The following is a 141258-nucleotide window of genomic DNA, read 5'->3' on the forward strand; positions in this document are numbered from 1 at the left end:
TTTTTTCAAACAAGGTCTCAGGTGCATGGTGGTTCTTTATACTAGTCTATTTCAGGGTATGTTTGAAATTTTCCCTAATATATTTTTTATATAAATGAATTATAAAACACTTTCATTTCCTGGTCCCTGTTTCCCATCATGTGGAATAACTGCACATCTAGATGAACCCAACGATTTTACATCCCACATTTATTTCTTTTTTTTTAATTTTTTTTTTTTTGCGGTACGCGGGCCTCTCACCGTTGTGGCCTCTCCCGTTGCGGAGCACAGGCTCCGGACGCGCAGGCTCAGTGGCCATGGCTCACGGGCCCAGCCGCTCCGCGGCATGTGGGATCTTCGCGGACCGGGGCACGAACCCGTGTCCCCTGCATCGGCAGGCGGACTCTCAACCATTGCGCCACCAGGGAAGCCTCCCACATTTACTTCTAAGCAGCCTGGTGTTGCTCGAGATCTCTCACAACTGAAGTTATGTTCCTACAGATTCATGCTCTTCAGCCTCAAATGAGTAACATCACTGGGCATTTTTATCCTGTATTTCCCTAAAGAAGTCATTCATTAACTACCCATGATGACTATCTCATATCTCTTCCTCAGTCCTAAACCTCCAGTCTATCATCTCTCTGCCTTATTTTCAACTGATGAAGTTGCCCTTACATTTTCTTTTTTGATAGAAGGAAGTCATTAGGAGGTCATTCCTTCACCTTCCCATTAGCGAATCTATAAAACCACTAATTTTCTCCTACATTTCTAATGTTTCAATAGAAAGAGTGCCCTTCTATGAACATAGATACAGAGAACAAATTGGTGGTTGTAAGAGGTGGGGGTGAGAGGGATGAGAAAAATAGGTAGACTGGTTTTATTTTTAAGTTCAAATAAAATTTAAAATTTTTAAATAAATAGATCTAGGCAAAAGGAGATATTACAAACAGATCATAATCGTGAATTTGAATGTGTTACTCAAAATTCTAAGAGCTATTTTTCAATGTCCAATTTCAAGATATACATGTTGAACACGTGTACATTTCTGGTCAATATATAATTAGTAGCGGGATTTCACAGTTACAGAATGTGTGTATCTTCAGCTTTTATAGATGCTCCCAAACTGCTTTCCAATAAAGTTCACTGTATTTTCATACACAGTGAAATACTACATAGTACTAGAACAAATTCAGATAAATCACAAAAATGAAATCTCATAAACACGGATATAAGAGAGGATGGATATTACGGTACCATTTTTAATATAAGCATTACCGAAACTGCTCTCTGCAATTTTAAGACAGGATATGTGGGGTGACTACTGTCTAGAAAGGAGCAAAGGGGGACTTCTGGGGCACTGGTACCATGGTAATATTTTGTTTCATGATCTGGGTGAAAGTTACTTATTTTTAGTTTGTGAAAATTGATGAGTTATATAACTTCAATGAAGAGTTTAAAAAATTAAGTGGCTATACATGTATATATGTATTTGTGTATAAATACTTCAATTAAAAGGTTTTAAAAATCCTAAACAGGGCTTCCCTGGTGGCGCAGTGGTTGAGAGTCCGCCTGCCAATGCAGGGGACACGGGTTCGTGCCCCGGTCCGGGAAGATCCCACATGCCGCGGAGCGGCTGGGCCCGTGAGCCATGGCCGCTGAGCCTGCGCGTCCGGAGCCTGTGCTCCGCAACGGGAGAGGCCACAACAGTGAGAGGCCCGCGTACCGCAAAAAAAAAAAAGAAATAATTTTAAATATGATAAACGCAAATCAAGAATTTAGAAAAATAATTACAAAATAAATCTAAGGAAATCATAAGGAAAACACGATTTATAAACATAATTCATTAAATATTCATTTCATGAAATATCAAAAGGTAGAGAATTAAAAATGAATATAAGAATTGGTTCATTGCAAAAAGACAAAATTAGTAGTGTTAACTTATATAATTGAGAAAGAAAGACAAAGGAATACACAAAATTTTTGAAAAAGGAAAACTTACCACAAACTGGAAAAATTACAATATTCTTAAGAATCTATTTTGTTGAACTATAATAAGAGTTTGAAAACCAAGATAAGATAGATGTTTCTAGAAAAGATGTAGTTTACTAAAATTGACTCCAACAGAATTAGTCATTGTAGTTGAACTAGAGAAAGTTGTCAAGAACCACACCCCCAAAGTGCTAAGAATAAATGTCTTCACAAGGGAATTACAAGGACTTTTTTTTTTTTTTTCTTTTCGATACGCGGGCCTCTCACTGCTGTGGCCTCTCCCGCTGCGGAGCACAGGCTCCGGACGCGCAGGCTCAGCGGCCATGGCTCACGGGCCCAGCCGCTCCACGGCATGTGGGATCCTCCCGGACCAGGGCACGAACCCGTGTCCCCTGCATCGGCAGGCGGACTCTCAACCACAGCGCCACCAGATAAGCCCTACAAGGACTTTTTAAAAGCAGATAATTTCAAGCCTATGTAAATTCTTTCACAGAATAAAAATTAAGAGAAGCTTCCAAATTTGTTTTATAAAATCAATATAATTTTGATATCAAAACACAAAAAAAACTGTCTCCCAGAAAACTACAAACTAACCTCACTTACCAATATTTAGGCAAAAATGCTAAATAAAACTCAAAGAGATCCAATATACAAGTTTATTCCATAAAAGTAAGATGGTTTAATATTAGAAAATGTGTCAATGCAATTTAACGTATTAACACTTAGGAGAAAAATCATAGAGTAATTTTTATAAATACTTTAAAAACGAGCAAAATTCAACATCAATTCCTATTTTTAAAATATTAATAAAATAATAGATGGATAATTTCTTAATATGATAAAATATATCTACCCTAACCTGACAGTTAGCATCATTAAGGAGGGAACACTATTATTTATATTAAATTCAGGAAAAAGACAAAGATGTTCACTTTCACCCTATTAATTAATGTTGTCCCAAGATACTACCCAATGCAATTATAAAAGAGAAATAATTTGAAAGGATTTTTAAAAATTAGAAGGGAAAAGACTGAAGTATTATATGTAGAATATATAATGGTATAAATAAAAACTCAAACAACTGAAAAAATTATTACAAATAATAATAGCATGAAATATGGAAGGGAAAAAAAACCCTTATAAGAGCAAAAAAAAGATAAAATATTAGCAATAAAGTTAACAAAAAATAAGCAAGATCTACATGAAGACTACTATAAAATGCCCCAGAGGTACACAACAGGAAATTTGAAGAAGCAGAACAGCTACCATGTCATTGAGTGGAAAGAATCAATGTCATTAAATGTAACATTTCCATAAATGAATCAAAATTCAGTGTGATATACACAAATGCCAAAATTTTTCTATACCAACTGATTACAAACATCATGTGGAAAAATAAAGTAAGCATATCTAGAAACATTCTGAATACAAATCAAAAAAATGAGGGAGGATTAATCCCATGAGATAAACATGTTATGAAGCTAACATAATCAAACTAGTGTGATACAGGACAATAAACAGCCAATGAAACCAAGTAGAAAGTCCAGAAATATGAGAATTTAGTATATGATAAAAGTAGTATAGCAAAACAGTAAGGAAATGATGGACTATTCAAATAAATGGTGCTAGAACAGTTAGACAGCCTTCTGGAAAAAGACAAATTGGGATGCATCTCCCACATCTTATACCAGGATAAATTCCAAATGGATCAAAGACTTAATGTTAAGAAAATTAAATGCTAGAAGAAAACTTGGAGACTTCAAAACTATCTTTGGAGTTGGGGAAGACCTTTCTAAAAATGAAACAAGAAAAAAACATAAAAGTTTATTAAACCTGATTACATAAAATAAAGATTCCATATGGCAAAAACTACCACAAGCAAAGACAAATAAAAAACTGAGAAATAGTATCTGTTGCTCACATCCTGGATAGAGGCTAATTTTGCTAATTTTTTTTTTTTATTAAGGATCCTTAGTTTTTTGGGGGCGTTGTTTTTCGGTTTTTTTGGCCACGCCATGGGGCTTGCAGGATCTCACTTCCCCGACCAGGGATTGAACCTGGACTACAGCAGTGAAAGCCCGAAACCCTAACCACTAGGCAACCAGGGGACTCCCTAATTTTGCTAATATATAAAGGGCTCATATAAATCAATAAGACCAATTACTAAATTTAAACATTGGCAAAGAATATGATCTGGAAGTTACAGAAAATGAAGATGGCTTTTTAAAATTAAAAGCTTACAAAATGCAAAAAGGTATACAGAAATAAAAATTGTAAATCACCCATTATCCTTCAATCCAGAGACAGCTTTTGCTAATATTTTTTAAATGTGCGTATGTGTGGTTGAAGAAAATTGGGCTCTGAATATAAATTTCTGTGACATTTTGTTTTTACTTAACATCTTGATGTTTATTTCCAATTTTATGAAATTGCTTTCCAAAACCTAAAAAACAAAAAAAGTTAAAAATGCTCAGCCATAAGCATAACTTATAACAAGTGAAAAATTAAGACTACTCTAATTTTCAGTCATCAGATTAGCAAAGATCAAAAAGTTTGGTCACACACTGTGCTGGCGATCACAGGGACCACGCAATCTCACAAACGGATGGAGTGTTAATTGCTACTTCCTCAAATGCAGTTTAGTAAGACCTATGAAAATTATGAAGGTATATCAGTCATGAGAAAGAAAGACATCCTGCCATTTGCAACGACATGGATGGACCCTGAAGACATTACATTAAGAGAGATGAGTCAGGCAGAGAAAGAGAAGTACTGTTATGATATCACTTGTATATGGAATCAAAAAAAGCTAAACTTGTAAAAACAGAGAGTAAAATGGTAGTTACCAGAGGATGCGGGGTAGGAGGTTAAGACAGAAATTGTTTAGGATACAAATTTGCAAGGAGTAGTAAGTAAGCTCTAGAGATCTAATGCACAGTGGTGAATATAGCTAACAATTCTGTATTGTAATCATCAAACTTGCTAAAAGACTAGAAGTTAATGATTGCAACCACTAAAGAGAAAGGATCATTATGTAAGGTGACAAAGGTATTAATTATTGCTGCAATGGCAATCAAATCACAGTTTATAAATGTTTCAAATAAACATGTTGCACACCTTAAATTTACACTATATGGCAAATAGACTTCAATTTACAAAAAGAAAAAGGAAATGCTAAAAAAATTATGGAGGTACATACATTTACTTAGCAATTTTATTTGGGGGATTTATTTTACAAATATACTTGAATACACAAAAAGTGACATTTGTTGCCATATTCTTTATAATAGAAAAAACAGTAAAATCAAAACATCCATTAACAGCCATCCATACAAAGGAGAAAGAATAGAGGGCAAGGAGGAGAAGAGAAAAGAAAGAAAGACACAAATGTGCTTATATGTGGATAGGGAACAGCTTCCAAATGTATCATTAGGGCCAAAAAACAAGTTTAAAAAGCAGTGCCTTGGGCCTCCCTGGTGGCGCAGTGGTAGAGAGAGAGTCCGCCTGCCGATGCAGGGGACACGGGTTCGTGCCCCGGTCCAGGAGGATCCCACATGCCGCGGAGCGGCTGGGCCCGTGAGCCATGGCTGCTGAGCCTGCACGTCCGGAGCCTGTGCTCCGCAACGGGAGAGGCCACAACAGTGAGAGGCCCGCGTACCGCAAAAAAATATATAAAAATAAATTTAAAAAATAAAAAGCAGTGCCTTTACTATACTATCATTTGTATTTAAAAGGGTTTTTTAAAAATACTTGAGCGTATGTTTGCTTTCCTATATAAATTCTCTCTGGAAGATTTTAATAAGAAATTAATAACATTATTTTCTTTCAAAGAAGTTAATTGTGTGGCTAGGAGACAAGAGGAGAAGGGGAATTTTTTGCTGTATACATCTTTGTATCTTCTGAATTTTCAACGGTATAAACATATAATCTATTCAAGAAATGAATAAAAATAAAATCAGAGGTGTTTTGTGATATGTGTTACTAAATGTTGAGAATGAAGTCATGCTTACTGTATAACGCACACCAGGCTTCCTATAAAATGCTTACTATAGGGCTTCCCTGGTGGCGCAGTGGTTGAGAGTCCGCCTGCTGATGCAGGGGACACGGGTTCATGCCCCGGTCCAGAAGGATCCCACATGCCGTGGAGCGGCTGGGCCCACGAGCCATGGCCGCTGAGCCTGCGCATCTGGAGCCTGTGCTCCGCAACAGGAGAGGCCACAGCAGTGAGAGGCCCGCGTATCGCAAAAAAAAAAAAGAAAAAAAAATGCTTACTATAAAGGCCACTGCCACTCGTGTGTTTCCCCATCTTTAGTCTGTTTCAGCCACAAGTGGCAAAAAAGACTTTTTTCTCAAGTTATCCAGAACTAGCATATGATACGTGATGGCCATTCTCTGAAGGCCAGGAATATTCTCAATGTGTGTCAACCGGGTTATGAGGGCATGTGTCTCTGGTCCAATAAATTTAAGAAATGCTGTATTAACCATAGCAAACAGGCTTATCACCACAGCTCTCCTCAGAGCCTTTAATTTGCCAAGATGCATGAGAACTCCATTTGGAAGTTTTAGAATGAGTTCCTATTTTATGCGTTTTGAACGAGATTGTTTATCGCTAGATGTATAAATCAATTTTGTTATTGACATCCCTCCCTTTTGAGCTTTCTGATCTCCTATGCTTTCTTCATTATGCTTACGTTTATAAAGTGGTTTAAGTCTGCTTTGTTGAATTGTTTTTTTTTAGATTTCCTTCCTTTTCTTAAACTAGAAATAAATTTTTTTCATACTGAAGAATGTTCAGTGAGATTTCTACCAACGTAAAATCTTTGTCTGCTTAATAGTGTTTGCTTACGTGAATGAAAAATATTACCTGCCGTCATCAGTAAACAAAGGATGTTGCAGCCATCGAGCCATCGCATTACAGCCACCCAGATGGGGAGCCCTGAGGGAATTCAGGATGGAAACAGAATGCCCGCCATCAAACCATCAGATACTGCAGGCACCCCCTGACGGTGCAGCCTGAGGAAACCCAGGATGAGAAAGCACAGGCTACTGACCCCAACAGCTTCAGTGCACATCAAAGGAATGACTTCAGTGAGTCCAGATTCTTGCATCTTCCCATACCTAGAAAAGTGCTAAATTCCTTAACTTGAGATATCTGGTTTGCTTTAATTGATAGTAATCTTTTGATGTTCCGACTAGGTGGTCTTTGTTGCAAAAACTCCTATATCCTGGCTTCCCCCCACCCCCTTTACCTATTCGGAGCAGTCTCTCAGAGTTAGCTGAGATGCTGCGTCCCGGGCTTAAGGCCTCAGTTTTGTCTGCCGAATAGAACAGAACTCTCAACTTTTAGGTTGTGCATGTTTTTCGGTCAACATGTATAAATCTAAAATGTAAAACATCTCTCTAATTGAGTCCTTTATTTTCTATACACGAAAAAATTGTTTCTAATTTACCATCACTATTGGTATGACAAGCCCTAGAAAGCCGCCTCTCTAAGTTCTAGTACATTAGTGATAAAGGAGCATCCCCCATATCATCTGCTGACTTTTTTAACGAAAGAATTTCTTTCACTCAGCCCTAGAGCAAGGGTAACGTTACCTACAGTCAACTTGAGAAGGCCAGAAAGAGATGTAAAGAACTAGAGACTAAAAATCAACTGAAAACAAAATCTGAGGAACCAGTAGTTACGGGAAGGCTCAGAGAAGAAAACTGGGCTGAATCTTTTAAAAAACGGAATTATTTAACAACAATAGTAGCAACAATGACAACAAAATAACCACAAGTGTGGGAAGTGCAAGGAATGGTAAGAATAACCTGTTTATCCTTGAGCAAACAACTACACTTTCCAAATTTTAACTTCATCATCTAAAAGTGAGAGGGGTAATAATGCTGATGTCACAAGGGAGTCCAGAACAATAGTTAAGATAATTTATACGTGGTAAATGAATGATACAAGATGGCCATTTCGTTATTTTTTTATGAAGCCATATAAGGGTAGCAACTAAAGTTGAATCACCAATCTCCAGAGCTTAATCTATAATAAATTCACCAAATAAAACTTATTCCTCCTTCTCTTCCTATCTGCAAAGAATTAGGTTAAATTCCTTCTGAAATTGAAGCACTATTTCTTTTTCTTATCAGGAAGAAGCAGAAGCTTGTCCTAAAGGTCCCATTTTCTGAACTTCAACGTCCATGGACTTGTAAGAAGGGAAAAATATAGGCAAAGAGCAAAATCAATAAAGACCTTGAAACTCTCAAGCGTTAAAGAGATCCTATAGATCACTTGAATCTATTCAGAGCAGGTCTGGACTTTAGATGGAGTCATTGCTCATGACCTGGAGTGGAAAGGGCCACCGTCCTGAGACAAAAAAAGGGTGAACTGCCCTTCCCCATTTCATAACCAGTCTATAGGACAATGGATAAACATGGACACCTTGGGTGGAGTCCTCATTGGGCCAAAGACTTAGCTGCACTAGACAGCATTCCTCATGTACCGTCCTTAAAAACTACCAACAAATAATATGACTTTTTGTTGACACCATGAGAGCTGTCCAGGAAGGAACATGACTGTTTCAGGTGTGAAACATCTCATCTTTATTTGTGATTTGATCCCTCCTAAAGATTCTGTTATTTTTTTTAAGTACTTGATATCCAAAATGATGGCATGGTATTTTTTCACCTTAGCAAATGAATTCTGAATAACATACTGGATGCCGAGAAAACTGGTAGGCCAATTTTGTCAACACCTTTTCCCATCTTATTATTCTTAATGTCTTAATGAAGACATTAAGTCAATAAATATCAAAACATAGCTATGGGCAGCTGGAAATAGGTGAGGGACTTCCCTGGCGGTACAGTGGTTGAGACTCCGGGCTTCCACTGCAGGGGGCACGGGTTCCACCTCTGGCCGGGGAGCTAAGATCCCACATGCCTCACAGCACGGCCAAAAAAAAAAAAAAAAACAGCCATCACCTGTGAGAAAATATTTATGAAAACAATTAGATTCTTCATCAAGCAGCTCCCCAAAGTAAGTAATAGATGATTGGGGAAGTACATGTCACGTGTCACGATTGTTTGTCACTGTTTCTGGTAATATTGTGAGGTTTTACTTTCTTGTGAAATAGCCTGATTGCTAGAAAGCTATTAAAAGCCTCATAACTCAAATTCTCAGGTATGGCTTTTTTTTAATTAGATTACCAATACTTATAAAAACATAACAATGTTCCTCATTTATAAATCTCCCCCCCAAAAATTACAGAAATGAAATTAAAGTTGTTTCACTTTTTAAAAATTATTATTATCAAAGTAATACCAGCTTTTGGTCAAAAAAAAAATCAAATGCTGAAAAGGTGTTTTGTGAAAACCATCAGTCAGTCTCCCTCCTCACCTCAATCTCCACCTCCCAGAAGCTATGTTTTTGTTGATTTCTGGCTTTAGTTTTGGGGTGGTTACTGTCATAGGTCCAAGTGCAGGTACCCAATACATGCACACATATACGTACATTGCTTTATCCATCTGTAAACAATATCCATTGACCCATCACCGTAAAAGATGAGGACTGAAACGTCACTTCCGTTGCCCTCAAATCCCCCCTCTCCTCCTCCCAAATTTTAAGAGTTATATTACTACTTGTATTCCTTATTCTTGTTGCCTCAAAATTATTGAATGATTTTAAGTTGCAATTTCTTGTTCTACTATTTATAGTTAATGACTATCAACTCCACATGATACAAAAAGACTATATTAGCTCCCCTTGACTTCCAATGACTTCTCCCATTTTCTACTTTCTAACTTCTGAAAGCAACATGCTCCTTTTGCACTGGAATATGCTGTTCTGTAACTATAGTTCAGTCTTCTATGCTTTATCTATGAATTTATTTTAAATGTGGAAAACCAACAAGCAGCATTGCTAATGTTGTTATTAAAAGTATTATTGGACTTAGGACCAAAAAGAGCTTTCCGTTAAGTTCAGTGACACAGTCGATAGACCCAGATAAAAGGAGATTGTTTCCAACATAAAAATCGAATGCATTTTATTTTCTTACACTTCATCATTGACTCAACAGCAGGCAAAGTCTAGTTTGGGTTTGTAATTCTGCTCAATTGTCTTCCTTTATGTTGTTTAGATCATACATACTCCAAAAAATGATAAGTATACACTTTACCATTTCCTCAAAGGAATTCAGATTTTTGACCATGTTACTATCAGTTAGATGTAATCCACTTTTTTTTCCCAGAAGCAGCTTTCTCAAAGCCCTTCATCCTCCTATTCCATTCTTGACAAATAGCTCCTAACCCTGACTCATATTCATCACTACTGGAAATTCCTTCACTGCATGTCCCACTGGAAATTCCTTCACTGAATGTCTCGGTTATATCCATCAACTGTTTCCTAGATCTCATGTCTTACTCTTTTTTTAATTGAAATATATTTGACATATTGTGTAAAGTGAAGATATAGCTGTTAACTTAATACATTTATATATTGTAATATGATTGCTATTGTAGTGATAATTAGCACCTCTATCATGTTACAGAATTATCCCTTTTTTAGTGGTTGGAATCATTAAGTTCTAGTCTCTTTGCAAGATTAATGATTATGATACAGTACTGTTGTCTATATTCACTACACTATGCATTAGATCGCTAGGATTTATTTACGACCCCTTATACGTCTGTACCCTTAAACAACATCTGTTCAATCCCCCCAACCCCCAATCTCCTGGTAGCCACTATTTTAACCTTTTCTTATTTCCTACCTTTCTTATTAGAATATATTCTCAAGTCACTTGCTCAGAAAGGTTACCATAAAAAAGTAAATTCTCTCAGTCCTTGAATGTATGGAAAGGATTTGGGGTTTGTTTGTTGTTTCTTTCTTGCCCTATCTCTTGATTGGTAGTTTGGTTAATTCTAGGTCTAAAATTATTTCCCTTAAGTACTTCGAAGAAATTTCATTATCTTTGAGCATTCATTGTTACTAATCAGAAATCAGAATGCGACATGGACCTCTGTCCTTTGTTGGTTTTTGTATTTTCTTTCTCTAGGTTTCAGGATCCTCTTTTTGTCCTTAGTGGCTCACAGCATTACACTTCATCTGGATGTAACTACAGTAACCATATAATGCCTAATTTTTTTTTTTTTTTCGGTATGCGGGCCTCTCACTGTTGTGGCCTCTCCCGTTGCGGAGCACAGGCTCCGGACGCGCAGGCTCAGCAGCCATGGCTCACGGGCCCAGCCGCTCCGCGGCATGTGGGATCTTCCCGGACCGAGGCACGAACCCGTGTCCCCTGCATTGGCAGGCGGACTCTCAACCACTGCGCCACCAGGGAAGCCCATGCCTAATATTTTTAATGTAATTTAAAGTCTAGAGGCTGGACAAAATGCTCCAGGAAGTTATTAAAGAGCTTGGATCCTTCTAGCTTCTTATGCAATCCACTTATCATGTTTCTGAACCTCCTGTTCATGGCCACAAGGGTGGCTGTGACACACTGAGGTCTCACCTCTACATCACGTGCAAAACTGGGTATAGGGACACCCCTGCAAGGAAATCTGCAGAAGAAATCATTTTTCATTGTGTGTGCTTGTACTCTTAAGAAAAGCAGGGTACTTATAATGAGAAAGAGGGGAGAATGATCATGGCTTAGGTAGGTAGTCTCAAATGTTCCATTTGATGAAACTTACGTAAGACTAATTCAGGGCTTATCAATCAAAAGACCATGTCTTTCATCAGCACTCAGAAATTTTCTTCTATTTTTAAAAAATAATTGCTTCCTCTCCATTTTCTCTAATCTTGCTCCCTGAAATTCCTCAGTCAGATTCTAGACCTCCTGGATGAAACATCTGTGTCTCTTATCCTTTCTGTCCTCGTTTTTATCACTGATGTGTGCTCTACATTCAGAGAAATTACCTTAACTTCTTCTTCTTTTTACTGAAGTCATATATTAACTGAATGTAATTTTAAATCATATTTTTAATTTCTAAAAGCTTCTTCTTGTTTTTATTTGTAATAGCATCCTTTTCTTCTTTTATGGATACAATATCTTCTCTGAGGATATAAGTTTGAATTTTTAAGTGTCCTTTGATCTTTATTTCTTCAGGGGTCATTTACCCTGAAAGCTTATCTTGGCTTTCTCTTGCAAGCTATGGATTTTCTATTTCTGATAATCCCTGATTACTAATTCATGAGGGAAAATGAAAGGCTGTTTTGCATAAAAAGTGTTATTCCATAGTAAGACAGTCTCCTGAACAGAACGGTTGACAGAGAGCTCTGCTTTGTAACTGGGTCATCCATCCGGTTCACCAGGACCGGCTTCTGACAAGTGGCTTTTCTTGGAGGTATGAGAGTGAGGAATCTGACATTAGCCTGGAAATCTAAAATGTCACAATAAGAAGGACTCTAATCTATGTGCACACACCGGCACTAGAAGCCCTAGTTCTTCCTGGGAAATGTATTCAATTTCTCTAGAAATGCATTGTCCATATGGGGGCTGCCAATGGTTCTGTGTGCAGGGGTGGGGAAAAGTTGGAAGGGATCACTGAAGCAGCTATCTGGCACACAAAATTTTAATGATACCTCTGGTTTTGCACCATACCTCACTCTCACTCTCCAAAGCTAGGAACCCTAAATCCAGGGCCCTGGATGTGGCAAGTTGATGAGCTAACTCTGCACGTTCCCAGAGGTCAACCACGTGCCTATTCCGAGCATCCTCTACTCCACTTTGCCTATGATACATTTTCATTGATGGTCCACATCCAAGAAATGGGATGAATTCTCTAGTCTGCTGTTGGCCATCCCCACGCCTCTCTCTTCATCATTAAGATTTTTCTGCCAATGGAGTCTCAAAAGGGGAGGCAAATGCATCTGTTTGGTCTAACATTTAAAATCAGAAACCTTCTACAAACTTTTTTATTATGCAAGAACCTCTAAGCATATTACAGAAGCTTAATCTTTGATGCCTACAATGTTTTATCATGGACCAACTTGTATGGCCCATATCTTAATTTTGGATCATAAAAATGCCCCCAAACTCGTTTTCTACAGGAAATTTCTAAAGAAATTTTTGAACTGGAACATTAACTCCATTGATAACAGGCTGATCTTGTTTGTGTTTTATGTCAGTGTTTTAATCACCTGTTAACAGACCTGTTAATTCCTTTTTAATTAATTTAATTTATTTATTTTTGGCTGCTTTGGGTCTTCGTTGCTGCACGTGGGCTTTCTCTAGTTGCGGTGAGCGGGGGCTTCATTGCGGTGCGCGGGCTTCTCATTGCAGTGGCTTCTCTTGTTGAGCAGCACGGGCTCTAGAGCGCAGGCTCAGTAGTTGTAGCATGCGGGCTCAATAGTTGTGGCTCACGGGCTCTAGAGTGCAGGCTCTGTAGTTGTGGCGCAGGGGCTTAGTTGCCCCGCGGCATGTGGGATCTTCCCGGACCAGGGCTCGAACCCGTGTCCCCTGCATTGGCAGGTGGATTCTTAACCACTGCGCCAGGGAAGCCCTGTTAATTCCATTTTGTGACTCCCCTCTTTGGAAAGTTTATCAATCCTTTAAGTTGGTGAAACAGTGGCAGCTCCAATTCCCTTTTCTCAGTAGTTTCATAGAAAATTTCCAGAAAGCTTAAATTCATGAAAGCTGATTGTTGGGCTAGAGATGAGAGGTTTTATCAGTAAGTTGTTAGTTAAGTGTTGTTTTCCTTAAAATAAAGAAAAACATCCATATGGGACCTCTTAGCATGTACTCTACACAGCAATGTGCATGTCCCTCACCACTACCTTGGGAAGTTTTTTCATAGGAGCTGAGAACAAACAGAGAAAAGATAAAAGTAGAACGCAGGCCATCCCAGCCGACTCTAACTTGCCCGCCAAGTATATAAGAAGGCATGGTGGCCGATTCCCTGAAGTCTTGTGCCTATCTCACCATGGAGACACTCTTCCAGCCATCAAGTAATGGGATTCTGTACAACAAACCTAGCTGAACACACAGATGCAGCTACTAGTGCCAGGAGAATGAGCAAGAGAAGGGGCAGTTTAAGAGAGAAGAAAAGGTGACATACTGGACACAGCGGTCACAGCGAGAGGAAAGAGGGTTACAGGTAGTAACTCTGCAGATGGGAAAGACGGGCTGGTGACTGGATAGTTATTTGGCTTGGAGACCAACTTCTACCTTTAACTAGCAGACAGGCGCAAAGCACGAGAGACTATCTTGAGTGGGATGAGTGTAACATGCAGTCAGTGAGTTTTCCCAGAATTATGTTTTCACCCACCAGGTGGCTGGGGGGTGGGGGGGTTACTCGAATACTAAACCAATTACTTTAAAATGTAAGCTGCTTTTTCGCACATTTGATTTGCAAATGTAAAAATTCATCCCTATCTTATCTCATCTGGGATCTCAAAAATTCCTCGCAGGGCATACATCTGCACAGAAACCAATTCCAATCGCTGGACTAGAAATTGGAGTAACGTCGTCTCCAGGCAGGACCAGTGAGAGGCAAAGGACAAGAGGCTGAGAAGTGGTGGGAATAGATGAGACGGACTCTCAGAAGGCACTGCCGATATCAGAAATGGGGATGAATTATAATGAGACTGACTTTGAAAGAGAAATACAGATGCTTGAGAAGCCCAAGGTAGAGCCATACTGCACTTTTTTCTCTCTCCCTGAGCAAACCCCTCTGTTCTCACTGTTCAGTAAGAGCTTCAAAAAGCCAATGACTTCTAAAGTTGTGTCGTCCCATATCTCACTCTGGAACCCCAAGCCCTCTGTGTCCCCAAAGTCCTTTCTCCCATCTCCTTTTTGGATGAAGATTTTTGCTAAACTAATAACTGTCTCTAACTATCCTCTGCCTTGCAAGCGAAAGCTCTTTCCGTTTGAAGAACTATTACGGACTGGCATTTACATCTGAGATTAAAAATAACCCTCACCAGACTGCCTGTAAGATGTGGTTTTCTGAGAACCTGCAGGCCTTGAGAATGCAAATCAGAAAAGGATCCGATTGCCACCAACACTTCTTGAGAAAACTGCCATTTGCATCTGCACACCAGGTCCCGGATGTCTGCAAATAAATCAGTGGCTCGTTCAAACCAGAACCCAGGCACAGATTGAAAGCTCATGTGGAGGTGGATTTGGAAGAAGGAGTGAAAAGGACACAGCTCTGGAAATTGGGATGAACGAGCCCAAGTCACTGTCAGAAGAGAAGGGGGCAGCACATTCCTCAGTGTCTAACCCTAGCCTGACTTTGAACTGTATCGACAATGTTCCTTTAGTTCCAATGGGTTTGCAACTGCTAGCCCTCCCTCCCTCCCACCCACCCCCAAGACACCTTCCTATACTTTCATTAACTACATCCTTTTAAAGAATGTCATCATTGCCAGGGACACATTTTCAGGCCTGGAATAGACAGAAGTGATTTTACTGAAAACGTGTCAATAAACAGTGATAATAGTAGCCCACCATGACACAAAGTAGAAACAAAGTCCAGGGGGGACCTTCAAGATGGCTGGGACGAAGTGAGAGAGTAGCACCGACATATATACACTACCAAACGTAAGGTAGATAGCTAGTGGGAAGCAACTGCATAGCACAGGGAGTCAGCTCGTGCTTGTGACCACCTAGACGGGTGGGATAGGTAGCGTGGGAGGGAGACGCAAGAGGGAGGGGATATGAGGATATACGTAGAGCTGATTCACTTTGTTATACAGCAGAAACTAACACACCATTGTAAAGCAATTATACTCCAATAAAGATGTTAAAAAAAAAAGCAAGTCCAGTTTTATCTTCCTTAGGAAACAGATTTTCCTGAAATCACTTCTACCCACACACCTGAAGGTAGGAATCCCATTAACTCTTTATCTGGCCCCCTAAATACCATATCATATCAAAATATCAGTTACAAAATTAAAAACCTGTTTTCTTTAAGATTCTATGCTTCCAAGTTCTGACCTGGCTTTCCCTAATGGGCTGTGACCTCTGGTCTGCAGCTTGAACTTGTACTCAACCTTCCCCACTTAGGAATTCCACAAAATTCGTCTGTTTTAGTCTAGAATAGGCTGCAGAACCCATGGTCCTACCGTCCTTGTTTCTAGGGAACACACTGATGTCTTTAGGGGTGAAGGGGCATCACATCTGCAGCTTCCTCTCACACAGTTCAGAAAAAAAGTAATACGTGTACAGTAGGCGTTTTGTATCCGTCGGTTCCACAGTCTCGAATTCAACCAACCACAGATCAAAATTATTGAAAAAGGAAAAAAAAAATTGCAGAATGTTCCAAAAAGCAAAACTTGAATTTGCCAGCTCCTGGCAACTATCAACTATTTACAAAGCATTTACTTAGGTATTATAAATAATCTAGACATGATTTAACGTACAGGGGAGGATGTGGAAGGTTGTACGCACACACTACATCACTTTATAAAAGGGACCTGAGCATCCTCAGATTTTGGTATCCACAGGGGGATGGGGGGTGATTGGAATCAATCCCCTGCAGATACCAAGGGACAACTGTATACATATTTAGAGAGAAGGACAAGAATCTAGTAATGTGGGCTTCCCTGGTGGCGCAGTGGTTAAGAATCCACCCGCCAATGCAGGGGCACGGGTTCGAGCCCTGCTCTGGGAAGACCCTGCATGCCGCGGAGCAACTAAGCCCGTGCGCCACAACTACTGAGCCTGCACTTTACAGCCCATGAGACACAACTACTGAGCCTGCGAGCCACAACTACTGAGCCCACGTGCCACAGCTACTGAAGCCCAGGTGCCTAGAGCCCATGCTCTGCAGCAAGAAAAGCCACCCAATGAGAAGCCTGGGCACCTCAACGAAGAGTAGCCCCAGCTCGCCGTTTACCCACGCGCAGCAACAAAGACCCAACGCAGCCAAAAATAAATAAATAAATTTATATTAAAATAGAATCAAGTAATGCAGTAATGGTAACATTTTGATCATCTGGATGAAGGATATGCAAGAATCCTTTGTGCTCTTCTTGCGATTTGTCTAAAAGTCTGAAATTAAGTCAAAATCAAAGTTAAAAGAGGGACTTCCCTGGTAGCGCAGTGGTTAAGAATCCGCCTGCCAATGCACGAGAGACGGGTTCGTTCCCTGGTACGGGAAGATCCCCCATGCCGCGGAGCAACTAAGCCCGTGTGCCACAAGTACTGAGCCCGCACATCCTAGAGCCTTGCGCTGCAACTAGAGAAAGCCTACAAGCAGTAATGAAGACCCAACACAGCCAAAAAAAAAAAAAAAGTTAAAGAAAAATTACCTGAAGAGCACTGTGAGCTTTAAAGGAAATAATATCTATGGAAAAAATGCTCTATAAATTATAAACTGCTACATAAGTGTTTTTAAACTGGAAAATTACATCAATGAAATTCATTTGATGTAATTTAAAAAATTAAAATTAAAAAAAATTTTAAAGTTTCAGTGGCTTAAGGAAACACGTATTTGTAACAGAGCAGTAGGGCTTTATGGGGCCTTTCCGGATGGACCCCTCCCCCATATCCTCTGCTTTAGCTCCTCTCTGAAGTACCTAGATAATAGTATCTGATGCACATTTCCTGAGTTGTTTCGCAGATGCTAAAACTCCCACCAAATGGAACAAATTAACTGCTTGATGACCACGAGCACGTAGCCCCCAGACCTACTGGCACCTAAGGATTAAGACTGTTAACCCCTGTGACACCACCCTGTTACCTCACCATCAACAAATCAGAATTGTGCACGAGCTGATCACATACCCTGGGATGCACCCCACCCCCCCCAAACCTTGCCTTTAAAAATACTTTGCTGAAATCCATCCTGCTCGGTGCCCTTCAGCAAACACTGTACTTTCCTTCACCACAATCCAGTGTCCGTAGATTGGCTTTACTGCGCGTGGGCGAACAAACCCAACTTTGGTTCAGTAACATTTATTTCTTGCTCCTTCAAAGCCTTCTACATGCCCACGCCCTCCAAGTGCAGCTGTTCTCCATCTCAGGCATTCAAGCTGCTTGGAGCTAATGTTCCACCACCTCAAATGAGGCCCAGGGGTCACCTTAGCAAGAGAAGGGAGCTTGTGAGCTGCTGCCCTTGCTTTTCTGTGCATTGGTAAGGATGTCACAAATCTCCTTCCACTCAGGGCCAGAACAAATGACACAGCCCCGCCTACCTGTAAGGGGGGCAGGAAGTGCAGGGACTTCCAGGCCATAATCGTGGAGCATTCCTGTCTCTGCTCCAGTAACTCCTCGAGTTCCCATTTTCTGCTGAACCCTTGTATTTCTCAATATATGTGGGAAAGGAAAAGGAGAAGAAAGGTATATATCTTACTTTATTCCTTCATTTCTCTTCTAATCACCTCGCAATGCTCCAACTTGGACTCCCTACCTGACCCCCAGTCAAATAGAGCAGGAAGCATCGCCTCCTTTAGGGATGGCCCAGATCAGGCCACCCCTGTTCAGAAATGTAGTGGCTTACTCTTGTCAAAACAGAAAACAATGCTCTCCATCATGTGTATCACAGACGTGGGGTCTTGACTGGACAACAAATGAAGACAGCATTGAGAATAAAGACAGGCAAAGAGTAAACACTAAGCGTGTAAGAATTTCCCAAATCCACAAATACTGACGAACATCCACTCTACATACACCTGGACTCTTCACGTTTAATATTCTCAACAGCTTGTTTACACCCAGCCAAGTTCCAGCCACCTTGGAACAGACAAATTTTGGAGGTCACAGTACAGCACAAAAGGTGTGTGTGAGGCCAGAGCAACACCAACTCCGCTGCGACCACAGAAGGTAGATAACAACCCCACCGCCCCATTTAAAGAAACAAAAACCACAAGTGCAGAGCACAGGGCTAACAGCATCAAACACCCAGACAGATGCGGGAGAACGAGGCTCCAGGGAGAGAAGAGAGTGATCTTAAAGCAGGGCAGTAAATGAAGAAAGCACAGGGCTGCTTGGGTTTTACTGATTTCTGCACCGAGAGAAAGGCAATTAAGCAGCTCTTCAGGGAGAATCGAGTTACAAGGGTCCCCGAGCTCACTGGTAACTCATCCCACCTTCACGGTAACATTTCTTACCCATAGTCACAGAATAAGGACGGTTCTACTCCTCCCACCACAAACCTTGAAAATCTGGCACCAGAGTAACCCCCCTGTTTCCTCTAGTCACAGCCCTAAGCCTCGGAGTGTGCTTCCCAGAGCTTAGCTCTTCCATCATCTCCTGGGCCACCTCCTGAAGCAAAGTCGTGTGATAACACCCAGCACACACCTAAGGCAAGTCTTATTTCTTGCCTTCTTCCTTCCTTCCCTCCCTCTTTCCTCCCTACTCTCCTTCCTTCAACAAATTACTTACCGAGATCCTAACGTGTGGCCAGGCACAATCTCCTTAATTTAGAAAATGAGACTTTACAACGTGCAATTTAAAAGTAAGAAGCACCTGTTCCCAGGTAGATAGCTAGAAATACATGCAGAGAGACAGAATCCAGCTCCGGCTGGATATTTCTGCCCACCCACCTGAGGAGAAAGAAAAAATCCAGGTTTCTTTCATTGCCCATCCTGGGTAGTATTGTGGGCATGAAAGCAGCATACGCCCACAGGGGTAGATACATAAAAAACGTCCTACTTCCAATACCTGCCAAGCACCTGGAGTAAAGCTTTAAAAGTTCATTCCTGGGCTTCCCAAGTGGCACAGTGGTTAAGAATCCGCCTGCCAAGGCAGGGACCATGGGTTTGAGCCCTGGTCCGGGAAAATGCCACATGCCGTGGAGCAACTAAGCCCGCAAGCCACAACTATTGAGCCCACGTGCCACAACTACTGAAGCCCGCGCACCTAGAGCCCGTGCTCCACAACAAGAGAAGCCACCGCAATGAGCAGCCCGGACACTGCAACGAAGAGTAGCCCCCGCTCACCGCAACTAGAGAAAGCCCGCCGCGCAGCAACGAAGACCCAATGCAACCAAAAATAAAAAATAAATACATTCAAAACCAAAAACTGATTTAAAGAAAAACAAAGTTCATTCCTATTTAGAACCTAAAGAAAGGTGAATTCTGCTTAACTGCTCCCTGCCTCTCCCCACATCACTTTTGAGCGTGTTTCTTCTCTCTGGACCTGGGGCTCTGACGAGGGCCGGGCCCACTTCTCCTGCTTCGCATTTCCCCAGGCCCTATACTGATGTGGAAGGCACACAACATTTGTTTATCTTATTGCGTTATCTTCATTGCCTGCTGCACTCTCTCGTGACTACTCCACTCCATTCAAACAAACCAGCACCTCATTTCACGCATGAAACCTGCATCCATGTTTCGGGCTCCATGATCTCCAAAACAACAACAAGCAAAACAAAGCCATCTCACCCCAAATCCTCACCTCTCTCTTTCAGAAAGAACTGTGAATAGAATATAGCTGTCATGTTTGAATGCTTCAAATAGTCATTATAATTATCTATAAACACACCCCATATAATAAAAAACAATAGGTAACTTTGGTTTTAATAATGGTCGCCACTCACAGTTGTCTTTGTCTATGGCTTGGTCCACTGTGTCGCAGGTCCCAGGAGTGAAGGAAGCAGGCTTGTCCAGCCACAAGGGGACAAACTGGGGTTTCGCTATCTCCTTGGTGTCCTCAAGAAGCCCACGGAAGTTTTCTGGCGATAGTTTCTGGGTTTGGGCAGCCATACATCTACACGTTGGGAAGCATGTTGGTTGGATTCGGAGCTGCAGAGGTGTGAGCTGCGCCCCTTCCTGTGGAGCCGTATGCCCTGGCTTTTCCTGCCAGCACAGACTGGAAAGACCGTCTACATCTTTTTCCCTATGTGAGGGCCAGTAATTCTGTCCGGGTCCTTCCAGCCTTTTCCCACTCTTTTCTCTTCTCTCCTTCCTCTACTTCCTCCCACAAATTTCTACGTAAGAGAAAAATCATCCGGCGTTCCTGAGAAAATAGGGAAAACCACGGGCTTCCGGAGGCCTCCCCACCGCTCGGCCTCCGGCTGCAGACAGCTCCGCACTCAGCCGCCTCTCCCCTTCTAGGAAGAGGGTCTTTTTAGTTCATGGGGTGAATCAGTAGAGTTTTGAAATCCCCTCTCCCCCAAAATCATCTTGTAGCAGGTTTATTCAACGAGCCGGAGTCTGCAAGGGACCCTGAAAAGCGATTTTCTCTCACCCCATCATTGCCTTTGGTTTTACAGCCTAAAAGTTCTTTTTCCAGCCTCGAGCAACCTTCCAGGTAGAGCCCGTGGCTTTCCAGACAAGTCAGGAATTAAAACAGCATAACCTTCAGTTAAAAACAAAAAAAATTCAGCTCTATTGTAATCAAAACCATTATCTTCCACTTAATTTAAAGTCCGTCCTCCCTCCAGCTAGGCCTGAGCTACACAGCCGCTCCGCCCCACGGCCGGGGAAGAACTGGGTGAGATCTCTTCATCAACCTCGTTTCCCACTAGCTCAGGCACCTCCCATTCCTGGGAGGAGCCAGGAAAAGAAGGAAGTTGAGTCAGCCCTCGGTATCCCCTGGTTCCTTATCTGCAGATTCAAGCAACTACAGGTGGAAAATATTCGGGGAAAAAATTTCCAGAAACTTCCAAAAACTAAAACTTGAATTTGCTGGGCACCCGGGAACTATTTACAAAGTATTTACGTTGTATTACTCTGCCATTTTGTATAAGGACTTGGGAATCTGCAGATATCCTGGGGGCGTGGGGCAGGCAGGTGCGCGAGGATCCTGAAAGCAATCACCTGCAGATACCAAGGGAGGACTGCAGAAAGCACAGAATATTACTTAACTAGTGCTGATGCCATCTGGCTACTCCATGCCCAAATACCGACTGTCATTGGCAGAAAATACCTTCCCCAAAGCTGTCCACATTCTAATCTGTGAAACCTGTGAATACATTACCTTCCATTGAACAAGGGACTTTGTGGATGTGATGAAGTTTAGGACCTTCAGGTGGGAACGATTGGCCTGGATTATCCAGGTGGGCCCAATGTAATCCCAAGTGTCTTTATAACAGGGAGGCAGGAGGGTCAGAGTCCGAGAAGGAGGTGTGATGGCGGAAGCAGACGTCAGGTGATATCATTGCTGACTGGGAGCTGGGAGCTGAGGAAGGAGGGCAGCCTCAAAGAGTTGGAAAGTTCAAGGACAGAAATTCTCCACTTGAGCTCCCAGAAGAAACACAAGCCTGCTAGCACCCTGATCTTAGCCCCCCGAGACCCATGTTAGACTTCTGACCTCCAGAGCTATGAGATCACGAATGTGCATTGTTTTAAACCACAAGTTTTTGGTAATCTATCAGAGCAGCAATAAGAAACTAATATGCTGACTCATGGAGAACTTTCCAGACTCCCACAGTGGGTATCTTGGCATGTACTGTATGGCCAGGCTGCTCAAGGCGGCTGTTCTCTTGTTCTCTGTACATCCCCTACTCGACCAGCGTCTGCTTCACCTACACCTACTCACACGACTGACCTTGCCCCTCTGCTAGTTTCCCTGGTAACCGATGAGCCAACCTGACATCAATTCCCCCTTAACTAGCAATCTCTCCCCCTCCGTGGCCACCCCCCTACCTCTACCACCCCCACCCCGGAGGGACGACTGCCACCTTGTCCAGCCTGCGGTCCACCGCACACGGTGGGGTGTGGCTCCAGGACCTTGCCTCCAACATGTAAGATCCCCCATCCATTAAACCACTGACGTCTCTGTTGCTGACTCCGGGCTCTTTCTTCGGTCTTAAAGCTGGGCATGCGCACAGGCCTTGTAGGCCTTCAGGGTACAACACAACACGTACCTTTCTTGAAAGCACTGCTTCTCAACCAGGGGCAATGTTTGCCCCCCACCCCCAGGGGGTATTTGATAAAGTCTGGAAACATTTTCAATTACATTAACTGGTACAGGGGGAGGGGGGCAGTGATTTCTAGTGGGTGGAGGCCAGAGATACAGCTGACCAGCCAACAATGCACAGGACAGACTCCTACAACAATTATTAGGTCCAAAACGTCAGTAGTGTCAAGGCCAAAAAATCCTACTCTAAAGCAAGCAATGAACTCTTTGGCTTCTTAGAAATCTGTCTCCTGCCCAACAGACGGCCCCCCTCCAAGAGGGTCCTTTCAAAATAACTTGAGATTGATTCACTTCTACCACCTGTGCCTGAGGGGAGGGTAATGAGCCTTCTTGGCTCACCAAACATCCCCAATTCATGCAGCCCCTACTGAAGGATCCTCTCTTTTGTAGGTTAGAGGTGGGAGGTTGTATGGCTCTTGTCATAACTGACGCCATCTTGGTTCCATACCGTTGCTCCAGTCCTTACGCTGACCCTACCCAGGGCTGTGTGGCATATCACTTCCCTGTCATCAAGGGCTTTGTAGTTAATAGACATTTTTTTTTTTTGCGGTACGCGGGCCTCTCACTGCCATGGCCTCTCCTGTTGCGGAGCACAGGCTCCGGACACGCAGGCTCAGAGGCCATGGCCCACGGGCCCAGCCGCTCCGCGGCATGTGGGATCTTCCCGGACCGGGGCACGAACCCGTGTCCCCTGCATCGGCAGGCGGACCCTCAACCACTGCGCCACCAGGGAAGCCCTAATAGACATTTTTTAATAATCATTAAGACCAAGTGGCCTTTATGCTCTGTTAGTCCCCCAACAATGAAGAACTGTGCTGATGTGTTCCCAACTCCCAAAGACTAGTTACCCATTCATAAATCTTGACTTAGGAATGCACATCCTGCTTCCTTCCAAGCACGTGCCCCCACACCCTCTTATAGGTTAACTATAAAGTTGTCCCAGTGGCCCCTCAGGGTTGTAGAGTGCAGCTTCTAACGCTTCTGGATTGTTGTCTCCTGGTCACACACTGTGAGTAAGTCACCCTATAAGAAATGGATCCAGGGCTTCCCTGGTGGCGCAGTGCTTGAGGGTCCACCTGCCGATGCAGGGGACACGGGATCGTGCCCCGGTCTGGGAGGATCCCACGTGCCGCGGAGCGGCTGGGCCCGTGAGCCATGGCCGCGGAGCAACGGGAGAGGCCACAGCAGTGAGAAGCCCACGTAGAACAAAAAAAAAAAAAAAGAAACTGATCCATTGATTTTATGCAGCTGCCTGCCTTGTTTTTCGGTCTCAAGGGAGAGCAGATACAGGGATATATGTACAGCTGATTCCATTGGTTATAAAGCAGAAACTAACACACTATTGTAAAGCAACTATACTCCAATAAAGATGTTTAAAAAAAAAAAGATAACTTCTCAGTTGGTGGGCACTTTTCATTCCCTCCGTCCTCCAACAGAGATGAATTAAGAATTCTCTCCAGATTATGTGGCCACTTATCACCAATTGTATTCCACTTGAATGGTTTAGAAAACATTCAAGAGCCTCATTTAACATCCTGTTAACACACCTTCCTTAAGACAATTAAGGCATTGTTAGAGTTTAGAGATTTTCCTGTTAACCGATTCTGCAGGGAAGCATTGTAAGCAAACATTTCCATGAAATGACGATGATTTTCATTTCCTGAATGTGTCTTTCACACAAATTTGTAGAATTGGAATGGGTAGAGACACACTCTAATATTGTATGTATCAGAGAAAGGACATGTACAAACGAAGGAAAAGTGTATAGAGAGCATGGCGGGGTCTGTGTGCTTCATCTAGTCATTCATGAATTCAACAAATATTCTACTCAAACATGACCTTTCCATCAAAACTCTCCCTGGCCAGTGTTTAAAATAACCCACTTACCACCCTATGCCCACTTTCCATCCTCTCACCCTTCTTCTTTCTTTTTTTAATTGAGATGTAACCCCACGCCATAAAATTCACTCTTTTAAGTGTATAATTCAGTGGGTTTTAGTATATTTACAAGATTTGTGCAACCAATCACTGCTATCTAATTCTGGAACATTTTCATCACCCCAGTAAGAAACCCTGTTTCTTTAGCAGTTATTCCCCATTTCCCCTCCCTAGTCCCTGTCAATCACCAACCTACTTTCTATCTCTATGAATTGGCCTATGCTGGGCATTTCATATGAATGGAATCAGCCTTTTGTTTCTGGCTTCTTTTACTTAGCATAATGCTTTCAGGGTTTATCCCTGTTGTAGTATACATCTCTACTTCACTCCTTTTTCATGGCAAAATAATATTTCTTTGAAAGGATATACCACATTTTTAAAATTTCTCAGACAATTTGGGTTGTTTTCTCTTCTTCACTATCATGAATAGTGCTGTTACATACGTTCACATTCAAGTTTTTGCGTAGACATATGTTTTCAATTGTCTTGTCCTACCTAGGAATATAATTTCTGAATCATATGGTAACTCGATGTTTAACTTTTTGAAGGACTGCTGAACTGTTTTCCAAAGTGGTTGCACCATTTTACATTCACACTAGCAATGTATGAGGGTTCCAATTTCTCCACATCCTTGCCAACACTTGTAATTGTCTTTTATTTTTGCCATCCGAATGGATGTGAAATGGTAGCTCATTGTGGTTTTGATTTGCATTTCCCTAATGACTAATAGGGCTGAGTGCTTTTTTTCACATACTTATTGGCCATTTGTATATTTTCTTTGGAAAAAATATCTTCAAATCCTTTGCCTGTTTCCTTTTTTTGAAGTACAGTTGATTTACAATGTTGTGCTAATCTCTGCTGCACAACAAAGTGACTCAGCTTTACACACTCATTTTTAATATTCTTTACCATTATGGTAAAGAGACTGGATATAATTCCCTGTGCTATACGGTAGGACCTTGTTTATCCATCCTAAATGTAATAGTTTGGCTTTGCCTGTTTTTTAATTGAGCTGTCTTTTTATTGCTGAGGCTGTAAGAGTTCTTTATATATTCTGGGTCCTAGACTCATCATATATATGATTTGCAAATATTTCTTCCCGTTATGTGGGGTGTCTTTTCACTTTCTGGATAGTGTCCTTTGAAGCACGAAGCTTTAATATTTGAAATATTTGAAAATTTTGAAATATTTGAAATATTTGAAATAAATTTTCTTTCATTGCTTGCACTTTATATGTCATATCTAGTAAACCTTTGTGTAATCCAAGATCACAAAAATTTACACTTATATTTTCCTGTAAGAATTCAATAATTTTAGCTCTTACATTTAAGTCTTTGACCCATTTTGAGTTAATTTTTGTACATAGTATGAGATAGAATCTAACTTCATTCTTTCGCATGAGGATATTCAGTTGTTACATCATTTTTGAAAAGACTCTTCTCCCCCCATTAAGCAGTTTTGGCACCCTTGTTGAAAATCAATACTTTATTTTCTTTATGGTGCTTATCACCATCTGAAATTATATCATCTGCCCTTCTCAAACTCCCTCACTCCTCTCCCCCCATATTTTCTCCCCCCACCAACACACACAAACTAAACTAAGTTTCACAAAGACAAAATTGTCTCACTTACTGTTTATATCCAACGTCTGGGATATAGTCAGCAATTAATAAATATTTGTTGAATGAATGAATAAAGGAAACTCCACTTTTTTTTTAGGAAAAAAAAATGGCCATTGTATGTATCTACACTTCCTGAGTGCAAGAAATCATTTAACTTAGGGCAAAAAAAGATTGTTGTGTGATGGGCCTAAATGAGATTTCATTACCACTTCCTGGACTGGGTGTGAAGAAAGTAAATAGGCAAGTAACTACACACTGATAAAGAGAGAGTCTGCAGAGAACTTCAGTAGAAATCCAAAGGCAAGTGTAAAGGGGCTATCCAAGATGCAGTACTTAATATTCAACAACGTCCTCATCGCCTAACAATGTCTACTTACCTCTGAATGGTGAGCTCGATGTACTAAACCAGCTCTCAGGTCAAGCACAGTGTTTACTGGTATTCTAGTATTCTGATGTTTTGAATTCTTCAGAAACAGCCTCTGTAGTCACCTAAAGTTAGTCTATTTAAGGAATATAGTTTTTATTTGCAATATGTCTTTCAAAAATAAATATTAACCAACATGTTAATTAAAAGATACACTATTAAGAGACAATATAGGGACTTTTCTGATGGTCCAGTGGTTAAGACGCCATGCTTCCATTGCAGGTGGCACAGGTTTGATCCCTGGTCTGGGAACTAAGATCCCACATGCTGCACGATGTAGCCAAAACAAAACAAACAAAAACAACAACAACAACAAAATCTCATATTTAAAAAAAAAAAAGGAGAGACAATATGAATTTTCTTATAAAAGCTTTCTGAAGTATTTCTGACCATGAGTATAAAGATTCAGAGCTCTCCCTAAAAGTGAGTAGATAAAACTCTTGGCCAACCGCCTAAAATAGAAAAGGTTCTCAAAGACTTTCCTGAGTATCTTCTTTGGAGAAATGTCTATTTAGGTCTTCTGCCCATTTTTGGATTGGGTTGTTTGTTTTTTTGATATTGAGCTGCATGAGCTGCTTGTAAATTTTGGAGATTAATCCTTTGTCAGTTGTTTCATTTGGAAATATTTTCTCCCATTCTGAGGGTTGTCTTTTGGTCTTGTTTATGGTTTCCTTTGCTGTGCAAAAGCTTTTAAGTTTCATTAGGTCCCCTTTGTTTATTTTTGTTTTTATTTCCATTTCTCTAGGAGGTGGGTCAAAAAGGATCTTGCTGTGATTTATGTCATAGAGTGTTCTGCCTATGTTTTCCTCTAAGAGTTTTATAGTGTCTGGCCTTACATTTAGGTCTTTAATCCATTTTGAGTTTATTTTTGTGTGTGGTGTTAGGGAGTGTTCTAGTTTCATACTTTTACATGTAGCTGTCCAGTTTTCCCAGCACCACTTATTGAAAAGGCTGTCTTTTCTCCACTGTATATTCTTGCCTCCTTTATCAAAGATAAGGTGACCATATGTGCGTGGGTTTATCTCTGGGCTTTCTGTCCTATGCCATTGATCTATATTTCTGTTTTTGTGCCAGTACCATACTGTCTTGATTACTGTAGCTTTGTAGTATAGTCTGAAGTACAGAAGCCTGATTCCTCCAGCTCCGTTTTTCGTTCTCAAGATTGCTTTGGCTATTCGGGGTCTTTTGTGTTTCCACACAAATTGTGAAATTTTTTGTTCTAGTTCTGTGAAAAATGCCAGTGGTAGTTTGATAGGGATTGCATTGAATTTGTAGATTGCTTTGGGTAGTAGAGTCATTTTCACAATATTGATTCTTCCAATCCAAGAACATGGTATATCTCTCCATCTATAGAGTCATACAGAGTGAAGTAAGTCAGAAAGAGAAAAACAAATACCATATGCTAACATATGGAATCTAAGGAAAAAAAAAAAGTTCATGAAGAACCTAGGGGCAAGACGGGAATAAAGACACAGACCTACTAGAGAATGGACTTGAGGATGTCGGGAGGGGGAAGGGTAAGCTGGGATGAAGTGAGAGAGTGTCATGGACATATATACACTACCAACCGTCAAATAGATAGCTAGTGGGAAGCAGCCACATAGCACAGGGAGATCAGCTCGGTAGTTTGTGACCACCTAGAGGGGTGGGATAGGGAGGGTGGGAGGGAGGGAGACGCGAGAGGGAAGAGATATGGGAACATATGTATATGTATAACTGATTCACTTTGTTATAAAGCAGAAACTAACACACCATTGTAAAGCAATTATACTCCAATAAAGATGTTAAAAAAAGACTTTCCTGAGGCTCCTATTTAGAAAGAAAGAGCATGCCCGCCCACTAGTGGAAGAATTAAGTAATTGCTTGATTTTCCAAGAAGGATTCATTGACTTCATCTTATGGTGAAAACTGTTAGCTAAGCTTTAGAGCCACATAATTCATTGCCTGCACGAGAGGTGAATTGAAGAGATCATTGAAAACTCCAGGGACTACAGAAGCCAGGAACATAAAGGTCTATTTTCTGGGTAAGAAAAACAAACCAAGTGCCAGGAAAATAATCAAACTGTATTTTTCTGAACTATGACTGCAACCAAACCACATAATATGTGCATGTGTGATACTGACAATTGTATCTCAAATTCAAAATTGAAAAAAAAAATCAAGATAAAAGGGTTTCCCTGGTGGCACAGTGGTTAAGAATCTGCCTGCCAAGGCAGGGGACACCGGTTCGAGCCCTGGCTGGGGAAGATCCCACATGCCGTGGAGCAACTAAGCCCGTGCACCACAACTACTGAGCCCGTGAGCCACAACTACTGATCCGACGTGCCACAACTACTGAAGCCCATGCGCTTAGAGCCCGTGCTCCGCAACAAGAGAAGCCACCACAATGAAGAAGGCTGCGCACCTCAACAAAGGGTAGCCCCTGCTCGCCGCAACTAGAGAAAGCCCGCACACAGCAACGAAGACCCAACACAGCCATAAATAAATAAATAAAAACCAAGATAAAAATTGGAATATTTTACTTCTAATATTTTCTTTCACAATTTGTTGACTTTTATTTTGGAACCAGAAATCTGCAACTTTTTCTTTGGCAGGAATATTTCATTGTTAAATCTTGTTTTAAGTTTGATATGAACTCAGAATTCAGCCTTGACAGGTAGTCTTGACTAGAAGTGATGTTTGACATTGGAAAAGAGCTGTTGAAAAACGTAGGCATTTTCAAAGATTTTCCAAAAGTCTCTGCACAATTGCTAAGGTATTTGCAGGAGTCTGACTTTCTAGTGTCACTGTACTAAATTTTCCATCCTGTATGACACCATGGACCATCTTCCACATTATAGGTAAGAATTGATAAAGGAGCACAGAGCAGTGGGAGGTTAGTTCCAGAGTTTGAGATCAATAAACCACTTTGGAAAGTCAGTTGTCAGTGTATCCATCACGGAATTCAGGCCATCAGTTACAGTTCGAGAAACTAATTCTAGCACAGAAAAGAGGACCAGGTAACACTGTGCCAGATAACTGTCTCCATCATGCTGTATAACTACTGTGGATGGCTTTGTAGGAAATATTCAAAGTGTCTGTCAACCCAAAGGGCCAAGTATGTGACAACAATCTTTGCTGCTTAACATAAGCAAAGATTTTTCTTTTTCCTCAGATGATGTGAATGAGTTTGTTTCAACAGTTCAATAATACTCCTTAGCTTCAGCCATGACTAAGCCTCTCAACCTACCTGCCGTGAGGAGACTGCTGTGTTACGTGTCCAATTCATCAAACAGCACCTGGAACACTCTGTGGTCCAAACCCTAGGAGGAGATCCAGCTTACAGGTGGTGAGCTCTGTGTCTGTGATGCATTCCATTTTTAACTTCCAGCAGAAAGCAATTTCTGCTGAATGATGCAAATGAGTAGATGTAAAAGCTGTGTCCTCATGTAACTTACGACATGAAACTTACATTTAATGGCAAGTCCAATATGAGCATCATCTATCCCAGGAACATCATCTACATAAAATTGTTTGAAAGTTTCCTCTGTTACAAAAATGAATTTCTTACTCACTTCCTTGTATTGTGCCTGTCATGGGCATGCTGTCCAAAATATTTTCAATCATAAAAATTCTCAGGGCTTCCCTGGTGGCGCAGTGGTTGAGAGTCCGCCTGCCGATGCAGGGGACACGGGTTCGTGCCCCGGTCCGGGAAGATCCCACGTGCCGTGGAGTGGCTGGGCCCGTGAGCCACGGCCGCTGAGCCTGCGCGTCCGGAGCCTGTGCTCCGCAACGGGAGAGGCCACAACAGTGAGAGGCCCGCGTACTGCAAAAAAAAAAAAAAAAAATTCTCAAACCCTTGGGGCTTCCCTGGTGGTGCAGTGGTTAAGAATCCGCCTGCCAATGCAGGGGACACCGCAACTAGAGAAAGTCCGCGCGCAGCAACAAAGACCCAACGCAGCCAAAAATAAAAATTTTTTAATTAATTAATTAAAAAATACCCCTCAAACCCAGAGTGAATAAATAGAGCTAATTATTACATCTAAATACTACTAAATATGTAACCTCATCAGCTGTAATAGCAAACGTCACAATGTTTAAAACTTTTCACACAATTTATCTTTTCGTTTCCTAGCCATATTTCCAGGACATTGAACAACAGCATTTCCAGTTATGCTTACATTTGCCCGGGCTTCCGTCTTTTCAGGACACACAATTTCCGCTACATTCAAAAGATACTCTGTTACAACTTGCGGTCTGTGAAGACTTTGATGTCCCAGGCAGATTTTTCCCTTAAACACATAACTGCTTATTTTATGAACAACCAGCACAAACCTTGCTGACACTTCAGTTCTCTTGGGAGCGCATTAGGCTTTGATCACATCGCTTCCACATCCCTGGTCTTTGTTCTTACAGCGGTTTATTTCATAGGGCATCTAGGCTGTTTTCTTTAATTACATTTGTCAACTAAGAAAAAACAAAAGGTACAGCCTAAAGAGTTATGTTTTATTCAGGGACATTACTGAGGGCTATGGACTGGGAGACAGCCTCTCATATGGCTCTGAGGAACTGTTCCAAAGAGGTAAGGGAAGAGCCAGGATATATAGTTTTTGCTGGGGAAAAACAAAAAACAAAAAAACATGTAGCTGAACATCAAAAGATTACTGCTAATCACAAAAAAACAGACATGTCAGGTTAATGATTTTAGTGCTTTTCTACATATGGGAAGATGCAAAAGTCTGGGTCCATTGAAATTATTCCTTTGATAAGCATCTTAAATATCTAGGGCCAGATAGTTTTTTTCACCATCCTGAATTTCCTCTCAGGGCACACAGTGGGGTGGCAACAGTGACTGACGGCTCGATGGTGGGCATAATTCATTGTTTACTGTAATGGCAGGCAACACTCTTTGTTTACTAAAATCCAAGCAATATTTTTTTGTCCCCATATCCTTTCCCAAATAAGCACATAGGAATGGTTTTCAGTTTATAAAGAACATTTGACCCTCTAGGCTTATCTTCTTTTTCCTCCTTTTCACAGAGATATGAGAAATATCTTTGCTTTCCTAACACTATGTAGTAGAAGTGATTTTCACAAGCTCAAATCTCAGTTTTTAAAAATATTTTAATTTTCAACCTCTGGATCTGGTATCCCTCTACCTGGTGGGAGAATTGTCCTCTTAGTTTCCTCCAGGAAGTCAGTCAGTCACTTCCACGAAGATGTTGGGTGGCTTGGTTCCTGTTGCCCCAGAATTGACCCTAGAGCCCACACTATAAACCACACAGGAAAGTACCCTTTACCTGTAGTCATTCTCAACCACCCCCTGCTCCAAATCAGACTTGCAACGGGGAGCTTTGGAGATGCCAATGCTTAGCTTTTCTCCAGAACAATGGCTCAGAATTTTTGAGGGTGGGAGACCTGGGTGTGGATTTTTTTTTTAAGCCCTTCAGGTAATTCAGGCAATTGTGGTATGTAGACAGGGTTAAGAAGGACAGATTAAAGAAAGCAGCCAAGAACTAAGGTTACGTACTTACCCTGAAAGTTTACCAAAATGAGGAAATGCCAGCCGTACTGTAACCAGCCAGGATCCCAACAGCAACTGTCCACCTTGGTCATACTTTTAAAAAGGGGAGGGGAGGGAAAGAAAAGGAGGGTGACATGAGTCATGGGCAGTACGCTGGACAGTGCCACAAAGCCCTCTCAAGGAACTCACTTGTGCTCCTCAGGAGATAGCCAGTACAGGGATGCCTGGCCCCCAGAGGCACCATGGCCAGATGGTGTAGGGGAAGCAGCACCCGCAAGACAGTACATTTACCACAGCAGCCAGTAAAATAATGAGACATCCTCCGGCCCCCCTCTCCACACCAGCACCCTGGAGGAAGAGGAAGGAGAGACCGGTGTCTCAGAGCCTACCCCCTTCCCATCCAACCCAAGCAGATGGGTCTCAGCTCAAACTGTGCTTGGGACAAAGGGAGAAGGTAAGGTTTAAACCAAATATGACACTAACTTGGATTGAGTAGTAATAACCAAAAAAGACTAGGAAAGATGCAACCTGCCCAAGATATCACTACGGGATTGAAACCGAGCAGGACCCTGTGGGGTCCCACCGGGTACAAAAACCTTTCCATGTCTCCTGTCTCTTGTTTGTAGAAAAAGGTTTTAGACTCCTAGACCTTTCCTTGAGTTCCAAAGCGCAGATTCAAACAGTTACAACTAGGGAAGTGAGGGAATGCAGAAACAAAGGAAAAGCAAGCCCAACAAAATCTTTTCCATGATGGTTAGCTTAAACTAATGCCTTGATTTATGACCCCAAACTGTGGAGATAATGTCCTGTGGCTTCAACCAGCTGCCCCAAGTGAACTTAAAATTGATGACACCAGGAGGGCTAATTAAGAAATGAAGCTTCTGAACCACCACAAAAGCTCTGAGTAAATAATGAAATGCTTCAGCCAAGGCTTTTTCTCTCTCCTGGAAAGAAGTTAAGGGATCACAAGGCCATGATTTACTAGTTTGCTTTGCAGGCGCTCACAGATCAATCACAGTCACCAAGGACACCCCGAGTCACGTGACAGTGCCAGGAAGTCTGCAACGGAGGCCTTATCGGGAAGGTGAGATCACAAAGACCCCCTTCCCTTTACCTCTTTTGCCTTTAAAAACCTCGCACCCCAGGGCTTCCCTGGTGGCACAGTGGTTGAGAGTCCGCCTGCCGATGCAGGGGACACGGGTTCATGCCCCGGTCCGCGAGGATCCCACATGCCGCGGAGCGGCTGGGCCAGTGACCCATGGCCGCTGAGCCTGCGCGTCCGGAGCCTGTGCTCCGCAACGGGAGAGGCCACAACAGTGAGAGGCCCGCGTACCGCAAAAAAAATAAACGAAAAAATAAACCTCGCACCCCAGCCAGCCAACCGGTTGGACTTGAGGAGTTGGCACCTCCTCTACTAATAAACCTTTCTCTGCTCCAAACTCTGTTTCAGTTTGGGCTCACTGTGCATCGGGCACGTGAACTTGGGTTCGACAACAGGATGGGAATAGATTCAACAGCACAGAGCTGAGCGCTATGACCGAAGGGGAAATCTTGTTCATGTTTATCCCCCTCACTGAGTTGACACTGCTCCCTAAACCAATTATTCTTTAGTGTTTTCTCAGTCATAGTAGGCTTGAACCCTAGGATTACAAGATTTTCTTAGGAGTCCTCCTTCCTATCCTCCCGGAGGTGAGGTATCTGTGTTTGGGGATCAAACAGAGACTTGGAGGGGGCAGGAGGTGGATGTTCCTCTGTCCTTGCACTGGCTTCATCAGAACCCAAGCTGGCAAAGCCTCCTTGGTATGACCCACCACCAGACCCCCTTGGAATCTACTAACTCCATCAGCAAATTTCCAAACCCTTTTTGCGAACACAAGGAAGATACAGGGATTCTCCCAAGGGTGGATGGGCTGTGGGAGACTCGGGAGCGAGCTCGCAAAGCCCCCTCTGCCACTGACACCTCCACGCAGCCATGAGTGATGGGCCAAGACGTAGGGCCCCTTTCAGAGAGATGCTTACCCTCTCCAACTCTTCCCTGCCACTTCTCTCATTCCTCCCTAACTTGGAAAAGCATTTTCTAGTCTGCATGGTGGTGCTTGAGATAGAAGTGAAAGGAAAATGGTTCCCCAATCACATATTCTTCCAAATCTGTTCTATCCTACACCTGGACCAAAGTTTTTGAACTTAATAGCTAAGAATTTCAAACCTTTGGTGTTTGGTTCCACCATGAGAGTCTCCCCAAAATACAGGTGCCTCCATTCTAGCTCCCCAAATGAGAAAGGATCAAAAAATAAACCGGCCCCCCATCCCTATAAATACGGTGCCTGCCCACACGCCCCCTATGCTTTCACCTCTTAAAATCAGAGATAGGGCTTCCCTGGTGGCGCAGTGGTTGAGAGTCCACCTGCCAATGCAGGGCAAACGGGTTCGTGCCCCGGTCGGAGAGGATCCCACGTGCCGCGGAGCGGCTGGGCCCGTGAGCCATGGCCGCTGCGCCTGCGCGTCCGGAGCCTGTGCGCTGCAAAAAAAAAAAAAAAAAAAAAAAAAAAAAAATCAGAGATAAACGTGAATGAACACCAATAGAAGACGCTACCAAATCAATGGAAATCAATAATTATGTGCAAGAAATTTGGGGAGATGTTATTTATTACAAACTTGTATAACTTGGGACAAAATAAGAAAGGTGAATTCACTGCTTTGTCATACATGAAAGCTGCTGACCAATGCCATTCTCCTCTATTAGTAGAAGTAACATAAGTAACATGACTCTCTTACTGAAGATGCGGAATTTGTCAAAGAACCTTGTTTTCTGTCTCTGGCGATTATGAATAAAGTCATTCTTGTACCAGTCTTTGTGTTGAATTTTGCATGAATTTTCATGTCTCTAAACAATGCTTTCTTAACTTGGCAGTATACTGCTTTGTCTGGTGCTATTTTTAAACAAATATGATTTAATAATACAATTTTATAATAAAAATAAATCTCTCACTTAATTTGAAATAAAATTAATGTGCGATTAGGGAAATCCATTTTATCAGCCTTCCATTTATATGATAACAATTATAATAGGGCAAGCACACCGGCACGAGGCCTCAGGGTCAAGAGGAACTGGTGGGTACTATAACACTGAAAAGTGCATATCTACCTGTTTAAAATGGGCAGCCACTATTCTACTTCAAACAATTCACCATGCAGACCCAATATTGCCAAATCTTCTAATTTTTCAAGAGAAGACAGACTTTTGTGTGTACATATATGCAATCTCCTAAATTTAGATGTTAGCCTATAAGATAAAAATTGATCACTGGTGGACTAATGCTGTCCAACATTAGGCAGTACAAGACAAAACACAACGGCTGGCCAGATTTTGCTTTAGGTTTCCAAATGATAAGAGACCAAGTGAGAAGAAAGGGAAGGGAGAACAAAGTAACAAGAGTGACATGTGCGAGAAGCAGAAAATAGAGAGAAAGAGACCAGACCAGCGAATAGTCTCTTTGGCTTCACTCCTGGGTTTGTGACAATGTACGTGACACCCGTGCCTCAGGCTTTTCCAGTTCTGGGTCACCTCTGGGTAACCAGGGGGGTGGGGCAGGGTACCTGGGAGGGGTTGCTTGACAAGGAAACACTCCTTACTGTTCACTGTCACTCTCCAGAATGAGAACGTCAGCAAGGCCTCAGAAGGCTGGTCACAAAGTGAGACACCCCACCTCCCAGACATCTTGGAACTACAAGTTAGGAGATTGGGTTTTCTTGTATTTGGTATTTTTAAAATCAGAATTACGGAGGTAACTGAAAAGAAGGCTACTGATCATATCAAGCTTAAGGGGCTTGTAACTGGTTGTAAGGTCACCAGCAAAGACTAAATTCTGAGTTCCTGGGTCCTCAAGCACATATTTCAGAGAGTCCCTCACCTCTTAAATGGCAAAAAAATCACACACACACACACACACTCTCTCTCTCTCTCTCTCTCTCTCTCTCCCTCTCTCACATTCGTCCCTTTATAGTTCAGACAACTTGGGACTTACTCAGCTGTAAAGAAAAATGTTTATGAAAACACACTCTTTTGATAGGTTTCCTAAGTGATACCTATTTAGGACTATTTAAGGTTGGCATAACTGTTATAGCAAAACAAATCTGATTTTGAGGTTTCATTTCAATTCCTAAAGAATAGAGACATATACATTTTTTCCAAATACTACATACATCCATGCCCACTGAAAAACAGAAAATTGATTTAAAGTCATCATGTCATTAATATGAACCCTGCCAAGAAAATAAACTGTATAATCCCTCTCCGTGATTATAAAGAAATATTATCTCATTGTTTGCAAAAGCCGAAGGCAGCAGAGCGCTAACAAGGGCTTTAAGGATGATAACATCCTCATCAATACTGTATGTTGCCCTACTTTAACCAGATTAAGTTCTCTCCACTCCTCCTCCCCTCCCCCCCCCTTTTTTTTTTCCTTTCTTTCTGTAAAACACACCTAAACTTCCAGAATGGGCCACAATACCCTGTCTTTGAATTGGTTGGACAGAAAACAGAATTCCTAAGGGATCCACTTTGCAAACTCTACACAACACCCTTGTCCCCTGAGAGATGTTGAAAGTTAGTGTGAAGGATTTCTTTACCCGCAAATTCATCCCAGACATCATCCACCACGTGCAGCAGCTAAGGGGATATTGGCTGCCGTGGAAGTCCAGTCTGGAAGGCCCAGTGCAGGGCCAGGTGTCTCAGACCTGGCTGAGTCCTTGCAAATGAGAACTGAACTAGCAGCTGGGGTCAAGCTAAGGGCAGGGATTTGAGAGGCACCAGATCTTCCCACAATCCAGCACCATCTTCCCCTTCTAGTGCCTCAGTGTCTGCTAAATTCCACTGTGGTTCCTGCTTTACTGGGAGAGAATTCCGCTGGAATTCTCTTTCATTATTCTCTCTTTTTACTTTGTTCTCCCTTTCCTTTCTTCTCACTTTGTCTCTTACCATTTGGAAACATAAAGCAAAATCTGGCCCGCAGTTGTGTTTTGTCTTGTACTGCCTAATGTTGGACAGCGTTAGTCCACCAGGGATCAAGTTTTATCTTATAGGCCAACATCTACATTATTTTATTTTTGGGCTCCTAAGCATCTATTGACTAAGAGACAAGACACCATAAGTTCAATCAACCAGTTACAAGTCTTGAGTTGAGAGAGGACAGAAACCAAGGGCAGAAATCTGAAGCCATCGGGGCAGGAAAGGAAAAGACGCTGAGGGGGAGGGAGCCTTCCACCCAGCTCCTGTTTCCCTCATCCATCGGGAGAGAAGCGGACTCCTTAGAGGAAGGTGGAGGAATGGAAATTTCTTCCACACTCAGTAACATGGGTTTGTGGGAAGAGGAAGGGATAAACAAGCTGGGGGGCCAGTCCCCAACGTGTGAAGGCTGGGGGAACTCTCTGGACCCCTCCTCTAGACCGGAAGGCAGTGCCTTCTACAGGAGAGGTGAAAGATGGGGGGAAACGCCCATCTCTGGGGTCCTCTGCGGGGAGGTCACAGGTTACAGGCAGTTAGACGTTTCTATCAGTGGAAGGAAGACGGAAGCATTCTGGAGCCTGGGACACAGCTCAGGTGGCCCACACAGGGCAGGCCCAGGCAGAAGACAGCAGCACAGCAGTGAGGGGTGGAGAACAGAGCAGCAGGTACTGGGAAAGGGAAGGTGTGAAGGTGCTGAGCACGGAAGACAAACTTGGCCGGTCTCGTTGGGAGAAGCCTCTGGGGATTATCCCTGCAAGCAAGCAACCAAACAGAACATCTTCCCAGAGCTTTCCAGAGGAACTTTCTGGTGGGACCCTTCACAGTTTGGGGTGCAGTATGGCAGAGGTGCTCTGTGTCTGCAAAGCTAGCCCGTCAACCAGCCTCACTGAGGGGGAAATGGACTTTTTTTTTTAAGTTTCTGGTTTATCTCTCGTTTGGTCTTCCTCATTGTTTTCAGTAAAGTGTTTAGAGAATGTTCTGCCCTCTCTCAGTTGCATCAGGAGAAAATAAGAGAAAAGTGGTTCTGAAGACAGTTCAAGGAGAAAAAGAATCAATAATCCCCTGGGCTGGGTTTGGTTCGGTGTGGCAGCAGCAGTGAGAGGGGACCTGAGAAAAGAATTCCAAGGTGGAACATGAATGGAAAAATCTCATGTGGGCGGCAGCTGCGCCCCACTCCCCACCCACACCCCTCGCCCTGCTGCTCTGCAGTCCCCAGAGTCCAGATGACTTAAGCTTGGGGTCCTGGCTCTGCTACTTACTGGTGTGTGACGCAGGCATGTTAGTGCATGTCTCTGAACCTCAGTTTCTGTATCTGTAAAATGGGAATAACAATAATAACACCTACCTCCTAGGATTATCTATCTCACCCTAAGAAATGAGTGAGATAAAACACTGTCTGGTCCAGAGTAAGCTCTCAATAAACGTTAGCCATTTATAGTCTGAAGGTAAGGGATGTGAGGTTGAGAGGTAGGTGTCTAGAATGAGGACATTCAGAGCAGGTCAGATGTGAAAAGCCAGCGCTCAGGTTGGGCCGGATGCACAGAAAGGGCTAGGCCCATACCAGGGCCTCCGGCAAAACACAGTTCAATCTGCAGCAGCTCAGTCACTCCAGCGGGGAGGAAGGGAGGGAGAGGGGTGCCCTGAAGTATTCCGCTCCTGCACCCACTCCGGACAACATCAGAAAGACTCCAGGCTTTATAGCCTGGCAATTATTCAAGTCCCTATTTTGAACAAAGCAGGGCACTAGGTCAGTGGTCAGCAAACTTTCGGTTGTGGGCCATATAGTAACTATTTTAAGCTCTGTGGGCCACATGCAGTCCCTGTCACAAGTACTCAACTCTTCTACGGTAGCGCAAAAGCCACCAGAGGCAACATGTAAGTGAATGGGTCTGGCTGTCCTCCAACAACATTTTATTCACTGGCACTGAAATGTGAATTTCATATAATTTTCACATCATGAAATATTCTCTTGACTTTTTTCAACCATTTAAACATGCAGAAAGCATTCTCAGCTCATAAGCTCTACAAAAACAGGCAGTGGGTCAGATTTGACCTGCACTTGGTACTTTCTCCAACCCAAGGGGGCATCAAAACCTACCATCAAACCCCACTTATCTTCACCGTAAACCAGAGACACTTATCATGACAGTTTTTGCAATGTTTTGAACATTGCAACTTTCCAAATATTTTTGCCACTTATAATTTCTCCAGGTTTTGTCCACATCTTTGCAATCCCTAAAGCACAACCCTTTAATTTTTTTTATATCTTTACTGGAGTATAATTGCTTTACAATGTTGTGTCAGTTTCTTCTGTACAACAAAGTGAATCAGCTATATGTATACGTATATCCCCATATCCCCTCCCTCTTGCATCTCCCTCCCTCCCTCCCTATCCCACCCCTCTAGGTGGTCACAAAGCACAGAGCTGATCTCCCTGTGCTATGCAGCTGCTTCCCACTAGCTATCTATTTTACATTTGGTAGTGTATATATGTCAGTGCTATACTCTCACTTTGTCCCAGCTTCGCCTTCCCCCCTCACCCCCGTGTCCTCAAGTCCATTCTCTACGTCTGTGTCTTTATTCCTGCCCTGCCACTAGATTCATCAGTATGGTTTTTTTTTTTTTTTTAGATTCCATATATGTGTGTTAGCATCCAGTATTTGTTTTTCTCTTTCTGACTTACTTCACTCTGTACGACAGACTCTAGGTCCATCCACCTCACTACAAATAACTCAATTTCGTTTCTTTTTATGGCTGAGTAATATTCCATTGTATATATGTGCCACATCTTCTTTATCCATTCATCTGTTGATGGACACTTAGGTTGCTTCCATGTCCTGGCTATTGTAAATATAGCTACAATGAACATTTTGGTAGATGACTGGGGTTTTTTTTTTTGTTTTTAAACAGAGAACAGGAGTTTTTTTTTTTAAGTTATTTATTTATTTATTTTTGGCTGCATTAGGTCTTCATTTCTGTGCGAGGGCTTTCTCTAGTTGTGGCAAGCGGGGGCCACTCTTCATTGCAGTGCACAGGCCTCTCACTATCGTGGCCTCTCTTGTTGCGGAGCACAGGCTCCAGACGCACAGGCTCAGTAGTTGTGGCTCATGGGCCTAGTTGCTCTGCAGCATATGGGATCCTCCCAGACCAGGGCTCGAACCCGTGTCCCTGCATTAGCAGGCAGATTCTCAACCACTGCGCCACCAGGGAAGCCCCAGATGACTCTTTTTGATTTATGGTTTTCTCAGGGTATATGCCCAGTAGTGGGATTGCTGTGTTGTATGGTAGTTCTATTTTTAGTTTTTTAAGGAACTTCCATACTGTTCTCCACATTGGCTGTATCAATTTACATTCCCACCAACAGTGCAGGGAACCCTTTAATTCTTTGTGAAAAACAAACAGACATCTAATGCCCTGGTCCCCTCTCTGCCACCACCACGATTCTGTTAAGGACACACACAGAGTCTCCAAGTGAGTTTTTATCTAAAGCTTTGAGAGATACCACCCTGAAGCTATTCAATCGATAGCAAGGAGTAAAGACTGGCAAACCAGTCCCTACAGGGTCCCTGGGAATGTTTTGTTTTGTTTTGTTTTGTTGCAGTACGCGGGCCTCTCACTGCTGTGGCCTCTCCCGTTGCGGAGCACAGGCTCCAGACGCGCAGGCTCAGCGGCCATGGCTCACGGGCCCAGCCGCTCCGCGGCATGTGGGATCTTCCTGGACCGGGGCACGAACCCGTGTCACCTGCATCGGCAGGCGGACTCTCAACCACTGCGCCACCAGGGAAGCCCCCAATCCCTCTTTTAAAATGCTCTATTCTTGGCTTCAGAATCTGTTCAGCTGCCTGGTTCTTCTCCTGTTTCCTTATCCATCAACACCTTTCAAACACAGAAGTCACTCACAATTTGTACACTTCATCTGCTGCCAACGCTAAAGCGACGAGCCATCCAGATTTCAAAACTGAAATTTCCACATCTCAGAAAAACGTTCGGGTCTGGGCAAACCAGAATGGTTGGTCACCCTACAGCATCACCCAAATGACTGAGGCGATATTCAGATTTCAAGTGTTACCTTCCAACGGCAGTCATGCTATTCTCTCCAGCGCCCTTCCTTTACAAGCAGATATGAACACACTTGAACTTTGCAGATGCACATACATGCCACCTTCTTAAAATCCTCCAATGGGTTCCCGTTACCCACAGGTCTTCAGATTGGCACGCAAAGCCCTGCAAACTGCATCTCAGGCCTACTTTTTCTGACAGATCTTGATGCTTTATTTCATTCACTCTACGGAATATAATCACTTACAAGGGCTTGGTTCTCGTTTTAAATCTTAATTATGGAAAATTTCCAACATACAGAAAGGAGAAGAAATATATGAGGATCCTCTATGTATTAAGCCTCAAGTACTGTCAACATTTTGTCAGTACCATCTATTGAAAGTTTTGTTTTGTTTGCGATACGCGGGCCTCTCACTGCTGTGGCCTCCCCCGTTGCGGAGCACAGGCTCCGGACGCGCAGGCTCAGCGGCCATGGCTCACGGGCCCAGCCGCTCCGTGGCACGTGGGATCCTCCCGGACCGGGGCACGAACCTGCGTCCCCCGCATCGGCAGGCGGACTCTCAACCACTGCGCCACCAGGGAAGCCCCATCTATTGAAAGTTTTGAGTAGGGTTATTCTATGATTCAAATATTTCTAGTAGCTTTAGCCCAAAGGATTCTGTGGGTTCTAAAGTCGAAAAGTGTAGCAACGTTGTGTCACTTCCCCTAAACGCCGTGACCATCCTCAGTCTGTGATTTGCTTGCCTTCAGATCGCCACACGTGTGTTCTCTGAATTTTCGCTCTTCCAATTCTACTTTGCCTGTTTCAACAATGGTCAAGTAGGCCGCGCTGTATTTAACTTAAGTTCCTCTAAAAATGGTTCTGCTTGTTCTTCCTGACTCCTCTGTCTCTTTGGCCATTTGTGATGCAACACAGACCCTGCAACTATTCTGTTTTCCCTTCTCATAAAGCAGTTGAACAATTTCACATTACTCTTCAATATGTCTGTCTTCATTTGAAGGAGTTCTACATTAGTCATAAACTACCCGTTTCTGTTCTCATATAAAAAATCAAGAAGAAAAGTCTTAAGATCTCTTTATCCCCCCCTGCCCCCGCCAAACTAGGTTTTAATTACTTTCCAAATCTCTTTTCCAGCTTTCTCAAAGAAAGCTTAGTGCTGCAATGTGTGCCTTCTCAGACATTTTCACCTAGGGTGTATAGGCAAATTGGTTCTCGGGAGAAGAAAGAAGGAAAGAAAAGACAGAAAGAAAGAAAGAAGAAAGAAAGAAAGAAAGAGAGACAGAGAGAGAGAGAGAGAGAGAGAGAAAGAGAAAGAAAGAAAGGAAGGAAGGAAGAAAGAAAGAAAAAGAGAAAGAAGGAAAGAAAGAAAGGAAGAAAGAGAAAAAGAGAGAAAGAAAGAGAGAGAGAAAGAAGAAAGGAAAGAAAGAAAGAAAGAGAGAGAGAAAGAGAGAAAGGAAGGAAGGAAGGAAGAAAGAAAGAAAAAGAGAGAAAGAAGGAAAGAAAGAAAGAAGGAAAGAAAGAAAGGAAAGAAAGAAAGGAAGAAAGAAAAAGAGAGAAAGAACGAGAGAGAGAAGAAAGGAAAGAAAGAAAGAAAAAGAAAAAGGAAGGAAGGAAGAAAGAAAGGGAGAGAGAAAAAGGAAAGAAGGAGGGGAGGGAAGGAGGGAGGGAGGGAGGAGGGAAGGAAGGAAAAGAAAAAGAAAGAAATCCCTAATGTGTAGAATTTTCTGATTTCCATTGGGTAAATTCTCCCACCATGATGGACTTTGAACTACCAAGGAGATGTCAGTGGATGGATGGCGGGGAAGAGATGCACACCATCTACGCCCTCTTGGCGGTAGGAGCCAATTACAGCCCTGCACTCCCTCTTCCTCTCGGGAAAAATAGCAGAAAGATTGTACCTACTGATTCCAGAGCTACACAGTCCAGATATTAACACAGTAGTACCTCTGTGACGTTGGGCAAGGTGCCTAACTCCTCTGAGCCTCAGTTACTTCATCTTTAAAATAAGGATAATAACATGTCTGTCTCATGGGGTTACTGTCGTAACGTGCAAAATTCTTAGAATAGTGCCTAACATACTGCAGCCACTGTACAGTAACGCATTTCCTGTTATTACTTGGGACTGAAAATCAAATGGTGTTGTATAAATTTATTGCCACTAGATGGCACCCTCCTCATTTCTGTAGCAAAAACCCTTTCCGCAGAGGTATTCGCAATTCGATACGAAACAAGTCATTAATTCAATCATAGGAATGAACTGACAAAAATGTTCCCCTTTCATCTCCCAGTTTAAGCTTCATATTTTCCTCTGAAAATCCATTAGGAACCCAGCTATTGACCCTTGAGTGTAGCCACCTCTAAAACTCTAGGCAAGACTTCCCCGGTGGTGCAGTGGTTAAGAATCCGCCTGCCAATGCAGGGTACACGGGTTCGAGCCCTGGTCCGCGAAAATCCCACATGCCGCGGAGCAACTAATCCCGTGCGCCACAACTACTGAGCCTGCGCTCTAGAGCCCGCGAGCCACAACTACTGAAGCCCGAGTGCCTAGAGCCCGTGCTCCGCAACAAGAGAAGCCACTGCAATGAGAAGCCTGCGCACTGAAACGAAGAGTAGCCCCCGCTCTCCGCAACTAGAGAAAGCCCGTGCGCAGCAACAAAGACCCAACGCAGCCAAAAATAATAATAAATAAATTATTTAAATAAATAAATTTATATTAAAAAAACAACTCTAGGCAGAAGCTATTAATATTTTCAATCTTATAAGAAATCAAACCAAAGTTGCAGTTGTCCCTATTACAGAGGGGTCAACTCCCTGCCATTTGCTCTCCTCATCTCTCTCCCCTTGCTCAAAAGAAAACAAGATGGCTTCAAATATGACGTCCATTACCACATCACTCGCTTCCCTGCCCAGCAAGGAGACCTAAATCAATTGAACAATAGTTCAGTTCTATAAATATTTACTTAGCTACTGTATATGTGAGGTACTAGGCCAAGCAGTAAGGATATAAAGGTAAATAAGAATCATACAGAAGCAAGGAACTTACTTATCAACAAATCTACAAGATTTTCCCAGAAATAAAATATTAATTTTTAAATGAACTCAACAACTTATTTCTAAAACTTATATAGAAGAATAGAGGCATCTACTAGATCGTAAGGCATAGTAACCTCAACCAGGTATGAAGGCATGCTACTGAGTTATAGTGAGACTAATACACAGGAAAATGAGCATAAAAATGGACTCATTCATCCACGGGAACTTCAGATATGATAACATGTGAACCACATATACGTGGGCAGAGGATAGATCATTCATTAAGTGGTACCATGAATGAGACTCACTGTTTGGAAGAAAATAAAGTTGGATCCCTTCCTCTTACTTTATACAAAGGTAAATCCAAATGGATAAAAGACCTAAATGTGAAAGGTAAAATTAATAGAAGAAAATACAGAATAATTTTGTGACTAAAGGGTGAGGAATGGCAAAATCCCAAAAGCTCAAAAATTGGCTGGAGTTCCATTCAATGAAAGGCACAGATGACAGTCAGGGAGAAAACATTCACAACATAGGAGACCACTAGCTAGACTATACAAGGAAAACTGGGGAACACACACACACACACAGAGGCAGAGGAAACTCAAACGCACAACAGGAGAGGTCCTCATCCTCACCTGTAACCAGAAATATCCAAGTTAAAACAACAATAATATACTACTTCACGTTCATCAGAATGGCCAAAAATTACCAAATGTTGGCGAGGATGTGAAGAAAAGAAAGCTTGGTGCTGCTGGAAGGGGTGTGAAATTGCACCGTCATTCTGGAGAGCAATCCGTCAGGACTTGGTGAAATAAAAGATTCACACATGCTTTGACTCAGAAACTCACTCCCGGGTACATTCCAAAAAAGAAACTGCAGCACAAGTTCATGGGGGACAGAGATAAGGATGGCCCTCACAGCATGATTTGTGGAGGTCAGAGGTGAAGGCACCCCTAGAGAGGAGACGGGTCAGCAAGGTACAGTGGGTGCCCGGTGCAGGATGGCATTGGAGCGATCACACTCAGTGAGCTAGAGGGACAAACAGCACCGTGGAGAGGGTGTACAGACAAGTGGAAGACGCGAACAAGATCTGTAGCCCGCAGGTGGGCAGCAGGAGGTATTTCGGGCGGTGATGGAACTGTTCCATATCTTCATGGTCAAAATAAACTGTATGCCAAACAAACAAAGAAAAGATCTGTAGCCCAACACCACCTACGCATGTGGAAAACACCTCCCACACAGAACAGCGGTAGGACAGCTGTGGGATGTCATCACCCACAGCAGCGCGTCTGGGAAAAGCACAGAACAGGGCTTCTGGAGCCAGACCACTTGGCTTCAAATTCTGCCTCTGTTGCTTACTTGCTCGGTCACCTTGGGCAAGTCTCTCAACCTCTGTGTTTAATCAGCTTCATCTGAAGAATGAGAGATAATAATAGTAACTAACTACTCAGTGGGGTTCATGAGCAGAGTTAATAAAAACACTTCATGCCTGTCAGCAAGTACTGAGTGGTGATGTTGTTATTAGCCATAATAATATGAGTGGCGGAGCAAGAGTGGAAGAGAAAATTAAATTAAAACAAGTGTGTGGACTTCCCTGGCGGCGAAGTGGTTAAGAATCCGCCTGCCAATGCAGGGGACACGGGTTTGAGCCCTGGTCCGGGAAGATCCCACATGCTGCGGAGCAACTAAGCCCACGAGCCACAACTACTGAGCCCGCATGCCACAACTGCTGAAGCCCGCGCGCCTAGAGCCCGTGCTCCGCAACAAGAGAAGCCACTGCAATGAGAATCCTGCGCACCGCAACAAAGAGTAGACCCTGCCTGCCGTAACTAAAGAAAGCCCGCGCGCAGCAACAAAGCCCAACACAGCCAAAAATAAGTTAAAAAAAAAAAAAGTGTGGGGACTTGTATGTATGATCATAGTGAGCTATGAATTGAAGGGAACGATTAACTTAACTTGGTACCTGAAGTTTAAACACACACACACACACATCCACACGCACACACCAACACACATGTCTTCCTCCCTGCAGAAGCTTGCAGTACAATGGGAGAAACTGAAAATTTCAATACACTATGGCAAAGACATGGTAACAGAATGCACAGGGCAGTACAAGAACCCAGAAGAGAGACATTTAGCATAACCTGAAGGTTCACAAAGGGATTCTGGAGGATCGGAGTCTTGATGGGCAGTACGGTTTAGGGCTTAAGATTTGGCACCTGAGTTAGGATCACAGTTGTGCCTCCTACCAGCCTGTATGATTTTTGGCAAGTAAAATTCCCAGAGTAAAGACACCTAGAAAACACCCATCCCTAAGAATATATTATTAGAGCTCAAAGACCCCAGCGGAACCTCACCATAACCTTAACTGTGATCAACACTCTCTCAAGGCAGTTCACATCTCTTTAAGAACAATCCCTAAAAGTGCATATTGTCAAGCATGTGTACAGTAACCTAAAGGCCTAAATATGCATCTCCTCCCTGGTTTGTTTAGAGCATGGAGGGGGGCAGGGCTGTGGCATTCTTTTGCAGTCTTCAGCAAAGGAAGGGAACAGACAGTGGTGATCATATCAAATCTTGGAAGCAGAACGGAGTGATGACTGTGCTGGCCTTTGAAATCAGGAGGCGTAATCAGTCAGCTGCAAAGGGTCTTTTGAGCAACTGGCCCGTGAGTGGCTGCAAGGCGGCCCACACACCATCATTGGCACGTGTACTGTTGGCTACCAGCTGCCGCATTAAAAAAAAAAAAAAATCCACCAGACACACACATTGAGTCAGTAGCTAGAATGTTATTTTGTCCTAAGGATGTGTTTCTTGGTCCAAGAAAGGGACTCGATCACTGGAGAGTTTACAAATCCCATTTGCAAAACACTCGCTAGTTTTGTTCATTTTTCTCATGGAAGGAACACGAAGACAGAAATACTTGAGTGGCCTGAAATTTGCTTAGGGAATGACCTTGGAAGGAAAGAAGGAAAAGGACATCACAGACATTCTTTCAGGCACAATTCCCATGGACAGAGCTGAATAACATGTTCTCTAGCAGTTTTGAAACCAAAATCTGGTCAGGGAAAGAACACAAGGTGCATTCTTTGAAACTGAGAACAGTTTCCAACCCAGGAAGTGGCCACCAAAGTTTAGGGTCACGTTCACAGAGACCAGCTCCAAATTCCACAGGTTCAATTCCCACCTCCACCATTTATCGGCTCTATGACTTTATGCAAGTTTCTGAATCTCTCCATGCCTCAGTTTCCCCATCAATAAAACAGGGACCAGGGTGATAATAGTACCTACCTGAACAGCCATTTGGGCGGACAGTTTGTCAGTTTCTCAAAGAGTTAAACATAAACTGATTGTTAGACCCAATAATTTCACTGCCAGGTATCTATCCAAGAGAAATAAAAACTTTTTCACATGAAAACTTGTATGCAAATAATCCTGGCAGCGTTGTTCATAATGGTAAACAGCTGTGAATAATCCAAATGCCCATCAACTGGTGAATGGATAAACAGAATGTGGTCCATCCATGCAGTGGGGTGATTCAAACCCTGAGAAGACATCTAGTAATTATATGACCTCAGAGAGTTCCGCTGTGGACTTCCCTGGTGGCGCAGTGGTTAAGAATCCACCTGCCAATGCAGGGGACACGGGAAGATCCCACATGCTGCGGAGCAACTAAGCCCGTGAGCCACAACTACTGAAGTCCACGCGCCAAGAGCCCGTGCTCCACAGGAGAAGCCACCGCAATGAGAAGCCCGCGCACCGCAACAGAGTAGTCCCCGCTCGCCGCAACTAGAGAAAGCCCGCGCCAGCAACAAAGACCCAACGCAGCCAAAAATAAATAAATAAAATAAATAAATAAATAAATTTAAAAAAAAAAGAAAGTTCCGCTGTGCCAATTTTCAGTCAATACCCACTCCTACTCCCAGCCTCAGGAGAAACCAATGATCTGCTTTCTGTCTTCTCTGAGAACTTCATATAAATGAAATCATATGATATGGAGTCCTTTGCATCTGTTTTCTTTCACTTTGCATATATTTTGTCACAACTGGGGTTGGAGCATGCTACTGCCACCTAGTGGGTAGAGGCCAGGGATGCAGCTAAACATTCTACAATGCACAGGACAGCTCCCACAGCAAGAATTACCCAGTCCAAAATGTCAGTAGTGCTGAGGTTGAGAAATCCTGCTCGAGTGGAATGAAAGTGTGAATCGATGAACCAATGAATCGTTTTTTACACTTGAATTTAAGGACTGTCCTCTCAAATTCTAAGAAAAATCTCTAAAAATATTTCAACACCCCTTCCCTTTCCACGATTTGACATTTGTTGCTCTAATAATAATATTTTTAAAGAAGTCCCCAGGATGGGCAAAATGTCAGAATTATTATATCAGGAGCGCTGTGATGCTCTGCACAGATCACCTTTCAGACGTGACCCCCATCTCGTGGGGTGTTGCCAGCTGACAGCCTGTAGGTGGGAAGTCATCTCAGCCAAGGTCAAGCCCTCTTCCCAGGGCAGCTTACATCCTATGCCAGGTTTATTGCGGGAGGGGGGTGGCAGGTAACAGGCCAGCAAGTCACCCAACTCGGGGTAACTCTGAAGGGCCAACTCAGCTTCAGAATTCCTTGGGGGTTGGCTGAGGCCTTTGTTAAGACAGCATCACAGCCCAGCATCTCTCTCCTCCCCTTCTTGTCCCTTCCTTTCCACAGGTGTCAATCATAAAATCAATCCCTAATAGAGCTCCTTCTCTCTAATCTCCAGGAATCAACCTCCCAATCGTGACAACTGGAAACAATGGCTCTGGCTTCTAAAATTTATTTTGGAATATAAGTATTTTTAATGTATAAAAGTCTAATCTAACAGTGACAGAAAGATTCATGCAAACTAACCTCTAGTGACAGAAAGCAGGTCACTGGTTGTTTGGGGTGTGGTTATTGCCAAGGGACACAGGAAACGTGGGGGATGATGGGTATGTTCACATCTTGATTGTGGTGATGCTTTCACAGGTGTATGCATATGTCGAAACTTAGCAAAGTGTACACGTGAAATACGTGCTGTTTATCGTTTGTCAGTTGTACCTCAAAAAAGCTGTTTTAGAAGGGGGAAGAAAAAGAAATTATCAAAGCCTGAAAGGGAGTCTTAGAAATTAAGAAAATTATGTATAATCCCTAATACAGCTATTTTCATTTTTTCCATTGTTTTTTGGTTTTGTCCCTATGTCCAATATGTGCGTATTTTACAAGGGTATAATGACAGCATATATTAGCTGTTCTCAGCTGCGATGTTGTCACACTGGTATGTCCTGATGAGCTACAAGATGTTCCAACTAAATTTGTTATTAATCGTATTTAAAATACCTGGTTTGGGGCTTCCCTGGTGGCGCAGTGGTTGAGAGTTCACCTGCTGATGCGGGGGACACGGGTTCGTGCCCCGGTCCGGGAAGATCCCACATGCCGCGGAGCGGCTGGGCCCGTGAGCCATGGCCTCTGAACCTGCGCGTCTGGAGCCTGTGCTCTGCGGCGGGAGAGGCCACAACAGTGAGAGGCCCGCGTACCGCAAGAAACAAAAACCTGGTTTGCCAAGGTTTACCTCTTTTAATATAGCACAGCATATTCCAAGATTAGAACCATAATAATGTCAACTTGAGTCTCTTGCATTTTGGGATGGTTTCTTATGTGTGGAAGCTAGCACACAGAATTCCACATCACCCTTGGCATCTCCTTAGGAAAATGTCAGGCGCTGAGAACCAGTGATGTAAATACTCAGTTGTATCTTGGAAAATATTATATCTTAAAACTGTGTCACATGTGTTGCCACATGGCCTTCATAATTGACATTTTCCTTAAATCAAAGTAAAATATACAAAAGCTCATAAATCATATAAGTAAATCTCCTTGAAATCCCCTCCCCCCGCTTTCTGCCAGTACAAATTCCTAAAGGCACCTTCCTTCCTTCCTTTTTTAATTTTTCTTCCTTCCTTCCTCTCTTTGTCCTTCTTTCCTGTCTTCCTTTAGTGGGTAGATAATATATTTACATGGGTCAAAAATCAAAAAGTAGTAAACATGATATACAACAAAAAGTCTCCTTCCTGCCCTGCCCCCAGTCACCTAGCTTCCCTCCTCAAATGCAACTGGTTTTATCAGTTTTTTAGCTCTCCATCAACAGCATCAATGAGCATATATGGGCATGTGTATATCCACACACTTAGAGAGTATTTAAACCCTGCAGAAAAAGATAGCAAATTATTTGCACTGTTTTACACCTTGTCTTTCACTTTTCAATATACAGGCTATTATCCGATATTAACACATAAAGAGCTTCCAAATTCTTTTTAAAGTTGAAAATATTATAAATATTGGTGTATTGAATTAGACCCACATGGGTGAAGCTTTAGGTAGTTTTCCAATCTTTTGTTATGACAAACAACGCTGGAATAACCTCATAGCACATCATGTAGGTAAACATGTTTATAGTATAAATTCTTAAAAAGGGAATTGCTAGGTCAAAGGGTGTGTGCATTTTTAAAACAGAGAGATATTGCTAAACTGCCCTGCTTAGAGGTTGTACTGATTTACACTCCCACCACTTACATAAGACAATGATTTTCCATGGATTCCTGCCAACTACCTGAGTCATAACCCTTTTTGATCTCTGCCAACTTGATAGATGAAAACATATCATAATGTAATTTTAGCTCACAGTTTTCGTAAGTGTATACAAGCAGGTTTGTGTTTTACAGCAATCTATTTGTCCATTTCTGTGAATGTTCTGTTCATATCATTTGCCTGCTTTTCCACCGGGCTTCTGTTCTTTTACTTTATTGATGTTTGAGCTCTTTCTACACTAGGATAACTACCTTTCTGACTGTGAAATGAACCCAAATATTTTTCCCAGTTATTTTTTGACTTGCTGGATTTTGCCAAACAGATTTTTTTTTAATTTTATGTAATTGAATATATAAATCTTTTCTTCTAAGGCTTCTGCATTTGGTACTAGTTAGCAAAGCTGTTTCTACTCCCAGAATTTTTTTTAAAGGTTTTTTCCCTTAAGTTCCTCAGGTACTTTATTGGTTTCTTTCTCTAACATTAAATATTTGATCCATCTAGAGATGTTCCTTGTGTAAGGTGTGAGGTATGGGCCCGGTTACATTTTGTTTAAAATTACCAGTTGTCCCCTACCATTTAATAATCCATCTTTTACTGATTTTAAAAAGCAACTTATTTAAAGCATTTCTGGTTTCAAATATGTAACTGGAAATCACATGATTAAAGCTGTAGCGGTGTTTTGAACGCAGGCTACTTCACTGACTTGTGTGTGAAAGCTAGGATTTAGTTTCCATACGCTACCCTTTCTCTCCCTCCTCCAAAGCTTGATAAGTACATCATGTTTAGTTCCTCTGTTACTAAGTACTATTAGTTACTTTAGCTACCTTAAATCATTGACTTACACCACTATTTCTAGTTCCAACTAATCAGTACCAAGACACTCTTTTCAGCAAAGTGCAGATCATTCTGCACAGAAGTGTACATATTTTTTGTTGTTGTTCACACTCCATATTACCCACAACAGGGCCCAATCTAATTCATAATAGTCATAATAATAATGGTGCATGAGGCAGGATACAGAGACTCAGATCAATGTTTACCATTCTATGACTCTTAAAATAAATATCCACGAGTCCACAGTGATATAAATAAATCATCAAATGAATGAACGAGTGAATGGGACAATTCTCCTTTCGGAAGAATTCTAATTAATAAATGTAGAAGAAATGAGGGAAACAGAAAATCTCGATTAGAACACCACAGTAATCATTGCTGCAGGCAAGTTCTACTGATAAATGATAAAGCTGGTAGGTGAAACTTTAAGGAGGAACAAGACTTATGCAAGCCTCAAAGTATCTCCCCCAAAAATATGTCTTAATTACTGCGATGGTTTTAACATATGTCCACAAATTCTTTGATGTTCTTCCCTCCAGAAGGTGGGTTTAATCTACCCAACCCCTAACCCCACCCCCCAGAGTGGGCTGCACTTAGTGACTTCCTTCCAAAGAATACAACATGGAAAGGAGGGAAATACTGATCAACAGTGACCAAGTGATCAAAGTTAACATCACTGACAATGAATCATGTTTATGTTGGAAACCCCCTGACTCAAGTGCAGAAGAGCACTTCACCTCTGTGGTATACTTCCCCCAAATCCATAACCCCAGCCTTGGCATGAGAAAACACCAAACCCAAACTGAGAGACACTCTACCAAATACTTGCCCAATACTTTTCAAAAGTGTCAAGATCACGAAACACAAGAAAAGGCCAAAACACTTTCATAGATAAGAGGACTGGTGGCGCAGTGGTTAAGAATCCACCTGCCAGCGCAGGGACATGGGTTAGATCACTGGTCCGGGAAGATCCCGCATGCCGAGGAGCAACTAAGCCCATGCGCCAAGCTACTGAGCCTGTGTGCCGCAACTACTGAAGCCCGTGAGCCACAACTACTGAAGCCCGTGAGCCACAACTACTGAAGCCCACGCCCCTAAGAGCCCATGGTCCTCAACAAGAGAAGCCACCGCAATGAGAAGCCCACACACCGCAAGGAAGAGTAGACCCCGCTTGCTGCAACTAGACAAAGCCCGTGTGCAGCAACGAAGACCCAAAGCAGCCAAAAATAAATAAATAAATAAAAACTTGAAAAAAAAAAAAAAAAAGAGGAGACTAAAGAGACATGACATCTAAATGCTGTGGGGTACCCTGAACTGGTTCCTGGAGCAGAAAAAGTCATTAGTGTAAAGACGGGTGCAGTATGAAGCCTGTAATCTAGTTAATTTTTCAGTGTTAATTTCTCAGTTTTGATGTTATACCATGGTTATGTAAAATGTTCACATTAGGGGAAGCTGGTTGAAGGATATGCAGAAACTCTTTGTACTACCTTTACAACTCTTCTGTAAGTCTAAAATTATTTCCAAATATAAAGGTATTTTCAAAATAAAATCTTATTACCGGGCTAAATTAGCTCTTGGATACTTTTAAATTAATATCAGTATTACTGGAGGAAAACAAAGTATAATTTTTTTAGTTTCAGTGATCATCAAGAAATTAGTTTAATGTGAAAGTGAGTGAAGATAACCTCATTTCTCATTCCATTTTCTTTGTTTTACTCTATGTAAAGGTTTCCACTGTGTCCTTGTATTCTGAAGGCCTAGGATTGTTTTTCCAAAGCGTACAAATGAGAAGTGAAATGTTTATTATGTTTTAAAATTCATAAAATTAGTAATATTAAAAATAATTTTAATAAAATTAAATGGAACTTAGAAAGTTCTGTTTCTTTGCATTAAATGTAATCCCAGTATAAGACAACATGACATACTTACCGGTAAAAGTAGGGCAGACCATTCCCATTATCCCTCCAATTATCGTTGCAATAAGGTCTCCTTTCCTTCACTCACTCACAATATGTATTGATTACCAAATATATTCCAGACATCGTCCTAAACTCTTGAGAAATTAAAAACAAAACAAACAAACAAAAGTATCATTGGGGCACTTCTTACTCTGCCCCAGTCCCAGAAAGTTCTTGTAACTGCCAACTAACACTAATAACTAACGTGAATAGGAACTCTTTCACTCCTCACAAGTCTATAGGTAGGGTTATCATTATATATCCCGTATTTTTATGCCTATTTTTACGAGGGACGAGGATACTGTGGTTCAGAGAGGTCAACAGGCTTGCCAGAGGTGCACAGCTAAGCAAGAGGCAAGTGCATCTCAAACCACGCCCCTTTGCCCCAGACTCCACCCCAGGGCAGGGCGGTGACCACGAGGTGAGCGGGTCACCACAGCGGCGCGCTCCCCAGGGGACGCCCCTCACCCTCGCTCTCCACGGCCGCCCTCGGGTGGCCCCCCACACTCCGACCAACCACCTGACTCTGTCCCGGGGGCGGATTTCCCCTGCGAGGCTGCGCGGCCGGGGCGGGGCGGGGCGGGGCGGGGCGGTCCTCCGGGGAGGCCGGGCGCCGGGGCGGGGCCGCCGGGCGCCGGGGCGGGGTCGCCGCGCGCAGGAGGAAGGAAGCCGGCGCGCTTCCGGGGCCGTGGTGGCTTCGCCTGCGCCCAGTTGCACCATGGGACCGCTGCCGCGGACTCTCGAACTCTTCTACGATGTGCTGTCCCCCTATTCCTGGCTGGCCTTCGAGGTGACGCCGGGGGAGCCGCTTCGGCCGGGGCTTGGAGGACGAGGGCAGAGGGAAGGGCGAGCGAAGGGCGTAGGGACCGCAATCTCGTGAAAGTCCTGGCGCTGCCCGACGCGGTTTAGGACAAGCAGATAGAGAGCCAGGCTGAAGGTCACTTTGTTGGTAAACCGGATACGGTCGCTGGCTCCAGGTCGAACCCTTATAGCCTAAGGCAGGGGCTTCCCCCAGTGGTTAAGAAGATGATCAACTTCAGAGAATCAGGATATAAGCCCTCTTCGTAGCCCTCCGATTTCCGTTTGGTGGGGGTGTGTGTGGAGTGAAGAACAGATTAAAAACTGTCCACAGGAGCAAAGGTCCTGGGGTCGATTTCTAGCAGTGGAGAGGGTTTTGCCCTTTCAAACCAAACAATTTAGGACGTCCTCATAACCCCTTGTCTGCGCCTATAGCTTCTGGCTGATGACTGCCGTGAAGCACCCTTCCCCTCCCTCAGCCATTTTCACTCTCTATCTTCGCCCCCGCCCTGCAGGTCCTGTGCCGGTATAAGAACATCTGGAACGTCAGCCTGCAGCTGCGCCCGACCTTAATTGCAGGGATCATGAAAGACAGCGGTATGAAGGCAGCAGCGTTTCCGGCAGGGATTTGAGGGAAGACTGATTGCAAAGGCCCAGGGGAGTGGCCCTCCACTGGGTCTTCATATTGGCGGCAGCAGCTAGTAACATGCCCTCTACCTGAAGCCCCGGTAGGGGTCCCCCAGTCCTGGGACCCTTAGGTCGTCCCTCGCCAGTGAGCCCAACTTTCTGCTTGCAGGAAACCAGCCGCCAGCTTTGCTTCCCCGCAAAGCCCTATACTTGAAAAATGACGTTAGGCGCCTGGGACGGTATCTCCAGGTTCCCATCCACTTACCCAAGGATTTCTTCTTTGTGATCTTTGAAAAAGGTGAAGAGAGTGGGATGTAGATGGGGCCTCAAGTAGAGAGGAGTGGATTTGGAGATTGCAGGACCAGAAAGGAGGGGTTCGGGTGATTCCATGAAGTGAAACAAGCCTTGGGAAAACTCAGGATCAGAGTTAAGGGAGCAGAAGGTTTGAGGATGTCAGGGGAGGGAGAGCAGGACAAACGGGTTATCAGAAACGTGGGTGGGAGCCTGAGGGCGTTGGAGCACTGGGGGGTGTCAGAAGCAGGAAAGAGCTGGTCTTCCATGGAGAAACAAGCTAGAGGAGCCCTACCTCTGAGTGCCTCTGTCCCACAGGAAGTTTGACAGCCATGCGCTTCCTCACCATCGTGAAACTGGAGCACCCGGAGTTGCTGGAGAAAGTGTCCAGGGAACTGTGGATGCGCGTCTGGTCACGGGTGAGGGCGGGGCTCTGGGAACCCACTTGCAGGGAGACCCTGGATGATTCGATGACCCTGTCCTAGGCTCAGTCCAGGTCCTGCCTTCCCCATCGTTCACTGACCTAGTGTCCTCCATCACGCCCTTCACCTTGTACTGAGTGTCCTCTTTTTTCCAGGACGAAGACATCACGGAGCCCCAGAGCATCCTGGCCGTGAGTGTCCCCACTCCTCCCGTGGGGAGTCTGAGGATAGTTGACCTCCGGGGGCAAAGAGGACATCGTTTTCTTATTGGGTAGAAGAGGTCATAGTTAGGGGAGAAAGGATCTTTGATAGGCGAAATTACTAAAGGGTTGGAAGTAAGAGGACTCGCGAAAGACTATCCCATGGTTGAAAGAGGAAGTGCACCATTCTACATGGGTAGCACGTATTTGATGCAAGAAGCCAGTGGGAGAGAGGTGTTGAATGTTGGCACCTGCAGATGTGAAGTACTGGCAAGTCTTGGCCCCAAAGACTCCAACACAGACCTCACCATCACATCCAGGAGACTTTAAAAACAGGCTTTAAAAAGACAAAAAGAGGGCTTCCCTGGTGGCGCAGTGGTTGAGAGTCCGCCTGCCGATGCAGGGACACGGGTTCGTGCCCCGGTCCGGGAAGATCCCACATGCCGTGGAGCGGCTGGGCCTGTGAGCCATGGCCGCTGGGCCTGCGTGTCCGGAGCCTGTGCTCCGCAACGGGAGAGGCCACGGGAGTGAGAGGCCCACGTACCGCAAAAAAAAAAAAAAAAAAAAAAGACAAAAAGAGATAACTGACTCAAGCCAAAATTACGCAGAAGCCTGAGTGAGAAAAATGGAAATAGCTCAAAACGTTAAAATGTGTGCCAGCCATAGATAGGGCTATGAAAAGTAAGTGTTTCTGCAGGATTGAATCGGAAAATTCAACACCATATTTTTTTTTCCCTTAAGTTTACAAAAGACAGTTGAGGCATATTCAAATGTAATAGATAAAACGACAAGTCACAAAAAAGTTAAACATACAAAGCATGCCAATGTATCCTTCATGTTTTTATTCTTGCAAAGTCTATGCCCAGGCTTGCTTTTTCACTTAATATTTAACAGTCCTTTTCCATGCCATTTAAAACTCTCGGAGAGTATAATTGTTAGTTTCCACATAGCATTCCATTCAGTGGATTTGTTTAGTTAACCACTGCCCTATTATTGAACCCTTGGTCAGAACACAATTCCCTCATGTGGTCAAAGACAACGTCATGGATGACTTTGCATTTCCCAGTCCAGGTCGTGGAGGTCAGGTCCCAGTGGTTGTCAACCCTGGCTGTATATTAAAATCACCTGCGCACCACCGCCCAGAAATTCCGACGTATTTGTACTCAGGGATGACATGCAAACTGGGATTTTCAAAAGCTCCGCCAGGAGATTCTCATATGTGCAGCTAAAGTGAAGAGCCACCGATCCCAGCAAACCCCAAACTGAAGCCTTCAACGTTCTCTTGAAGCCAGACACTCATAGCTGTAGCCGTGTGCCTTGTCCAGAGTCCGCAGGAAATTCTATAGGAATTAGAGCCCAGCCCTTGATTCAGGAGTTCTAAGAAGTAGGAAGGCACGAGCCCCAGACTTACTGTCAGGGGACTCAGACTCTAGCATTGGCTCTGCTACTAACAAGCTCTTCAACACTGACCAAGATATGTACGTTTCTGGACTTCAGGCTCATCTGTTGACAAAGTGGTTGGGAAGCTGGTCTCTAAGATGCCCTCTGGCATTAGATTTCTGCAACTCTGCCTCTGCCACCCACTCTTTCCACCCATCTCATGATTTTGAAGGGAAAAACAGCCCCCGTTGGCAAGGATAGACCTCCACTCATGGGTGGGTAAAGGCATTGCCAGGATAACGTGGGGACACAAAATTTAAAAAACCGGTTTTTTCCTGAGATTCCCCTCCCCCACTAATGCAGACACAGTTGTGTTCCCTACCCCATCCCTTCAGGCTGCAGAGAAGGCTGGCATGTCCACGGGACGAGCCCGGGAACTTCTGGAAAGGGTCTCAACACCACAGGTGAAGAACCAGCTAAAGGAGACCACTGATGCAGCCTGCAAATACGGGGTGAGCAACTCTGTGTGTCCCCAGCCTTAGTGCTGAGACAGGGTCCCCATGCTCCTGTCCAAAAGCTGCTCACCAACCGTGAGCCCTCCTGGCTCTCCCAGGCCACCCTCACCCTCTCCCTTCCTTTCCCTGGACCCCAGGAAAGGAAGGGAGGGAGCTAGATGGTGAGAGAGGAGACAGAACTCTCCCTAGAGACCCGGAGCCTCTTATCGGACGCCTCTGGCTGCTTTGTGTCTGTGACCTCAGACCAGTATTGACGTGCAGCCTTCAATGGCAGCCCAATAACCACCTGCTCCATCACCCTCCTTCCTGCACGCCGACTGCTTTCTCCAGGCCTTTGGGCTGCCTGTCACTGTGGCCCACCTGGATGATGAAACCTACATGCTGTTTGGCTCTGACCGGATGGAGCTGCTGGCACACCTTCTGGGTAAGTTACAGGTTCATGCTGAGCTGCCCTGGACCCCACCGCTGCGTGATATCAGTTGCCCAGAAGGATGGATTCAGAGCACAAAAAAGAATGTTCTAGGCCCTTCCAGTAATGGAGCCTCATACAGACACAGGTGTGCCTGAGGTGGAATGGGGAGGGGGCCACCTTCTCCCACAGGAGAGAAGGAAGCCTCTGTACCTTGAAGCCAGGCGGAGCTCGTCCTAGAGAACCCCCAGGGGCCTATGCGGCCAGCCTCTGGCATGATTTTCTCCATCCAGGAGAGAAGTGGATGGGCCCTGTGCCTCCAGCTGCAACTGCCAGACTCTAAGGAAGCCCAGAAGCAGCAGAGTTACTGGTATAAAAAAGCAGACTATCTCCTTACCCCTTCTCCACCGTGGGGCCCTGGGACTCTGGTTTCCTGTCTCACAGAGGTTCCTCTCCGGCCCTGGGGGATGCGGGCGGGGGGCTCTGCAGTACACCGTCTACCGTTAGTCTCACGGCTGCCGTTACTTCTGTGCCTCACGAGTGCCTTTCGAGAGCCCCAAACTCTGCTTCCCACAAAATAAACCTAATGCCATCAGGCATCATATTTCTGGGTCTGTGACTTCCCTGGTGTTTGTGTGTTCTTGTTCCTGCGATCACACCTGGCCATTCTAGGTGTTTGAGAAGAGCAGCTCACTGTGTGCTCCCAGCCCGCTGCCCACCTTGGGGCAGCTTATGTGGAGGGAGCAGGAAACAGTCCTTCTTTCTCTTCTACAGAAGCTTCCTGAGTCTGTCAGAGACAGAAAACTAAGCCGGATGGATTTTGCCCCTAACCAGTTGGGCACTGTCTTCTGACCAGCCGTGGTGCCTGAGACAGGGCTGGGGCCAGAAGCCCCTGGGGAATGAAGGCTGGAGGGAGCCAGAGCATGACTGAGCTTGCATCCAGATATGTAAACGGGGTCCAGCTACTCTAACCAGGACAAGGCCAGGCAAGGAGACTGGCCGGAGCTGCCATGGCCTGAAGACCTTGCTCGTCCCCTTATGGTTCCTTCCCCTCACCCACAAAGCAGATCCCAAGGAAAACTCAGGCCTTTCTCCCGGCTTATTATGACCCCTGTTCCCTCCCACACAAACCAATAGCTTTCCCACTCCCCCAGTTATTAATCCAAAGTCCCTGCTCTTTCTGTGCCCACTGTACGATCATCAGGATGCCTTGTGTTTCGATAGGGTCTGGACTTCTTTGTCATCCCAGACTAATGTGGTATAATCTCTTACTGTAGAGGCAGATTTCCCAGTCCTGGCCACTCTTCCTTTAAAGGCTCTAGCATCCTATTTTTCTTTTTCTTTTTTTTAAGAGTAGTACTCTTTTTTTTTTTTACAGTTATTCATTCATTCATTCATTCATTTATTTATTGGCTGCGTTGGGTCTTCACTGCTGCAGGTGGGCTTTCTCTAGTTGCGGCGTACAGGGGCTGCTCTTCGTTGCGGTGCGTGTGCTTCTCTTGTTGAGCACGGGCTCTAGGTGCGTGGGCTTCAGTAGTTGTGGCATGTGGGCTCAGTAGTTGTGGCTCTTGGGCTTTAGAGCACAGGCTCAGCAGTTGTGGCGCACGGGCTCAGCTGCTCCGCAGCATGTGGGATCTTCCCGGACCAGGGCTCAAACCCATGTTCCCTGCATTGGCAGGCAGATTCTTAACCACTGCGCCAGCAGGGAAGTCCTAGCATCCTATTTTTCTAATCCAATAGAAGAATTTAATCTTCACTGAAGGAATGAGACAATTTCTAGACTAATCCTTAACACGTGTGATCTAGATTTTAATGTCTGAACTTATGCCAAATAGAATAAAAAATGATTATATTAGGGTTTTCCCAAAAAGAATCAATAGGATGTTTATAAATATATAGAAAGATTTATTGTGAGGTATTGGCTCACATGACTGCGGAAGCTGAGGAGTCCCATCATTTGCCATCTGCAAGCTGGAGGCCCAGGAAAGCTGGGGTCAGTTCCAGTCCAAGTTCAAAGGCCTGAGAACCAGGAGAGCCAATGTCCGAGGGAAGGAGAAGATGGCTGTCTCCGTTCAAACAGAGCAAATTCTCCCTTCTGCCTTTTTGTGCTATTCGGGCCCTCAATGGATTGGATGATGAAAACCCGCATTGGTGAGAACCACCTCTTCTACGGATTCAAATGCTAATCTCTTCTGGAAACACCCTCGCAGGCACACCCAGAAATTATGTTTTATCAGCAATTTGGGCATCCGTTAGCACAGTCAACTTGCCACATAAAACTAACCATCACAGCGAGAAAAGGAAAAGCCTCCAAATGCAGCTATATTTTATTTCAGTTAAGGAACACTCTTTTCTATAATTTAAACCGTTTCATGCTTAGTTGCTTCCTCTCCTCTCCTTCTGATCAACAGTTGTAATATAAAATTTGCAATTATGTCAATGCTCAGAATTCAATACTGAACCACTTCCTTGTGTTGTAATTCAAATTCCAAGCTTACCAAATAATATTATGCTTCTAAAACACAACTTTTTAGGTAAAATTCTTTAAAATTATATATATATATATATATATTTTTTTTTTTTTTTGGCTGCATGTGTCTTTGTTGCAGTGTGCCAGCTTCACGGGCTTCTCTCTAATTGTGGTGTGCGGGCTTCTCTCTAGCTATGGCGTGCGGCCTCCAGGGCGCTGTGGGCTCTGTAGTTTGCAGCACGTGGGCTCTCTCGCTGAGGCACGTGACCTCAGTAGTTGTGGCACGTGGTCTTAGTTTTCCCACGGCAGGTAGGGTCTTAGTTCCCTGACCAGGGATCAAACCCACGTCCCCTGAATTGGAAGGTGGATTCTTTACCACTGGACCACCAGGGAAGTCCCAAAAGTGATATTTTTTTACAGAACCAAAACACAAGTGGTAATTAAAGACAACAAAGTATTGCATGCGTGTGGTAAAACAAAAACAAAAAACAGAGCAAGGTGTGAAATGAAAAGTGAAGAGTTCTCCCTTTCCCACTCTTCACTTTTTTGTGTATGCTTTGAGAAATGCCCTTTTTTTTTTTTTAACACAAATGTCAGGCATAATACAGAGATTCCATATACCCTTCATCCAGTTTCCCCAATGGTGACATCTTGCGTGTCTGGTACAATAACACAACCAGAAAATTGGCATTGATACAATCCATCAACCTCATTCAGATTTCGTCAGTTTGATATGCACACATTTGTGTGTCTGTGTTTAATTCCGTATAATTTTATAACCTGTAGACTCATGTCACCACAACCACAGTCTAGACACAGAATGCTTCCAGCTTAGGGAACCCTCATACTGCCCTTTTCGTAGCTATAGCCACCTCCCTCCCTCCCTCCCCACTTCCCTAACCCTTGGCAACCACGATCTGTTCACATAGTTGTCATTTTACGAGGGCTGTATGAACGGAATCAGATTGGCTTGTTTTCACTCAGCATAACCCCCTGAGGTCCACCCAAGGTACTATGTGTCTCTGTAGTTTGTAGCTTTTTTCTTTTTGTTGCTGAGTCCTGTTCCTTGGTATGGATGTGCCAGTTTGTTTAACCTGTTGAAGGACATTTAAGTTGTTTCCACTTTGGGGCTGAAAAATTTCAAATTCCAGCGTGAGTGTGTTTGTGTGTTTGTGTGTGTGTAGGCTTTCCCACACCAGCAAGCAATTTTCAGATGCCAGCAGGGTTTTCAAGAATTCAACTCAATTCCGACACTATCTACCCGGAGATAGCATTACATTCCACGTGTAAGACCACCCTCCACTTCCAGGTGCAAGTCCAGGTCATCACCTGTGCTTCTGACAGACTGGTTATAAACCAGAGGTTCCCATGACCCCCTTCTCGGGTTTAATTAATTTGCTAGAACGGCTCACAGAACTCAATAAAACCCATTTACTCACTAGATTACTGATTTATTATAAAAGTATATTAAAGGATATGATTCAAAACCCAGATGAAGAGATACATAGGGCGAGGTCCTGAACAAAGGAGCTTCTGTCCTCATGGAGATGAAGGATACATAGGGTGAGGTCCTGAACAAAGGAGCTTTTGTCCTCTGGAGCTTGGTGACCAGCATGGTGGCACAGGGAAGCATCCTGGTCTCCCATTGTGGAAGCTCTCCGAAAATGGGGTTTTTATGGAGACTTCATTACATAGTCATGATTGACTAAATCTCTGGCCAATGGCAATGGATTTAACCTCAAGCTCCTCTCTCCTCCCCAGAAATCAGGGAGTGGAACTGAAAATTCCAACCCTCTAATCACTTGGTTGGTTCTCCTGGCAACCAGGCCCCCCCGATCTTCAGGTGCTTCTAAAAGTCACTTCATTCACAAAAGACACCCTTATCACTGTCAACGCTTAGGAAATTACAAGGCTTTTGGAAGCTGTGAGCCAGGAACTGTGGACTAAAACCACATATATATGAGAAATATATTTTGGTCATCTGAATATCCAAATATGTGTATATAAATATATATATATATATATATATATATATATATATCTCTTATCAATCACAATCTCACAGGGGCTATCCCAGGTAAAGCTGCTATGAACATGCATGTACAGGTTTGTGTGTGCACATGAATTTTCATTTCTCTGGGGTAAATGCCAGGAGTAGTTGCTGAGTCATGTGGTAAGCGAATGTTTAGTGTTGTAAAGAAACTGCCCTACTTTTCCGGAGTAGCCATACCATTTTCCCTTCACACCAGCAATTCATGAGTGATCCAATTTTTCCACATCCTCACCAGCATTTGGTGTTATTACAATTTCTTATTTTACCTTTTCTGATTGGTGTGTAGTGGTATCTCATTGTGATTTGAATTTCCATTTCCCTAATAATGTTGAACATCTTTTTGCCTATGGGGTTGAGTGGGAAGGGGAATGATGGAACTTTCTGGGTGATAGTAATGTTTCCTATCTTGATTGGAGTTTGGGTTACACCAATGTAAATTTTATCAGAACTCATGGAATGGTCCAGTTAAAATCTGTGCAATTCACTGCATGCAAATTTTACTTTAAAAAAAAAGTTAACTGTAAACTAGTATTTAATTCTTGTTACTTTTATGCACGCTGAAGTAGCTAGGTGGAAGTGTGCTGATGTCTGCAGCCTACTTTGAAATGTATCAAAAAATAAGATATATTGATGGATAAAGTGATGGATAGATATGTAATAAAGTATAATGAAATTAGAAGCCCCTCTAATCCTTTTTAACTGTTGAAATGTATACTATGAGTATAGATTATTTTTTTAACTAAAATAATTATCTTTAGTAATCTATATCTTTAAGTTTTATGTTTAAAAAAATTTGTTAATATGGGCTTCCCTGGTGGCGCAGTGGTTGAGAGTCCGCCTGCCGATGCAGGGGACGCGGGTTCGTGCCCCGGTCCGGGAGGATCCCGTGTGCCGCAGAGTAGCTGGGCCCGTGAGCCATGGCCGCTGGGCCTGCGAGTCCAGAGCCTGTGCTCTGCAACGGGAGAGGCCACAACAGTGAGAGGACCGCGTACAGCAAAAAAAAAAAAAAAAAAAAAGTGTTAATATCCACACATTGATACTTTCACACATTGATACTATCTCAGATACTGTGTTTAATCATTAACTCTTGGGCTTCCCTGGCGGCGCAGTGGTTGAGAGTCCGCCTGCCGATGCAGGGGACACGGGTTCGTACCCCGGTCCAGGAAGATCCCACATGCCGCGGAGCGGCTGGGCCTGTGAGCCATGGCCGCTGAGCCTGCGCGTCCGGAGCCTGTGCTCCGCAACGGGAGAGGCCACAACAGTGAGAGGCCCCCGTACCGCAAAACAAAACTAAACTAAGCTAAACTAAATCATTAACTCTTTCATACAGCGTGTCAGGCTGTCATCTTTCTATCCACCTCAGAAAATCCTGGAGACCAAGATCAAAAGTGTTACATTTCCTGCATAGATAACTAGAGATTAGCAGAGGACGATGTACAATGTAAGTTACAAACAAGTGCTCCACAGTGAAATCCAGTCCCTGTGACAGGATGGTGGCCCTGTTGGTGGGTCCCTGGTGTGGCCATTACACTCAGACTTTGGCTGTAGCTCCTGGGTCATAGCCGGGCTGCAGGAGCGGGGTGGGAAAGGGGTGATAAGCTTGGGCTTATTTTCACCAATTTACAAATGAGAAACTGAAGCCCAGAAAGGTTAAGTACTTACCCAAGGTCACACAGTTAAGTGGTAGAGCTGAGATTTGAAACCTGGCTTGGCCATCTCCAAAAAATATGTGATTAACCACAATACAGCCCTATTTTCTCATGTATGGGGACACAGTTATGTGGGACACTGTTGCCACTATCTGTAGAATTTTCTAATAAAAACAATGCTTTTTGTTACTTGGCAAAAACCACACTCAGTTTCTTAAATTTCAGGGTTGCTTTTTGTGGCATAGTGCTGAATACCTGACAGCACTGAACACCATTGTTCACTCAGTTCATTCCCAGTGAGCTTTGTACAATGTTACAACTAGCTGGTGAGGGTAATATTTATCCTTACATACTTGAGGATTCTTTGAAAGCACTTCCGTCCCCAAAATAGCAATGTTTCTGATTTACTTCCTGTTATATCATTTAACCACCTTCCCTACCCATTTGGAGGAGCTGTAAGGCTCCTCCAACACAGAAGAAAAAACCCTCAACAGAGTTCAAAGATCAAGATTCTGAGTTTGATTCTAACTAAACAAATCATGGGCTTTCTCTGAGCTGGTTTCCTCCTCTGTAACGTGAAAATGATAATCAGATTTACCCCACGATTGTTATTAAGGATCAAATGAGATTGTGGATGTGGACCAAATTGTTTCCCACCAACACTGTGTTAGAAGAAGTCACGTGCACATGAGGCTTCTAAGAGCTGTTCAGTTAAAATGTTACTTTTTATAATCAGTCTTAATTAGCTCATAAAAGATGAGCATCCTGATAGAGACTACAATCTTAATTTCCTAATCTTGCTTTATAGGCCAATAACCTTATTTTATCTTCTGATATTCCCTTTTGCTACCTGAAAATCAGTCTTTTCTTAAGACGACAAACAATGGGGGAAATGGCATCTAACCACTCCTCCAGGGAAGACCAGGGTAACAATCTTAGAATGTCATAGGTGTTGTGTTAAATTAGGCAGCCAAAAAAAAAGTGTTAAGAGTTGGATGACATAGTGGTTAAGAGCCAGTGCTCTGGACTGGGACTGTGGGTTCAAATCTTGACCCACCCTCGATTAGCTATGTATTTTTCTCAAGTCTCTGACCTCACCTACAAAATGATATAATAACTACCCCTTATTACATTATATTTTAAGTTACCTAATTTGTGTAAAGCATTTAGCACAATGAGCAGTACGTACAAAACACTCCACACATGTTGGCTGTAAGTATAAAACAGATCCAGATTCAGAAACACAAAACCACAGAAATCTGGAGACACAGCAGCACACAGCGGTAGACGCCCATGACCCTTCCCAGGAAGTCTGTGGATTATCTGCACTTCTCCCTTTTCCCCTGACCACCCACTTCCCTGCACCATTATCCTCCAAGATGAGGCAGTGTGGTAGACCAGCCAAGAGGAGAGTTCCAACCTCTAGCCTGGTGCTTTGTGGGAAGCTGGCAAGTAGAAAGCGGAAAGACAATTGAATTAAGTGGTGAATTCATATTCTGCTAAGGATACTAAGTTGATAAAGAAAAAAGGAAAGTAAAAACTTTGGGAAGGAGTTTGGCCACATGCATTCAGGGCAATAAAAACTTTCACCATGCTTGTCTCAGTAATGACATCCTTTAGAATTCAGCTGGAGGAAATAACCCCAAAAGAAGGAAAAATTACACCCAAGAAGATAGAATTATATATATATATATATATATATATACTTTTTTTTTTTTTTGGCTGCTTTGGGTCTTCGTTGCTGCGCACGGGCTTTTCTCTAGTTGTGGCGAGTGGGGGATACTCTTCCACTGTGGTGCGCAGGCTTCTCACTGCGGTGGCTTCTCTTGTTGTGGAGCACCATGAGCTCTAGGCACGCGGGCTCAGTAGTTGTGGCACACGGGCTTCAGTAGTTGTGGCTCATGGGCTTAGTTGCTCCGTGGCACGTGGGATCTTCCCAGACCAGGGCTCGAACACGTGTCCCCTGCATTGGTAGGTGGATTCTTAACCACTGTGCCACCAGGGAAGCCCAGAATTATATTTTTTGTTGTGCGTTTTTTTTTTCTTTTTTCAGAATTATATTTTTTAAACAGCTTTATAGAGGTACAATTCACCCCTTTAAAGTGTAAAATTCAATGCGTTGTGGGGTATTTTTGGTATATTCACAGAGTTGTACAAGCATCACTACTACCTAATTAGAAAACATTTTCATTAACCCAAAGCAATAAATCCATTCACAGTTACTTCCTATTCCTCCCTCTCTCCAGCCCTTAGCAACCACTAATCTATTTTTTTGTCTCTTAAAGCATTAATTTTGATGACCAAGAGGAAAAAAAAAGAAAAATTGAATAAAATAAACTCAATGTTATTGAATAACATAATATAAAGGTCTGTTAAATTATGGTATATCCATTCAATAAAATATTATCTTATTGGCTGTTAGAAATTACTACAAGAAAAACTATATCAAAAGGCAATTCTGTTACAATGTTTAAAGTTTTTTTAAAGATAACAAAATGGTGAACATACTCTGATCTCAACTAGAGTATATTCTGGTTTGTGTGTGAACAGACTGGAAGAAATGTATAGAAATTTTAAGTGGCCATGTTAGGGTAATGAGATTGTGGACAAGTTTTTCTTTAGCTTTTAAATATTTTTTAACATTTTATATTTTTTTAAAAATGGAATTTTTAGAAAATCTATTTAAAGTTATTGAAATAGAGAATATATTGTAGGGCACAGCCAGACAGCAGTCCAGCCCCTATGACTTGGATCCAGTTCGTACTTAACAAATCTCTCTAGTGCAGGCTCCTTCTAGCAACCAAGAGCCTTAAGCTACAAAGGTCCCACCTCACCCAGGCTGCATGACTTTTCACACTGTAGACTTTCAGGCCTTCACCCTTTGGCCCTCTTACCTCTCAGCCGACACTCCCCAAACCCCCCAGAGCTCACTCCTTAACTAAGCCTTCTTAGTTATCATTGCATACCAGTGACTCTTGGCCAATTTCCTTCTATTAATATATTCACTGTAGGTCCTTCTGATCCCAGCCATACTTTCTCCTTATGAGCTGAATAGTAAGAAAATTGGTGGAAACAAGATATTCATCCCTCAGTATTGGTAGGGGATTGGTTCCAGGACCCCCAAATGCGATGAATGTGGAAAAGCCTTCATTCAAAGCTCACATCTCATTGGATATCATAGAGTACACACCGGAGTGAAACCCTACAAATGCTCAAAATCTGAGGATGCTCAAGTCCCTTATATAAAATGGTGTAGTATTTGCATACAACCCAGCACATCCTCCTGTACACTTTAAAACCATCTCTATGGGGCTCCCCTGGTGGCGCAACGGTTGAGTGTCTGCCTGCCAATGCAGGGGACACGGGTTCGAGCCCTGGTCTGGGAGGATCCCACATGCCGCGGAGCAACTAGGCCCGTGAGCCACAACTACTGAGCCTGTGCGTCTGGAGCCTGTGCTCCGCAACAAGAGAGGCTGCGATAGTGAGAGGCCCGCGCACCGCGATGAAGAGTGGTCCCCACTTGCCACAACTAGAGAAAGCCCTCGCACAGAAACGAAGACCCAACACAGCAAAAATAAATTAATTAATAAACTCCTACCCCCCACATCTTCAAAAAAAAAACCATCTCTGTTACTTATAATACCCAACAATGTAAATGATTTGTAATAACTGTAAATACAATATAAATGTTATATAAACAGTTGCCAGCACTCAGCAAATTCAAGTTTCGCTTGTTGGAACTTTCTAGATTTTTTTTTTTTATGAATATTTTCTATGTGAAGTGGGATGAATGTGAGTCAATGCGGAACCCGCAGATTTAAAGGGCCAGCTGCAACTGAAACCATGCCCCTCAGACTGGGACTCGAACCCATGCAGCTGGGACTCAAACCCGGCCAGAACCCACAGTCTTCCAACTGAGATCACACACCTGGTTTCAGGACTTAATGAAGCTCCGTTCTTGATGTCTCATCGCAGAAAGAATTCAGTGAGAGACAAACGGATAGATAAGAAGTGGATTTATTTAGAGAGAAACACACTCCATAGGCTGTGGGCCATCTCAGAAGGTGAGAAAGGCACCGGGTTATGGGGTTGTCAGTTTTTGTAGGCGTGGGTAATTTCCTAGGCTAATGAGTGGGAGGAGTATTCCAGCTATTTTGGGAAGGGGCGGGGATTTCCAGGCATTGGGCCACCGCCCACTTTTTGATCCTTACGGTGGGTCTCGGAACTGTCATGGCGCCTGTGGGTGGTGTCATTTAGCTTGCTGATCTGTTACAGTGAGTGTATTGTGAGGCTCAGGTCTAGTGGAAGTTGACTTGTCCGCCATCTTGGACCCATTTGGTTCTAATCAGTCTATGTCACGTCCTCGGGCTATGTCATGCTTTCAAAGGTTGTGCCCTGACCCCTTCCCTCCGGTTTCATAACAACCAGCTCTCCTCCTCTTACTAAGTGCAAGCTCCCTGTGCTCGCCACACGATGGGCCAACAAATCGGGAGGCAAGGTGTTGAGGCAAGGAACACGACTTTATTCGGAAAGCCGGTAGACCAAGAAGATGGCGGACTAGGGTCCCCCCAAAAAACATCTTATTGGGGTCTGGATGCCAGTTTCTTTTATAGAATCAGAGAGGGAAGTAAAGTAAAAAGGTAGAATAGAGAGAGAGAGGCGGGGAGGAAGTAAAGTAAAAAGGACTATCAGTCTCGCAAAACATCGCTTGGAATGGCCAGCCTCGGGGAGGGGATGTGTTGATTTCTTCTCTCTCGCAGCCATTCACAGGTGGGTAGGGTTCCCAGAGGCAGGCCATTATGTATGATTATAATAACAAAAGCAATGAGAAAGGCTAAAGTCAAAGAAACAGATCCCACACGGAGTCAAAATTGGCTCTCTTCCCTGTTACTCTCCCACCCTGCATTCCCACTTCCTAGAGAGACACGGCTCATTTAGACTATCATAGCCTTCCTGTTACGTCGATCACCTCCCTCTCCGTTGTCTGTCTGGGGCAGAGAATCGACACTGACACCCCACCACTACTTACACACACAACCCCAGGCACACTCACTCTCATCCATGTCATTTCTGTTCTCCTCCTCTCTCTTCCGCACCCCCCCAACTCCACACATCCTCCGCTGCAGTAGCCCTGGCTGTGCCCCAGGACTGCTACCCCTTCGGTTTGTCCACTAGTAACATTCTGAAGGCACAGAGTCCAGCCCCGTCTCAAGAACAAAGTACGCCTCCAGCACCTGCCTCACCCAGACTTACTACTAGATCTATAACTGAAAAGAGTGGGTTCCAGATCTCCAGTGTTTGGTGAGCCCAGGTGGAACGGGAGCCTTCCAATGAGAGCACTCAGCTGTGTTCAGTGAGTACCTACCACGTGTCAGGAACTGTGTTAGCTTCAAAGATTCAGGATGGTTGACACTGATCACTCATCTTGAGAAGCTCACAACAGAAGTGTTGCCCAACACAGGTTCGCTTGTCGGCTCCACAGTGAGGCCCAAGAAGCCCAAACGTCAGCGTTTGGGGCAGAGAAAAGTTATTGCCAGGGCTGTGCAAGAAGAAAGAGCAGCACTTGCTCAAAAGACCTGAACTCCCCGATGGTTTGGGGGAAGGGTTTTCAAAGGCAAAATATGAGGTGAGGGCTGTGAGGTGTGCGACCTTCCTCTGATTGGTTGGTGGTAAGGTAACAGGGCGGTGCTCCAGGAATTCCGTGCACAGCCTGAAGTTACCATCCTCCACCTGGGAGGAGGCCTTAGCTCCGGTAGAAGAACTCAAGGGTATGATGTCACTATATCCCTTGAGGAGGAACCGGGACTTGGCTTTATCGCAGAACTATTGTTTCCTGACTGTTCCTCCACGGTGTCTACATTGCCTTCCTTCCGTAATTAGAAACTCTTTAAATCTGCCCTTTGAAACTCAGGGAAAGTCTCGGAGGCTAAAGGCTTTTTCCTACCAACAAGAAACAGGGGACCCAGAAAGGCTTTTGTACCCAGGAGGGCTCCTCAGGGTCCTGCTCAGTTTCAGAAGGAAGGTATGTAAACAGAACGTCACTATATAGCAGGAAAAGGTGTGGGCAGGGGAGGAAGGAACGCCGTGCAGACGCAGTGGAGACAGTCTCTGCAGCAGGCGTCACCTCGGAGGTGGCCTGTGAGGAATCAAGAGTTAACTGGGCCAAGAAGCATACACAACACGTCTTACAGGTCTGCAGAAAACAAGGAACTTACAGAAATGGTACTTTGGCAGCAGAAGTAGGACACATCATTCCACGTCCACGGTAGTGCTTACGGTGTGCAAAGCACTGCGTGATCCGCAGAGATCAAATAAACCGTGGCCTCTGCTCCCAGGCACAAAACGTATTACCTAAATATAATGCAAACTGCTCAGAATACCAAGCGCATTGAGAAGAAGGGAGAAGAAATGTGAATTTCACTCTGGTCCGAAGTACAAACATCACTGGGGGTGAGTTTGGGGAGGACTCTCTTTAGGGCGCTGTAGGGGATGGGTGGAGTAAATAAGAGGCAGAAAAATCAAGGTGGGGCAGTAGTAGGAGCTCAGCCTTCAGCAGAAAGGGGGAGGAGGAATCTCGCGCAGGATTGGGGCAGAAAAGTGGGTGGAACCAGTGGGTGCCACCCCATCTCCTCCTCCCAAACCCCCCCTACAACCTACCTACCTTGCAGTCTGGTGAGACAGGTGAGGGAGGAACTCCTAACGCTGGTAAGAGGGGCAGGAGGGTTGTGGCTTTGGGGCTGGCATGTAAGGAGGCGGTCTGGCCCCTTTGTAGAATCGGTGACTCCTTCCTCTGCAGAGCTCAGGGAACTCCTGACAGGCTGGCTGGGGGTAGTGGCTGCCTAGGTGCTGCTGTTGTGTTGCAGGGGAATGAAAAGGCTTCTCCCCACCAGCCTCCCAGCCCCTGTGCTAATAACTCCAGGCAGGAAACTTGAAATCCGAGTTTACCGAGTGAGGGCCGGTAGAGAGCGGGGGACCGTGACAGCCATGGGGCACGGAGAGGTCAAGAATCATCTGGGCCTCTGTCCATTGCCCTAGACCTCTATCGCCTTAGACCTCTGTCTGTAAGATTCTCAGGTAGTTGTGTCCTGTGGCTTTGTTGTGTCTATGTGCACTTTCTCCCTCCAACTGGAGCGTGGGGCTGACGGGAGCAAATGGGAAGACGGGGTCAAACAGGGTAAGTGGCGCCCTACAAGGTCAGACTGAGGGACTCAGACTGGGCAGGTGGGGGGTGGACGTTCGTTGCAAGCAATAATAAAGGGCGAGGCCCGCCTATCACCTGGATTCCAGAGATGCCGTGAGTCCTGAGGCCCCAGGCAGGGCCTGCCTAGGACTGGATCCTGGAATGGGTAGAAATACAGAGACGGAAGGGAGACCATAGGGAAGAAGTTAAAAGTAAGGAACGTAGGGCTCTGACATAGTAAACTCACATGAGGGCTGGGAGTCAGAACTTCCGGGCTGGTTCCTGGCTATTCCACACATACTGATACCCTGGGACAACAGTGTGATCCTAGAGAGAATCCCAGAGCTGAAGGGGACCCTGCAGATCACTTCTTTGGGCCCTTTATTTGATTTGAGATAGAAGAAGCAAACCCAAACAAAGGTGTCTGATATGCTTACTTTGAAATCTAACCTAGCGGTGATGCCAATTGCTAGTTTAGACACAACAGCTGTGTGTCTTTTTGCAGGAGCCTGGGGAGGGGCCATGGTGCCAAGCCAATTCTGGGGGACTCTGGAGAAGCCGCTTCTCTTCCTGTGTTGCACCTCCTTCCTCCTGGGGCTGGCTTTGCTGGGGATACGGCCGGACATCGCCCCTGTTGCTTATTTCTTTCTCACCTTGGGTGGCTTCTTTTTGTTGGCCTGCCTCCTGGCCTGTGTTTTGGAATGGGGGTCTCGATCAGTGCAGACCGAGAGCCCAGGGGCCTCAAGCAATGCACGGTGAGTTAAGGGGTGGGCAGGATTGGAGGATTACATGTGGACCCATTCTCCCCGTGTCCCTCTAGACTTTAGGTGGACAGCCTCTGCTTTCCCCCTGTCACTGGTATCAGGGTCAGGGGCTAGTGGAGGGGTCTTTTGCTGGTAGAAGATAGAAAAGGGAAAAAAGGCTTCTTTCAGGAAGCTACTAATGACCTTATTTCTCCCCCGCCCCCTTCAGGGACAATGAAGCCTTTGAGGTGCCAACCTACGAAGAGGCCACAGTGTTGGAATCACAGTGCCACCCCCCAGGGGCGGATCAACCACCCTCCTACACCAGTGTTGTAATCCCCCCAGAACTTGAGGTGAGACAGCCTAGCCATCCAGAGGAGCCCAGGAGAGCCAGACTGGACAGGCGAGTGGGCTCAGAGGGGTCTGTGATCTCAGGAAGCCCTGGAAGACCTCCAGTCAGCCTGCGGCTTCGGGGACCACGAGTTGCGTCCACTGTTCCTGATCTGCAGAGCTTGTGGGCGCCCCCCAAATTGGAACCTCTTACTCCACCCCCTGCCTACGATGTCAGCTTTGGTCACCTCGATGATGATGTTTTCTATGGAAACAACTGGACACCCCACTAAAGGACTTTCCCAGGATATGTCGTCTTTCTGCACCAGACCCACTCATTCATTCGAACAGTGCTTCCCAGTGCCTGTTATGTGTCAGGAACTGTGTCTCCACCTGGATGTCACAAATGATGACTTTAACCCAGAGGGGAGTGAGGCTATGGTGAGCCCTTCCCAGTTTTACAGTGGCACATCCCAGGGATGTAGGCGGCACAATTTGAGTCTTCAGGCAATATTCAGTGACCTACCCCATACCTGGTATTTCCAGAGTTAGACTGAGGGTGAGATGAGGAGATTCCAGAGAATCTAGTGAAGGAAGAAAAGAAACAATATCTGAGTGACAGCTCTGTTGCTTCTGTTCCAGGTGCTTTGCCTCTATTAGATCACAAAAATGAGGTATTATTGTCCTCATTTGAAAAACGAGGATCTTGAGGGTCAGAAAAAATTGATAATTTGCACAGGGGCACACTGCTAATAAATAACACACAAATGTCTTAAATTCTGCTCTTCTGATCCCATAGCCCTTGTGTTTTCAATACAAGGCAACAGAAGCCAGTTCATGCACACATCTGTCAATTTCTGTCTTGGTCAATGGCTGGTGAGGGGTAGAAGACTTCGTGTAGACAGAATGGGGGACCAGCTGTGTCTGCAGACAGGGAGTGCTGAGTGGGACCAGGAGTGTGCCCAGCCTCCTAGGGGAGCAGAGCTGATCAAAACTGTGATGGCCCCTGCTCCAGATGGGAAATTCCTGCCCCGGGGGGCTAGACAGCAGTCCCCAGTGCAGGATCCCATCCTATCTAGAAGCAGTGGAGTAAACTGCCCCAGGGGTAGGGACATCTGATTCTGAGGATGGGTGGATATGACGGTCAGAAAAGAGAAAACCCGAGGTCCTTTGCGAGGGGTGGTGGAGCATCTAAGGATCCCTCTTGCATCATCTATTATGAAGCACTGGAAACACTTGCACTGTCTGCAATAGCTTCAGCCTCACCCCTGCGCCTGACCCCGCTGGGTTTTACCCGAGGACCCCCTGCCCTGCTTCCTCAGATCCAAACAGAACACCAGCTTCTCTAATCATGTGCTGTGCCTGTGATGCAGGTTTGAGCCAACCATCGCTGACCCACGCTCATTCTTTGCGCGGGTATCTGTCTAGCGCCTTCTAGTTCTGTCCTTGTCCTCCTTACCCTGGTCCCAACAGTTAACTTTAATAAAGTGAAAAGCCCGGCCACACCCATCTCCATACAGTTCTTGCAACAGGCGGGTGAGGAGAGGTGGGCGGTTCCGGGGAGGGAGCTGTGATTTCCGCGGGAACCGACGACCAATCGGATGGCCAAGTAGGGCGGGGCGGCTCCTCGCTTCCCCTTCCGCCGAGCGCGCTCGCTCATCCCATTGGACAGCGAGTCCGCCGCGTGGGTTCTGCGCCTGCGCGCGCTCCGGCGACGGCGCGACCGGCCTCGCGTGGGGGCGGAGCTGGGATAGCAGCGCGCAGGCGCTTTGCGCGCCGGCGGACGTGGGAGGGATGCGGTGGACCAGAGGGCTCGCGGTTTGTTTGGGTTGTGGGCGGTGCGCGCACAGCCCGGGAAAAGCGGGAAATGGCGGCGCCGAGCGCAGGCCCCCGGTCCGCCCTCCAGCAAAAGGGGCTGGTGACCGCTGATAGGGGGCGCAGGTGAGTGGGGAGGGTCCCAGGGGTCCGTAATGGGACCCAGGGAGGGAGACGCGAGTTTCAGGCGTATGGCCCTGGCGCCCCTCCCCTCGGAGCCCCTGGAAGCCGCGGTGTCCAAGCTTCCAGCCAAGGGTGGGAGGCCGGCTGAGCCCCCGAGGGGAGCGCGGGCGGGCGAATCTCTTCTGGGCCTCGTCCCTCTCGAGCAAAGATTCCCCAGCCTCCATTCTTCCAATCCCGGAGGCTCTGAACCAGGCGAGCTCTTTCCAGTCCTGTCAAATCTCGGTTTCTCTTAAAAGATTCTTGATTCTTTCTTTTCCTCGGTTCCCTTTTGAGGAACTAAACTCTGTACTCATAAACACCGATGAGACCTGCAGATCTCGGAATTCTGCCTGATGTGCATTTGTTTCGGATTGAATATATCATGATCCGTATTGCGTTGGGTGTAATGACCAGATTTTCACAGCAGTCAACACAGATTTTGGGGTTTGGGTGTACTCTGAGACAAGGAAGTTCCCGAGGCTCCGAGTGTCTCAGCCTCTGCCCCAGTTAAATCGTATCATGGCAGACATCGCCCAGGATAACATTTTAATGCCTCCCGGTCCAGACCCAGGTGATGAATTGAGGACTTTGGAACCAGAACCTGCAGAAGGACACAGAATCAAGACTTAAGAATCGTCTTTGTGTCCTTTCCTCCACCCGCTCCCCCCTTTCCCGATGTGTTCTAAAGTTCTAGGTGATTGTGGTTACTTTTGGAAAGTCCACCTTTGAGACTCCCCGTAGTATGGAATCCTGCAAGGAGCAGGTGTGTGTAGAATGGATACTGCTTCAGATTAAACCTAATAAGTTATTGATTGAAAATTCAAGTCTACAACTTAGAGTTAAGAACGGGGAGTCGATTAGTGAATTGTGTGGATGATACTGAGTAGGGAGAGGCTTTTTGAGGGGGCTTCCTAACGGAATGTCAACATTTAAGGGCAGGCCAAAGGTCCTGTGAAGGAAACGGGGACCTAGTAAGCAGAGAGGGAAGCTGGAGAGAATGGTGTCATGGAAACCAAGGGAGGAGAAAGTTTTAAGGAGAAAATGCTACTGGTAAATTAAGGGGAAAAAGTCGAGTAAACGCACCCCACCATTGGTGTGTATCCTGAGGAAATACCCAGAATCCAGCTACGATGTTATTTTGCGATTGAACTATTAACACTTTTTTTTTTTTTTTTTTTTTGCGGTACGTGGGCCTCTCACTGTTGTGGCCTCTCCCGCTGCAGAGCACAGGCTCCGGACGCGCAGGCTCAGCGGCCATGGCTCACGGGCCCAGCCGCTCCGCGGCATGTGGGATCTTCCCAGACCGGGGCACGAACCTGTGTCCCCCGCCTCGGCAGGTGGACTCTCAACCACTGCGCCACCAGGGAAGCCCAACACTTATTTTTACCAGAGTTCATACACGTTGTCATTGTTAACTGCTTTGGTATGTTCCAAGGTGATTCTTTTTGTTTTTGTTTTAATTAATTAATTTATTTATTTTTGGCTGCGTTGGGTCTTTCTTGCTATGCAGGCTTTCTCTAGTTGCAGCGAGCGGGGTCTACTCATCGTTTCGGTGCACGGGCTTCTCGCCATGGCTTCTCTTTGCGGAGCATGGGCTCTAGGCGTGCGGGCTTCAGTGGTTGTGGCACATGGGCTCAGTAGTTGTGTCTCGCAGGCTCTAGAGCACGGGCTCAGTAGTTGTGGTGCAGGGACTTAGTTGCTCCGCGGCATGTGGGATCTTCCCAGACCGGGGCTCGAACCCGTGTCCCCTGCATTGGCAGGCGGATTCTTAACTACTGCGCCACCAGGGAAACCCCCGGAATGCATTTTAAAATAGGTTTTTTCAGTTATAATCTGAAGCTGGTACCATATTCCTTTCTCACTGCCATCAGGTCTTTACTGTTGTCATGTACTTGGAAACTGTGACTAAGCAGGCTGGCACACCCTGGATTTATATAAATTAGGCACATAGATGTTACACACTGGAAATGGGATTCTTTTATTTTCTTTATAACATCTTTATTGGAGTATAATTGCTTTACAATAGTGTGTTAGTTTCTGCTTTATAACAAAGTGAATCAGCTATACGTATACATATATCCCCATATCTCCTCCCTCTTGTGTCTCCCTCTCACCTGGACATGGGATTCTTTGAGTTCATCAACAGAAGCTGAACTCTTTCCAAACGCATAGCAAAACTAAGGAATCCTTGAAATGAAGACATCCCTCGTAAACTAAATTCCCAAAATAATTTCGCCTTTACATGCTTTAACTCTTTGAGTGATTTCAGGTTATGTTGATTGTTTTCATCATTGGCATTTATCTACTGTGACTTTCCGTCAGATTTTTTACTTTCGGTTCTTATAGGATCCTGGTCATTTCTAGTGTTATTTTGTCACAGGAACTTACCGTTTTAAAAACCATAGTTGTGGGGTTTCCCTGGTGGCGCAGTGGTTGAGAATCCGCCTGCCAGTGTAGGGGACATGGGTTCGAGCCCTGGTCTGGGAAGATCCCACATGCCGCGGAACAGCTAAGCCCGTGTACCACAACTACTGAGCCTGTGCTCTAGAGCCCGCGAGCCACAACTAATGAAGCCCGCATGCCACAACTAATGAAGCCCCTAGAGCCCGTGCTCCACAACGAGAGAAGCCACCGCAATGAGAAGCCCGCACACTGCAGCAAAGAGTAACCCCCTCTCACCGCAACTAGAGAAAGCCCGCACGCAGCAACGAAGACCCAACACAGCCAAAAATAAATAGATAAATAAAATAAATTTATATATATATATAAAAAGGATTATTTTAGACTCATATCACTGTCAGCAGCTTAGATAAGTAGTGTGAAATGTTTTCTGGAATACTCCTTAATGAAAATTGGTCGGTCAGATGGAGGAATGTTCCTTCTTGTGAGTATGTCTACTCGTGTGTGTATTATTTTTGTCACGATAGATATTTCCCCTCGTCAGACCATTCATCTCAGAAGATGGTCTCAGTTGAACATCCTCCATAAAGGATTGTATATCATTTCCTTATGATCAGTGTGTTACTGCTTAACACTTCTATGATTTTAAGCACATTCAATAAAATATGTCTCATTTTAGTTATCGTAAGTCCTGTTCTTTATATTTCTCCTACCCACACCTCTTCTGTTCCACTTCTCTGCCAGATCTTGTACTTGACAGCTTTTCTGTCTTTTATCTGTAGGATACTGGGAGTGTATGGCATGCATCCTGACCATCAGGAAGCTCTCAGAAAGAACCGAGTGGTGCTGGCCAAACAGCTGTTGCTGAGCGAACTGTTAGAACATCTCCTGGAGAAGGACATTATCACCTTGGAAATGAGGGAGCACATTCAGGTATCTGAAGGCAAAAGAGAAAAGCCAAGTGAATATGTTAGCGGTAGGAAGAGGAACAGAGCATAGTAAAGTGTGAAAAAGATGTAGTGCTTTACTAAGGAAATGAAAATGCTCTTCTACCCTAGAGCATTTAACAGAAAAGACATATAATTCAAGAATAGTGGGGGAAGGGCTTCCCACGTACATATTTTTCTGTAAAAGGAGTTCTTGAGATGGATGATGCTGTTACTAGGAAGCTCATCTGGAGAAACAGAATTACAGCTGGATAAGTAAATGTGATGTCATGTTTTATTCTTGTATCGTAGGCCAGGGTGTGCAGTTTCAGCCAGAATGTGGAACTCCTCAACTTGCTGCCCAAGAGGGGCCCCCAGGCTTTTGATGCCTTCTGTGTGGCCCTGAGGGAGACCAAGCAGGGTCACCTGGAGGACCTGTTGCTCACAACCCTGGCTGGTCTTCAGCACATACCCCCACCGGTATGGAGCCCTAGACACGTGGTATGTTAGGAAGGGTTGGTTTGGTAGGAAGGGCATTTTTGAGACTGGTGAAGTGGGGAACGGGACTAGATTTCTGTATTATTTGGGCTGGACCAGCTCCCTAAGGCCTGGTACGGGGGGTCCTGCTTTCTTACAGTTGCGCTGCGACTACCACTTGCGTCTCCCTTTCCCGGTGTGTGAGTCCTGCCCCCCCCGCAAGCAGCGCCGCCTGTCCCCAGGTGAGAACTGATGGCGTAAAATGGGTCCTGCAGATCGACTTCCGCTTCCTTGACTGGCGTCTGACTTTGCCCCAGTGTGAAACCTATTTTCGTTCATATTGGAACGGTTTCCTCAGTGAATTTGTTAGGGACCAGCAGGACAGTTCAGATGGGCTCTGGGTTGGGCCTGTTTTTCTTCTTCCGTCATAGATGGTTTTTTAATGGTGATCGGCCCTTGGAGCAACTTGTGCAGGTAGGAAGTTCCTGCACATAATTGGCCTATCTCCTCTGTAAAGCTTAGTTATTTTACAATGAGGAAAGACTACATCATGGGCCTCTACCCTGCTGATTGAGTATTCTAGTGATTAGAACAAGGGTTTTATCATATACCCCATTCAGTCATTTACTGAGTTGAGCACCTACTACTATACGCAGGCTAAGTGCAGAGGATCCAGTGGTGAACAAAAGCAAACAGGGTCTCTGCCCCCATAGAGCTTACAGACAAGGGACGTGAGCCAGACCAGTAATTACGAAAAGGGTGCCTGAAGTTACAGTGAAGCACTAGGATTGCTGTGTAGGTTGTGTGCTAGCTTTTCTGCTCTCTATGCCGCAGATACAGTGGAACACTCCCTAGACCATGGAGATGGGCCTCCCAGCCTTCGGGTGAAGTCTTGCACTCCTGAGTTTTATCAAGCGCACTACCAGCTGGTAAGTCTTGCAAAATGGCAAGAGGAAAAGCGTTGGGAAATGAGATACCCTTCCTGGGCATCTGAACTTAGTTTGTGTATATACATTTCTTTCCTGCCGTTATTAGTCAGAAAATAATTGCTGATTGTGTTTTGTGGGTATTTCTATACTTGACCTGGTGGGATTAAGAAGAAGAACGTGATGTCTGTGTTTTCTTGAAATGCCTCGTCTAGTGGGGGAGGCATAGTTTCTGTCCTCAAGAAGCTCACGGTCTAATCGGCCTCCCCTCCCCAGGCCTATAGGTTGCAGTCTCGGCCTCGTGGCCTGGCACTGGTGCTGAGCAACGTGCACTTCACTGGCGAGAAAGACTTGGAATTCCGCTCTGGAGGGGATGTGGACCACAGCACTCTAGTCACCCTCTTCAAGCTCTTGGGCTACAAAGTTCATGTTCTTCTTGACCAGACTGCACAGGTACCCGAGGCAGGACATGCTGACGTGTGCATTAGAGAACGGGACAACACTTGGGGGCCAGAAACGTCCATGCTCCTCTGCCTGCTGGGTTGTGCCTTACTAGAGTTATGTTCTCTCCCTACCTTTTACTTGCTGTGTTCTGCCGCCCATCTTGCAATCTAGTTTTTTTTTTAAAAAAAAAAAAAAAAAAAAAAAAGGGCTTCCCTGGTGGCACAATGGTTGAGAATCCGCCTGCCAGTGCAGGGGACATCCCACATGCAGTGGAGCAACTGAGCCCATGCGCCACAGCTACTGAGCCTGTGCTCTAGAGCCCACGAGCCACAACTACTGAGCCCGCCTGCCACAACTACTGAAGCCTCTGTGCCTAGAGCCCATGCTCCGCAACAAGAGAAGCCACTGCAATGAGAAGCCCGCATACCGCAACGAAGAGTAGCCCCCGCTCGCCGCAACTAGAGAAACCCCATGCGCAGCAACGACGACCCAACACAGCCAAAAAATAAATAATAAAAAGAAAACAAAAGAAAAGAGAGAAAGGATTCAGGCCAGCCAGCTGCCTGGGTGTTGACTTCTCAGGGTGGCTGTGCGCTCCCTGAGTAAGAATAGTCCAGGGTCGGGTTCTCACTTTTACATGCTCAGCAACTTGATTCCCAGTCCCTCAGGAGGTGAGATACTGATATGCACCCAACCAACTAAGAAAAGATATTTATAAGTCAGGGTTACACAGGACAGTGACTTCTTGGTTGACGTTGCTGCCTAGGAGTCCAGTTCTCAAGATTACGTTGGCAGATAAAATTCTTACAAATGAAAGTTTGCTAGAATTGTCCTTGTAAATACTGTTTTGTGGTCATTTCATGAATTAACCTATTCTGTTTTTTTCTTTGGGCTGTGTTGGGTCTTTGTTGCTGCGCGCGGGCTTTCTCTAGTTGCAGCGAGCGGGAGCTACTCTTCGTTGCGGTGCGTGGGCTTCTCATTGCGGTGGCTTCTCTTGCTGCAGAGCACGGGCTCTAGGTGCGCGGGATTCGGTAGTTGTGGCTCACGGGCTTAGTTGCTCCGCGGCACGTGGGGTCTTCCCAGACCAGGGCTCAAACCCATGTCCCCTGCATTGGCAGGCGGATTCTTAACCACTACGCCACCAGGGAAGTCCCTAACATAACCTATTCTCATCAGTTGTGTGGCCACAAGACAGAGCTTAGCGTAGATTACTTCTGAGCTAGGTTCCTGCAGGTCCTAAGCATTCTTGTTAGGAGTTAGTCCCCTTCAGCCTCAGTTACCGGGCTGTACCACTGACTTTGTTACCTTTAGGTAGTTCTGTTTTGAAATTGAAAATAGTCCATTGGTAAATTAATACTAATTCTTTATTTTGATTCAGAATAATAGTGCTTTCCTAAACTTGCCTTTGGGAATATCCATGGTAAAATTAAGGTTTCTAGAAGATTCTCTTTGGTCTGTTGAGGTAGGGTGGTCAGCATTGTCTGTGGTCTTCATTTCTATTTCTCAGCTGTCTTGCTTCTGTGAGAATAATTGTGTATTTGCTAAATTTGGGATAAGGCCAGATTCATTGGTAGGGACCTGAATGTTGTTCTTTACATGCTATTACCAGCTTCCCAATAATAGCTCAGGCAAAGAAGTAAACCCACCCTTGCTTCAAAGCCATGGCTGGAACAGCTCCTTTCTACATCAAGTATTCACGTAGGTTATATGCTTTCCTGAGAGATCTGCTGGGCATGAAGGGAATAAACGTGGGACAACAGCTGTAATTCTTACAGAGGGAATCCTATTAGAAGGTCACTTAACAAAATGAATGCGATTTACATTTCTTTACAGCTTTTGGTCTAGTCATTTTTTTTACTAGGAATTTATTATGTCACGGTTTTCCAAATTTTATGCAGTTGATAAGGGATTTTATGTGCTTGATAGTTAAAGATGCATCACTAAGCAGCAGGTCAGCTGTGTACTACTGATTCTTATCTTAGAGACAGTAGCTTGGATGGGCCTACGGGCCCACTTCACAAATGCCATTCCCTGATGCAGATTCCAGGACCTGTCGGATTCTGATTCTCTGGTTACGTTGTTCTATAACTTGAATCGCAGTGGAGTTCAATTTTGAGCACCTTATAACAGGGGGCAACTATGTTAGCTGCCCGAGATTTTTTTTAATGTGGACCTTGAGTTCAAGGGACCTCATTTAGATGAGGGAGTCTTGACATCAGTTTAAAAAAAAAAAAAAGAGGCACATCCCCTTATTTCCTAAGGACAACAAAAGACTAGAGACAGTGTCTTCTACAGTAGTTAAGAGGAAGAAACCATCACCTGGGTAGATGTGGTCAGAAGGATAAGTGGAGGATGTGAGACTTAAGCTGCCCGTGAAGGATGGAAGCTACTGAGGCAAGAGAGGAGGAGTGAAGGGGTCCTACACAAGGAGAACAGCATACAGATTAGAAATGTGTGTGTTAGGGACCTTGTGGGTGAACCAAATGTCTAGGGCACAGGAGTTCCAACAACAAGATTGGGGAAAAAGGGACCAGAATGCACAGGGCCTTGAATGTCTTCCCAAAGGAATTGGACTTCCTTGTGTTGACATTAGCACATCGTTAGTGGTTTTTGAATAGAAAGGTAACGCATTCACAGTGATGATTCAGGAAGATTAATATGACAGTAATGAATGAGGTAGAGACCAGTGGCAGGGAATACAGTTTGGAGTTAATATCATAATGCCAGTATGAGATGGTGGGGGCCTGGACGGGATAGTGGACCAAAAGGAAAAGAATATATGTGAAAAATAGTATAATGGCATGATTGTACTGTCAGTGCTTTGTGATTAAATAACTACCTATGGAAGAAGATGGAGAACGTAAGGAATTGAGGGCCTCAGAGGAAGTCAGGGCCAAAGATGTAAATTTGGGGACTACTTGTATAGGAAAAAGACTTCAAGTAATGAGAGATCATGATCCTTGAGAAAAAGCAAAAGGGCTAGGACTGAACCTTCGGGATATCACCCTCCATGTACGCTAGTCCTCAGCTCTGGAGATTCAGAAGCAGGAGGAGGACATTGCAGGACCAATTTCTGACAGTGGCCAATCGAACTTTCAGATGCAGTTAAAACCAGGTAGTGACAGTGGGTGTGATAATTTGGTGCGCTAGGCATCTGTACAGGATACTATCTTTCTGATAGAACATCTCAAGGGGCTCAATTCTTTTTTTTTTTTTTAAAACTTTTTGGCCATGCCACAAGGCATGCAGGATCTTAGTTCCCCGACCAGGGATTGAACCTGTGCTCCCTGCAGTGGAAGCGTTGAGTCTTAACCACTGGACCTCAGGGGAAGTCCCTCAAGTCTTTTATATAATTATTTGGTGAGCAAAGAGACAGAACCAAGAAAATTTAGATCCTCTTTTTCTCCCCATATTATTCCTTTTTGCTTTAGAGATAATTCCATTGAAAAATTGGAGACAGTGTAGTCTCAGAGAACCATTTCGCCTGACAGTGCTGGAGAGCACGCTATTATCCTCACCGCTCATGTAGGTGTTCAGTGCTTCTGTTCATCATCAGAGTCTTTTCTTCTTGCACTACCTCATGAGTTTTACTAGTTCTAGAATTACAGTTTATTGTATATTAGGAAATGAGATACACTTTAAAGTGGCAGGTTTCCTTTCACCATGTCGTGGTATTGGTTTGTAACTTGCATTTGGTCACAGACGGATTTGAGGGTATAGGGGCAAGCTGTGGGTCATCTCTGGAAAATACAGCTGCCAGTAAAATTTGGGGTATCATTTCAGGGAGTTCACAGGTTATTCTTTTCTTCTGTGTCCCCCAGCCAAAAACACTTGGAAGTGTTAAGAGCCCTGCTATTTATAGAAGTTCTGTAATTTTATCAGAAATAGATCTAGAGATCCTATTTTAAGCTACGCTACTTTCGGAAAAATTTCCCCAAATGACTAACCCCCATTGATTGAATGGTTTAATCTTATTAAATTCAGTTACAAAGCCCATGTGTTCTTAACTTCGGGCTTTGTTGTCTTCTATTTACTGACCTAGTAATCTCACTTAAGTGCAAAATGCTCCTGAGTGCCTAACCTGTATATTCCCTCCTTGGAGCAAAATGAACTTCACCTATTACACGTTAAATTCTGTTACAGTCAACTCCAGAGGGGCAGTAGGCTCTTGAGATGATATATTCTTAAAATGAATGAATTTTGGATATCTTTTATTACCTTAAGATCTCCAGTATTATGGTTGGGTTCTGTTTGCTCAGAAAATACACATGCTCTTTCAGCACAGCCAGTTTCTCCATTCCCAGTGAAACTGCAGACTTTCAAGTCTCTTATTAAGTCTCAATTATGTGCAGACAGAACTATTCCAAACAGATAAGCAGTTCTCAAACGTTAGCACATCAGAATTACCTGGAGGGCTTGTGAAAACAGTTTGCTGGGGGCCAAGACTCTGCAGTTCTTACAGGTTCCCCTGTGACGCTGATGCTGCTGTTTTAGGGGCCGCACTTGGAGAACCACCGCAATGTATTACACAAGTGTGTGTTTTACTGGGGGCTGTGTATGGACTGTTAGATATATGTGTACTGTAACTGTTCTGCCTAGATAGCATATTCTTCATTATATTTTGATCAAGTTCATAGTAAAATGAGCCTGTTTTCTCTCTGCTCATCTCAGAGACAATCCAGACATCTAGAGTTGTAGAGGGAGACATAGGTTTAAAAGTTGGTATCATATTATTGTACTGTTAGGTATAATGCTTCAGTTAGAGTGTTATTCATATATGTCAGTCTAGTGCAAGATCAAAAAGATTCTTAAGTTAGACTACACGGTTTCTTTGAAAAAATAATATTGTTACCTTTCATTAGACAAGCACATTGTAATGGCAGATCTTTGCAGTATGTGCCAGACACAGTGATAAGTCCTTTCTGTGCCATATCTCATTTAATCTGTACAAACTTGGAGGAAATGTACGCTTAATTGTCTTACAAAATGGGCACTAGAGCTTTGAGGGGCTAAATAACTTGTTCTAATTTATGAACCTAGGGATCCAGCTGAGGTCCCTCTGGTCCCTTGGCCCATATATGTAGTCATGACCCTGTACAGAATCCTCCATAGAGTGTGTTCTTCATGGACAAAGCGTTTTATACAGACATCATCACTGTCTCCGGGAACTTAAATTCTCGGACAGACAACAGCACAGGAGTACTGCTGTTCTCTACTCTCACGATCCTGTGAGCCCTCTGTCACACAGCAGTTCTTGTAGCTGTTACGGTTTACCCGGCGGTCCCCCTTGTGCCGTTTATATACAAGGGCATATGCTCTGAAGAAGGATCGGGTTGATGATTGGAGAATGGATAAAGTTAGCTAGCTCCTTCATTAATAACTTGCTTTAATCCAGGAGTTCTTAACATACCTCAGTGAGCCTGTGAATTGTAAAATTATATTCAGAATTTTGTCTGAAGTCATGCAGTTTTCTGGTGCATCTCTGACTTCACTTACCATCGACCACAGGAATGTAGGGAACACACTGTACCTTCTAATAGCTTAGGGTTTCAGACACTGAAGAAAAGCTTACATTGGTGCTGACTAGTGAACAACGCTGAAAGGTGTCTTTCTTCTAGGAAATGCAAGAGAAGCTCCGGGACTTTGCCCAGCTACCCGCTCACCGTGTCATGGACTCCTGCATAGTGGCGCTCCTCTCCCACGGCATGGAGGGCGGTGTCTATGGCGTGGACGGCATGCTGCTTCAGGTGCGTGCCGTCCCGTGGCCGCAGCTCTGCAAGCTGGGCCGCTTCACCTCCCGCCTGCCCCTCTCTCCAGTGACGGCTGCTGTTGCGTGTAGGACTCAGGAGGTCCCACTGACCACCAACCTCCCTTCTCCCTTGTTTGTTTCTGGCAGCTACAAGAGGTTTTCCGGCTGTTTGACAATGCCAACTGCCCGAGCCTACAGAACAAACCGAAAATGTTCTTCATCCAGGCCTGCCGTGGAGGTGAGTGCCCTGGCAGACCAGCACCTGGGTGTGGCTCCTGGGCAGCCTCCCACCAGCTCTCACTTTCCTGTTTGCTCCTCTCAGGTGCTATCGGATCCCTTGGGCACCTCCTTCTGTTCACTGCTGCCACCGCCTCTCTTGCTCTGTAAGTGTCTCCCAATGCATGGGGTGTGCTGGGACTTGGGCAGCCCCTGGCTCTCAGGTTGGTCAGCCCTGTGCACCTGCCACATCCTGTCCTGCAGACGCTCTCTGCCAGTGTCTTCGCCTTCTTTCCTGAGGACGCTTCCTTCTTTCTGTGCTTATTAACGCTGATGCGCTTTTTTGGTTACTCATTCCAGTTAAGGATTTTCCGGCTGTCTCTGCTTCCTAGCCCTCTCACTTTATCCTCTTCCTCTTTTTTTTCTCCACCTCTCCTCCCCCTTTCCACCTTCTCCTTTTACTTCTCGTCTCAGCTACACTGCGTTCTCGTCTCCTCCCTTCTCTGTGTCACTCACGTGTCACGCAGGAAAGCAGCGCAGAAGCCCCGTGTCAGCCTCTGGCTCGCGTTCTTCCGTGAGCTGCTGCCGCCCCTCTTCTTTCTTGCACACAGTCTCTTTTACCCCTTGAAGAGCCAGGACTCCCCGACTAGGCTCAGAAGACATGGAGGCCTGCCTCTCATCTTGGAGGAAAACAGTAATAACTAAAAGCTCTAAATGTGGAGTCCAATTCTGCCTCTACCACTGACTAGTTATGTCAGGTTAGAGAAGTTGCTCGATGTCCCTGCACCTGAGTTTCCTCAGTATAAAATGTAGATAATCGTCAGACCTACTTCATAAGGTCAGGCTGTTGTGATGCTTAAGTGAAATGGTTCGTATGAAGGACTTACTTAGCACAGTACCTGGCCCATAGGAGATCCGCGGAAAGTACCTGCTCTGACTGTTAGGACATGATCCGTGCCCCTAAGGGGTTGTAGTTTGATTTAAAGGTCACTTTGTCCAAGCATTCACATAATACATTTTTTACATGGGTGTGGAGTAACAGATAGATCCTTTCAGGGAAAAGGGGGGAATGCAATGACACGCATACCAAGATTAAAAAGATATCCCCTTCCCCCGGCCAAAGAAAGGGTGTGCTGAGCCAGAGGTATGCCCGAATCTAATTTAAAAACTGCGCGTCTGCATCAGTCATATGTAGTGGGATGTGGCTGACCACGTGATCTATACCTTTAGCTACAGCTCAGATTTTGGACTTCGGACTTTGACAGATAATAGTACAGAGCTATTGGGAGCTTAAGTAAGAAATAATGCGATAAATTTTTTTTTCAGGACGATTACCATGGCAGGGAAAAGTGCTAAGAAAAGAGTATGTGCAGGCAGGAGCTTACTTTTTTATGCACCTGCTGTATCCCCAGTCTCAGAGCACTACCTGATATGTAGTAGCACTTCATAAATATTGAACGAATGGATGGAAATTAATCTGCCTAAAAAGCGTAGCAATGATATAAAAAACATATATGGGGATACTGTGAAAAAAACATTTATTGATTAACAGATCTGAGACACAAAGACAAGGGAGGAGGCTCCTTTCTCTTGAGGGACACATTCAGCTTGGCCGATTTCCTTTAGGAGGTGTCACTAGCAAAGTAAAAGGAAATAAACATGTTCATGATCATTTTCTCCTCCTGTGTTCAGAGATTATATACAAATACTAGACCTGGATAGGGGAGAATTGCGCTCTTCTGGGCTAACGTGAATCTTCTCTCTACAATTAAATCCTTCAAGGCATGACCAGTAGCCAGCTCTTCCTTTGAAAGCCTGAGCTCAACTGTCTTCCGCTCTATTCAGTTAACATAATTGATGCCTGTTAGAAGGACCGCCCCACCCCAGATGACTGGCTCCTAAACTGGAGTGTAAGCTCCAGAAGGGCAGGGACTTTTCACTATATCCCTAGGGCCTCAAACAAAAACAGTGCCTGGCATATGGAAGTTGCTCAGTACATTTTTATTGGATCAGTGAACCTTGGTCATTTTCTGCACAGACCTTCAAGCCTCACTCCCGTTTCAGGCTGTCTTGGGGGTCCTATGGAGAGGGAGGTATAAGAAAGCATACTTACTCCTTCACCTTCGGCGTGACAGCCGTGTGTCCTGTGTCTCTCCTACCACCCCCACGACAACAGCATCAGAAAGAGAACATGTCTTGGGGTAGATAAGGCCTAGGTCAGGAGGTTGGACATGTGCTCAGGGTATGTTGAGAATCTACTGCTAATATTGAATAATAGTGTTCTTTTTACATTGTGTAGGAGAAAATAGATTATCCCAATTTTAAGTTTCTTTAAATTTCTCAAATTTTGCACGCCAGCTACAACTTGGCTTATGAAATTAATAAACAATAAATGATTTAAAAATACCCAAAACACCCTGAAAACAGCTGATCATGCTTAGTTTTATAATTTGTTTATTGATAGATTTGAGGTTGTAGTTTTCATATGGCATAAATGTAGTAATCATATTTTTGGTTTCTTGGTTTTTTTTACATAATAAAACGAAATATATCAATATTTTATTGTGTATTGCAATAAGGAGCACTTTGACTTCCAGGAATATTGACAATTGAACAAGTGAATCATGGACACAGATGGCTTTTCACTCTGTTTACGAGGAGTATTTGGTTCAGCACTTGCCCTGTCTTACACGGCGTGGACAGAGCTCGGACTGTGTGTATGTGCGTGTGCTTGGGCGCGGTGTCTGGCCTGTCATGGGCACCCTCTGTGTGATCGGTGTACTCTGGCGGAGGAATGGGAGTAATGGTGTTCGTTTGTTTGTTTGTTTGTTTTTTAATTCATCAGCCACAGGTTGGAGGCAACAGCTGGAAATGGTTCTTCCCAGTCAAGGTTGCAGGGAACTCGGGCTTGCCTGTGACAGGTCCAAGAGAGGAAATAACATCTCTGTCCACTCTGTCTGCCTTTGTACAGATGAGACGGATCGTGGGGTCGACCAGCAAGACGGGAAGAACCATGAGCGATCCCTCGAGTGCGAGGAGAGCGATGCCAGTAAAGAGGAGGGGCTGAAGATGCGACTGCCCACTCGCTCGGACATGATTTGTGGCTACGCCTGCCTCAGAGGTATCGTGAGTCCCAAAGGAGAGATCCCAAAGGTGGTGTCTCTCTCTGACTGCGGAGGGAGCGGGTGTCGGCGAGGTCCGTCCAGCCGTGTGAGGGTGCCCGGGACCTTCCCTGTGTGCTCACTGCTGTCCTGGTTGCAGGGACCGCTGCCATGCGCAACACCAAGCGGGGCTCCTGGTACGTGGAGGCCCTCACTCAGGTGTTCTGTGAGAGGGCCTGTGACAAGCATGTGGCCGACATGCTCGTGGAGGTAAGTCGGCTCAGTGGTGCCAGGAACCTACCTTCCTCCGCCCTTGCCCTGTTTTTCACAGTCTCCCTACCCTTCCTCTTCTGGGATCATGGAAACACCTGATTCTCAAACCATGGGCCCTGGGTTTCTGCCTTTGCAGGTGAACGCGCTCATCAAGGAGCGTGAAGGCTACGCCCCGGGCACGGAGTTCCACCGATGCAAGGAGATGTCCGAGTACTGTAGCACTCTGTGCCGCCACCTCTATCTCTTCCCGGGACACCCTCCCACGTGATGCCACCTCCCATCACCTGGGCCACATGGAGGCCGCTGGACCACGGGAGGTGTGATAGAGCCTCCTGTCTCCAGGACGCACGGTGTCTGTCCCTCCCCCTCAGGGATTGGGAATATCCCAGGCTCATTTCACACGCCCATCGTCTCCATCTTTGACCTCGGACTACAGGCCGGCTACTCCCATGGGAGGCTCTCTCCCTGTGGAACCAGCTGCGGCTGGACTTGTTGCCTGGAGCGTTTGGCCTCAGTTGAGGGACCTGGCAAGTGATGTTACGAACATAGTGTCTCGATGGGTGGGGAGAGGGCATGTGGGTTTCCTCCATGTTCGTGTTCAGTTTCTGCCCCCAGGGCTCTTGTAGGAAGCGTTTGGTGATTGCTTTTATTACTTTAGTTGAGATGTCTCAGAGGTCATCTCCCATCTTTTCTGTCACATCCCAGCCCCATTTGTCTCAGAGTGAGTTTGGAAGGTGTCCTGGTTTAACATAGACCTTTTTCATTTGGTTTCAAAAGGCCAAGCAGGACAGGAGTCACTCTCTGCTGCTGTGGGTGGGCCCGTACCTGTGCATTCATTCCCTTTGGTTCCAGAATGTCACCCCCCGGAAGGACTGTCTTCTCAACTCCACTCTTGGCTCCTTGGGGCTCAGGGAATCCAGCGTTCAGCAGAGGTTAGGGTTTGGATGCCTTGTATCTGTTGCCTGTTGATCTTTGCCCACGGAAGTTTCAAAGATCTTTTAATTGGTTGTCCTTTCTCCGAGCTTTGTACCTGAAATGAGCCCTGCAGGGAGTGTCAGCAGAGGCAGATAAGAGTGGTACGCTTGTTCATACTCTGTAATCTGTCACCTTATCCTCGTTTTTCTTCCTATGAAGTGTCCCCTCTATAAAAGCTTCCTAGTTATCTCCCTGCTTCCTGTTTCTCCCCTCTTCACCTTCGTCTCATCCTGTTTACTGCTGCCACCAGCTCTGTCTAAAATATGGCTTAATTGGATCATTTGGCTGCTCAAGGATGTGATGTAGTACCTTGTTCCCTCTTTCTGCTTCAGTATTAAATCCCTTCTTGATTTTATGTGGCCAATTTCCCCTTCCTGTTATGACTTTCCATTTCAGGGAGACCACTGCTGTATATGTTATTTGTTCACCCTAGAAGCCATCTTTATCTGTGCTTTTATGAGACTTCCCTATTCTTTTTTTTTTTTTTTGCGGTATGTGGGCCTCTCACTGCTGTGGCCTCTCCCGTTGTGGAGCACAGGCTCCGGACGCGCAGGCTCAGCAGCCATGGCTCACGGGCCCAGCCGCTCCGCGGCATGTGGGATCTTCCCGGACCGGGGCACGAACCCGTGTCCCCCGCATCGGCAGGCGGACTCTCAACCACTGCGCCACCAGGGAAGCCCATTGGTTTGGGTTTTTAAGTATAAATCTGATGCTGTTACTCCCCTGCTTGGAATCCTCTGGTTTCCTATCACACCTCAAATAAAATCCAGACTCTTTACCTTGGCCTGCAGGGCCTCACTAAGTGCTGATTTCCCCGTAACCCACTGCTGTCCTCAGTTTCTCAGACATTCTGAGGCCTTTCCTGCCCAAGGCCATCAGACACTCCTGGGTCCACTGAGTCCACTCTTGTCTCTGGTGGCTTCTTTCTTTATCCTTCAAGTCTGAGCTTAAATGCCACCTTGTTGTGGAGGCCTTCCCAGGCCATTCTGTCTCTAAGAATCATGTTTCTTTATTACTGTGTCCTGTTTAATCCCCCTTATTGCACTTATCACAGTGCGTAATCATCAATTAGCGTGCTTCACTTGTTCATTCCCGTCTCCACTTTAAGCTCCATGAGAGCAGAAACCTTGTCTCTTTTGTTCACTAACATGTACCCAGTGCCTGACATGTCTTGGATCTTCAATAAATGTTTGCGGAAGGAAGGAAGCGACCCTAGCTAGACTCCTACTTTTTGACAAAATTTCCCTTTTGGCAAAATACCCAGTTTAGTACTTGTACTCTGTATTTTCCCACATGTTTTGTTTCCTCCACTCGTATTATTAGCTCCTGAAGACAGAAGTCGCACGTAGGACAACCTTTTCCACACCTCGTGTGGTTCCGGGCACACTGCTCAGCCTCTCGTGGTTCAGGTGCTCGGTGAATACTTGTTCTGCAGGGCGTCGGAGACTTGGTGCCAGGTCCTGCCCTGGGCTCGGTATCGTATGGAAGTGTTTGGGTGACAGAACCTTTCCTCCTCCCACTGCCAGGATTTTGTATTGCCATCTGGTGCCAAATAAACGCTCATGTTTATTACCGATGTGCGCCTGACGTCTCTGTAGCTGTAGATAATCTGTGTCTAAAGCCCACTTACTTCCATTGCCTTAGCTTACAGCGTTCCTCACCACCTCACAAGGCATACCCAGAGCCGAACACCTCTTGTTTTGCTGCCAGATCTTTTTTATTTTTATTTTTTTGCAGTACACGGGCCTCTCACTGTTGTGGCCTCTCCCGTTGCGGAGCACAGGCTCCGGACGCGCAGGCTCAGCGGCCATGGCTCACGGGCCCAGCCGCTCCACGGCATGCGGGATCCTCCCGGACCGGGGCACGAACCCGTGTCCCCTGCATTGGCAGGCGGACTCTCAACCATTGCGCCACCAGGGAAGCCCTGCCACATCTTTTTTATACAACCAGATCCACACCTTGGATGAGCCCATCTCCATTGTCATGGCCACAGGCAACCCCAAAATATGGCTACCAGCACTGGGACTCCTCATGGTCAGAAGAGATGGAAGAGTCACTGGCAAGCAGTGTTAGTTCTGGATTGCTTAGATTATGGGATGGAGGCTGGAGAAACAGGTTGAGCTAGAATAGGATGAGGATCCTAGAATTTCCAATCTCACGTGATCCGATTTGGATTTAAGGTTTTCCAGGGTGGGCATAGGTCGTAAGAGAATTCTCGGGCAGCATGGAAGAGGTCTAAGTAGTGGGCTGTGTAACCTGGGAGTTCTTGGTGTGTGGTGTGTCTACGCCCAGAGAGGTGGGTGTACGCATGCAGATGGGCTACGGGGGGCTAACACGTCCTGTTGGAGCATTGTGGTAGGAAGCTGCCGTGGACCTTGGGGGAAGGAAGCTTGTCCAGGAATCCAGAGGAGGAAGGGTTAACAGGGATGAAGCTGAGCTGAAACACCACTGGGTGGAGGAGGGGCACTGACCTGCGGAGCGGGCTGGACCCGGGGACCTTCTCCAGGGGTGGGAGGTGGAGACACAGCCCCAGGGAGGGGCACTGGAATAGTGGGAGGAAAGAGTTTGGGAGGCCGGTGTGTTGGGGATTAGAGAGCAGCATATGCTGAGCCGGATTCCACGTCTGTCCTGCCCCACCCTTGAATAAGGGTATCAGGTTGAATTTCAGAGCTCTGTCCCCTCTGCCAGGGGATTTTCTAAAATTATACCCCATCCCTGAGCTGGGGGTGACCGTTTGCTGCCCTCCCCCATCCTGTTTCCTGTAATAGGGAAGAGGAAAACAGGAAGAAATGGGGCAGATGGGATATGAGCAGAGGGGGAAAGTGGTCTGAGGCGAAGAGGTTCCTAACAGCTCTAGTTGCCCGAGCGCTCAGTGCATCTCCCAGGCGCTGTGCAGCTCTACACCATCCTCCCACAGACCAGGAGGGCGTCATCTCCCTGGTTCTCTTTCAGAAGTGGAAAATGAGGCTCAGAGACTTCAATTATCCAAAAAAAAAAAAAAAAAAAAGATGTAGCTTTAAGGACATGGACTCTAGAATTAAATAGATGGCAAATGGTGGCTTGGCCTTTTAAGGTATCAGAGACCGTGGCTAAGGTACCTAATCTCACCCTTATCTAAACACAGGGAAATCATTGCTACCTTAAAAGGATGAAGGATGCTACCCTATGAGGATGCATGGTGGATCCCACAGGGTTAACACATTACACATCTGTTAACCATCTGTTAACCCCATAGCCCACCTGCATGTGTACACCTACCTCTCTGGACATCTGAGATGGCTGTTAACCATCTCACAGAATAAACTTCAGTTTAATGACACAAGTTAACATTCAGAGCTCACCTTGGGGCAGGCACTATGACTTTCACGTGCGTTCTTTTCTCTCTGTAACCCCGTTAAGTTACTGCCTTTCTGAGGAAACGGAGGCCAGGATGGGAAACAATCTGGCAACTTGAGTTCATGCTCTCAGCTAACAATATTGCTTCTGTGACTTTTTTCTTAGCATGAGATTTTCTCCCTCCTCACTTTTTGGGGCCAGAGATTTTTCCCACTGAGCTGGGAGAAGGAGCCTGAGACCAAAGACTTTATTCCATCTTAGCCCTTTTGGGGTAGAGAATAGGGAAAAAGTGTACTGTATCGTGTTCAAAAATACAGAAGGGGAGAAAGAAAGAGCCCTGTCCAGCGCTCTCGGGAAGGCCTCATATGCAAGGTATGGGAAGGGACCAGGGATTTTTGAAGGATCTGGAAGGCAAGGTCCAAGAAGCAGTAGAGGAGAAATGACTGCCAGTGAGGACAACTGTAAAGGGAAAGTGTGTTCAGAGGAAGTTGCAGTTGCCTAGGTGAAGTTTCAGCAAGTAGGTGGTCGTGGGTTCCATGCTAGACTGGATGTGCAGAGGGGAAGTCATGACCGAAAGCGCCTTAGAGAGAATGTAATGGTGTATCATGCAATGGTTGGAGAGGCCAGACTTGAAGAGGTGGGAGTCTGAAAACAAGGGTTTAACCCAGGGAGAAAGTTCCTGCTTAAATTGATGTGGGGATGCCAAGGGGCTGGCTTGTTCATGACCACCTATACCCTAACACACGTTCCCTTGCACCTGTGACCCAGATGGTCATTTCAACAACATTTCTTCAAATAGAAATTCTATAAGCCTATAGGTTTTAACCTTCTAGTCTCATGGACCTCAAGAAAGTCTACTTAAAACCCCAAAAGAATACATATACGGTATACATATCTCATAGATAAATGCATGCTTATGAATTTGTTTCCAAATTTAGGAGCTTTTCAAAGAACTCCCCAGAAACCCATCTTTGGCCTTCCAACTAAGAGCCTAAGCGCTGTCACCCATGGGGTGTTGGCATGGAGGGGGGCACCGTTTACATTTTATTTTCCTCTCTTGCAGGCTGATAGCCCATGAGATTTTAACTAGCTCTAATCTCAGACTCAAGATCATTCCTCTCAAATCCTTGCCCTCCAGCACGAGCGGCTATAGACTTCCTCGACCCTCGTGATTTCAGAATCTGGTTTTTAGAATTGCTGCTCGTTCTTCTAGGTGGCTTGGTGGAGTATGAGGGTTTTCTCAGTGCCAACAAACTCTGCCTTCAAATTTTGGAATCCACAACCAGGACCTGATTTTCTCAGGAACGGTGAAGAAATTGCAATTGCCCTAGATACTTGTTTCTTAGGATTATGACGCCCCTACAGAAACTGGCTACCTTCAGGGGAGCCATACTCCACAAAGGCGTGGAAACCTTTTCTGTTTCTGAAGCCCCCCGCAAAGAATATAATTGCACTTCGGCATTCTATCTTCTTTATGAAGAAAGTATTTCTTTCATCTCACGCCATCCCCTTAGATCTCTTTTCTTACATTCTGCCTGCAGAGGAGTGAGATATTACAGAACCTCCAGGCCCTCAAATCACACATTTTTAATCTTCGTGGGTAGATTATAGGCCTTCAGATTTATGTTAGAAAAGGTACTTTTAATGGAATTCATTTTCTCACCTGCTTTGGACAGTCCCATTCAGCCTAGAACAAAATGTAATTGCAGCCCAGATGTTTGGTGTGCCTACCCTGCAGCCCCTGAACGTTGGCTGTCCTGGGACAGACCTCACTTGGGGATGAATCCTAAACCACATATTGGCTCACGTTTATCAATTTTTTTCTATAGTGAAGAGCTCAGAGGGGAAGGACTGTACTAGGAAAACTGGTTTAAAAAAAAGTGTGATGCCAGATAGAGTAGTTTGGCCTTGGCCAAAAATTATTTATTGACCTGAAAAGGGAAGAATATCAGAGTACTTCCCTGTCATCTTTTACGTGTGTCGGGCTCATCGCGAGAAACGCCCTTTCCCTTCCCTCCTCGGCCTCCCTCGTTCCCCTGGCCCACTTCCCCGTCTCCCTCGTTATCTAACCTGCCCTGATAGACCTCCGAGGGATGCTCCACGGTCTAAACGGAGGCTCAGTCCCTCCCTGTACATCCAGGCTGCTGGTGTGGCTGACGTGTACCAGTCTGGGACGTGGGAGAAATGCCAGAACGCGAGGCTATTACCCCTGTGTCCCACACCCAGGGGGTGATGAAGGTGTGGTCAAGGGGATGACCCCAAAGCATCACCAGCAGCCTCTGGCAGACAGAAAAGGCAGAGCTGGAGGAGAAAGCCGAACACTGGCTGGGTTGGGGGAGAGCTGGTTCCACAGATGAGAACTAAACCTCAGGAAGACACAGAGCCGGGAACAAGCCCGCAGGGAAAGATGGCAGAGAGGCGCCGGTTACTCTGCCAGGTGAGCTGCCCCCCGGTGCTTCGGGACCCTAGGACCACTCCATCCAGCTCCTCAGCCCTCATGTCCCCACAAACTGAAGAAAAGAGGTGGGTTGCTTAGAGGAGGCAGACCTGGGGCAGCACACAGGTCTGAGAGCATGCGAAGCCGTTTTCCATCCTGGTCTGGGCAATGTTTACAGCCGGACCAGTGGCTTGGGGCTGGGAGCCTCCTAGTGACTAAGGAGGGGGACAGTGCTGGCCCTGCTGAGGGAATTCCCTGCGGGGCTGTCCCACAGGTTCTCATCCCAACCCCTCCCCCACACGGCTCTCACACCTGCTTCGACCCCAAGCAGATCAAATGTGGCTGGGGGGGGGGGGTGTCATGTGACGGAGAGATGGCTATAAATAGCTGGGGGTGGGCACGCTGCCCCAGACGCCTTGGGGACAGGCAGGAGGGCAGGCTTAAGGAGCTGTACTGGGGGGAGGGCAGGGACAAGCAGGCAGAGGTCTGGCTGGGGGAGGGAGCATGGAGCCATCTGGGTCCCAGAGGCATGGGGCCGAGCCCAGCTGGTGGGGTAGCGCCCCCCAGTACCAGTACATGCCCTTTGAACACTGCACCAGCTACGGACTGCCCTCCAAGAGTGGCGGCCTGCAGCACAGGCTCCGGAGGGATGCAGGCTCCCGTCCCAACGCCCGCCCCACACAGGTAAAGTCCTAAGGGGAGGGGGCGGTGGATTCGAGGAGACGGTGGTACCATGGACTGGGGGCAAAGAGGAATCAGGTGAAAAGAGGGAGCACTGTGATCTTTTTAACTTGAAAAAGTACACAGTCATGTGTTCAAAATATGAACATTCTTCAAAAGTCTGGGTTCAGCCTTGTGAGCTCCTTATACAGAGATACACGGGTACTTTAACACAAGCTTTACTAACAGAACCCCCGAATCCTGGGGGGAGAGGGCAGAGCCACACATGCATGACGAGCTCGTGCTTACGTAACCCACACGAGGTGAGTGGCAGAGGGGACCACACCTCTGTGTGCGTGAGCTGTCCTTACACCCTCACCCGCACGCAGACACCACCGGATTTCTCCCTCCCCACCCTCGGCAGGACACACACAAATCAGCACTTCTGCAGAAGGCAGAAGAGTTGGGATGAGTGGAGAAAATGGACTGAATTGCATATCAGTGATCAAGGGTAGACCAGTGTCAAACGAGCAGAAGAAATATAATCAAACTTTCAGGTGGGAGGATTAATTAAGAACCGATGAAATGGCAGGCACCTGGACAGGTACAGAGATCTGTACCCAGAGAGAGGGGCTTGTGAACTAATTAGGGATGTCCAGGGATAGATATCCCCCAGGGCTTCTAGACATCTAGGAATGGGCAATGGGATGAGCACCGCTGAAAGACAGGCTGGGAGCTTGTCGCAGATAAATACACAGGTTAGGATTAGCGAGTGACTGTGCATGCAGAGAGCGACAGGATGGAACCTGTCAGGAGGACCAGGAAATCAAGATTTAACAGTGTTTTAGCCAACGAGGGGGTGGACCGTGGTTCCTCTAGTTTACGGGGTCTAGACAGGACGGGGAAACTGAGGGCTGGCCTGGGCTGGTGATCTCAGCGCCGGGGTCAAGAGGATCCGCGTCTCAGCCCGGATCCATCCCGAGGGTGGTGGGTAAGGGCAGCCCCGGAGAATCAGGTGGGGACCGGGACACAAAAGCCAGCAGAGGCTCCAATGGTGAGTCAGAGAGGGCTTCCTGGAGGAGGGGACCCTGGAACACTGTGTGGGGTTGGACAGAAAGACCTCTGCTCATGGCCCTGGGCTCACTGTCACCGTGTAGGCGGTCTGGGTGGGATGACGACTTGCGTAAAGGTGCAGTTATGGGATCTTCTGGTGACAGTGAGGAAACCAGGTACACTAGCGCGAAGCTTCCTGTTGCAATGGAATGCTGAGGTGCCTTGGGAAGTAGGGTTCCAAAGGGCCCTGAAAGCAAAGAAGGGGAGTTTGGACTTAAGTTTTCCTCTGTTTAAATTTTATTATGGAAATCTCACACTCATACAAAAACAGAAAGAGCAGTGTAATGAGTGCCCAAGTACCCCTTGCCCGACGGCCAGTCATCAGTATTTTGTCAGCATCGCTTCACCCATCCTCCCAGCCCCAGCCCCAGCCCCCCACACACGGGTGTTTTTGTTAAGGAATCTGGACGCTGCGAATGCTTTCAGGCTTGCCTTCTCCCTGCCCCCCCAGCCCTGCTCGACTGGTGCACACTGGTCCAGCCAGCACAGATCCGGCTCTTTCAGCGTTTCCCAGCCCAGTTTGGCATGGAGCACCCTCTTCTCGTCTCCACCAGCCTGGGAACCAAGGGGGCTGAGGCAGCCCGTGTGCTGGCCCCCCGTGGGTAATGTCTTCTCTCGGGGGCCAGGTAGGGCACAGAGGGAAACACGGCTTCTCTCAGTCACATCCCAGAAGACGAAAGAGCCATGAGCCGGGTATTAGTGCGTGCCTGTCCAGGACTCAGGCATAAACTCTACTTCTTGTATTGTGAAATCAGATCTCTTCCACCCAGGCTCTCCCAGAACCAGCAACATGGCCTGGCCTGACCCTGGCTCCAGAGGACGTAGTTAGTGCAGTGGAGGTGGGGCAGTTAGAGACCTTGCACACATACACACACACACACGCACACCCCAAACACGCAAGCTCTACTTCAGGAGGAAGCGGACTGCCTTGCTTTATCCGGGCTGGGTCCAGTTTGTGCATTTGAGCACAGGAAGGGGAGGTGGGCGGGCTTTCTCTAAGCCTGGCAGGGCAACTGAGGGGCCTCATTGAAGCTAGACACAGCAAGGCCAAGAGCAACGAAGAGTCACCTGCTGGTCTTTCCTTACCCCGTCCACATCAGTGTGAGGGGTCTGGGGAAACAAGAGAGAGGCTGAGACACAGGAAGCAGTGACACAAAAACATGTAATTGATGCAGATGCCCAGTATCAGCAGTTTTTTAAAAAAATACATTTATGTATATATGTATGTATGTATGTATTTATGGCTACATCGGGTGTTCATTGCTGTGCACGGGCTTTCTCCAGTTGTGGCGAGCAGGGGCTACTCTTCGTCGTGGTGCCGGCTTCTCATTGCGGTGGCTTCTCTTGTTGTGGAGCACGGGCTCTAGGCGCGCAGGCTTCAGTAGTAGTGGCTCGCGGGCTGTAGAGCGCAGGCTCAGTAGCTGTGGCGCATGGGCTTAGTTGCTCCGCGGCATGTGGGATCTTCCCGGACCAGGGCTCGAACCTGTGTCCCCTGCACTGGCAGGTGGATTCTTAACCACTGCGCCACCAGGAAAGCCCTCAGCACAGTTTTTGTATCCCTACTTCAGAGTAGAAATTGGTCCCCTTGATGAAGGCTGCTGTTGACCAAGATGACTACAGATGTGCAAAGGTGTGGATGGATAGACAAGGATGAGGAGTGGGAAAAGTGCAGGCGGAGAATGGGGAGTGGAGGGCACGGATAACCACAAAGTGACCCTGCCCAAGGCCCTCAACACCCAGAATTTTATTTTATTTTATTTTATTTTTATTTATTTATTTTTTTTGCAGCACGCCGGCCTCTCACTGTTGTGGCCTCTCCCGTTGCGGAGCACAGGCTCCGGACGCGCAGGCTCAGCGGCCATGGCTCACGGGCCCAGCCGCTCCGCGGCGTGTGTTATCTTCCCGGACCGGGGCTCGAACCCGTGTCCCCCGCATCGGCAGGTGGACTCTCAACCACTGCGCCACCAGGGAAGCCCAACACCCAGGATTTTTAAAAGCTGTTTGTTTGTTTTATCTGTGGATCTATATGCTTCCCTCTATTTCTTTTAACTCTTCAACAAGACAGACCTTTCCCATCTCCCTCTGTCCAGATCTATGGCCATCACAAAGCGCAGTTCTCAGACAACGAGCAGGACACGGGGATGCCCAAGACGATGGACTCCAGTGCTTCCATGGACAGCACGGAAGAGGATCACTATTCTAAATGTCAAGGTGATGGGGACCGGGGGATAAAGGAATGTGCAATGCAAGGAGGTACAGGGATTAGGACACTAGCTCAGAAGACGTGCTGCATATTTCTGGCTCGCCATCCCCACACGCACACCAAAGCCCTCCTCCAGGTATTAAGGAGAAGACATGGCTCCCATGTCCTTCTCACTCTGCCTTCCTACTATCCCTTCCACGCAGCCCCAAGAAACTAGGGTTTAGAAAGGAATCAAGTAGCCAATGGGGAATTGGACTTTGGTGCCTTCTGAAGGGCAGAGCAGTGAGAAGAAACTCAGGGAATGAGACATAGAGACAAGACCCCGAGGGCCCTGCACGTCCCGTCCTCAGCCACACACACACAGTAGTGACTGGTTACCTGCTCCCCTTTACTTTCTTTTCCTAGGTTGTATCCACCGTCTGGGACTCGTGATGAGAAGAAAATTAGGGGAAGACTGGATCTTTCTGCTGCTTCTGGGGCTGCTTATGGCTCTGGTTAGCTGGTGCATGGATTATGTCAGTGCCAAAACCCTTCAGGGTAGGTTTAACCTGGCCCTTTGCCCTCAGCCCTCCCCATACTGCAGTTGTTCTAGAGTTTCGACCTAGGGTAAGCTGGGGGGGCTTTGGGAGGAGGATGGGGCACAGAGGAGATCAGATGTAGCTCTGGCCCAGGATGAGACCAGACCCAGACCCAGATCCATTTTTTCTGCCCCTCCCACCTGCTACCAGCCAAGCTGTGGGGACCCCTCTCACAGGGTGACCAACTTGTCCTAGCTCTCCTAGGACTTTTCAGTTCAGGCAACTGGAAACACCTGGAGTCCCAGGAGCCCCTCAGTGCCAGGTTAACCGGGGTGGTTGGGTGAGCCACAGCCTCCAATGACGTGCCCACAGAGTGTGGTTTGCTGCACTGGCGCCCACTTGACCTCCTACAAGTGGTGGGAACTTGAACGGGTCACGTCTCATCCCCCAGCTTAGACCCCCCCCACTGTGTCAAATGAGAACAGTGCCATCTCTGAGGTCGAACGGGACAGCCATGGCGGGAGCACGCTCCTAGCACGCTGTTCCATGCCGCGAGGGTGGGATGGCAGCAACATGCCATCCACATAGGACTAAGCCCAGACGCCTGTCTCTGCAGCCTACAAGTGGACCTACTACCAGATGCAGCCCAACCTGCCTCTGCAGTTCCTGGTCTGGGTCAGCTTCCCACTCGTCCTCATCCTCTTCAGTGCCCTCTTCTGCCACCTCATCTCTCCCCAGGCTGTCGGTGAGAACTTCCCCATCATGCCATCAACATAATCCAGCAGAATCTCATTGGCCTGTAGACCTCGCGCTCCCCTCCCTCCCTCCCCCACCCCCCTGCCAGTCCTTTTGCCGCTTTGCTACTGTCCTCCCCCCATAGACCTCTCGCCCCACCCCCATGTCCACTATCTGGATGTCCGTCTACCCTTAACCTCCAGCTTGAACCTGCACACAATCGTTTTTTTAAAAACCCTTTTAGGCTCTGGAATCCCTGAAATGAAGACAATACTTCGCGGGGTTGTCCTGAAGGAATATCTCACCCTCAAGGCCTTCGTGGCCAAGGTTGTGGCCCTGACTGCGGGGCTGGGCAGTGGCATCCCTGTGGGGAAAGAGGTAGGACTCCAGTTACTGTGGGGTGAGCTAGGCAGGTCCTCAGGCAGAGGGCGGCACTGAGTCTAGAGGGAGCTCCGGGGGCAGCCGTGGACCATGGGGATTCCGGAGGAGAGATACATGGGAAGGTCCTCATCAGCGCTGGGAGCACCTTAGAGCAGAATCTCGCATCCTGGGCACAGTGGGCATTTGGGGCTGAGTAAGTCTTGGTTCTGGGGGGCCGTCCCGTACATTGTAGGACGACTAGCAGCCTCCCTGGCCTCTACCCCCTACATGCCAGCAGCCGTCCTCTCCCCGCCCCCAACCCCCGCTGTGACAATCAGAATGTCTCCAGACATTGCCAAAGGTCCCCTGGGGGCAAAATCTCCCCCAGTTGAGAACCACTGCCTTAGAGACAATCCAGACACATTCTGTGAAAACTGAGACCTAAAAGAGGCTGTTTTTTTTCAAGGTTATGCTCCTGTACCTTCTCGCCCCCCCCTGCAGCCAGAGTTATCTTTTCAAAATGGAATCAGGAATGTCTGCCCTCTGGTCAGGAACTTGAATGGCTTTCCATTCCTCTTCAAATGAGGTCCACACTTATTCCTGGGGCCTAGGGGGGCTGTGGGGATCAGGCTGCCCCTCCTCCCCCGAACTTGAGTGACAGGCACTTCCTGCCACTCAACTGCTCGAGCCTGCCCCCCCACCCCCCCCGTGGGGCTCCTGCACTTGCTGTCCCCTCAGCCTGGAACATTCTCCTTCCCGGTGCCCAAGCGGCTCATGCCTCATTTCCATCAAGGCCTTACTCAGTTGTGACCTTCCCCATCCCGCCCTCAGTTTTCCTGTCTCTCTCTCTCTCCTCTGACCCTCCCTCAATTTCTTCTTAGCCCCTAGCATTTCCTTTTTCTCCCTTTTTTTTTGAAACAAATGTATGTATGTATGTATATATGTATTTATGGCTGCGTTGGGTCTTCGTTGCTGAGCGGGGGCTTTCTCTCGTGGCGAGCGGGGGACATCTTCTGAAATGATAATATGCTGGTGTATCACCCCCCTTCCTCCCTGGGATGAAGCTCTGCGAAGGCAGAACCTCTATCTTGCTCACGTCTGTATTTCCAGCCCCTGGTACAGTGCCTGGAGCAACCAATGTCTGTCCAAGAATGCCGCCAAGCCCCCCATCCGGCCCCCTGCCCCTGACCCCTCGTCCCCCTCCTCTCTCTCAGGGCCCTTTTGTCCACATTGCCAGCATCTGCGCCGCTGTCCTCAGCAAGTTCATGTCCGTGCTCTGTGGGGTGTACGAGGTAAGGCTGAGAAGGCAAAAGGAGCTGGGGCTGTGCGCGCTGGCGGGTGGGGCAGGGCTGCCTTGGCCGTGATGCTGAGCCGGGCACTGCGCTAACCCACGCTCCCTCGTCCCCACACACGTGGCGCCACCCGCCTACTGCAGCCACGCGATGCCGCTGTTTAGCCTGTACCCGTTCCTTGACGCCCCCCACCCCCACCCCGATCCCTGCCCCCGCATCGGGGCTCGGCACGTGGTCCGCTCCTCAGCCGCCCGGGTGTCAGTTCCCCTCCGGTGCCGCCCCGTCCCTTTGTTGTTTCTGCCCCTCCACCCCGTCTCGTGCGCGCTCCCCCGCCCTGGCCGCGAGCTTCTCTGTTGCAGACTGTGCCTGGGCAGCTTGATCTCCTGGTGTCGGCCTGCGCGGTGGGCGTGGGATGCTGCTTTGCAGCCCCTGTCGGAGGCAAGTCCCACTTCCTCCCTACCCCGGTGGCCCGAGGGGTTGGAGCGGTTGCCACAAGCTTTGGGGTGGAGAGGGGTGCTCGCGGAAGGGACTGGTGGGTGGGCCTTCAGGGTGTGACCCTGGATCACAGGCCCTGGACTCCAGGCACCCGCGCTTTTTTTTTTTTTTTACCAGAGAGCTGTCTGTTCTTTTGAGGCTGGTGGCTGTTTCTTGCCGGCCTTATTGGTGCTGTTTGTCTGAAGTCCTTTCCTGTCTCTCTTGCTATTGACACTTCTTGCCGTGATTGTCCCCATCTCCAGCCCCTCTCTGGTGACCATTGATTGGCTGACCTTCCTTCCATATATTTGCCTAACATTTATTTCATTTTCTATGTTTGACCTTGTGCTAGGAGATCACTTCCTGTTTGCCAAACTAACTTGAGTTTCTCTTGGCCTGGGATCGCAGGGGGGAGACGGGGCCACTGTGATTCCCTGTGACTTAAGCCGCTCCTTCTTTATTCCCCACCTTGCCTGTTGTCCTTTCCTCTTCTGCCCCCCTGCCCATCCTTCCCATCTGGCTCTTTGTCTGTGTCTCCCCCAGTAGCAGCCATACTATTACACTGACATGCTGACCGTGGGCTGTGCAGTAGGAGTCGGCTGTTGCTTTGGGACACCGCTTGGAGGCAAGTGATTTACCCCCGCCTGCGTCTGTCCACTTGCCTGGTCTTACTCCCAAAACAGTTTTCGTCAGCATCCCCAAGTTCTATTATGAGCAGTGAAAACAAGAGTAAAGCAAGAATAGCTTTTAGTGAGCATTTACTATGCGCGGGCAGTGTTCTAAGGACTTTACATCCCTTCCTGTCCAAAGCTGGATGAGATCTACATTAAGGAAGAGAGGGAGAGTTAGTGACTTGAGCAAGGTCATCCTGTTAATAAGTGGTAGAGCCAGGAAGGAAAAACGAGGCAGCCTTTATGGGTCCCGTACTTATATTAAAACCCTTCGTATTGTTGGATATTTTTGCCTTTCACTTATTACATCTTCTAACAGGGGACTCCTGTGGATGTTCCTCTTGGTTTTTTGCTCTTGAATAATTCATTTTTGTCATTGTTTTTAATTGAAGTATAATTGACACCTCTGTGTATTTTCTTCTCCAAGGGAAGACTTACCTTTGGTTGTATGTTGTTAATGACACAGAAGTTTAGGCGGACCTTACTTAGATTAATGGTCAGCTTTATTTTTATTTTTTGGCCGCGCTTTGGGGCATGCGGGATCTTAGTCCCCCGACCAGGGATCAAACCTGTGCCCCCTTCATTGGGAACGTGGAGTCTTAACCACTGGACCGCCAGGGAAGTCCCAATAATCAGCTTTAAATGAGGACTACAGGTGGAAGTAAAGTGTCGTTTTTCCTTGCCAGCAATTTAAGATTGAGTTTAGCTCTTTCTACTAATGTTAGACATAGGGTAACCTTTCAGATTATTTTCCTTGTCTTGAATAACTAACAAGTGGGCATGGTCAGAGAAAGCTGTTGTATCTGTTTATTTACTCATTGATAACAGTTATAACCAGATTAACAGAGCAAGGATTATAAAGATCATTCATTGGATTCATTGGTGATAAAAAAGACACCATGTTGACAATCTGAGAAGCAAAACTGCAGGAAAGGCATATGCTTCTTAAACGCACCAGCTGTTAGAGGTGTCTTTCAATTATGAACACGTAATCAGTCCTTGCACAGAGGAGTCTTCAGGAAACTAAGATGACTTGGCTCAGGAACGATATATGGATAAACGTGTACAGTTAATGAAAACGTACCATGCTCACTTGAACTGACACTGAACCAATGTCAGCGAACACGTCAGCTGGCATCCTGTTTGCACTTTTGTTGTCAGCTCTTGTCATTAAAGTCATAGTCATCAGCCAGTGAAGGGTCGTGTGTTTGAATTTCTGCACACATTAAATGTTCACACTTGCATTTATACCCGCTTTCACCTTTATTTGGTCTTTTGTCTTACAAATCCAGAAGGTCTGAAGAACGTTTTTAGAAAGGTAGCATTTTTTTTTGTTTTTGTTTCTAATCAGATTCTTTTAAAGTGAAGAGAATATGAATTGTTTGCATAAAACTAGAATTTCTGGGGTGAATGAGGAAGGTTCTTCATGATCCCGTGTAGAGAACGGGAGAGGCAAATAGAAAAGTTACAGATAAAACGTGGCTCCTGAGAAAATGTGAAGCATTGAAAAGTCAAAATGCTGTTTTCAGGATGTTTGTAATAAGTGGCAAATATTAAATGAATTTGCAGATAACATTACTTGATTGCCTTTATTTTATGAACATAGACTAATTCTAAAATTTAAAAATTAGAATAATTTATTCACTATATGTTCAACTCTTAATTCCTTACACCGATGAAAGAAATTTGCTTCACTGTTTGGCTAAAATGGCAAATATGTTTTTGCTTCCATATGTGCCCTCTGCCGTGAGCCCTCTGGGCGCTGTGCTGGTTCCTGTGCTCTCAGGTACCCACGGCTGAAAGGGTGGACAGAAAGGCAAGCAGACCATCACACTTCACTCAAGAAGCGTCCCAGTGGCAGCCTGGGCAAAGTGCAAGGAAGATATTCTGGAGAGAGAGGAGACAGCATTGCAAAGTCAAGATGTAAGGGACTAAAATTAACATATATGTGCATTTCTAGAGGATACAGGGGAAGGAATGACAGGAAATGAGTCTGGATAGGTACCTGGGGGCCGAATCATGAAGGTCCTCCTAGGAAATGCACAAGAATGTCAATTTCATTCTCTAGGCTAGAATTAGCCCCAATGTGTTTTATGGAACACAGTTCATGGTGTTAACAGACATAACCCTTAAACAGTGTTCCAAGATAAGATAAGTTGAAAAATACTGGGTTCAAAAGGTAGTTTTTTTGTTTTTGCGGTACGCGGGCCTCTCACTGTTGTGGCCTCTCCCGTTGCGGAGCACAGGCTCGGGACGCGCAGGCTCAGCGGCCATGGCTCACGGGCCCGGCCGCTCCGCTGCATGTGGGATCTTCCTGGACTGGGAAACGAACCTGTGCCCCCTGCATCGGCAGGCGGACTCCCAACCACTGCGCCACCAGGGAAACCCCAAAGGGTAGTTTTTTAAACTGGAAGAGTTATCAGAACGTTTGATATGCTGACATGTATTGTGAATATCCCAAGTGTAGCATTTCCCACAGAATTCTTTTTGCAAGGACCTTCTTATGGAACTCATAGTATCTCATGGACCTGACTTTGGGGAACGCTGTCACAGGTGAAGGGGAGCCATGGAAGAATTTCAAATAAGGAAGTGACGTGGCCAACTCTGGCAAATCTGTGCAGGATAGAACTGGCCTGTGGATTAACAGGATTTATCCAAGATTAACAAGAAGACTATTGTCATAGTCCTGATGCTAGATAATGAGAGACTGAACTGGGCAGAGGCAGAAGAGACAGAGAACAGGATGATATATATGGGTGATAGAAAATAAAATCGATGGGACCTGGTGGCTGATTTATGTGAGGATGTGAAAGGTAAGAAAGGCGGAGGAATCTACGCTAACTTCCAATTTTACAACGAGGGAAATGGTGTGGATAGTGATGCTGCAAGCAAGATAGGGAATATAGGGGGCTTCCCTGGTGGCGCAGTGGTTGAGAGTCCGCCTGCCGATGCAGGGGACGCGGGTTCGAGCCCCGGTCCGGGAAGATCCCACATGCCGCGTAGCGGCTGGGCCTGTGAGCCATGGCCGCTGAGCCTGCGTGTCCGGAGCCTGTACCCCGCAACGGGAGAGGCCACAACAGTGAGAGGCCCGCGTACCGCAAAAAAAAAAAAAAAGATAGGGAATATAGGAAGTGAAACAGGTCTGGGGGAGCTGATACATTTCACTTTGAATGCGTTGCATTTGAAGTTCCCGTGGTGTCTCCAAGTGATACCAAATAGGCAGCTGGCTTGATGAGTCTGAGGTTCAGGAACTGAGCTGAAAGCATTGCTTTGTTAACCAGTAGGTTAGCATGGAGGTGGTAGTTGAAGCCATGGGCATGAATGAAATCGAGAAAGTGTGTCTATGAGTAGCAATTGTTGGAGACCAAGGACAAGGCGCTGGCTGGGCAGAGGCAAAGGCGCCAGGGAGAAGGCAGAGAGGAGCCTTCAGGGTGGGAAAGAGAGCAATATTACAGAACCTAGGAGACTAGAGAGTTTCCAAATGCTGTTTGTGTTTTTAATGCTTTGTTTCCTCTTAGCAGCACATTTTCTGTCTGGCTCAGGCGAATATGAAAATGAGCTCTCGTTCCGAAGTACACAGTGACAGACTGTTAGAGAAGGTGTCCCAGAACCACATCGCAGGAAAGAAAATCTAGCCTAGGATTTCAAAAACTGGTCGTAAACCATTCATGAGTTGGATAGTTTACATCCGACAAATCAAAGCCGACTTTGGTTTTGTTACTGGTAAAGAAAAGGAGAGGGGCTTCCCTGGTGGCGCAGTGGTTGGGAGTCCGCCTGCCGATGCAGGGGACGTGGGTTCGTGCCCCGGTCCGGGAGGATCCCACATGCCGCGGAGCGGCTGGGCCCGTGAGCCATGGCCGCTGAGCCTGCGCGTCCGGAGCCTGTGCTCCACAACGGGAGAGGCCACAGCAGTGAGAGGCCCGCGTACCGCAAAAAAAAAAAAAAAAGAAAGAAAAGAAAAGGAGAGACTTGCTCTACCTGACTCCCCACTGTGTCAAGTCCTTTTAGGCCAAGGAAACAGCTGCCTTACCGGATAAGATTTGGGGAGCAGGGGCAAGAGGTGGTTAGCAAAGCTCTGTCCCTCAGATTCCCTGCTTTCTGAAATGCCCCCCATCTATTCTCTTCTGCTCTCTTTCTTCCTTCCCCGTCCCCCTCTCCCCTCTCCTTTCTGTGCATCCGTAGAACAGGCCTCGAGCCCTGATTATGTACCAGGCACTGTGTTAGGTGTTGGGTTCCAAGGAACTTTCAATCCTGGGGGAACTCAGAGATGTAAATAAATAACTATACCTGAAAGTGCTAAGTGCTCTGATAGTCCAGAATTCCGAGAGAACAAGGGAAGGGAAGGACTGTTTTTACCTGCGGAGGGGGATGGGGGATACCTTCCCAGAGAAGGCGCCATTGAGCTAACCATGAGGGATCCCTGTCCAGATGCAGCAGCTCCTCCACGAGGAAGTAACCACACTCCCTTGGCATAAATGACTTCCTATCATCGCTGACTGTCACCTACGGAGGAGAGGGCTGGGGGTCTTGGGCTGGCCAGCAGCCATTCTCGCAGAGAGCAAGGGGAGACGAACCTTATCTAGTTCACGGGCTTTCCTAGGTCTGGGCCTCTTCTCCATTCATCGAATTATGGGCTGCATTTCCTTGTTTTCCTTCTTCATTTCCGATAAAAATGAGGCTTAGCCAGGTGTTAGGTAATTCTCTTGTAAGTTTTTTCTTTGCATCTAATCACAGTCTATTCCCTGATTCTTGGTATGTTTAAAGACTATTTTCTTTGCATCTTTTTTTTTCCTTTATTTATTTTTGGCTGCTTTGTGTCTTCGTTGCTGCACGCGGGCTTTCTCTAGTTGCGGCGAGCAGGGGCTACTCTTCATTGCAGTGCGCGGGTTTCTCATTGCGGTGGCTTCTCTTGTTGCGGAGCATGGGCTCTAGGCCCGCGGGCTTCAGTAGTTGTGGCATGTGGACTCAGTAGTTGTGGCTCATGGGCTGTAGAGCACAGGCTCAGTAGTTGTGGCGCACGGGCTTAGTTGCTTCACGGCATGTGGGATCTTCCCAGACCAGGGCTCGAACCTGTGTCCCCTGCATTGGCAGGCGGATTCTTAACCACTGTGCCACCAGGGAAGCCCTCTTTGCATGTTTTAAGTCTATCTTTTATACCCTTATTAGCTTCCTTACTTTGTCTCCACCAACTCTTGCTATTTTTCTATCTATTTACCTTCTCATTTGTGTTCCAGCAACTACTCTCAGAAACAGTACAACTTAGGACTCTTAATTAAGTTTCCTTCTACCTCACCCACCTTTCTTTTTTTTTAAAAAAAAATTTATTTATTTGGTTGCATCAGGTCTTAGTTGCGGCCCGCGAACTCTTAGTTGCGGCACGCATGTGGGATCTAGTTCCCTGACCGGGGATCATCACCCACCTTTCTTAAGCATAATTGTTTATAGCTTCTTCTGGCCTCTTGGTTTTCCCCCTGGATTTGGTCCTTTTCAGTCAGGGTTTTGATATTAATTTTTTAAAAAAATGTGGATGAATCCTCTTTCCTTTCTTGCAATATTGAGTATTGTCAGCTCTCACAAAGCCCTTTCCTATTCATTTTTCTCATTTCTTCCCTAAAAGTTGCATGGTACGTGGTGCATGGGAGAAGGGAGGAGAGATTGAGGGGGGTGTTAAGGAGAGTCCCTGTAAATCTTGAGCTCTGCTTGGCACTCCGGTGAGCACCTGCCCTGGAAGCTTTCTCTTCTGTAACTTTTCTTGCAGAAATTTTTCAAATCCCTGTGGATACCAGACAACTGTGAATCCCACCCAACCTTGCTTTCTAAGGGATGGAAAGGGCACGACCACCTGACCCTCAGGTTTCGTGGGTTAAACCCCCTCCTTTCCCATCCTCTCTGTATCTTGTTGAACCACATCCCTGGCCTGCAGAAAACTGCTAGCATGAGCAGGTATATGGTTTAGAGCATGGTGCACTCTAAGAGATCATCACTTCCCAGTTCTGCTCCCCCTGTCATTGAAGTTTCAGCAAAAGCTCCTTGGGTCCACGGGGTGGGAGCGCGGGAGACAGCCTCGCACTTTTGTCTGCACCTGACCCTACTTCCTGGCCCCTACAGGAGTGCTGTTTAGCATCGAGGTCACCTCTACCTACTTCGCCGTGAGGAACTACTGGCGAGGATTCTTTGCAGCCACGTTCAGCGCCTTTGTTTTCCGAGTGCTAGCCGTGTGGAACAAGGATGCTGGTAACAGGGGAGCCCTGGGGTGGAGGCGGAGTGAAATAGGGAGGCTGGTAATGGGGCGTGGAGGGAAGTTCTGTGGGGCAGTGCAGAAAAAGAGTGGATGGCATCATCTGGGAAGTGAGACCAAGGCCCAAGCGTATATATAGGGCAAGGATACAGGTCATGGAATAGGGGAGAGTGTCTCAGCCAGGAGTGTTAGAAAAAGGAAATCAAATAGAAGAGGAGACATTGGGATGGGAGGAAGCTTTAATCCTTAAAACCTGTGACCCTGGTTCCTTCTCGGTGCGTTTCTGTGATGCTCCCACCGTAATCCTTGGCCTTTCCATCCTATAGTCACCATCACAGCTCTCTTCAGAACCAATTTCCGAATGGATTTCCCCTTTGACCTGCAGGAGCTCCCAGCCTTTGCAGCCATCGGGTCAGTGGGTTTGTCTGCTCGGAGGACAGTGGGGAACCAGGGCTGGGGCGTGGCTTTGCATTGGAAGGGACCCAATTGGGAAGGTGGGGTTGGTGTGGGTGAAGTGTAAACTGTTGGGAGGAGGTGGGTAGAAAGGGAAGGTGTGTGCCTGGTATTTGTTTCCCTGCGGTAGCCAGGTCCGAGGGATGACGGTATCATTTCTGCATAACTTACACCCTCAGGATTTGCTGTGGTTTCCTGGGAGCTGTATTTGTGTACCTGCATCGCCAAGTCATGCTCGGTGTCCGAAAGCACAAGGCCCTCAGCCAGTTTCTGGCGAAGCAGTGAGTCACCGCCCGTCTTCTGCCCTACCTGTTTACCTTGTGGTTTCTCCAAGAGTTCCTCCCTTTTAATCTTTGTGGAAGGCGTTAAATGCCTTTAGGTGGCTTGTGATAAAATATAGAAGCCCTGATACTGTACAAGGACGAATGGTGTAGTTTCCCCTTTAAAGATTGCTTGTTGGTGGAGAGAATTCTCTGTCTAATGGCCTGAGACTACAGTAGACTCCAGTTTTACTGTAGTAGACGACAGTAAAACTTTGGCTTACCAGAGTCCAGAGAGCTGTCCACTATGGCCTGACTAAATTAGGGTGAGGATTAATTGTTTCTTTTTCAGCCGCCTGCTCTATCCTGGAATTGTTACCTTTGTCATCGCCTCCTTCACCTTCCCACCAGGAATGGGACAATTCATGGCTGGAGAGGTCAGCTCCAAGGGTGACCTCTGAGGGTGGGAGTCAGGTCACTGAGCACATGACTGGGACAAAGCCAGGACGGGGCCACATGGAAAGGAGGAAAGAGCACAGGTGTCCCTCAGGCTTCTGAGCATATGTGCTTTTGCCCAAGGATAGACTCTCTCCCTGAGAAAAAAGCAAAAGGGTCCCGTGAAAAATGAAACTGGGGAATTGGTTCTCTTAAGAAAATGGAAGTACCGAACATCCCTGGAGAACTGCTCCCTTTTGCTTCCTCCTCTCACAGTTGATGCCTCGCGAAGCCATCAGTACCCTGTTTGACAACAACACGTGGGTAAAGCATGAAGGGGACCCTGAAAGCCTGGGCCAGTCAGCTGTGTGGATCCACCCAAAAGTCAATGTCGTCATCATCATCATCCTCTTCTTCATCATGAAGGTACCTCTCCCTACATTCCTGGCTCCCTGGGCTTCTGTTTTCAACCTAGGAACCGGGGTGTGCATAGGGTAGGGAACGGTAAAACTTCATTTGGTCTTCGTCCAACCTAATAAAAAAAAAACAGTTTGGAAACCAGAACGTAAGTAAGTTGCTCATCTAGAGAAGTGAACCAATATCTGGGTTAATGTTCCATTCATGTCAGCTTAGTGATGTTGCCATAATTATTATAACCCTTCTAAAGGTTCCGCTTTCTAAATTATTGAGACAGCAGCCAAGTAAGTAAGGACAAGAGCTTAGCAATACAGAGCTTAGCAATACAGATAGCTGTGCAAAGACCTCAGATAAATTAACCAAATCCCCCCACATGTTAGATAATTAGGTACTTCATTCTCCATGCATCTGATTATCCATTTTCAGATGATTTGCATATCCATTTTTTCCCCAGTCTAGTGGATGATCTCTTTTCTAGAATTACAAAAGGGATAAAATATTTAAATCCACTTTATTAGTGACTATAAATAATTTTTATAACTGTTATTATTCTCTATTTAGGTAGTGAGGCTGTGAGGATTTTGCCATTCTTAAACCATTTTCTTCTAACTTCAATTAGGAAACAAAAGCTGATCTCTTTTATAACAGTTCTTTTTCATATTTGCCCATTAAGGATCACGTGTTTATAGACTTCTCAATTACTGCCTTATACAAGTATATTTTTATTTCCATCACTGGTTGTGACATCTGTTATAATTGCTGATTGCCTTTTTTTTCTCTTTTTTGATGATTGCCTGATTATTCATAGTATGTCTTGCTTGAATAACCCAACATTTTCCTCTATATATTAGGGCCTTCATTTGAAAGTCTGTCCACATTAATCTTTCATGTTTTTTCATACCTTGCTATTAACTTATTCTTGATATTTATTGTGAATCTATATTTCCCCAGGATATGAGTCACTAAGTTATATTTATATTGTAATAGCTGTAGTGGGTTCATTTATTCAATAAATGTTCTCATGAACCTACTGTGTGCCAAATATGTAATACTTGATTATTGATCTTTGGTGAATCTAACGCTTATGGTTGAAAAAAATTATTTTAAAATTTCCTTCATGGTTTTTTGCTGCTCATTTAATGTGCTTGTCAATGGTCTTATCCTTAGAGATACCAGGTGCTTGACATACCAGGTTCCAATTCTGTCACTTACGTTCTCAGGATTTGCTGTGGGGTTTCTGGAGGCTGTATTTATGTATGTTCTTTTTCATTCCATTCTAGGGGGATTAATTGGGTCTGTGGCTTCCATATTTTGCACACCCACTTTATTAATTAGATCATTTTCATTTCTTCCTTCAAAAGATTTGATATTTTTATCATAAAGAAGTTCTCAGTGTCTTGTTAGGGGTCTGATTTTGGGACTTTCGTTATAGAGCTTATCGTCTCTAATTTATAAACCCCGGCTTCCTGTAATTGGTTGTTGAGCATACAAACCCATCTGCAGTAACCAAGTCCAAGTTTTGATGGCATCTCAGAATTTCTTGTTCAATGATAACAATGGTGTTTTTCTGATACTCCTCTAGACTGAGCTGTATGGTTACTTTGGGATCATATATACTTTTGAAATGTTAAGCGTTTGAAAATTTTTGGAGAAACAAAATTCTGTATGTATTTTCAACATTTCCTTCCCACCTGACCTCATTTCCTCAGATTCCCAAGTATATCTCTGGATTTCACCGTACAGATTAAAATTTATTCTGAGAAACCTACTTGGATTATATAGCAGGACTCAACTCTATGTCATTCTTATTAATTTCTCACTGAATCACATCCTCAACAATGTCTACATAATAAGTGAATCGAGAAGAAACTCACATTTCTTGGGCTGTATTTCAAGCCCAACAGATTGAAGCAGGCCTATGCTATTCTATAATATTTTAAATGTGAAACGATTCACTGCTATAAATCCATGATATTACCTAGTAATCACTGCTTCCAGCATTTTCACTGTCTTCTCATTGGACGCATAACCATACCCTTGTTATTTCCAAAGTGTGGACAATAGGGTGCGTAGGCACATTAAAACATACAAGTGACTTAGAACTATTTGTCCACAGTTTGATTTGAAATTTAGCTTATGTGGTCTTCTGGCAGTCTCAGTGCTCACGGATAAGATTCTCAGTTCAGCTCTTTATAACATTGATGAAGGGAACTTCCATCTTCTCAATTTTAAGATATGGAAGGCATCACCATGTTGTAACTCTGGAGTGTTTCTAATGAGTATGAATATAATTACAACATCTCAGTTTCCTTTTTAATAAGTCTAACATTATTACCTAGATCCCTGAGTTCTCAGTACTGCCTGAGGCTCTGTAGCATTCTTGCCTAATCTTCCTATGGTTCCTTCCTGTGAAGGGTTTAAATAAAGTAGAATCTGTGATAAGGGGTCTCTAGTTTCCCAGTTCTCTAGAACTGGCTGTCTAAAATCTTGGGAATTATTGGTATTCCAGATCACTTACCCTGCTTCTGGATCTTCCCTTTCATGTGCTAACAGCTCAAAAAGAATGCTAGTCTCGGGTCATTCTCTGTGCTATAGGAGTTGATAACTTCAGTGTCCCCTGATCCTGTTGCTATTCTTACACTTATCTTGGAGGATAATCTGAAGTTCATCCTCTGAAATCAGACCAGTCAGCCACCTATTGTCTTTATTACTGGAGCTTTCAGATTAACCTGAGCCTACAAAAACCCTATGGCTTTCATGTACGTATTCCTAAGAGACAGTACAGAATCGTTCAAGGGGTCTCAAAATGTTGTATGTCAGGATCACTTAAGAAACGCCTCCAAGCGCCTAGAACTCTGTCTCCAGACAGTCTGATGGGGTAGCTTCCAGTGGTGTCTGGTCATCCGCAGTTTAAACAAGTTCCCCTGAAAGCATTACTGTTGGATGTTTTAAGCAAATATTAGCTCTACATGTTTCTGCTTTGCATGAATACTGTTTGACCAAACTCTCTTCTTTCCTTCCATCCTTCCTTCCTTCCTACCTACTTACTTAACTTACCTACCTACATCCTGCCTGCATTTACTGAGCACTGTGCCAGTGCTGAAGAAGGCAAACACAACAAGATACACTGTTGTTACACACTCGAAGAATTTGCAATCTGTATCCTCTTCAATTGTACGTTTAACTTTGCTGCTCTCCACTGTTTTAAACAGTCCTATTCTGAAATGGTGACATATGTATTTTGCCTCTTCTCAGAGATTGTCTCTTGAGGACAGCCCTGGCTCAAAAGATTCTCTCTCTAAGGTTCAGAAAATTAGGAAACTTATTTCTCATTAGTTTACAATAAAGTTCGTGCAGTGTTTAAATTGTAAATATTTTGAGCCTGGGAATTTTTTTTTGACCTTTAGCTGTTGTCATCTTTCACCAGATTAGTTTGAGATCATTTTCTAAGATCGGCTTACTTATTTGGGAAATGATATGTAAACCTGTTGCTTAATTTTCATATCATGTCTCATATGTTTATTTCTTTTACAGATATTTCAAAAGGTCAACCACTCCTCCTTTTTCCATTCGGTTTCTCAGTTCCTTTGCGTTCTTTGCTGCAGAATGTACATATTGCTTTTGCTCAAATCATCCCAATTCCTGTTGGAATACTACCTTGGCCTTGGAGGTCCTTTCTATCACGCTGGCTGGTTTAGCTGGCTCTCTCAATGGGCTCTTGCAGGTTGGTCAGGACAGATCTGATTTTCTGATCCTTTGTTGAAGGTGATTTGATGTTAAAGGAAACGCTCAGGCAGGACTCTCTTCACTCCGGGTTCCCTTGTGAGGCTTGCCATATAGATGGCTTTGTAAATAAATGATCGTAGTGAAGCTAAAGCAATCATGCAGTAAGTCACTATGACTTTAAGGTGTCTGCCACTTAGAGCTGGGGCTTTTTTTTCAGAAACAGTCTGGCCAGGAAAAGGTATCCTCCACGTTCAAGAGCTCAGGCTGCTTAGCTGAGGTGACCTTTGTGGGCTAAGAGGACACAGTAGGCTAGGGCCCTTTTGGGGGCAGTGACAGAGGAGTCCTCTGGGGCCTCACTCCTTGTTTTTATTGCCTAAAGGCAAATATTGTCACTCCAGGTAGGAACAATTTGGGTTGAACCTTCTTATAGTGTTGTCTTTGGTGAGCTCTTAGCCTGAGCGCCCCATGTGGTTTTGGTTCTGGAGGAAGGGTGACAGACAGGATGGCTTCCAGAAGGATTAGCTATCCCAGGATGTCTGTAACTCTTGAAGCAAGAAGGAGGAGGATAGGGGGAAGGAGGTTGAGAGTGTGTGTGTGTGTGTGTGTGTGTGTGTGTGTATTGGGCAGAGTTGAGAGGGTGTCCTGACGCCTCTTTTTACCCCAGTTCTGGATGTCCATCGTGGCCACCACTATGCCCATACCCTGCGGAGGCTTCATGCCTGTGTTTGTGCTCGGTAAGTTCTGATGGGAAGCCTGGGATCTTACTGATGGCTGCAATCTAGTGTACTGAGAAAATAAGGAAAGGCCTGGAAGGCTGGGGGTTTGTATTTAGTCTTAACGCCCAAGGAGGTATGGCTCTGAAGAAAGAGGATAAAGACCTTGAATCTCTCAACACCTTCCTTCCTTTTGTCTCTCCCTAGGAGCTGCATTTGGAAGGCTGGTAGGAGAGATCATGGCCATTCTTTTCCCAGATGGTATCTTATTTGATGACATCATCTACAAGATCCTACCTGGGGGCTATGCAGTAATTGGTGAGACACATTCCACCCTCCTGTCACCCCAAATACCCACACTCGAACTCTCCCATGATATCTGTATTCCAGGCTACACAATATGGTTTTAATTTAATGCTGTTTAATTCAACTTTTATTCACATAATCAACCCTTGGCTCTGACTCTCATTAGCTCTTATTAAACATCTCTGAGCCTTAGTTTTTTGTTTTTTTGTTTTTTTTTTCAGTACGCGGGCCTCTCACTGTCGTGGCCTCTCCCGTTGCGGAGCACAGGCTCCGGACACGCAGGCTCAGCAGCCGTGGCTTACGGGCCCAGCCGCTCTGCGGCATGTGGGATCTTCCCGGACTGGGGCACGAACCCGTGTCCCCTGCATCGGCAGGCGGACTCTCAACCACTGCGCCACCAGGGAAGCCCAAGAGCCTTAGTTTCTTCATGTAGAAAAGGGATTATGGGGATTAAATGAGATAACAAGGGTGAGAGCACCTAGGACCACCTCTGAATGCTTGGTAAGGGCTTTTTTTTTCCCCAAAGAATCGTGGAAACAACAGTGCAGGTGACTGGCTTGAATACTCTTAACCTGCAGATGTGCTCTTGTTAATGGGACTTAAGAGCACATGACTAAGAGCTAAGAAACATGGGCTCTGGACTCATCCCTGTCTTTTGTCACTGGATAACCATGGGGCAAGTTAGTGGCCTTTCTGCACCTTAGTTTCTTTATTCTAAAATGACTTCTGAGGTGTCTTACAGCCCTAACATTTTGAGAGTCTGAGATAATCTTTTTCCGTTAAATCTATAGTCCCTTCCAACCAAAAGCCATGTCTAACAAAATGACCAGTGTATGCCCCAGAATTATTATGCTTCCTCCCTCCCTCCCCTCCTCACTGAAATCCTGTAACATCTACGGCCATGCCTCCCTTTGATTTAGAACTAACCAGCTTTATAGTGCATACAGGGACCTTACTCCCCCGTCATAGTTCTTTACAAAAACCTCCTTCATCAATAAGAGTCATCTGCTCTTATTCCCCATCTTCATGCCTCTCAGGTATCCCCCCAATCTCCCTGGTGGACCTTTGCCAGTATAGCTCCTGTGTTAGTTTATGTTCTGAAGGATACTGGGTATACCATCCAGGAGAATCATTCCTCCCAATATTTCCCTTTTGTGACTTTTTCTTGTTGCATTTTGATGTATGGCTTCCCCAGCATCTTTTCTCATAGAATATCTTCCCATGTTTATTTTTTTATTTTATTTTATTTTTTTTGCGGTACGCGGGGCTCTCACTGTTGTGGCCTCTCCCGTTGCGGAGCACAGGCTCCGGACGCGCAGGCTCAGCGGCCATGGCTCACGGGCCCAGCCGCTCCGCGGCATGTGGGATCTTCCCGGACCGGGGCACGAACCCGTGTCCCCTGCATCGGCAGGCGGACTCTCAACCACTGTGCCGCTAGGGAAGCCCTCTTCCCATATTTAAATAACAAATATAGTTAATGCACTAGGGACTATTTTGATTGGTGGGAAAACATAACCAAAAACAAGTAAGACAGATTCTATTGTCTAAGAGCTTATGGAATCATAATGATTTAGATCTGCAAGGGCCTTAGAACTTATCTAATGACCCCTTTCACCTTAGAGATGAGAGCATAGGATTCCAGAAGAATTAAGTTCTATTCATACAATTGAGAAATAGTAGAATCAGGATCTCATTGATCCAAGTCTACAGCATGATTCCTGAATTTTGACTCTATCCACTCATAAATTGTTGGCATCAAAACCTGAGGTCTGGGCTTCCCTGGTGGTGCAGTGGTTAAGAACCTGCCTGCCAACGCAGGGGACACGGGTTCGACCCCTGGTCCGGGAAGATCCCACGTGCCGCAGAGCAACTAAGCCCGCCGCGTGCCACAGCTACTGAAGCCTGTGCGCCTAGAGCCCATGCTCCGCAACAAGAGAAGCCACCGCAGTGAGATGCCCGCGAATCACAGCGAAGAGTAGCTCTCTCGCCGCAACTAGAGAAAGCCCGCGCAGCAACAAAGGCCCAACGCAGCCAAAATAAATAAATAAACTTATAAACAAAACAGAACAAAACCTGAGGTCCAAGGGAAAACACTGTAAATGGGTTTTTAAATGCTCAGTTAAGAGTGATCCAAACTTTTCAAAGCAAGGAATAGATGCCACATCACCATCTTTATTTTATAAATGAAACTTTGGCCACACACAAAATTTTTGTAAATTGCCGAAGGTCATAGAATGAGATCAAAACGACGAGTTTCTAACAGTTCAGCATTCTAACCCTTTACTCCTGACAAATGGTTATCTCAGGAGTGTTGGCACTGCCCAGGATCATGTGTCCCCACCCTGTGTCACTCCCGTCGCATCCCCATGTAGCCCCCATGACAAGAAAGGGAGCCCTAACCCACCGGTACGCTCCTGTGTCTCATTCTAGGAGCAGCAGCGCTGACTGGTGCAGTATCCCACACAGTCTCCACAGCCGTGATTTGCTTCGAACTAACGGGTCAGATCGCTCACATCCTACCCATGATGGTGGCTGTTATCTTGGCCAACATGGTGGCTCAGAGCCTGCAGCCCTCCCTTTATGACAGCATCATCCAGGTCAAGAAGCTACCCTACTTGCCTGACCTTGGTTGGAACCAGCTCAGGTCAGAGGCACCAGCTGGAATTAGTTCAGATTTGATGGGGTTGGTGTGGGAGGTTCTGAGATTGAGCATGAGGTTAAGGTCAACGTCTGGAAGCACTGCTTTTTACTTATTTTTATATTCCCACGCACTTCATAAATATTATGAGTGATCAAATGCATGGCAGACCTGACGGGAGGAGTGGAAGGGACAGGCATGGGGTAAGGCTAACCCTGCCGGTGCTTTCTCCCTCTGCAGCAAATTTACAGTCTTTGTTGAGGACATCATGGTACGGGACGTGAAGTTTGTTTCAGCTTCTTGCACTTATGGGGAGTTGCGAAACTTGCTCCAGACCACCACAGTCAAGACTTTACCACTGGTCGATTCAAAAGGTCAGTGGGAGGGAGGGAAGGAAGCAGATTCCTGAGCTAGTGACCTGAACAAGGGCTCCACAGAAGTGGAGGCGGCACTGTGGTGTGGGCTTGTCTAAGGGGCCACCCAGGCTGCTGCAGAACGCTCAGCCTTAGGGAACATGGTCATCTTCAAGGAAGGAAAAACACAGCCATAACACAAGCACAAGAAGACAGTTAAAAAAGCCAATGAAAGAAATACAGTTGATTCTCATTAGTCCTTGTAGTTATGTTCTATAAAGTTTCCAAGAACACTGAATTAGGGACACTATACTGAACCATTGCTCCTAGAGGAAATTGAGGGTGAGGTTTCTGCAAGCCTCTGGTCACAACACTTTCTTCAAGTAATCAAAGCATACACTTGTCTTAGGTGTGTTTCTCCTTAAAGACACCTTATTTAATTCATCAGCATTGAACTCACCATGACCAACAGAAGGTTAGCTCATGGCTGAACAAAGCTTTTATCTAACACACTTCTTTTCTCCATAAGGCACAGCACAGCCTTCCTGCTTAGGGGCTATTTTAAACAGCCAAATTGGGCTTCCCTGGTGGCACAGTCATTAAGAATCTGCCTGCCAATGCAGGAGACACGGGTTCGAGCCCTGGTCCGGGAAGATCCCACATGCCGCTGGGCAACAAAGCCCGTGTGCCCCAACTACTGAGCCTGTACTCTAGAGCCCATGAGCCACAACTACTGAGCCCATGTGCCACAACTACTGAGCCTGCACTCTAGAGCCCATGCTCCGCAACACCACAATGAGAAGCCTGCGCACCGCAACGAAGACCCAATGCAGCCAAAAATAAATAAATAAAATAAATAAATTTAAAAAACAAAAACCCTTAAAAAACAGCAAAATCACCAACACAAAAAATGCAAAAAACATGGCATTCAATGGACCACGAAAGAACATTTTTTACAATATGAAAGCTGGAAAAAAAAAGGGCAGAGCATCACTTTGTTCAGACTCAGCTTGGAATGTGTGCGTGGGGTAACTCAAATTTTTGCTGCTCCGCACATGTCTATGAATGATGGGAAAAGTACTGCAAATATTGATTTTGGGTTACAAAGATATTTAAGCCCGTAGGTGAATTCACAAATAGGGAATCCGAGAATAATGAGGCTTGGCTAGAAATCTTACGGCCCCTTATGTGGTTCTCATTGCTACCTAGCTAAGTGATAGCTGTTCTTTAATGCCCAATTTGAGGAGCAGATGTTCCATATGAAGGAGTGAACGTGTTTAATGAGCAGTGATTTCACCTCCTTCACCATCCTTTCTGCCCACCTCTGGCACTTAATCTTGCTTTGTATTATTTCTTATTGTGGTTTCTATATCTGTGTCTTATCTTCCTCAGTAGATTGTGTATCCCTTGAGGGCAGAGACTATAACACCTGTCTCACTCAGACTGTCTCCTTATAGGTATTTACTGGATATTAAATAAATACGTGTCTAATGATTGTATTAGTGTAATAGAATCATTTAGGGATATTTGGAGCCATTTAACTTGTTAGCTCTAAGTTCAGATCATCAGAGTATCCAAACTACTCAAATTAGCTTAGTTTTAATATTTTCCCAAATCCCAAACACCTTTCAGTGGCCTCTAACGCAGTGGTTTCTCACTGGAATAGGGGTACAGCCGACGGGCTGCAGGGTTTTCATAATAATGACTAAGACCTCATGGTAAGATTTGTCTCAGTAACACTGCTGCGATCTTATGGCCTCAAAACTTAATGAAAATGTTAATTATAGTAGCAGAATTCTGATAAATACATAAAAGACCTTCCCAGGAAAAGTAGGCATTCTGTTTATACCTACAAGGACCCAGAGTCTTTAAGTGATTAAACATCAGATATCCTTGTAGACTTCTTTCAAAGTATATTCGTTCATCTCAGTATGAATGGCTTTTAATGTGTCTTCTTTTGGAGACAGTATTGATTAGCCTATTTTAATACCAGGTTCACCTATTTACAAACAATCTATGTAAGGGCTGCATCAAAATAAGTACAAATTAGCACCAATTAGTGTACTACCAGTTGGGGCTCTAAGTGCTAAATGGGTGAAATAATAGGGATTGAGTGAGATCAATCCTGGAAGACTTTTGAAATGAGTTTTTAGGAAGAGAGGGTAAGAGCTGAAAAAAGATTGGTGCTGGGCTTCTGTCCCTGACTCCATCCTGCCGAGCAGGGTGGGGGTGGAGGGTAATTGAGCGGGCCCTCAGGCTGAGCTTGGATCTCCCCCAGATTCGATGATCCTGCTGGGCTCCGTGGAGCGTTCAGAACTGCAGTCCCTTCTGCAGCATCACCTGTGTCCTGAACGGAGGCTGCAGTTAGCCCAGGACATGGCAAGGAAGTTGTCAGAGCTGCCCTTCGACGGGAAGGTGCGGCAGGCTGGGGAGGGGCGCCGTGGCGTCCAGGGTCGACCTGAGTCTTTTGCCTTTGTGGATGAGGATGAAGATGAGGACCTCTATGGGAAGCCCGAGGTGAGTGGGCTGGGAGGGGCCGGGTGAACAGGATAGATGGGGCAAAGGGAAAATAGGAAGAGAGAGGGAAGATGCTGATTATTGACAAAGTCAAAGAGACAAGTGCCCCTGGGTCCAGGGACTGAAGGAGATAAGTTTGCAACTGATGGTACCGTGAGAATTCAAAGTGCTATAAGGACTTCTGAACTGAATAGAGGTAGATGGGTTTCCCAGGACACCACCTGGTAAAGACAGGAAAAGGTAGCCTCTTCTCTGGGACTGAGAACTTTTTCTATTCTTTACAGCTGCCTCCTCTTCCTCCTCCTCACTCCTTTCCTACTGCTCCACTGCCCCCCGAAGAGCCCAACGGGCCCCTGCCCGGCCACAAACAGCAGTTGGAAGCACCGGAGCTTGAAGGTAAAGATTCTCCCATCATGCACCTCACCCTTGAGACTGCAGGTAAAGATTCTCCCATCATGCACCTCACCCTTGCCTCATGCCTTGTGGTTGTGTCTGGGCACTCCTCAACCTAAGGGCTCCTACTATGAGGAGGGGTGAGGCCTGAGGATGGTGGGAGGGGGTTTCTATTCTTCGAGTCTCCGTGTTACCATCCCAAGGCATGGGGGCAAGGGCTGGATTAGGAGGATAGAAGGGGAGAGTTCCCGTGGAGGTGAAGCACCTAGAAGTATGGACCTTTTGTGGTGAAGTGTCAGGACCACTTGAAGCCCCTGACCATTTCCTCCCAGGATGGATATTGCTTTCTTTCCATTTCCATTCACTCACCACTCCTCTCAGGTCAAAGACCCTCCATCTTTCAGTCCCTGCTACGCTGCTTGCTGGGCAGAGCTCGCCCCACAAAGAAAATGACCCAGGTGAGAGGAGATGTGTTGGGGGCGGGGGACATGGGACAGGGAGCTTGTCTTTGAGGAGCAAGAAACCCATGATCCTTAAATCAGGAGAGAAGAGGTCCCACCAAGAAGAAGCTTCATCATATGGAAGGGATGATGGGTTGGAAAGAGGCATCTGTGGCTTGGCCAGGGAGAGATGGCTGTGGTTCCACTTGGAAGAAAAGGGAAGGAACTTGGACCTATGTCTTTCTTCTCTAGGATTCAGAGGATTTAGTGGATAACATGTCACCCGAAGAGGTAAGTAAAGGAAACAGGAACCTGGGGTGGGTTGTTTTGTCACATGAACATATTGCTCACTTTTTTCGACCTTCTTCATTGTGTTGTTGTAAGAGTAACATGTGAGTCTAGGCAGGAAAGCGTTCTGAGAGGTTGGAAATGAGGTGTGACCATGGAGACAGTACTGAGCACGTTGCTCGGAGGTAGGGGAACATGGCGGTGTCCTCATGGGGACCGGCGTCATTTCAGGAGAGGGAAGTTTTGAACCTCTGTGTGTAGATGCGCCCGTGGTGCTAGGAATGACCCTTAGAGCTTTTAGACATTAGGGAAGTTCTAGACCAGGCAGAGGCTATGCGGGATGGGTGAGATTTACCTGCAGGAAAATGGCGCCTGGCTGCCAGCACTTACGCAAACCAATGTGGAAGAACAGCATTGAAACTAAGATGGGGCATTCCGTGTCTGGTGAGGTTACTCTGCTGGATTGACCAGGGTCCTGAGACAGTGGACAATGAGAAGATTCCAGGAAGCGAGACTGGGAAGAACCACAAACTGAGGGCAGATTTTGACAGTGGCGCCTCATTGGGACAAATCACTATCCCCTATAGAATCCATGAGAGGGAAAATCAAGCACTGAGTGGGTTTGGTTGTGCCGAGTGAACAGAACGTGGCACAGTGAGTGGGAGCAGGTGGCTGAGCTGTGCCCATCAGAACTACCCCGGCGTGTGGAGAGACACTGACAGCATCCATTAGCAACTATTCCTAGCAACTTAGTAAAGGAATGCAGCTTGCTTCGAAGGCTGAAAGGTAGAGCTTTAAAAGTATGTAGCTGAGCTTTCCTGGTGGCGCAGTGGTTGACAGTCCGCCTGCCGATGCAGGGGACATGGGTTCGTGACCCGGTCCGGGAAGATCCCGCATGCTGCGGAGCGGCTGGGCCCGTGAGCCATGGCCGCTGAGCCTGCGTGTCCGGAGCCTGTGCTCCGCAGTGGGAGAGGCCGCAGCAGTGAGAGGCCCGCGTACTGCAAAAAAAGAAAAAAAGTATGTAGCTGACAAAATACCATAATGTGTATTATCTTTAAATAAACATCCACTGGATATCCAGAATATATATGTGCTAAGAATTAAAAGTACTCAGGGTTGGAGGAGGGGGTGGTGAGTGACAAGAGAGAAAGGCAGTCTTCCCCTTCTCCCCTTGACACCCCTCGAGACACACACATTTTTGATAAATGACCTAAAAAATCAAATGGATGATCACAGAAGGAAAAAATCGAACTATTCCTTCTGCCCACAAGCAGGAATCAGATAGGCCATAACTACAATTAAGGAGTGCCTTACTAGGGTGCTCAAACCAATAATACTTTTTTTTTTTTTTTTGCGGTACGCGGGCCTCTCACTGTTGTGGCCTCTCCCGTTGTGGAGCACAGGCTCCGGACGCGCAGGCTCAGCGGCCATGGCTCACGGGCCCAGCCGCTCCGCGGCATGTGGGATCCTCCCGGACCAGGGCACGAACCCGTGTCCCCTGCATCAGCAGGCGGACTGTCAACCACTGTGCCACCAGGGAAGCCCAATACTTTTTATTTTTAATACACTGAAGAAAGCCAACTAGCTGATCAGTGAGCTTATTTAATGACCGCTGGAAATAAAATGCAACTAGGGATCAAAAGAAGATAGATCATACATTTTTAGGTGATATCTTTCTCAAGGAAGATTTTAAGCAGCTCTCAACTCCCATGGGAACCACCAAGACTTTTTGAAAGGATAAGATTCAGTAGGAGTCAAACTTCAGGATATTTTAACACAGTTTTCAGGCTAGATCAAGATGACACCCTTGACAACATCAAGATGATACCTTGGGGAATAGTCAAAGAATTCCGTTCTAGGTTGCCAGAAGTCCTTGCTATGGCTTTTTTTTTTTTTAATTTATTTTTGGTTGTGTTGGGTCTTCGTTGCTGCACGCGGGTGTTCTCCAGTTGCGGCGAGTGGGGTCTACTCTTCGTTGTGGTGCATGGGCTTCTCATCGCGGTGGTTTCTCTTGTTGCAGAGCACAGGCTCTAGGCGCCCGGGCTTCAGTAGTTGCGGCATGCAGGCTCAGTAGCTGTGGCACACGGGCTTAGTTGCTCCGCGGCATGTGGGATCTTCTCAGACCAGGGCTCGAACCCGTGTCCCCTGCATTGGCAGGCAGATTCTTAACTACTGAGCCACCAGGGAAGTCCTCTGTCTTGTTTAATTCTGCTGCTCTGTTAGGGATACACACAGTTAGAGCCCTGGTTTGTATTTGATGCTGAGAGTTTTCAAGTCATGGAACACATCAGACAAAGAGCAGAAAACAGCTGGGGGTCCCAGGAACACGATCAGCAGTCAAGGTCAGAAGCCCACCTCTGTGTAATCTTGGGCAGACACTTAAGCACTCCATGCCTCTGTTTTCTCATCTGTAGAATGGGGATAATGATAAGGTTGTTGCAGAGGATTCAATGAGTGAAGCAATTAGAATAATGCTTGGCACCGAGGAAGGGCTTGGTGCATATGCACTGGAAATGGTTCTGTTAGTGTTGTTCCCTAAGGGCAGGCAAAAAAGGAACCAGGGAGGCCAGAAATGATCATAGAATGCTCCAGGAAGACAGGACAAGCCAAACCCGGGTTGGCAAGGGGCTGCCCCCCGTCCTATAAGTAAATCCTTTCTGCAACATACCTGCTAAGTGGTCATCCATCCTGTGAGAATTTTGTGTGAACCTATAGTCAGGGAAGGTGAGAGTTTAGAGGAGGTGTGATTGCAGTCCAGAAAGAGCAGGACGGGACAGATGGAAAGCACAGCACTGTGGACCAAACACGAGACACGAGAACTAGGGGATGGCCTTCGGTGACGTCCTCTGAAGCTTGAAACGTATAGATTTGGGCGAACAGGAAAACAAAGTAGTACCTCATTCGGAAGGGACTGCCTGAAAAGAGATTACGGAAAATTTAAAAGTGATTTATGAGAACCAGAGCGATACTGGATTATTCAGAACCTTGGGGATTTTTGACGTGCACACCTAAAATCCAGAGGAAAGTTCAACTTTTGCCTTAACGCTTCGGTCATAGACAAAACAATGTAAACCAAACCAAACACACAGAAACGGCTTGTTTGAGTCAACAAAGTGCCACGTGACCCAGGACAGCTCTTCCAATCCAACAGATCTTTGCCATGATCTGCTGTGTAAAAGGTCAGTGTGCTGGTTTCTCCATGACACACAGCAACTGATAGCACACAGCACACAGGAGTTCCGCCCAGGGGGCAGAATTAAGACACACGCCAGCTAAGATGAAAAGGAGAGCCTGGCAGAGCACGTCTGACCCGGAGTGTCAGGCGTAGGGTATGGGCGCAGGGTGGGGTTCTTGGGGAAACCCAGAACAGCAGTCGCAGAAGCAGAAGCACATCTGGCTTCACTGGAGCTGTGGGTGTTACAGGAGTAGTGGAAAGTAAGGCTGGAAAGATGGGTTGGAAATAAGTGTTTGGGGCACCAGGAAGAAGGAGCGTGTTCTGAGCACCTTGAGGGTGAAGGTTGATTTGGGGCTGGAGGAGGGAAGAGAGCGGTGCGGCTCCCTGGGGGAAAGGGAAGAGGGCTAGTGGTCTGGAGGAGCTGTGACGGTTCACTGTATATTTCAGGCTTCTGGGCCAGGGCGAGGAGGGCTGTTTGGGGTCAAGATCTGAGGTTTGAGGGGGGTCTGATACTGGGTGACGGCCCTCCTCTCCGGCAGATTGAGGCCTGGGAACGAGAGCAGCTGAGCCAGCCTGTCTGTTTTGACTCTTGCTGTATTGACCAGTCCCCCTTCCAGCTGGTGGAGCAGACGTCGCTGCACAAGGCGAGTCCTTGCCCGATGCCCACCGCCCGCCGAGCAGGGCTGCTGGGAGGGCCGGGACGTGCGGGACCTCTGCGTGCTGACCTGCCGCCCTTTCCTCGCAGACTCACACGCTCTTCTCCCTGCTCGGCCTCCACCTTGCGTATGTAACCAGCATGGGGAAGCTCACGGGGGTGCTGGCCTTGGAGGAGGTAAGAGCGATGGTCCCATTTGAGCAGTGAGGAAGAGTGGGGCACAGGATACGGGGGGTGGGGGGCAGGGGTGGCCTTAACATCCGGGAAGTTCCTCCAGATTCCCCTCCTGTTTTTCATGCAGAGACTGGAGGGGGGCGGAAGTGCAGCCCTGTGCCCTTCTAAGGACGGCATGGGCTTGGGATGGGGGTTCAGGGCCCGAGTCATGGTTTCATAGGGGTGCGCTGTGGTGGTGCATGGAAGGGGGAGGAGATGGGAAGTGGCTGAAGAAGGCCTGAGCGTTGCTAGGAAGGGGCCGAAGGAGGTCCTGTGTCAGGGGTCTTGAGATTCACTGCTCTGTAGGTGGGGCTTTTTGTCCATCATGCCCCTTTTTTCCTTTTTCTGTCTCCTTTTGATCCATCCTCGCCGTGCACCTTGCTTTCCCATGCTTTTTCCTTTTATCGTCTGCTCCTCTCTCGTGTCTGTTTCTCTCACTGCCCCTTTCTTCTTTTCCTCCCCATGTTGTACCCTCTCTCCCCTTCCCTCTGCCCCGCAGCTGCAGAAGGCCATTGAGGGGCACACCAAGTCTGGGGTGCAGCTCCGCCCTCCCCTTGCCAGCTTCCGGAGTGCAACTTCGACTCGAAAGACTCCTGGGGGCCCACTCCCTGCTGCAGAGGCCTGGAGCCTGCCTCAGGATGGAAGTGGGGCCACTGGGGCAGGGGATGTGGCCCCTGCCTCCCCAGAGACCCCTGTGCCATCCGCCTCCCCAGAGCCCCCTCTCTCCTGGGCTCCGGCCAAGGCAGAGAGTGAGCTGGAGGAACTGGAGCTGGCGGGGGCTCCGGGGCCGGAGGGGGAGCTGGCCGACATCCTGCAGGGCCCCAGTCTGCGATCCACCGATGATGAGGATGAAGATGAAATGGTCCTCTGAGCGCCTCCCAGACCGCCGCATAAAGACCAGCCAGAGACCCAGGCTAGAGGGTGGACCTGTGTGGAAGAGGGTATTTCCTGAAGCCGGAGAGATCGCACCAATATCCGGCCTTTGCTAGGAATTTTTAAATGTCATCCTGATCGTGTTGGAGAAGGAGCCAGGATCTGGGCAGGAGTAGCCTTGGTCAATCATTTGGGCGTGTCCCCCCGTCCCCAGACAGGCGGTGGTTGTAACCCCTGCGAAGGGCCCCTGGTAGTCCACGGGCTTCTTGAGTTTGCCTGTGTGCGGGTGGGGAATGCCTGCCTCTGCCTGGCCCCCCTCACTCCCCCACACTCCCCAGTGTTCTTGTCCCAGTGTCTTCCTGGCCTTGCCCATCCCCCATCAGTTTCCCGGGGGGCGGGTGGGGTTAAGGCAGGCCCAGGATGACTGGTGGGAGGAGGAGACGGGGTCACCTCATGGCCTCATGGACTGATGACACCAGAGTGTACCTGCGAACTGTCCACAGCCCCTTCTCTCAGAGCCCCCCACCCCGTCCTCCACTTGCCCACAGCCATTCCCTGAAATTTGCCTCCAGACTCCATCCTGGCTCCCACTATCTGTCCCCGGGCAGAGCCATTACCAGGGCGGGAAAAGGCCAGTCCCACTTGCCCCTCCTTTGTCCTCCATTTAAGCAGTGAGGCATGGATAAAGAGCCTGTGGGGAACAGCCTGGAAGAGGAAAGGTCGCAGGAAGGCTCTGTGTGAAAGGGGCAGTACCCAGCCGTCCTGCGGCCAATGGATTTACTTAACTCCCTCTGGCAGAAATTCCTCCCATCTCACATCACAGCTTCCAGTTTCCAGGTCACTCCCTCTCCGCTGTAGTCCTTGATCTGTCCTGCCCAAGGGTCAGCTCTGCCCTTGAGGTGCTCTAGCTGGGGCTTCTCCTTCCAAGAGTGGGAGCTCAGGGCAGCTGGGCCGCTGGTTCACCCAGAGACTATACCTTCTTAGGGACTGGTTCTTCGTGTTTCTCTTCTAGGGGTTCAGCGTCAAGATGGCAGACCTTTTTCATGCTTCCCACACCTGGGAAGTCAGATCCTTATCGTCCCCAAGCCAGCGACAGGGAGACTGCCATCACCCTGCCTTTTCTATAAGTGGTCCCAGGTGCTCTGAGCGGCCAGAGACCCTTGCTCCCACCCCCAGGGCTTTTGTCCATCCCTTCTTTTATGCCTCGTTTAGTTCTGCAGTTGTGCCCCCTCCCCAGCATTCTCCTCCTTCCCCACCCTGTGCCCGGCCTCCATCATCCCCCAAATAAGACACTCATAGCCGAAGGTGCCACCACGTCGTTTAGTGCCATTGAACACAGCCCGGAGCCCTCTCCAGCAATACAGCCCTTCCGCCTCCCCAGGCCAAGAGAGAGAGGCTGTAGCCTGGGGAGGGGGGCTGGCAGTGGGCCTTCGAGCCCAAGCCCATGTGTATATAATCTATAATATTTATATATATATTTATATATAATTCTCTCTGTAATATATGTCATAGAATCTCTCTTGGGCTTGGGGTGGAAATGTCACATTAAGAAAACATGCTAAGACTGGCCATAAAAATGGATATTCCCTAGACCTGGAAGACGGAGTATGGGATGTACAGGTGGGGGTGAGAAGAGGTAATAAACTCATTCACCAAGATTCCCTCCTTGACACAAGGATAAGAAGGAAGGTGTGGGTGGGGGGGGGGGGGGCGGGGGTGGGGGGAGGGGAGGGATGGAAGATTTGGATTTTCCTTTAATAAAGTGAACTCAAAATGAAAGGGCACCCCCCCCACACACCAGAAGAAAATCATTTAGCAAGAGAAGTTTCATTCACCATGATATGAAAACAGCCCCGTTCTGGGACTGCTGTAAAACGTGCGGCACAGCCTTTAACCCCAAGGGAAAAGCAACCCTCCCCCATCCCCCAACAGCCTCTTCCTGCACATGCCCCTCCCCTCCCCCTAAAATAGGCTATAAGCAAACCCCATGCACCCTGGCCCCCCCCCAGCACCAGAGAGGCAGTTCCTCCCTCCAGAAGAGTCCTGAGAGGGTCTCAGGCCAGCTCCTCAGGTTTTCTCCCTCTTCAGAGTGGAGACGCCTCCCCCTACCACCCCCGCCCGACCTCTGGTCAGCAGCGATGCCAGCACCCAGGGATGCTGGGCCACGCTCACGCTCACGTCCGAACTCTGCTAGAACCCTTGAGTTTTAGTCGTCTTTTGGCAGGGACCAGCAGGGACCGTTTGGCTTCCGCAGTGAAGGTGGGAGGAAAGAACACTGCTTTAGATGACCTTTCCTAACTCCACAGAGCCCTGAGCGAAAGAGGAACCGTGCTGCGTGAACCCGCTCCCTGGACTGGACGTCCGCTGTGGTCCAGGGGCGGAATATGGGACACGAAGGGGGTGAGATTAAGAGAAAAGGATGATGCCTTAGAGAGGGCAGTTTGCACAAGATAAGGAAACGGAGACCCCGTGAGAGGAGGGAACTGTGACATGCAAAACCCCAAGGACCTGCAGCAGGAGTGCAGGGCGAGGCCAGCAGCGAGGGCCTGAGTGAGGCCACGTGAGCACGCACAACCCTTTAACAGTTTTAAATGAGGTGACTTCAGCTACCTGTGCTCGCCATGCCTAGTCCTGTTTCCTCCAAGAACCAACTTCAGGTAGCCATCCTCCCCCTCCCCAGAAGATGTGGACCTGGCCTCGGTTGCGTTTCAGGGGCGCAAGTGTACGACACTGTGGGCTTGATGGAAGCGGGGTCACAGATGGACAGAAGCACCCCAACTCTCAACCTCCTCATTCTGGGACACCGCTGCAGCAGGGGAGGGGCAGTGTGCTGCCGTCTCTTCACTCTACCCTTCGACCCTGTCCTCTGCCCTCAGGACGTCTTACAGGAGTGCTGGGGCTCCAGGGCTGCGCAGAAGTCCCCACCAGGATGGAGAGTGGGTGCGGAGGGCAAGCAGTTTCAGGGGCTTATGCCTCATTGTACAACATCCTGGAAGGAAGAATACCCAGATCCTCCTCTCCTTCTCCTCAGGAGGCCTGGGGAGGGCGGTGGGGGTGGGGGGACACCTGTGAGGCCCTCCTGGGAGTCCTGGGAGGAGGTGAAGAGGGGCCAAGGGAGCCCAGAGCCCACGCTCCTCCTTGGCAGACACCCTGCCCCGGCTGGGGGCCTGACAGCACCGGACCCCTCCCTCCACCCTACTCACCCCTGAGTCCCCAAGAAGTTATAAAAATGTAGAAAAGGCAGAGAGAAAAGTGTAAACAGCTCCAGAGAATTAGGGGTAGATGGAGGGAGACACAGCCTCATGCTTCCCCATCTAGCCAAGACACCTGCATCCTGTGTCACCCCCCTCCCCCCCCACCGCCTCGGGGCCCCGGGGCTCCCAGAGCAGGAGACAGAAGAAGGCAGAAAAAGGAAGCAAGAGCTGGAGTCGCCAGCCCTGGCGGGGTCCTTTCCCATATCCTTAGGGTCCTCCTTCCAGCCACAGGATAGTCAAGATCCCAGAACAAGTGGCCATGTTTGTCCTCGGTCTCACCAGTGACCGCCTGGTCTCTGGACAGGCCTTGTGCCCCTGTGCATCCCGGCGGCCACGTCCACCTCCTCCGTGACTCCTGGTCTCAGAAGCCAAGTTACCTCTGAGGGCAGAGTCACCTCACTCTGAGGAGACGGGGTCTGTACGTTGCTTCCCCTGTGCCCGTCGAACCATGTCCCACAGCCCCTGAGGTCTGTTCCTCATAGGAGGGATGAGCTTGGGCCACAGCCAAGAAAACAGAGTTGGGAAAAGCAAGAGTGACGTGGACAAAGGAGGCCTTCAGGCAGCTACAGTCAAGGCTCCTGGAAGACGAGATCAGGGAGCAAAGAACTGAGATCCAGGGGCCGGCCACGGGCCGCTGTGCGCTCCTGTGCTCAGGACACACACCGGAGCTCCACCACCACAGACCCAGAAGCCCACAGCCAAGCGAAGTTCATGGCCATCTGCTTGCCTGGGCCTCAGTTCCTGGACCTGTGGTCTCTACAGTGCAAGCCTGGATAAAATCCTACCCCGGCCCTCCATTTTGCTGGCCAGGACTCCTGGGCTCGTGAGAGTCTTCTGCCCAGGTTTCGGCCGTACTGCTGGGGGAAGGGAGGGTGTGGTTGCAGCCGTGCCCCTCAGGTGGGAGTGGAAGGTGGGGCATTCAGTGGGAGGAAGCTAGTTGTTGGCCTCTCCCTCCTCCTCATCAAAGGACTGCACGCCTGAGGATGTGACGTCAGACACCTTCCGACTGAGAGCGGTGGGCATCTCGGGGTCTTCTCGTGGGGAAAGCGACTCCAGGTCCCGGCATCCCGCATCCTCTTCCTCCTCGGGCGCCAATGGCCTCTTCTCCTCCTCGGCGGGGCCCCTGGCCAGGTCCACCCCGCCCACCCCTGGAGCCCAGTCAGTGTCTCCCCCCAGCAAGGCTGGAGGCTCCTGAGCAGCGTATCCCGAAGCAGGTTGGGAAGGTCCCATTTCGTGCAAGCTAGGCTGTGAGTCATCAAATGCGGGGCCGAGATAGGATCCTGTGGCCGGAGAGGCAATGAGGGACTGGTCGCTTGCTTCCCAGGCATCCGATGACCCCAGACAGTACATGCCCTGGGACACGTAGGAGTGAGGCCATCCATCCATTGGGGCTTGAGCAAGGGCATCTGTAAAGAGAATCACGGCGGTTGGTGGGGTCACAAATATCAAAGGCAGTAACAACAGCACAGAGAATTGAGGGTGAGGTGTGGGGCGGTGGGTGAGGGGGGGAGTAGGAAAGCCTATATGAACAGAAAGTCTTAGAACAGAGGTGCATGGAGGTAGCCTGGATAGTTGAGGAGGCCTCTTAGGCCTCTGGGGTCGGATTCTGGAACCATCCCTCACCCTGACTCTCCATCAATTCCTGGTAGTTGTCACTGTAATTGCAGCCCAATGGCTCCTGGGCGGAGTTGACACTCATGTCCTCACCATCCATGGAGGACCAGGCCATGAGAGTGGCCTCGGAGATAGCAAACTGTTCCATGACGCCTGGGAGAAGAAACGTAGTTAGCACGAGATACCTCGGGGAAGCCTGAGACACATGCATGGGGCAGGGGGACGTCAGTGCAGCGCTGTTCAATAGAGATATAACGCAAGCTACTTATGCAATTTTAAATTTTCTAGTAGCCGTATTAAAAAAAAATGAAAAGACATAGGTGAAATTAATTTTAACAATACATCTTATTTAACCTAATCTATATAAAACATTATCATTTCAATGTAGAATCCATATAAAACTATTGAGGTATTTTACATTCTTTTATTCATACGAAATCTTTGAAATCCAGTCGATATTTTACACTTACAGCACATCTCCATTCGGACTAGCCACATTTCAAGTTCTCAATGGCCACATGTGGCCAGTGGCTACTGTATTGGACAGCACAGCCTTGGTATATGCCCCGAAACAAGGCAAAATCGTGGGGGACTTCCCAGAAGGTCAGATTTAGGATTCCTAGGGGAAAGAGTTGGGGGGGTCTTCTGGTGAGATATCCTAAGGGATTGAAATTGGGGATTTCCAGAAGTTTAGCTTTGGAATTTTTTTAGGAATGGTAGCTAGTGCTAGGTAGTCAAGGCCAGAGGAGTCTAAATGGGAGGGATTGTAGGTCCACAGTGGTATCAAGTTCAAGGTCTGGGAAGGACAAGGGAGGAAGGATAGAATAATGAAGATGGGTAGACTTGGGGTTCCCATGTTGGTCAAAGCCATGAGTAAGTTGAAGCTTACATTGCTAGCTGCCCTACACTACCCACTACATGTTTGTCTCCCCTCCCCACTGATATTTCTTCCACCACCCACACCACCAACCAAAGAACCCTCTTGTCTATTCCAGATCTATCATTTTTCCTAGGTATCTTATCGAGATCTGCCACTAGGGCTCAGGCAGGGTTGTAGGTACACCGTATGCCTGCCTCGTACCTATACTGAATTTTAAAAGCTCTTCTGTACACACCCTCTCCTCACCCAGGTCCCTTGATCTGGTGGTTGTCACGAGTAATGTGACCTGTAATTGCATTCATGACTGCAGTGTGCTGATGGGCAAAGGCGAGAAGAGAACCCCAAGGCTTTTCTTTCATTTTCATCATAAAACATGAGTAGAAGCACAGACTTTTGAAGCCTAAGATACCTGCCTTTTTTTTTTTTTCCTCCTGTACTGAGGGAACCCAGGGTTTGGACAGTCCCACCATGTAGGAGAGAAGGCATCAGGTGGACCCACAATCCCATGTTAACTCCCCTCAACTTCTGAGGCGATAATAAAAATAAGTTTGAGGGTACTTAGAATAAACAAGTCAGAGTCCTTGAAATTAGAGCTAGTTGGGAAATTAAGTCTGATGGTATCACATGAACAGAGCCAATCCTGCCATAGGGGATCAGGCTGAAGGGTCAGTCTCTGGCCATCCTGAACATGTGTCTCTTGAGGGGCTGGGGAACAAGTACCTGCTAGGAAACGTGCCTCCTTCTCGCCATCGCTGAGGTCGGAGTAGGCATCTGTATCCCTGCGCACGGCCTCGTGGCTGTGTTGCGGCTGAATGGCTGGTGCCTTCCCCCAGCCCTGCCACTCGATCATGTGAGCCACCCGGCCCTGCCCCATGGCTGTGGGCTTTGTCACATGGTCCTTCATGCTTCGCGAAATCCCTGAGGGGCCAGACATTCCCCAGGTGCTCCAGAACATCACACAATACCTGCACCAGATCTGTCCCTCCCCCGCCCCCGCCATCACCCCCACCCTAGTCCCCGTGGGACTCCACCCCATGAAGGGGGCAGGTATGTCCTAAGACTCTGTCTATGAGGGGCCGCCTGGAGGATGGGAGAGGCTTGACAGAAAGGGCAAATAGGTCCGGGGTCTGGGGATGAGGGTCTTCTTCAGGCCTGAAGGGGCAGGGACACTGAAAGCATGAGCCCCTAGGGAGTCTCCTGTCTGCACGCATCCCCAGGTCGGAGTCTCACCTGAGAACGATGACTTGGCCAGGGCCCCAATGCCATAGGCGTTAGAGTTTCGCTTAAGCTTCGGAAGAATGGAAGTAGTGTCCTCCATGGAGAGCTGGGACAGGGAATGTGGGAGGAGGGGCAGAGGAATAAGAGGCTATGAGGTGCTTTATATGTGGAGGACAGTCCACGGTTTCCAGGAGTAAGGATATGAGCCAGGGCGGGCGATCAGGCTACCATTGTACCCGGGGGGTCCCTAGGAGGCCTATCCCCCAACCACCCTTGAGAGTTTGGGGGTGGCTAAAGAATGTGAGGGCTCCCAGTGCCCGCTGGAGGAAGGGGGCGCTGTGTGCTACGGCAGCAGGTGGGAGAGGCCAAGGAAGAGGAGGTAGGGTGGGCTGCAGAGGCCTGGGGGGAGCTGCACTCACATTGATGCCATCCCAGGAGAAGTCAGTCCGGGTTTGCTGTGAGGAAAGAGGAGAGGGAGTGGGTACCCGGGGCACTTCCTCAGAGGGGCTTCCAGAAGAGCGTGAGGTAGAGAGGGCTTTCCTGAGATTAACACAGGGAACTGGGATCTCCGCGTGGAGCGTTTGGCTTGTGTTTGAGGAAAGGAGGAGAAATGTTCTGTGAGGGCGTCAGTCTGAAGGTGTGTCTGGGAGGTTGTCCTGGAATTTAGGAAGGTGGCCGAAGGACTAGGCTTATGCATGGTGGTTCTGGGGGTGTTTTCGAGGTCCTCTGGGAGGGGGGCTGAGCACGGAGGGCCTCACCTCAGTGGATGGCCGGTGGAGGCTGCTCCCGTGCAGCGAGCTGGTGCTGTCCATGTTGATTTGGTCCACATCCTTCAGGCCCTTCCAGTCCACGGCTATCACTTCATTTCCTGAGATGGACAGATGGTTAGCTGCTTCCCTTTCACCTCCCTATGCCCAACCCGAAGGCCCGTCCTCGTCCTTTTCCTTCAGAACGCTGAGGCCACAGATGGGGGCCAGGCCCTCCAGACCCCTCCCTGCCCTCGCACTACCACTCCCTCTTCTGATTGCCTATTTTCATTTACATCCCCACTCGCCCCAAATTTTTGTTAGGAGAGATAATAATGCTGAGCTCAGTCAGGAATAGCACACTCGGAAAAAGTGTTCTATGGCCTCATTTGTTGTTGTTTAAATGGAAGGGTCAGTGGCTGGGTTTTAGAAGGAAAACAGGTCTCCATTCTATCCTGAGGAATCTCTGAGGCTTTCTGTATGGGAGTGCACGGGAGCTGTGCTTTTCCTCTATTATGTTCCTACAAATAAGGGCAGAACTTTTCCAGGGGCAAGCTTCCCTAAGTGTTGGCCTTATTATTTGTGAGGTGCAAGGACTGCATCTTCCCTAGTGGATCCCCCAGAGGAGTTGGTGGATTCGTCTGACAGGAAGGAGGTTTGGTGGGGATAGAGGCAAGAGCTGGGTGTGTACACCTAGAAGCAATGAAAGCAGAGAAAGCAAAGAGTGAGATGGAATCATTTTACCTGACTCTTGGTAGACAAGTGATGGATTAAAGAGGAGAGAAGGGGGACAGCAGGAGGAGAGCAGGGGACTTTTTAAAATAGGAACTAAAAGAATAGGAATTCGAGTCAGAGAGAAGACAAAAGACAATGGGAGAGGGTGGACAGGGTTTGAGGGCTGACTGGCAAACTGGAGGACCTAGGAAGATGGTAATTCTGCAGCCGAGGCCACAGCTCCTCATAAAGGGGGACTGCTGCCGTGAGGGGTGGGTATGCCAGCTGGAAGCCTTGGGGAAGAATCACTTGGGTGGTAGACCCAAGTGAACCACCTGACCTTATAGATCTTTTCTACACATAAAGTTTTTTGATTCTGAATTTAGGATTAGGCGTCCACTCTTGAGGAGGGGTGAAGTGAATGGGGTCTTGGGCACCAGGAGGCATTCGGCATGCAACAGCATAGCTGCTGCAAGAGGAAGGGGTTGTGCTTGACAGGTCTGAGAGAGGTAAGGCCCCTCCGAAGCGGGCACACTCTCCCTTGGGGCTACAGGGGAATGGTGAGATGGGTCAGACCAGTGGCTGGAAGGGAAGAGGAAAGATGGACATCTGGGCGGACAGAGCAGGAATGGGCAGGCAGAGGACAACCTCTGAGGGGAAGGGAGATGGCGAGGGCAGAGTGGGAGAGAGGGGTGAGGGGAGGTGGCCTTTGTAGAAGAGGGAGAGCTGAGTCAGAGCCATGGGGGGCAGGGAGGGGGAGGGAAAGAACCCAGAGAAGAGGTGAAAGCAGAGGAGGAAGTGGGGGTATCCATGGAAATAAATCGGGTCTCAGAGACATCAGGCTTCCGGAGAGTGAGTTTGTTTGTGATAATAATACGAATTATTCTCTCCGCCTGAGGTCACTGGGGCATGTAGGCGGGAGAAATTGGGAGTCGGAATGGGAAAAATTGGGGGTTTTGGGAGAGGGTTGAATCAATCTGCTGAGCTGTGAGAGCGGAGTGGGTGTACGGGGTGCAGGAGAAGGCACTGGGTAGCAAGGCAAATGCTGAGGGGAGAAGAATTCCGAGGCGCCTCTCTTCCTTCCCCCCGTCAAAGGTAAATAAAGAGCTGGCCCCGCCCCGCCAGCCCCCGCCGACAGGTGCAGCCAGGTCCCCGGGTTCCCTCGCTCGGCCAGCCCCACCCTCCTGGGAGCGGGCTCCCGACCCCTCTCCAGCCCGCGAACCCCCGGCCTCCCCCCGGCGTCCCGGGCTCTTCCACCCCAACCCAGCCCGGACCCATTGCCTCCGGCCGTGGAACCCCTTCCCCTCCCCGAGGCACCAGGCTCACCCCGCCCCCGCCCCGGAGGGAAAATGCACGTGAACAAAGCAAATCGGGGGAGGCAGAAACGACCGAAAACGGCAACGGAGAGGGAAAGAGATGGGGGCAAAACACCCAAGCCAGATGGAGGCGGAGCGGGGGCGGGGGCGTGCGAAAGGGACTCGGGGCTGAGACTGAGACTGGGGGTTCTTAAAACGGGGGCTGCTCCAGAAATGGAGGGGGGGCGAGGAGGCGCTGGGGAAGGCAAAGTCGAGGCCGATGGCCTGGAGATGGAGGGTGTGGGAACGGGAGAGTCGGGGAGGGCGACGGAGGAGAGAGAAGGTTGGCGGGGAGATGATGGAGAGGGACCGCGCCTGGGCAAGGGCAATGGAAGGAAGCCGGAGGGAGACGGAGAGAACTGAGTCCAGAGGGATGCGAGGCCCGGAGGCGCGAGGGGAGAACGGGGAGGAGAGAGGAAGGCAGGGACCGCGAGGGCACAGAGGGAAAGTGAGGGAGCGCGGCGGGGCCGGGCGGTGCGGAGAGAGGGACCCGGAGGGGCGCGGGGATTGGTGGGGGAGGGGCCGGAGGACCGGACCCCGCCGAGTCCTGCCTCCGCCCGCGCCCGCGCCGCCGCGGTACCCACCCACGGTCCGGGAGCCGATGCAGCCCATGGCTCCGGGCCTCCAGGCCGGGCCCTCACCGACGCGGGGCGGGCGCCGGGGGGAGCACCGGGAGCCGCGCCGCCGCCCCAGCCGCTCTGCAGCGCCGCGGCTGTCTCCGCTCGGCTCCGCTCCCCCCTCCCCTCTCCATCCCTCCCCACGGCAGCCTCCGTCGTCGCCGCCGCCGCCGCCGCCGCCTGGCTCCCCCGCCCCGGCTCGGCTCGCGGCGGCGTGGAGGGGGCGGCCCGGGGATTGGTTGCGCCGGCGCCTCCCCGCCCTGCCCCTGACCCCGCCGCGGCGCTCCCTCGGGGAGCCGGGCTGTCTGGGGGCCTTGACGCCGCTTGCCTCTCTCGCCCTTCCCCAGAGACGCTCGGGGGCTGCTCGCCGGGTCCCCGCTGGGCTCGCGCCCGGGGGCTGCTGGAGACCCGGAGGATGCCCGCCTTGGGTCTCAGGAGCCGGGTAAAGAACCCCGGGCCCACCCTTCGGATCTGGGGGATTGATTTTGAGGCTCGGGGTTGGGGATGTCTAGAGAGAAAGTGGGGCAGGAGTGAGAATAAAGCCTGGATGAAGGGCCTTGGCCGCTAAATTCCGCAAACACTTGTTTTCTTCCTGGGGCTGCATCTGGGACCCAAACGGGAGCGTGATTGGATGCAGCTCCGGTTGCTCTGCGTTTCCTGTGCGCTGTTTTATCCACCCAAACAGATCGCGAAGTCTTCGCAAGTGGATCGTGTTTTAGACTTGCCGGTGCTCGGCGCTCGCGGGAAAATCGGGCATGGGTGTGGGGATGGTGCAGATAATCTTACCCCAGTTCTGATCGGGGATGGGGATAGAAGATAATTCGATCCCATCTCGAGGGAAATAAAAATGTCAGGGCCCGAGGCTGGCTAGGAGACAGTTTTATATCCAGTGTAACTTTTCTGAGCCTTGACCTTCTCTGACAAATGAGCGCAACGATGTCAGAGGCGGGCAAGAGCGGGGTGGATTGCCCTCAGGCTAGTGGGGTCGGATGGGGTAGGTACCAAGGGCCTCCTGGGTAAGAGACGGAGAGACATCTAAGTGGCAAGGGTTAGGTGGGCACTACAGTTACAGCAGGCAAGAAGTGGAATCCAGAAAAGTCGCATGAGAAAAGGAGACCCTTTTATCTAAGCAGTACCCCAAAGGTCGAGGGAGCCTACCTGGTGAGCACCAATGTCAGAAGCAAATGCTAATCTAGGATCTGTTTGCTGCCCACCTGATCTTATGTCCCTCCTGAGGTTGGACAGGGAGTAGTAGGGCAGTGGGCCAGGGGGCCCTGGTGAGGACCTGGAACAGGGAGAGAGACCAAGTCTTAACGGATGCAATTTTTTGATCTTTAGATTATGAATAGGAAGCTAAACTTTAGGGTGGTAACCACTGCCTTCTGTGGAATCCCAGATGAGAGATGTAGGGGAAGATACTAATAATTTAATTGCAGATCTAGGAGATAGGATGATGGAAAGGGAACTAATCTTTGGTCTCTGTGCATGAAGAAACAAACCAAGTCTACATCTATAGAACCACGAGAGAGAAGAGAGAAAGGTCAGTGGCGGGTGGGCTTAGATTTTAATTGTCCAGTACACTTTGTGGCAGGATCTGCTCTCTTATTTTGACAGTGGAGGGAATTAGAAAGTATTTTCCACCCCCCAGATCAGCTTTTGTTGGTTACACAAAAGAGGTACTAAGTGGTTTCTGCCCTCCTGGAATATAGCGTCTAGCTGCAAAAGAAAGAAAATGGAAAGATGGTTAAAAAAAAAAAAGATAAAAGGAAGAAACAGCCTCCATTACTATAGTAATGCTCCCAAACCCCTACTGTGTGAGCAGAGAAGGCGCTGACTCTCCAGGTCAGCAGTAATGGACCAGGTGGCCAGCTCTGCTCATGCCTTCTCACCTGAAACTGCTCTTCCCTTGGGGTGCTTTCTTTCTTTCTTTTTTTTTGCGGTATGCGGGCCTCTCACTGTTGTGGCCTCTCCCGTTGCGGAGCACAGGCTCCGGACGCGCAGGCTCAGCGGCCACGGCTCACGGGCCCAGCCGCTCTGCGGCGTGTGGGATCTTCCCAGACCAGAGCATGAACCCGTGTCCCCTGCATCGGCAGGCGGACTCTCAACCACTGCGCCACCAGGGAAGCCCTTGGGGTGCTTTCTGATTCCACTATTCTCAGTATTAATCTGGTCCAAACATGGATACAAACCCTTCCTTGGGTCCCCTTAGCACAGCTGTATAAGGCTGGATTTATCCAAATGGTTTAAATCAAGTCAACACAAGGGATCCCAGGTCTGGAAGACTCAGTCCCATCCCATATTCTGTCTTACAGGTATTTCCAGCATCAGAGAAAAGGAGACTATCATAGGCACAACACTGGCATGCTTCCTTCCTGCTTCTTGTACTGAATCTTCTTACTTCTCACCATTTAGAGAGATTCTTCCAGTCTCTTTGCTGTGTTGTGAGCCAAGGTCAAAGATTCTAGTTCTGTTATGAACAGGAACAACCTTTCTGGAGGACAATTTGACACTACAGATCAAAAAATCTTCAAAACATGCATTACTATTGTTACTAAATTGTGACACAGCAATTCCATTTATAGAAATAGTCTAAGAAAATAAAAATAGAATGTGGACGAAGATGAAATCTACAGCATCCATCAGAGTACAATTTCATAATAATTATAAAGATTATTATGAACACAGATTA

The 141258-nt window shown here is 46.8% G+C and overlaps 5 protein-coding genes and 1 long non-coding RNA gene across 12 annotated transcripts; 4 read left to right on the forward strand and 2 right to left on the reverse strand.

The window, feature by feature from the left end:
- Window positions 1-30710: 30710 nt before the first annotated feature.
- Window positions 30711-53868, reverse strand: LOC132430799 (uncharacterized). The gene is made up of 4 exons (XR_009520567.1): window positions 53720-53868; window positions 34605-34771; window positions 32264-32346; window positions 30711-31342 (listed from the first exon to the last, which is right to left on the reverse strand). It is a non-coding gene; the product is annotated as an uncharacterized lncRNA (long non-coding RNA).
- A 522-nt stretch (window positions 53869-54390) lies between these two features.
- On the forward strand, window positions 54391-59002 carry GSTK1 (glutathione S-transferase kappa 1). The gene is made up of 8 exons (XM_060021032.1): window positions 54391-54538; window positions 55062-55143; window positions 55343-55471; window positions 55783-55883; window positions 56042-56077; window positions 57862-57978; window positions 58312-58405; window positions 58684-59002. The coding sequence occupies exons 1-8, from the start codon at window positions 54467-54469 to the stop codon at window positions 58731-58733; spliced, it is 681 nt and encodes a 226-aa protein (XP_059877015.1). The 5' UTR covers window positions 54391-54466; the 3' UTR covers window positions 58734-59002.
- Window positions 59003-71229: 12227 nt separating this feature from the next.
- TMEM139 (transmembrane protein 139) lies at window positions 71230-74309 on the forward strand. 2 transcript variants are annotated; one of them, XR_009520568.1, is made up of 2 exons: window positions 71230-71267; window positions 72715-72852. XR_009520568.1 is itself a non-coding variant. In XM_060020036.1 (2 exons), exons 1-2 carry the CDS (start codon window positions 72172-72174, stop codon window positions 73106-73108), a joined length of 720 nt encoding a protein of 239 aa, XP_059876019.1. In that variant the 3' UTR covers window positions 73109-74309. The 2 variants fall into 2 exon arrangements, 1 of the variants encoding a protein (XP_059876019.1); XM_060020036.1 differs by lacking the exon at window positions 71230-71267 and adding an exon at window positions 72172-72497 and having other exon boundaries at window positions 72715-74309.
- Window positions 74310-74620: 311 nt separating this feature from the next.
- On the forward strand, window positions 74621-91855 carry CASP2 (caspase 2). 5 transcript variants are annotated; one of them, XM_060021035.1, is made up of 13 exons: window positions 74621-74756; window positions 75358-75486; window positions 76016-76215; window positions 77975-78125; window positions 78431-78619; window positions 78756-78837; window positions 79430-79524; window positions 79798-79974; window positions 85584-85712; window positions 85862-85952; window positions 88902-89051; window positions 89192-89301; window positions 89441-91855. In XM_060021035.1, exons 4-13 carry the CDS (start codon window positions 77994-77996, stop codon window positions 89570-89572), a joined length of 1287 nt encoding a protein of 428 aa, XP_059877018.1. In that variant the 5' UTR covers window positions 74621-74756; window positions 75358-75486; window positions 76016-76215; window positions 77975-77993; the 3' UTR covers window positions 89573-91855. The 5 variants fall into 5 exon arrangements, with proteins under 5 accessions (XP_059877018.1, XP_059877016.1, XP_059877017.1 ...); XM_060021036.1 differs by lacking the exon at window positions 74621-74756 and having other exon boundaries at window positions 75272-75486; XM_060021033.1 differs by lacking the exons at window positions 75358-75486; window positions 76016-76215 and having other exon boundaries at window positions 74627-74756.
- Window positions 91856-96556: 4701 nt separating this feature from the next.
- On the forward strand, window positions 96557-128177 carry CLCN1 (chloride voltage-gated channel 1). The gene is made up of 23 exons (XM_060021038.1): window positions 96557-96736; window positions 99916-100036; window positions 100434-100565; window positions 101163-101291; window positions 101526-101659; window positions 102856-102933; window positions 103954-104032; window positions 110187-110312; window positions 110643-110727; window positions 110949-111050; window positions 111382-111466; window positions 111741-111890; window positions 116272-116341; window positions 116528-116638; window positions 119057-119270; window positions 119505-119638; window positions 121896-122134; window positions 122419-122530; window positions 122909-122985; window positions 123220-123258; window positions 126970-127074; window positions 127176-127262; window positions 127798-128177. Exons 1-23 carry the CDS (start codon window positions 96557-96559, stop codon window positions 128167-128169), a joined length of 2961 nt encoding a protein of 986 aa, XP_059877021.1. The 3' UTR covers window positions 128170-128177.
- A 1460-nt stretch (window positions 128178-129637) lies between these two features.
- FAM131B (family with sequence similarity 131 member B) lies at window positions 129638-138695 on the reverse strand. 2 transcript variants are annotated; one of them, XM_060021039.1, is made up of 7 exons: window positions 138537-138695; window positions 135896-136005; window positions 135557-135592; window positions 135150-135243; window positions 134640-134837; window positions 133049-133192; window positions 129638-132831 (listed from the first exon to the last, which is right to left on the reverse strand). In XM_060021039.1, the coding sequence occupies exons 1-7, from the start codon at window positions 138562-138564 to the stop codon at window positions 132359-132361; spliced, it is 1083 nt and encodes a 360-aa protein (XP_059877022.1). In that variant the 5' UTR covers window positions 138565-138695; the 3' UTR covers window positions 129638-132358. The 2 variants fall into 2 exon arrangements, with proteins under 2 accessions (XP_059877022.1, XP_059877023.1); XM_060021040.1 differs by lacking the exon at window positions 135557-135592.
- Window positions 138696-141258: the final 2563 nt, after the last annotated feature.

Source organism: Delphinus delphis, chromosome 9, assembly GCF_949987515.2.
Source record: "Delphinus delphis chromosome 9, mDelDel1.2, whole genome shotgun sequence".
Classification (NCBI taxonomy): Eukaryota; Metazoa; Chordata; class Mammalia; order Artiodactyla; family Delphinidae; genus Delphinus; species Delphinus delphis.

Coding starts and splice junctions, on each gene's coding strand:
- GSTK1 (XM_060021032.1), top strand. CDS start 54,467: ATGGGACCGCTGCCGCGGACTCTCGAACTCTTCTACGATGTGCTGTCC. Junction 54,539..55,061: donor ATTCCTGGCTGGCCTTCGAG/GTGACGCCGGGG, acceptor CCCGCCCTGCAG/GTCCTGTGCCGGTATAAGAA. Junction 55,472..55,782: donor CTTTGTGATCTTTGAAAAAG/GTGAAGAGAGTG, acceptor TCTGTCCCACAG/GAAGTTTGACAGCCATGCGC.
- TMEM139 (XM_060020036.1), top strand. CDS start 72,172: ATGCTTACTTTGAAATCTAACCTAGCGGTGATGCCAATTGCTAGTTTA. Junction 72,498..72,714: donor GGGGCCTCAAGCAATGCACG/GTGAGTTAAGGG, acceptor CGCCCCCTTCAG/GGACAATGAAGCCTTTGAGG.
- CASP2 (XM_060021033.1), top strand. CDS start 74,683: ATGGCGGCGCCGAGCGCAGGCCCCCGGTCCGCCCTCCAGCAAAAGGGG. Junction 79,525..79,797: donor ATCAAGCGCACTACCAGCTG/GTAAGTCTTGCA, acceptor TCCCCTCCCCAG/GCCTATAGGTTGCAGTCTCG. Junction 85,953..88,901: donor CATCCAGGCCTGCCGTGGAG/GTGAGTGCCCTG, acceptor GCCTTTGTACAG/ATGAGACGGATCGTGGGGTC.
- CLCN1 (XM_060021038.1), top strand. CDS start 96,557: ATGGAGCCATCTGGGTCCCAGAGGCATGGGGCCGAGCCCAGCTGGTGG. Junction 100,037..100,433: donor TCACTATTCTAAATGTCAAG/GTGATGGGGACC, acceptor TTCTTTTCCTAG/GTTGTATCCACCGTCTGGGA. Junction 127,075..127,175: donor AGCAGACGTCGCTGCACAAG/GCGAGTCCTTGC, acceptor CTTTCCTCGCAG/ACTCACACGCTCTTCTCCCT.
- FAM131B (XM_060021039.1), bottom strand. CDS start 138,564: ATGGGCTGCATCGGCTCCCGGACCGTGG. Junction 136,006..138,536: donor CATCGGCTCCCGGACCGTGG/GTGGGTACCGCG, acceptor TGTCCATCTCAG/GAAATGAAGTGATAGCCGTG. Junction 135,593..135,895: donor TCCACCGGCCATCCACTGAG/GTGAGGCCCTCC, acceptor CTTTCCTCACAG/CAAACCCGGACTGACTTCTC.